The 112,000-nt window shown below is 56.2% G+C and overlaps 5 protein-coding genes, 1 long non-coding RNA gene and 1 other non-coding gene across 10 annotated transcripts; 2 read left to right on the top strand and 5 right to left on the bottom strand.

The window, feature by feature from the left end:
• The first annotated feature begins 32,678 nt into the window (after window positions 1-32,678).
• COL6A2 (collagen type VI alpha 2 chain) lies at window positions 32,679-64,466 on the top strand. 2 transcript variants are annotated; one of them, XM_039257103.1, is made up of 28 exons: window positions 32,679-32,848; window positions 47,915-48,054; window positions 48,159-48,757; window positions 48,999-49,019; window positions 49,632-49,697; window positions 50,386-50,439; window positions 50,529-50,573; window positions 50,890-50,916; window positions 51,131-51,157; window positions 51,241-51,285; window positions 51,760-51,813; window positions 52,392-52,454; window positions 53,093-53,155; window positions 53,347-53,436; window positions 54,075-54,137; window positions 54,680-54,742; window positions 54,928-54,990; window positions 55,430-55,492; window positions 55,639-55,689; window positions 55,984-56,019; window positions 56,316-56,378; window positions 56,950-57,012; window positions 57,184-57,219; window positions 57,347-57,392; window positions 57,611-57,763; window positions 58,008-58,460; window positions 58,618-58,656; window positions 63,785-64,466. In XM_039257103.1, exons 2-28 carry the CDS (start codon window positions 47,943-47,945, stop codon window positions 64,381-64,383), a joined length of 3,057 nt encoding a protein of 1,018 aa, XP_039113034.1. In that variant the 5' UTR covers window positions 32,679-32,848; window positions 47,915-47,942; the 3' UTR covers window positions 64,384-64,466. The 2 variants fall into 2 exon arrangements, with proteins under 2 accessions (XP_039113034.1, XP_039113035.1); XM_039257104.1 differs by lacking the exon at window positions 63,785-64,466 and adding an exon at window positions 61,604-62,771 and having other exon boundaries at window positions 32,769-32,848.
• An 840-nt stretch (window positions 64,467-65,306) lies between these two features.
• On the bottom strand, window positions 65,307-83,680 carry FTCD (formimidoyltransferase cyclodeaminase). 2 transcript variants are annotated; one of them, XM_039257092.1, is made up of 14 exons: window positions 83,600-83,680; window positions 82,702-82,885; window positions 81,761-81,889; window positions 79,582-79,670; window positions 79,285-79,464; window positions 77,494-77,631; window positions 77,200-77,331; window positions 71,826-71,887; window positions 71,283-71,412; window positions 71,029-71,190; window positions 67,362-67,405; window positions 66,987-67,125; window positions 66,464-66,559; window positions 65,307-65,574 (listed from the first exon to the last, which is right to left on the bottom strand). In XM_039257092.1, the coding sequence occupies exons 1-14, from the start codon at window positions 83,651-83,653 to the stop codon at window positions 65,488-65,490; spliced, it is 1,626 nt and encodes a 541-aa protein (XP_039113023.1). In that variant the 5' UTR covers window positions 83,654-83,680; the 3' UTR covers window positions 65,307-65,487. The 2 variants fall into 2 exon arrangements, with proteins under 2 accessions (XP_039113023.1, XP_039113024.1); XM_039257093.1 differs by having other exon boundaries at window positions 71,343-71,412.
• On the bottom strand, window positions 81,172-81,502 carry LOC120248675 (small nuclear ribonucleoprotein G-like). Its single transcript, XM_039257114.1, has one exon. It carries the CDS (start codon window positions 81,358-81,360, stop codon window positions 81,172-81,174), a length of 189 nt encoding a protein of 62 aa, XP_039113045.1. The 5' UTR covers window positions 81,361-81,502.
• Window positions 83,681-86,358: 2,678 nt separating the features above from the next.
• Window positions 86,359-99,469, bottom strand: SPATC1L (spermatogenesis and centriole associated 1 like). 2 transcript variants are annotated; one of them, XM_039257106.1, is made up of 5 exons: window positions 99,145-99,465; window positions 94,873-95,012; window positions 94,662-94,782; window positions 87,520-87,671; window positions 86,359-86,919 (listed from the first exon to the last, which is right to left on the bottom strand). In XM_039257106.1, exons 1-5 carry the CDS (start codon window positions 99,344-99,346, stop codon window positions 86,593-86,595), a joined length of 942 nt encoding a protein of 313 aa, XP_039113037.1. In that variant the 5' UTR covers window positions 99,347-99,465; the 3' UTR covers window positions 86,359-86,592. The 2 variants fall into 2 exon arrangements, with proteins under 2 accessions (XP_039113037.1, XP_039113036.1); XM_039257105.1 differs by having other exon boundaries at window positions 94,662-95,012; window positions 99,145-99,469.
• Window positions 99,470-99,957: 488 nt separating this feature from the next.
• Window positions 99,958-104,515, top strand: LOC120248671. Its single transcript, XR_005532649.1, has 4 exons — window positions 99,958-100,021; window positions 101,370-101,544; window positions 102,326-102,482; window positions 104,270-104,515. It is a non-coding gene; the product is annotated as an uncharacterized LOC120248671 (long non-coding RNA).
• LOC120248685 lies at window positions 102,330-102,490 on the bottom strand. The gene has a single exon (XR_005532657.1). It is a non-coding gene; the product is annotated as a U1 spliceosomal RNA (small nuclear RNA).
• Window positions 104,516-105,125: 610 nt separating the features above from the next.
• LOC120248670 (lanosterol synthase-like) lies at window positions 105,126-111,086 on the bottom strand. Its single transcript, XM_039257107.1, has 5 exons — window positions 110,568-111,086; window positions 109,932-110,012; window positions 109,190-109,360; window positions 108,240-108,318; window positions 105,126-107,679 (listed from the first exon to the last, which is right to left on the bottom strand). The coding sequence occupies exons 2-5, from the start codon at window positions 109,952-109,954 to the stop codon at window positions 107,548-107,550; spliced, it is 405 nt and encodes a 134-aa protein (XP_039113038.1). The 5' UTR covers window positions 109,955-110,012; window positions 110,568-111,086; the 3' UTR covers window positions 105,126-107,547.
• Window positions 111,087-112,000: the final 914 nt, after the last annotated feature.

The following is a 112,000-nucleotide window of genomic DNA, read 5'->3' as shown; positions in this document are numbered from 1 at the left end:
CCCCCCTGCCCCATCCCCCCCTGCCCCTGGGCCCTTAGAACACCCCCCTGCCCTGTCCCCCTGCCTGCTGCGTGGAGGACCCCGCGGGAGCCAGCCACTGGGCCTGGAGAGACTGAGGATGTGCGGCAGGATCCGTCTTCTCGCTGCACAGAGGACCCCTGAGGACAGCCTCACGCAGCCCAGCCGTCTCGGTGAGTCACGCGGAGCCCCACATCTGGAAGCCCTCCGGCCTCCCAGACGAGCTGGCACGCACGCTTCCCGCAGAGCACCTGCCCTGCACGCTGGCCGCCAGCCCCAAGACAGGACGGGCTTTCCCGGCCCTGCCCGGCCCTTCCTCTCTCACCCTCCTCTTCACTGCAGAACTGAGCTCACTGTGGGGTGCCAGGCGGAAGGGCAGGGTCTGGGGACACGGCAGGTGAGGGCTGATTCGCTTCCGAAATGTACAGAGGGCAGAAGGGCCAGGGGCTCAGGGGCCACGGACCCCTGCAGACAGCCCCCCCACACCATGCCCAGCTGGCACCAGGGGGGGCCTCCCAGGTCACTGTGGGGACCCTAGGCAGGGTCAGGTGGGGTGGAGGCCGGCTATCTGTGTCCTACAAGAGGAGCCCCGATCAGAAGTCAGGGGCAGGGAAGCAGCCCGGGGCCCCCGGAGGACAGGGGAGGAGCTCCCGCTAGGGCCTCGTCAGAGCCGGTGCAGGGCCGGGTGAGGCTGCGGCCAAGTGTGCCCTCTGCTCACCCCACACCCATACTTCCCTTCCTCCTTGCTGTTCCTGACAAGAGACAGCATGTGCCAGTCTCTGCAGTGAGGCGTGGCCTCTGAGGTACCCGTGGAAGCATCCAGGGAGGCTGCCGGGAGGAAGCTGGCCCTTCTAGTTAGAGCTCCTTCCGGTCCCTCCCTCAGTGGTCTCGGTGGTCTCGGTGGTCTCGGGCACAGAAGTGAGGCGGCGGCAGTGTGAGGACCCAGTCACATGTGGAGGGTGACAGGTGGGAAGACAGGACCCGCATCCTCCCCACAGCACCGCGCAGCGCCCAAACATGTGCGAGAGAATGAGCAGGTCTCACCGTGGGGCACCTGCTCAGCCCAGCCCTGGGCGCCAAGGGAGGCTGTGGGTGCCCACCTGCTCCTCACCCATCTCTCTCCTCGGCTATGGGGAGACATGTGACTCTCAGCTTCCTGCTCCCCCAGTGATGGGTCCTGAAGCTGACGGATATTGGGGGGCTGGGGTGGACAGAGATGCACATTCTCCAGCCTGGCCTGGACTCCAGCGGGCCCTGTTGGCTCAGAGAATATTCCTGCCCATCTAATGACTACACTGTTCTCAAGGTGTGGTCTGGGCGGGGGGGGGGGGGGGGGGGGGGGGTCCCAGAGGCTCCAGACATCCTTTCAGGGCGTCTGCGAGGCCAACCCACTTTGGTAATAATCCTCCTCACCCTCATCTGCTCACGAGTGCACGCAGCACAAAGTCCCTTGATAAGGTTCAGATCCCAGTGGTACAAATGCTCTCATTTTGTTCTTCTGCTAGAGATTATTTTTTCTATTCCAAGTCTTTGAATTTCCATATAAATTTTGGAGTCAACTTTTCAGTGTGTTCAAACAAGCCTGGTGGGATGGGCTGAGATCACTGTAAATCTGAAGATCAGTTTGGGAGAAACCCTGAGCTGGATGCCACGGACGCTTCTGGTCCATGAACATGGGCCACTTCTCTGCCTTTCTAGTCTTCTCTGGCCTCAGCAGTAGCCCTAGTTTTCAGTGTGCTGGTCTCACACCTATTTTCTTAGATTTATCCCTAAGTAATACACATCCTTTGATGCCATTATGACTGACAGCTTTAATTTCTAGAATAGGTGTTGTATTCACATATACGCGCATCCGCAGGACAGCCTGGTGCAGTCTGGCTGATGCGGAGCCAAGCAGAGGGATTCTGGGAACAGACTCCTCAGGCCCAAGGCCCTCTGACCGGTGTCCTTGGAGGCGGCGATGCACTTTTGTCTCAGCCAGCCCCCTGTTCCCCAGAGCCCCGGAGCCTGGAGGTCAGCCCTGACCAGGGTTCATCTCTGCTGGGGCCTCCACCCTTCCGAGAGCCACCTGGCACCTTCCTCTCCCACGCGGCGCAGCACACAGCTCTTTCCCTCTCTGCCATCTCTGAGTGGAATGCGGCTTGCCCCTTGGCCCTGCGCTGGCCTCTTCACCATCTTGCAGGCCCCAGTAGCCGCTCGCCCCCCTACAAACCGCAGAGAAACCCTCAGGCTGAGAGTCCTTGGAGTCCCACCGAGCAGGCCGCAGGGAGGGCACCAGCAGCGGATGAAGCCTCGGCTCCCCTCTCAGGGCGACAGCCCATGTCTGGCTGCCTTCCGGCGGGATCTCCGTCTCCAGGTCTGAGACTCCTGCTCAGCCGCCGAGTCTGTGCTCGGGGATTTCTCATCCGCCGCGCCTGGGCGGCACAGCAGGAGGTGCAGAGTCAGGACCCCGCGCGGCCTCAGCAGGCCCACCCTCAGGACCCCCAGGTTCCCAGCCTGGCAGCAGCGTGGGGAGCAGACGGGCCTCAGCGGCCCGGGGCAAGCGGAGCGCTGTCACAGACAGCAAGGGTGGCGCGTCCAGCCCTGTGGACACTCGGGGATTTGGGATCCCTCTACCCGACGGCTGTGCCCCACCAGCGCTGGGCGGCCCGTCCCCGGAGCCCCCCGCACCCAGGCAGGTGAGGGAAAGGCCACATGGAGGGTCACACGGAGGTGGGTCGTGGCGCAGGCTGGAAGTCACTTCCACCCAGAATTCACGGTCACGACTCGGCTCTGGGGCTCCATCCAACAAGAAGGCTGGGAAACGGGGTGTCACCGTGTGCCCCAGAGGTGGGGACCACACAGTCCACCTGGGCCAAGTCCCAAGCCTGCAGTCATCAGCTGTGTGGCCCCTCGTCGCCGGGGCAGGGTGGGCACCGAGAGCCCTCTGCCCCTCCTGACCTTCCTGTGTGACCCTCCGAGGGGCCCGGAGTCCTCTGGGCGGCCGCGGGCCCTGGGAGCCGCGTGAGCACAGCCCCTGCAGGACCCTCGCCTGCCTGCGGGGGGCGCACGTGCAGGAAGTTGTTCCTGCGCGTCGGCGCCCGCGTCCGCGCTGTGCTGCACTGCTGTGGGACTCTCAGCAGAAAACTGGCGGTAATGGGAAGCAAAGAAAGAAACTGCCATTTTGAAAGGAAAACAAGAGTCAGCATAGCAACAGATTTCTTAAAAGTGTTTCTTAAAACACTAAATAATTATCTCTCTGGCCTGGTTTTCATTAAATTGACCAAATCTGATGATGGTTAGTGGTTTTGTGGTATGTACACACATGCCATGTGTAAATCCACGTAGAAATAGCTTGGCTTTGATGTTCTCCAACGTCACTGAGTCCTAACTTTGAAAAAGAAAGTCCTTTTTCAGTAACTTTCAACTGATTCTAAGCGCCAACCTTGAGATTTCCCTTTACCCAACTGAGAATCCTCCACGTTCGCCTTTGACCAGAAGGCGCCAAGAACCCGGGCAGCCCCCCACCCCGCTGCCGGCTCGCTGGCTGAGCGCCCCAGCCGGCCCTCTGGGAAGAGCGCCACACGCCTGCACCGAGAGACCGCTCTCCTTCTCTCCGCCTGCTTAGTCACCTCCCAGCTCATCTGGCCGTTGACGGGACCCCTTCGAAATGTTTCCATTTATGGCCAGAATTTGGGCTTCCCAGTTTGGCCCCACAGATGGGAAGGCTTAAGTGAACCGAGAGCATCGCAGAGCCAGCTCAGCCGAAGCGAGAGCCTGGGGGCTGATGCGGCGGGGCCTCCGGTGCAGCTGTGACCCGACAGGCCACGCCCGCACATGCCACGGACTCCCACCACGTGTGGCACACACTCCTGGTGGGAACCCGGTGTGCCACGGGGCTCCCTGGGTACAGTTAGTCCTCTTGCCCGGTGTGTTCTGTGTTTATTTAGTGTCTAATGCCCCCATGAGCCTATAAGTCTGTCGGCATGGGGAGGGGCAGACAGTGAAGGGTGGGGAGCCCCCCAGCCTGGTCACCGCTGCGGCCCAAGGAGCACACTGTTGATGGGGCGCTGAGGTGACCGCCGTAGTCCTGGCCCTCCAGAGGCTGGGGAGGCGCAACACATGCAGGAAACCAGCCCCCAAGCCCCTGCTCTTTCTTTGTGCCCTGAAATCTCGCTCCTGTCTCTTCTCTCCGAGGACCCTGGCCCCTCAGGGACTACTCAGCACTCCTGTGGCTTGATCCTCCATGTGACCTCTGTCGCTGTGCCCTTCCACCCAGGGCAGCGGGTGTGGACGCCGTGCTGCACAGCCTGCACCGCAGGGGGGGCCCACCCAAGGAAGTCTCCCGACCTTCTTCAAGCTGTCAGCTCAAGTGCAGCCAGTTTCCAAAGTAACCTTTGTCCCTTTATGTCAGGTTAAAGGGTAAGCACTCATCGTCTCTCGTCACCTAGATTGCAAGTCTCATGAGGGCTGGGCCCGTGGGCCCCTTCCCCACGCTGGGTGCCGCGAGGGCATCACGTTGTACGTTTTCAAGCTTTATTCCCTTTAAGAGACTTACTTTTGTGCCCAGAACCAGCATTCCTTCTCAGAAAGAGCTGGGCTTTCCTCCCTCCCCCAGAGACAGGAGTCTGACCCGTGGCCACGGCCGGGGTGACGTCCAGATGACAGTCTGTAGGGCACATCTCTGCTCCAGGCTGGCTTGGGAGCTCCCGTGGTGGATGGAACAAGTGAGGCGGCCTGGCCACTGTCATTTATAGCTGTGAAGGACCCACACGGGCTCGCACACTTTCACTGTCCAAGTCTGGTTTTCCAAAAGTTAAAAACATGCCTCTCACACAAGCCTGGGGTGAAGACGTAGCAAAGATTCTTCTCAGCTCATCCATGAGCAGCCAGGGAGGTGACAGGAGCGGCCGGGACAGGCCTCAGAGGAGCAGGGACAGTCGGTCTGTCTGCCAGGAAGGACTTTCTGACGTGAGTGTGCTGAGTTAGAGTCGGAGTGTCGTGTCGTCCAGAGCAGTCACGTCACAGAGCTCTCCTTCCTCCAGGTTACTCGCGTGTCTCCTGGAAACAGCCCGCGGGCCCACAGGAACTGTCACGGAGCCTGAGCCCCTAGCGAGTGGTGACACCAGACACAGACTCACAGGGACGCGGTCCTAGCTAACCTGCCTGAGCTGCTCCAACAACACCCAAGGATGACACTGGAATGGCAGGTCACTCACTTGTTGCCTGACTGCCAAGTTCAAAGTCACCAGAGGCCACAGGCAGGGATGCTGCCCTCCCCACCCTGAGCTCCCCCAGCCCCTAAGGGTGCGTGTGGATAGGCTTGTGTGCTCACTCATCTGTCACTCGCGTCGTTTCTTCACATGTGACCGTCTCAGAAACAGTGGACGTTGTTGTTATTCACAGTATTTGCCTGGCAGAGTCACATGTCCCATACTCTACAGTTCGAAAAACTAACAGAATGTTTTACGTTTGTGATTAAAGGGACTGGTGGTTCTCAATCAGGGAACAATCAAGTTCCCTGACGCCCCCTTCCCCGGCCATCAAGGACACGTGGAATGACACGGAAGGGCACAAAGGGGCAGAGAGAGAGCAGAAGCACCTCGTCCCAAGAGTCTCTGCTGGGAGAAGGGGTCACGTGGCTGAAGGCATTTGTTAAAACTCAGCCACACTCAGGAATTCATCCTTCCGTGATGCCGCAGGACGCGGAGCTCCTGACTTTCCCCGACATGACAGCTGCGCGGCTGATGGGGAAGAGCTCTGTGGTTCCGTCCCGGACTCACGGTCTTGCAGCCTTGGGCAAGTCGTCCCCACCGACCCAGACTCCTTTTCCCATTTGTCACAGGCCCTGCGGCTCCATGAGGGGATGGAGGAAGCGATCTTACAGGGGAGGAGAAAAGCAACCCAGGTGAGGCCACATGTTGAGGGACCTGCCTTTTCCCTTCCAATTCCCTTTTTCCACTCTCAGCAGTGACATCGTAAAGCTCAGGGTTTCCAACCCATGCTTCATTTGGCCTTTCCAGTAAGGAGGTGACCGTTGTAAAAAGAAGCATCATGAAAATCCATTCAGCCAAAGCTCACTGTGGAAAATGGGCCACAGGGTGACCACAGTGAGTCATTCTGGATGGGGTGTAGCACACCCGCCCCCGGCTGCCTGGGTCCTCGGGAATTTCCAGTGGAAAGTCTCTGCTTCCAAGGCTGGGATAGCCTCTCCCAGTGGGAACACTTGAGGAAATGAGTGTAACTCAGTTCAATTTAAAATAAATGTTTATGGAGCTTTTATGAATCTACCTTCGCCAGAGCCCACGTGCTATCTCAAAGGGGAGCCCATACATTTGTACAGTATCAGGTATTAGGTCTTGAAAGTTGGTTGGATTTGGGATAGATGGAGGTTGTAGGAAAGGCATTTCAGGCACTGGGAGGAACATCAGGGAAGCCGTGAGGTGGGATCTCAAGAACATTCCTGGGGAATGGAGAGCATCGATCTCAACGGGAAAAGTCCCCGTTCTGGCTGTTTCCTGCTCTCAGATTCAGGCTGCTGTTGGGAAGAGGGCATCGCCCCGCAGTCTGCCCTTTGTGTCAACGCTTTCCCTCCTTCTTGACCCTCCTAGTTCCGTCCTGGTTCCGCCATAATCCAGGCCTCAGTCCCAGAGCCCTGCTCTCCCCCCCCTCCCTAAACCACCACAGCTACCAGTACAGACCCTGCCTCCGTGGGGCCCCCATCCCACCCCTCTTCCTTCCAGACTCCACTTTAGCCCTTCTACCTGGCTCTTACTTGGGCTGTTGCAAGACATTCTCACATTTTTTTGCAAACCAGGCAAGAATTACCCTAACTCCCAGCTGTAGTGATCTCCTCCTTGAATACAGCACGGACTCTAGTTCTGGCTTTCTAGAAAGGTACACTGTCTGAGAACTGGCTGTGAAGTTTGGAGGGGTAGGGGTGAAGTGTGACAACCCAGCTCCTGGGCAACTGGGAAATACAGCATAGCCGGTCTGGTCACCAGGCATGGTCCCCCGAACCCAACGCTGCGGACGTTCCCCGTGCCCGGCGCCGGAAGTCCCGCCCACACCGGAAGTCACGTGGGCGCTGGGCGGGTAAGGTCCGCCTTCACGGAGACCGCCGAGTTGGGGGATAGAAGCCCCGCCCCTAGAAGTCACGTGGACCTGAGCCACGCAAGTCCTGGGCGTTCCGTGGGTCTGGGACGTTGGTATACTCGCTGCTCTGGCACCTTCTGGGCGTTGGGGGCCCTGCCAGGGAGCTTGTCCAGAATCAGTAATGGGGGAAGTGCCCCGCCTTCCGTCTCCGCTTCCCTCCACAGAGACTGGGGGGGGGGGGGGCAGAGAGAGACACTGCAGTGACTCCCAAAGGGAGCGTGGCCCTGGGGGTCAGAGAGGGGAGCAGGGAAATCGTGTGTCCCACGTGGGGCGGGAGACTAGGCTGGTATAGCCATGCGGTAGAACATTATGTCAGTAAAGGGCTGACGTGGGGACACGTGCTACAACGTGAATAAACCACTTACTTGTTTTGCATAAATGAAACAACACGCTAAGAGAACTCAGATAAAAAGGCACAAGAGGAGGGGCAAGATGGCGGAGAAGTAGGGAGCTCCGTGCATTGCCCTCGCCCCCACATCTCACATGGAAAAGATCTGAAGCCATGGGAAACCGTACCAAACCCAAGAGGCTGGGAGAAAAAGGGTGCAGATTCCACTGAGAAAGACTTCTAACGGCTACCTCAAGAAACCAGCCAGAGCACACAAGGGGGAGAGTCCCAAATATCATTACGAATAGGAAAATAAAATAACCAAGATCTCAATAAGAGAGACCAAGAGATACCGTTCACAAAACACTCTCAGAAAGGATAGGCCCTGGACAGTCAAAGAGTCTTCTTGGGTACAGCAGCGCTCATAGATACAGAGAGCATAACAAGTCTTTAAAACTAACAGATAAAAAGGCACATATTGTACGATTCCGTTTATATGAATTGTCCAGAATAAGCAAATCCATAGAGATGGAAGGCAAACCGGTGGTTCCCAGGGGCTGCAGGGGAGGGAGGAGTGAGGACCAGGGCTACTGCTCCATGGGTACAAGGTTTCCTTTTGGGGTGATGAAAATGTTCTGGAACTAGAGGTGGTGGTCACGCAACATTGTGAATGTACTAAATGCAATGAATTGTGCACTTTAAAATGGTTAAAACTATGAATTTTATCCAAAAGGAAGGAAGAGAGAAATGGGGGGGGGGGAAGGGGATGTAAGGAGGGAGGGAGGAGTGGCTTAGGCAGACCGTCTCCACCCGAGCACCTTGAAGCCAGGCACCCTGTCAAGTGTACTTGAGGAGCATCCCCTCCGTGGGCATCAGTGATGGAAATGCACACGCTGAAGCCCAAAGGTGGCCACAAGCCACTTTACAGGCAGACAAGAGCTCAGTGATGACCCTGGGTGACTGGTGGGCAGCAGGGCTACGACCCACCCATTGGCACCCCTCTGGCACCCCTCTAGCACCCTGCATACGCAGGGCCCTTTACTTGAGGTCCCACCCCATTCTGTGCCTTGGAGACAGCGTTGGCAGAGCCTGTCGTCTGCTCTGCAAAGACCCAAAGTTGCAACAGGGCAACGTCAGGGCCCGTGGGAGGGACAGAGGCCCCCCGGCCTGTTACGCTTGGCGCTCTCTCTGCCTTTTCTTTAAGTTCACAGCCTCCTCCTTTCCCGTCTCCTGGTTCTCAGTGTTCAGTTGCTAATAGCTCTCCCTCCTTTCCTATTTATAACCACTGACTAATGCAGACCCACGTCTCCGTGTGGCCGGCTGGTTTCACTTACTCCGCCCGCTAACCTAATGCTAACAGTCAGTGCAGTGTTCCCCTGACCCTGGCTGAGACTTACTTCACGGGCTGGCACGGACGCAGAGGGGCGGCCGCTGCCCACATGGAAAAACCAATTTGCTCCTCCACTTCCCGTGTGTGAGTGTGCGCGCCTGGGTGTGGGTGCGGTGTGGGCTGCCGCCGCGGGACACAGCACACCGTTACTGGAGCCCAGGCTGGGGGTTTCTCCTTCCTCCAGGCACACAGACGTTTCTGAAGTCAGTTTGAATTTTTGTGGAAACTTCATTTTTTAATTTTTCCCCCTTGTTTCTCTGGTAACACCCAAACACAAACACACACAGCTGCGTCACCTGGCTCCCAGCTACATTTTTCCAGAGGACACCTAGGGCTGGAAAGTCAGCAAGGCTTGGACTCCAGAAATTCAAACTAACTCGTGCTTAACCCTTGCCCCCCCGTCTCGCTCTGGGCTCACCCCCCCCCCAGAGCTAGCTGGGCAAATGCCCTTTTCCGGGGCGCCACTTGCCAGCCTAGAGCAGGCTTCTCCCAGACCCATGTGGCCGAGGCGCCTCGTCTCGTGTCCCCCGCACCCTGCCCGTGATTCAGATGTAAGAACAACAGGCATGCACGGCGTTCGCCTTCTCTTCGAGCAGCCAGGGCATTTGGTGGTGGAACTTCAGGTCTGTGCCCTGAAGCTGAGAATTCCTTGTCTCTAAAAATCATGGAATCTGGTTGCTAGAAAAATATTGTTCCTTTATTCCAACTGCTTCATTGTGAAACGAAGCAGCCTAGGAGTGAGCAGAAAGCCACACAGCAGACTAGTGGCAAACCAGGAAGAGGAGCCCTCACCCCCATGCTCCAGCCCCCCAGGCCCCCCCGGAGGCTGGCTTGCATGCACAGTGCGGAAGGCCCCCGGGTTCCAGGAGCCAGCTGCCTCACCAAGGCTGTTCTTGCTGATCTGTTTGTTCAAAATAAGGAATTCCAAATCTCTGCCCAGTTTTGAAGTTCAAATATGTGCTCTTGACAACAGAAACTTCTCTAGCACGTGCTAGCGTGTCCGTCAAATTCCCCCAGTTTTACTCATTAAATCACTGAGGGTTTGTTCAGCACCTACTACGAGCAGAGAGTGCTGTGTGGCGGGAAGGCTGGTGGAAAAGACCGGTTGTCCGCCCTCCAGCGCTGGGGCGGCGCCTGGTCTCCTGAGGGGCTGCAGACGGGGGTGTGGAGAGGTGGCCTGCGCTGTGCAGGCCGCAAGGGCCAGCAGAGACTTGTATGGAAATTTGGGTCCCTTCTGCAGCATTTCACCAGGTCAGAATATCTATTGTCTTGGCTTCTCAACAGAACAGTTGAATGCTTACATCCTACCCAAGGGAAACAAAGCCGGAAACCGGTTGGAAAACATTAAAATCCCTGCTGCGACCCTCGTCCCCACCCACCCGCGCACTGGGCCACCACTAGCAATAGCTCCAGCGCTCTAGGCCCGTCCGACTGGATGATAGCAAGGACCGTCAGGGTATCTTCTTACTGTTTGCTGAAGGTGACCTTACTGAGCACCTACCGAGCATCCCGTGAGCGTACATGCAAAGATAAGTCCCATGTAGCTTTACAGCTTACAGTGAACTTTGGGGAAAGAATTTCAAGCAAAATAGTAATCTCAAGACCAACATCTAACTCTCCCAACCAGGATGCCTTTAAAATCTGTGGGCTAGAAATTCCCCACCCCCCTCAAAAATGTGTTCAGGCTGGAAGCCAAGGGAGAGGCCGGCTGCTGCCTGGGAGTCTCCCAGCCTGGGGCCTGTTGTACAAAGGATCGGCCTGGCAGGACCGGCGGAGGCTGTCCCCCTGTGAGGGACCCAGGCCCAGGCCCCAGGGCCAAGGGAGGGCGGGCCAGGGACAGCTGGGGGCGGAGATGCCACGGAGGCCCTCCCATCTCTGCTGAGAGGCAGAGGCACGCAGGTCACATCAGCAGCTAGGGTGACCCAGGACTGTTCCCGGACTGGCCTGGCTGGCACACAGTTTCGAGTCCCTTCCAGAACTGTCTGCAGCTCCTGCTGCCGTCGGCCTCCTCACCGGGTCTGGATCTTAAGCTACCCATGGAAACTTGAGGTAAATCCTCCTCCTTTCTTCTGACTGTCAAGGAATTCTGGCGGAAGCACACTTCAGTCTCCACAGGGTCCATCTCAGGTCGATGTGACCCCAAGCATGAACCACCTGAAGACTTTATTCAAAAACACCGAATAAAGAAAATCACGGACTTAATAAAAACACCACCATCAGAAGAAAGAAGACAAGAGTTCATGTCCTTCAAGAGGCATATGTCCTGGAGCTGCAGGAGAGGAGCTGGGGAAACACCCGTGATAGGGGAGCCAGGCAGGTGCCGGGAGGAGAGGCCCAGCCAGTAGGACACGGGACTGGCCCGGCCACCAGGCAGGAAATGCTCAGAAGGCGGCATGCCCCTCACGGTCCCAGCCCCATGTGCCACAGGATGGCCTGCGTTAGCACCCCAGCTGAGTCACTGGGCCCCATCACCCCTGGGACTGGTGGTTGGGTGCCGGGGGAAAGAGGTGGGGGGCCGGGGACGGGGAGGGGACCGTCACCCAAACCTCACGCTACACGCCACACGGACACCGGTGAGTCACCTGGTTTCACGGGTGTCCTTCTCCACCCTCATAACTTGAAATCCGTCGTAACTGCCGGTGCTCAGAGCCGTTACCCCACTAAACCGTCAATTCCCCCCCTCGCCCGCTGCTCCCTGACATAGGAGTCCACAGTCCATTGTTGGCAGCTGGAACCTGTGGTCCAATGGGATTCTTTGGGGTCAGGCCTTCGACCCTGTAGACCCAGAGTGGCAGGGACATGAAGCCCAAAATTTGGTGGGTGAGTGGGAGTGATGGTAGGTGGGACCCTTCTGCTCCTGGACCCATATATCTTTTCTTTTGGGGCCACAGCATCATGTTACTGTCTCCAGTTCAATGAAGCTCTGCACCCCGCCCTTGAGTGGTCTCCTTCCTGCCAGGGCCTTAGCTCTGCCTTTCAAAAAAGGGCCAAGCTTCCCGTGAGGCCAGTCTGCTCTGGGTGGTACAGCACGTGGTATGACTCACGGGCCCCATGGTCATGAGGTCACGCCCGCACTCCTTCGCTGTGAAGTGGGTCCCCTGATTGGACATTATGCGTGGAACATGCCTGTGGATCAGGGATTCTGTAGCCCTGCTGAGGCCGTAGGAGCAGGGTAAACCTGTGCCCGGAATGTCTATCTACCAAGCTCTTCCAGGATAGAAGTAGTCCGATGGACTTGACTTACCACCAAGTATCCAGCTGGTCTCCTTGAGGAAGACTGAGGGGCTCAGTGCTGGTCTCTGTTGCTGAGAGTTTGGACATTCAGAGGTAGCTGATCTGCCTTGAAAATGAGAGTCCATACTCTTGGGCCCAGCTCTACCAGCATGGCCACTCTATTCAGATGTCCATCATGCTGGTTCTGGATAACTATCCATGGAGACCGGCTAATGTCTACTGGCCAAGACATTTTGTCGCTTTCTGATTTAGGGCCTTTTCTGTGGTGAAGGTTTTCTGGGGGTGTTAACAAGTGGTAAATCAAATCTTCACGCTTTTGTGTCCACTCTCGAATGTACATTCACACACCTCTACCCCAGAATTCCTTTTCCCCGTCTTGCGGTTTTTTCCTTCTGGCTCTCTCACCAGACAGCCAGGCCATTGCATACTGTCTGCCTCTGTTTCCACAGAGTGGGTGACCAGATGCTTGAAGCACTGCCCATTGGGCAGCTTTCTCTCTTTACTATCTTCCAAGATACCCTTGACTACAGGTGGAATGTAGCAGCCTTCCATTTTCAGCTTGTTCTCATAACTGGCTGACCCCATGTATAAAGCTATTCCTCCTTCTTTTCCGGTCATACAGAGCCCTCCACATGGCCATAGGTGTGAGCTGGGGAAGAGGCCACTAGTATCATTGCTATGGTGACGTGGGGGTCAACATTACCTGCTTCCAGCTTACTCACACACTCTTGTCTAACTTTTGAAAGCCTGCAGTGGGACCTATGAGGCTTTATGACCTGATGGATCCAAAAGACTGTTCCCCAAAATGGAGAGTTTCAGACACGTGGTCCTGTGTTGTCCCTGGTCAAGTGCTCAGTCCCATCAAGGCCCTGCAGTATTCCAAGAGCATGTGATTCACTGCGGTGGAGGGGCTTGATCCAAAGCCCCTTTTTCTCATCCTGCCTGATCAACATGAGGTCATCAGTGTAATTTATCAGTGTCATGCTCTCCAGAATGTCCAGGCAGTCCAAGTTTCTTTGGACTATACTATGAGTGAAGATAGAAGAGTTAACAGAACCTGAAGCTAAACTCAAAGTCAATGTTTTAGTCCATCCCACACGACTGCAGACTGATTCTCATAGTATTTTTCAATCAAAATAGAAGAGAACACGTTCACCAAATCAATGGCCACATGTCATGTACCTGAGTTCTTGTTAATCTGCTCTGTTGATTATACACACCCAGAACAGCTGCTGCACTTGAGTTTCTACTTGCACTACTAGGTATTTATCCAAGGGATACAGGTGTGCTGTTTTGAAGGGGCACATGCACCCCAATGTTTATAGTAGCGCTATCAACAATAGCCAAAGTATGGAAAGAGCCCAAATGTCCATGGACGGATGAATGGATAAAGAAGATGTGATATATATATATATATATACAATGGAGTATATTACTCAGCAATCAAAAAGAATGAGATCTTGCTATTTGCAACTATGTGAATGGAACTGGAGGGTATTATGCTATGTGAAATTAGTCAGTCCGAGAAAGACAAATATCATATGACTTCACTCATATGAGGACTTTAAGGTACAAAACAGATGAACATAAGGGAAGGGAAGCAAAAATAATATAAAAACAAAGAAGGGGGATAAAACATAAGAAACCCTTTTTTTAAAAATTTTTTTAATGTTTTATTTATTTCTGAGAGAGAGAGAGGCAGCATGAGCAGGGGAGGGTCAGAGAGAGAGGGAGAATCCAAAGCAGGCCCCAGGCTCTGAGCTGTCAGCACAGAGCCCGACGCAGGGCTCAAACCCACGAACCATGAGATCATGACCTGAGCTGAAGTCGGACGCTTAACCAACTGAACCACCTAGGTACCCCAAGAGACTCTTAAATATGGAGAACAANAATATAGAGAACTAACAGAGGGTTGCTGGAGGGGGTGTGGGAGGGGGGATGGGCTAAATGGGTAAGGGGCAGTAAGGAATCTACTCCTGAAATCATGTTGCACTATATGCTAACTAACTTGGGTGTAAATTAAAAAATAAATGCATTTAAAAATTTTTTCACAGAACTTGTTGGGTCCCTGTATGTAGGGAAATGGGTGACAATTTGGGGTATAGTTTTAAAAATCAAAAATACCAGATTAATTGAATTCATGTGCTAAAGACTGATCCAATGGCTCGACTGAATAATACCCAAAACTGTTAGTAAGGATTCCTTCAAAGCTCTGACTATCTCTTGGCCACTCACATGAGCTCTCAGTACATCCAGAAGTCCCTGACATTTTTGCATTTGCAACAGAAGCTTGCTTACTAATTGCCAGCTTCTTTGAAAACAGTCTCCAATAATTTTTCAAAGGAGTCATTTATGGTCATGTATCCTCAAGTTGACTTTGTCCTTCCTCTTTAAGATACAACTGTTGGTGGGAAGTTAACACTCTGAGGACTAGATGAGTTTGCATTTCATTAAAGGGCTGTAGGTTTGGGAGTGAGGAGGTGCCAGGGCTGTGCAGACTGACCAGGCCTCAGAGTGTGCTCTGTGGCTCAGCCAGAGGTCACCTGCCCTGCCCGACATGTGCCTGAGACCCACCATCCTCACTGGGAATCCCTCTTGGGGCCTAATCCACTGATAACATGTGCATCTGGTTTCTGGGTAGGGTGACACTCCTCTCCATTGTCTCACATTAACAAGGGACCTGGAAGGCCTAATTCCTAGGATAGCAGACCTAGGATTGCAGCGGGTGGGCTGAGTGTGGTAGCAAAGGCCAGAGGAATCAAAAAAGCAAGAAGTCAAGTGCTTGGGCTTATGGAAGACAACGGCGAGTGCAGTGGAGTAAGAACCAGCCTGTGGGGCTCTGCGTGAGGCCCTGGAGTCCCGAGCATCTGGTGTCATCGAGGCTCTGGCTACTCAAGGGAATGTGACCTGAGCTGCCCATCGATGACTGGGTGTTACTGACTCATAAAGCCATGGCGTTGGGGAGGCCACCAACAACACTCCAGCATCACATGGGGGCGATGTACGCGTGATCAGACCCAGGCAGGCCCTAAAAGCACAAGTACAGTACATGAGGGAGTGGCCCAGCTGCTCTGGTCCCCACGGCTGCTCCACTGCCTCGTCTCCCCCAGCCCGTACCGACGGCCCCGTGTGGAGTGGCCTGGGAGTAGCTGACAGACGAGGAGAAATGTCAGCCTGGCTCACATGGGGTTCTGTACAATGTACAGACACCACTCAGAGTGGACGGCAGCCACGCTACAGCCTGTCCCTGAAGGACAGTGGGGACGGGAAACCCTCCCAGGGGGCAGAGCTTCGGGCCCAGCCAGCACCTGGTCATTCACTTTGCTTGGAAAGAGAAGTGGCCTAACATGTGACTATATCCTAATTCATGGGCCCTGGCCAATTGTTAGGCTGGGCTGGCAAGGACTTTGATTAAATTAGGACATGATTAGAAAATTGTTGACAAAGAAATTTGAGGAAGAGATCTGTGGGAAGCCTTCTATCTTCAAAAGTGAAGACATTTGTGGGGTGCCTGGGGGGTTCAGTCAGTTGAGCGTCTGACTTCGGCTCGGGTCATGATCTCACCGTTTGTGAGTTCGAGCCCTGTGTCTTGCTCTGTGCTGACAGCTCAGAGCCTGGAGCCTGCTTTGGATTCTGTGTCTCCCTCTCTCTACCTCTTCCCTGCTTAGGCTCTGTCTGTCTCCTTCAAAAATAAATAAACATAAAAAAATTTTTTTTTAAATTGAAGACATGTGTGTCCCATGTGAATACTCACCAAGTGTGTCCTTAGAGGAAGAGTTTAATAATCAAGTGGCCGGGATGAACTGTCCCATGGATACCGCTCAGCCTCTTCCCCCAGCCGCCCCTGTCATCATCCAATGGGCTCAGAAACACAGTGGCCATGGTGGTGGGGATGGAGGTTACCAATGGGTTCAAAAACAGGGACTTCTACTCACCAAGGCTGACCTGGCTGTGGCCACCACTGCATGACTAATCTGCCAGCAGTAGAGACCAACACTGAGCCTCCTCCTCACCATTTCTTGGGTGATCGGCCTGTCACCTGGTGGCACTTGATCAAGAAAGGGGCAGCATTTTGTCCTTACTGGAGAAGATGCTTACTTTGGGTATGGGTTTGCTTTTCCTGCACATGATGCTTCTGCCCAAACTAGCACCCCTGGACTTAGAGAATGCCTACCCACCATCATGGCATTCTACACAGCACAGCTTCCTATCGAGGAACCCATCTCACCGCAGCAGTGGGCCCATCCTCATGGAATTCCTTGGTCTTACCATGTTCCCCACCACCCTGAAGGAACTGTTTTGCTCAAATGGTGACATGGCCTTTTGAAGACTCAATTACAGTGGCAGCAAGGTGGTTCACCAGAAGGATCCCATAGTCAGGACCCATGCGTCTGAGAATTAAGCGTGGAAATGAGGAGGTACTGCTCGCTGTCAGTCACCCCTAGTGACCCAGTAAGAAAGCTTTTGCTTCCTATTCCTGTGACTTTATGCTCTGCTGGCCTGGCAGCCCTAGTTCTTGAGGAAGGAGTGCTCCCGCCAGGAGATACAAGGATTCCACTGAATTGGAAGTTAAGACTGCTGCCCAGCCCCTTATAGACCCCTGCCTGTGAATCAAAGGCAAGGAGGGGGGTTCCTGGTCGGGCTGCAGGATTCATCCCAACCACCAAAGGGAGATCCCACTGCTCCTCCATAGTGGGGGTGAGGAAGTGCGTCTGATCCCTTAGGGCCTCTCAGTGTTAGCATGGCCTGGAATTAAGGTCAGCAGAAGGTCACAACAGCCCAATCCAGGCAGGACCACGAATGACCCACAGAGCCTCCGGGACTGAAGGTTTGGGCCCCTCCACCAGGTGGGGGTCAGAACCATGACTGGCCGAGGTGCTTGCTGAAGGCAAAGGAATACAGAATGAGTAGAAGGTGGTTATAAATGCCAACTATGACCATGTGACCGGTCACATGACTGTGATTCCCATGAGCATTTCCTCCTTATTTTGTAACAGATACATTTGTGCGCATATATATACATATATTAAGTGTCTTTGTTTTCTTTCCTCTCTTACTCCCTTCTTACGTAATACAAAATGCATTGACTTTGTATCAGTATTAAGTATTGTTAATTTTCCCTTATAGTATTTAAGCTATGGGATATCAAGGAGAAGACTATAAGCATCACCCAAGGTCTTTTACCTTCTCTTCTGGGGAAGGAGTTAATGCAATGTCACCTGTATGCAGAATGGTTGTACCATGGTAGGCAAAATTATGTCTGCTATCTTACTGTCTTTATTTGGGGATTAAATATGGTTCAAGGACACGTGTATGAGGGCCAGGTTGACAAGAGGTGAACTGCTGGTGGTTAATTTTATGTGTCAACCTCATAGGGCTAAGGGCACCCAGATAGCTGGCAAAACATTATTTCTGAGCGTGGCCATGTGGTGTCTCCAGGAGACACTAGCATTTGAATTTGTAGACTGAATAAAGATCACCCTCCCCAAGGTGAGCGGGCCTTATCCAACCCATGAGGGCTTGGATAAAATAAAAAGGTGGAGGAAGGGGGAACCTGGGTGGCTCAGTTGGTTGAGCCTCTAACTCTTAATTTCACCTCGGGTCACACGATCCCAGGGTGTGTGGCATGGAGCCTGCTTGGGATTCTCTCTCCCTCCCCCTCTGCTCCTCCTCTCCTCTCAAAAAAAAAAAAAAAAAAATGGAGAAAGGGTGAATTCTCGCTCCCTGCTGAGCTGGGACATCCATCTTCTCCTGCCCTGGTTCTCAGGCCCCTGGGCAGCAGGACGGACGAACCGCCCGCTCTGCCGGGCCCCCCCGCTCGCAGACACGATCGCAGGGCCTCGGGCCTCCCTCACCCAGTGAGCCAGTCCCTGTAGTAAGTGTCCTCATAGAGATAGATATTTTGTTGGTTGTTTCTCTGGAGACCCTTTCACTTATACTCTTGCCCCACAGCCTAGAAGTGCAGACCCAGTAACAGGCTAAGGCCCGCAGTGTTTCTTCCTGATGCTGCCTGTACCCCCCTCCCTGGGGGCTGCCATTGTCAAGAGTCACAGAAGGTTCCTGTGTGTCCCTAGCTCCCCCGTTGGATGCACTTCCTGGCCTTCCTGACTCCAGTTAACACAGAAAGCACAGAAGATGGACCGATTCCTACTTTCATATGTCAAAATCTTAGTCCCTGAGGGACTAGAAAACCTCAGGTAGAGTGGAAAGTTCCAGAAGATCCTGCATCACAGGCTGAGCCTGGGAAAGGCGACCCTTGTGTGGGAAGTGTGGAGGGCACAGGAGCAAGGGCCTCGGGATGGGGCGGGATGGCCAGGCCCACGGCCACGCGACCCCCACGCCCACACGAGGCCAGAGGAGAAGGGCCGTCTGCAGACCCTGAGACCACAAGGTGACGGCCTGGTCCTGCGGGCTGAGGCAGGGGTGCTGCTGGCCCAGGGTGGGCAGAGGCACCCGCTGCCCCCCGACGCCTCGAGCCACAGGAGCCTCCTAGGATTCTCTGGGGCGGGGTCAGGAAATTCTCGATGACAAGGATTGAACAGACATGGTCCCAGGCCTTGGAGGCTGATTAGCTACGGGCGGGGTTTTGGGGGATAAGGGATCTAGTGTTCCGGCGCCTCTGAGCGTGTCCCGCAAGGTGCCACGGAGGCACCTCAGAGACATCCAGGCCCTGCCAGACTGGAGACGTGGCCCAGGGGCCACAGCCCTGGGCTCTCAGGAGGGACCCCAGACCACCAAGCTGCCAGCTCGTCCTCAGAACCCAAGGGTTCAGCTCAAGTGGTTCCAGATGTGGGCCAGAAGTGCTGATGTGGTCCCGCTGCTGACCGTGCCCCCAGCCCTCTCAGCGGCCCGGCGTGGATGGGGACACGGCCCCCCACAGGCTCCAAAGAGTACATGAGGCTGAGTATGGCTGCTTCCACACTCAGCAGTCCCTCTGCCAGTGGGACACATAATTGGAAACAGACCCTGTGTGTGACTCAGAGGAAGCCGGCACCACCCTCCCCCACTAGCTCACACAGACTTTTTAACAAGGGGGTTCGCTTCCTGTGAGCTCCCGGCTCCATCTGGCTAACATGTGTTGGCCACACAGCTGATCTCATCCAGCCAGGATGTTCTAGAAGCTTCTGCTCCCAAGCATGTCTCTCCTGACTCCAGGAGAGTGGTCACCACAATGCCTCCCCCGCCAAGAACACCTGCTACACAGGTATACATGCATGTACGCACATACACACACATACACGCATGTGCATGTACATGCCACACACATACACATGCATGCATGTACATGCATACACGTACAGGCCACTCATATTCATGCATTACGCACGTGTGTACACATCATGTATGTGCGGGTACCCAGACGTGCACACACATATGCACATGTGAGACGCACCCACATACAGATGCAGGCTTGTGTGATATCCATATCCATAAACATGCCTGCACACACGCATATCCACTCCTGACACCCTGCCTCAGGCCCCTCTCCGGGGACTCTACTTCAGGAAAATGCAGCAGAGAACAGCAGTCTTCCCTGGGCATGGGAGGGGACGGGAGGGACGCTGAGTCCCTTCTACAAGCCGCCAGACTCTCCCTTGCCCCCACTGAAAAGCAGCCTCTGAGCTGACAACAAAGCAGTCCCTGCTTCATGGGTGTGCAAGGGTGTGTATGCTGTGAGGTGTGTGCCACGGGGCGTGCACCATGGGGTGTGTGAGCTATGGAGTGATGGCGTGTGTGCACCTTCGGGTGTGTGCACCTTGGAATGTGAGCACCATGGGCTGTGTCTCGGGGGCACACCCTTGCTGGAGGACACACACCGCTTGGTCCCGGCCTTGCCTCATCAGTGCAGGCACCTCATTCTCTATCTCCCCGTTACTGGCTTTCGATCCCTGGAGGGCGATCCAGATGGGACAAGCCACACCCACCAACATCTGGCTCACCAGCACCCATCACCGGCCGACCAGCGAGGCTCCAGGAGCACATTCCTGTGGGCAGATGCCAGGCCGCAAGCTGGCGAGGCCCCGGGGCACCGTCCAGTGGGGTCGCAAACGTGCAAGGTCCGTGCGGAGAGGCTGCCAGCCTTGCGCGGGGTTAGTGGCCTGTCAGGAGGGGCCCCCCGGGACTGTGTTAGTTTCCCACAGACTCTGCCAAGCACCCGCTCTCAGCCCACACTCCAGGCGAGAAGCCCGGGGGCTCGCGGGTCCTCACGAGCTGACATCGGGGCTGGGGTCCGATTGGGAGGCTGTGAGGAAAACCCCCTCCCAAGCCCTTCCGGGCCGCTGGCCAAACCTAGTTCCCTGCGGCTGTGTGACTCAGCTTCCGGGGTGGGGGGCGCTCTCAGCTCCTTCCCTGGGGCCGCTGCACCCCACCTCCCTCACACCCAGTCCCTCGGGGCTCCCCGGCCCTGGCGCTTCCTCTCCCACCACCGGCCGGAGAAAAGTGCTCCGTGGGGGCCGCGTGACCTGGTCAGGCCTCCCAGGTCACCTCATCCCGAGGTCAGCTGGTTGGCAAGCTTCACCGCACCTGCAGGCGCGTCGCGGCCGCCACAGGCGGGGCCGGGGCGGGAGTGCTGTGCTCGCCGCCGCCCACAAGGACCTGGTGGGCCCGAGGTGGCTCGTGTGGGGCCACGGGCGGAAGGGGAGACCCCACCCGGGACAGACACAGAGGGCCTGTTCGGCAGCCAGGGTGGCGTTTGTTTCCGCGGTTACTCACAAACAGCCACATCTCCCTGATAAATTTGCTGTGACGCATTCACCTGGACCCGACCACCTCCGGAACATTTTCCCTGAGTGACTCATCCAGCCCAACTGCCCAGATTCTGGGCCATGTGGCCTCCCTGGAGCCGCAGCGGCCGGTGTGGCTGCCCTGGGGGTGGGATGTGAGGCTTCCCCACGGCCCCGCAGACACCCCCCCCCCAAGTCCCCAGCAGCAGGACCTGAGGGCTGGCCCAGAGCGGGGCTTGGGGGGCCGGAGCCCCGGCTCGGGGTCTCTGTGGGTGGTGCCCAGGCTGCTGGCCTGCCCCATGTCGCCCGGGTCACCAGCAGCTAGCTCAGAGCCCCCAGTCCCCCCAGCCCCAGACAGCGGGGACGCTCGAGCCTGCAAGCGGCTCACACACCCCGACCTCAGGGGCTGGCGGGTTAGCCCGACTAGAACTGAGGGCCTCTGGCGGCAGCGCCTGGAGTGGGGACGCCCTCCCTCCTTTGCGGGTAGTTCACTTGTTCTCTTAGCAGGGATGGGACGACCGCCTGCTCTGTCTCACAGACCGTCTCAGCTGACACTGATGCCCACCTTACAGGTGGGGAAACTGAGACAGCCAGGGAGCGAGTGGCCGGCTTCAGGTAGCACAGCAGCGAGTGGGGGCTCCGAGCTCCTGGCCTCCCCGTCGGTGCGGTACTTGGGCAGAGATCAGAGGGTGGCCTGGGTGCCTAGGGGTGGAGAGACCCTCCCAGAGGTGGACAGAGACCCCCGCTCGCAGGCGCCCAGATCCGAGACACCATCCCTCCGGCGGGCTGCACCGAGGGCCCTGAGAGGCTGGGCATCAGCGTCGGTGCAGGGACCCAGCCCCAGGGCAGCTCCGAGGCCAGGCTGGGAGGGCAGGGCAGGAGGCGACAGACGGACAGCTCTGTGCTTCGTGGGCCCACAAGCCCGGCCCTCCACCCCGCTGCCCCTCGCCCCGCGTCAGCCACGACTTGGACCGTGGTGGCAGGGGCCGCTAGGACACCACTCAGCCCTGGAGCGAGAAGGCCAGACGGGGTCTCGGCTGCTCCCCAAGTAGGGCGTGACCTGGCCCCTCCCTCACTTGCCCCAGACCCACCACCTGCATGTGCGGGCACCGCTGTGTCCTCCACAGCCACCGTCAGCTGCCTGCCCCTCCCCCTCCCCTGACCCCCAGCCCCGCCCAGCCCTGTAGGCCGGGACCAGGGGCCAAGCCGGTGGGCCGGCAGGTCCCCTCACTCTGGGCCCCAGGCCGCCCCGTGCCGAGCCTGCGACTGCCCGCTGCGGGGCACCTCGTGCACCAGCAGGGAGAAGGCTCAGGAGGGAGGGCCTCCGCTTCCAGGGAGGGCCAGGTCGCCAGACGTAGGCCAAGAGAGATGGCCTAGGGCAGGGTAGGGCGGCCAGGGTTCCCTGAGAAGAGGGGGTCCCTGAGCTGCTGAGAGATGTGCTCCCGGAAGAGCCGGCCGGAGTGGGGACTTGCCGTGGCCCAGGATCAGACTCAGGGACGGTCACGGGCCTTGGTGCCAGGCCCGCAGCCCAGACTCCTTTGGGGCCCAGGGAGTGCACAAGCAGGGACTTTAGCACGACCAGGCCCCTTAGACAGACACCCAGGGTGGAGAAGGTGGCCTGAGGGCCACTGGGCTTCCTCACGGCTCAGGGTTCCCGGAGGACGTGGGCTTGCTCTTTGTGGCAGGGCCGCCCCGGTTCGAGCTCATTCGCTCACGAGCCCCTGGACGGCACCAGCTCACTCGCAGAGGGGAGCGGGGCCTGCCGTGTCCACACACACGCCACCATGTCTACACCCGTGGACGGGTAAGTGTGTGGAACAACAACGGGTGGAGCGACATGTTGCCGGCTTCACCTCGACCACGTGCATGGCGGCCCCGTGCCCATGAGAGGCGGGGCCCACACAGCCACGGCCACTCCCCACCGCGGGTCACACAGGACCAGAGGGCGGGCGACAGCTGCGCCCGTGGATCCTGGCCCTGGGAGTCCTGATCCTGAGGAGAAACTGATAGGGCTCTGCGGCTTTTCAGAAAATCCCACACCCGTGATTACCCTGAGCCCTGGAGCCAGGGCTCCCTTGAAGTCCCTTCCAACTCACAAATCCCTCCCAGTCACCGCCCACCGCGCCGGCTGGCCCCCGAATGTAGGTCTGTGGGAATTCACCCATGCGCTCGCTTGCTCTGGGCCTCAAGACCGTTAATCCTCAGGCAAGCTGGTTCTGTTTAGGGCTTAATTTGTCAGACAATTTAAATTTTTTTTTCCTGCCAGAGAGTGGGCCCATCAAAGGGAAGTGATCCTTCTCTGGCTGATGTCCCTGAGTCTCCCTCTCTGAGGCAGCCCGCGGAGAAGGGAGGGGCCGCAGCCAATGTGGGTGCAAACCGGGGGAGGGGTCTGTGCCCCCGTGAGGGCGCCGGCCTCCTGAAACAACACAGCAGGGCACAAGGCTGGCTGTCATGTCCCCCCACCCCGACTGTGGGGAGCTGCACGTGTCCACGTCCTGGTGGGGGCTCAGGGGGCCTGGCTGTGAGACGGGCGCCTCCCCAGGCCGTTCCAAGGGTCCCTTCCAGGGGCTGCCCCTCACTCCCGGGAAGTGTTCCATTTCTGATGCTCGGCTGTGTGCACACTGCCCCTGGTCCCCGGGGCCCCTTCTGCTTCCCGACCCCTCCCCAGTATTGGCATCTGAGCAGCAACAGCCGGACTTGCTGTCCAGTCTCTGGGTCTGAACACACCCCAGGTCACCTTCAGCCCCAGGCCTCAAATTCCAGCTCCAGAAGGTGACCCAGTGGCCCGTTCTAAGCTCTGTGATGTCCCCTGCCCTCTAAGGTGGGGACAAAGCCCAGATGTCCTAGGATCCCGCCACCCACACGCAGTGTGCTACCAGCTCTGCCCCACAGCCCGCCCTGGGACTTCTCGTGGGAGGTGGGTGCCCCTGAGCTCCCAGCACTCTGCACACCTCTTGCCGTCCTGGAGGGCCAGGTCAGAGCCACGCTGAAGGAGTGGGAGACACTGCCACGCAGATGAGGCTCTGACCCTGTGGGTAATGCAGTAGACTCAGGAAGGGTCACAGATTGTGTGAGAAGAGTAGCGATAAGTCCAGGTGGGGACACGTCCCGTGCCAGGTGGGAGATGGGAAAATGGGGAACATATGGAAAGCATCCCAGATTTTGCTAAGTGTGAGTGTACATCTCTGCTAACGTGAGAATGAGGTCCAGCAGAAACGGGTATTAGGTGTCGTCGAAGGCAGTTGGGCCTCTCTTTAGCCAGTGACAGGTTTTCTCTTCTCTCCACATGGGACACCTAGATGTGCCTCTCTGGGTTCACTGGACATAGTGAGCACGTGAGCACGCCGGCCAACACGCGGGTGCACCGAGGGGTGCTGACACCCGCCAGGGAGCTGCTAAAGATGCCGGAGAGGTCAAGACACCAACCGCATTGTCCAGACCCTAGAAGCCTGCAAAATAAGTGCCTTACATGGAGCATCTCACCCAACAAAATGCCACGGAGCCTGGCCGGCATCATAGGGCACAGGTCTGGGCCTCGGGCCACACCCGTCACAGCTTGTCACTTGTGCGCTCGGCTGCATCATCCTGACCGCTGTTATCATGGACCAGCCAGAGGCTCCAATCTCCACAGACAGACTGGCCTGGACTAGACTGCGCCTGGTCATTACCCAGGCAGAGACAGGCCTGGCCATGCAGGGAGATCAGGCAGAGATCTTTGTCTGGTTTGGGTGTCAGCGTAACACTGGCCTCATAAAATGAGTTCTGAAATGTTCCCTTCTCCTATATTTTCAAAAAGCTCATACAGGATGGCTGTTACTTCTTCCCTAAATGTTTGCTAGAATTCTCCAGTGAAACCCTCTCAGATAATGAATTTAATCCCCTTAGTAAATATAGGACTTTCTTCTTGGGTTAGTTAGATAATCTGTATATTTCCAAAACTTTATTCTGTCTAAGTTGTCTAAATGTACTGGCATAAAGTCGATCACCATATTTCTTACTGAGTTAATGAGAGAAGAAAGAAGCCTCAGCAAATCCACCAAACCATCAGCACAATGAGAATTATACTGGAAAGAACCTCGGGTTTGATATTTGTTTTATTTCTGATTCTTGAACAATAAATGTGGAGAATTCTATATGAAAAATGCAAAAAGGCAAATATATAAAGACAGAACATAGACTAGTGGTTTTCTGGAGTGGACAGTTGGGTAAGGGGTGAAAGGTGAGAGACATGAGGGGTCTTATGGGGTGGTGAAAAAGTTCTAAAATTGATTTATGATCATACCATTCAGTAAATTTGCCAAAAATTGTTGAATTGCACACCTAAATAAGATGAATTTTGTTATGCAAAACATACCTCAATAAGCCTGTTTTTTAAAAAAGCATAAAATAGCCTTTCCCATCTCTGTGGTAGGGAGACAACACCTAGAATTCAGGACCCTCAAAGGGACAGGACCCTTGGTTAGACATAAATACCCCAGGCTCTCAGCTGGGTCCCTTAGAAAGTTATGTTCCAGGAGAAAGAAGCGATAACACTCCAGTCTTCACAGAGAGATAAACCTAGATTTGAACCGTATAAAGGGAATCTGTCCCTACACTAACTGCCCACCAAAATAAAATTAAATCTGATTCTAAACAAAGAAGAAAACACTAAGCAGGACCTCTACAATCCTTCACACAAAATGCCCAGCATTTAATAAAAAATCACCAGGCAGGTCAAGAGATAGGACCATGTGACTCTATGGAAAAAAACAAACAAGAGAAACAGACCCACAGGAGGCCCTGATTTTGGAGTACCAAACATGGACTTGAAAGCAAATGTGACTAAGGGGCGCCTGGGTGGCTCAGTCGATTAAGTGTCCCACTTCTGCTCAGGTCATGGTTCGTGAGTTCAAGCCCTGCCTCCTCAGAGCCTGTGTCTCCCTCTCTCTCTGACCCTCCCCTGCTCATGCTCTCTCTCTTTCTCTCTCAAAAATAAATAAACTTAAAAAAATTTTTAAGTAAATGTGATTAATACCTCAAGAAAGTGGAAGATGAGATAGACAACTGAATAAGAGAACTGTAATCTGTAAATTGAAGAGAAAATGGAAATCTAAAAATTAAAAAATGCAATATTTGGTAGTTAAAATTCAATGGATCGGGGTTACCAGCAGATTAAACAAGGCAGAAGTGAGAATAAATTGACTGGAAAAGAGGTCAAGAGAAAATGGGCAAGACTGAAGGACAAATTAAAAACAGATATAAAATACAGAAAAGAGCATAAGATGTGAGGCATGATGAAAATGCCTAACGTGAAATTTAAAGCCCAAGTGGAGAATACAGCCAGAATGGTGCAGTGGCAGTATTTGAAGAGTTTTTCTGAAGGATTTTCTAAAACTGACAAGATATATCTTTCCACTGACTCAGAAAAGAAATCCATGTGCCAGACAGGGTAACTGCAAGGAGCGCCACATGTTAGCGCATCACAGCCGTAGTGCTGGCAGCCGGAGATAACAGGAGACCTCAGAAGCATCCAGACAGGAGGCGCGGTACCCTCGGAGGAATGACGGAGAGACAGATTCTCCACAGATCTGGATGCCAGAAGACAGTGCGATGTCATCTTTAGAGAACCACAAGAGAATAGCTGCTGAGATGGAATTCTCGGGCCCAGAAATATCCTTCAAACCTGGAGGCTCAATACCAAGTTGGAGAGACAGGCAAATCCTGAAAAGTGCTGCCTGCGGACCCACACTAAGCAAAATAATAAAGGGAAGGACGGTACGTTGCCTCTGAAATGGCCCTCATGACCCTGCCTCCTGGAGGTCATGGCGGAGTGCAGTCCCCTCCCCGGGAGTGTGAGCTGGGCCCCAAGACTCGTTTCCAGTAAGCAGGTCATGGTCAGAGTGATGGGGGGTCAGTCCTGAGGTGGGTTTACAAAAAGATGTTGGCTTCTCTCTTGACAGACCTCTGTCTTCTCTCACCTGCGCGCTCTCTGTCTCTCTGTCCCTGTCCCTGTCCCTCTCAGCTCCCCGTCGGGGGGCATTGAGCTGCCATGCCACCATGCGGTGGGGCTGAGACCCGCACGGCCGCGAGAGTGGGCTTGGAGATCATCTCCCCAGGCAGACCTCGCAGGGAAGGCCGAGAGGGAAGTCCGCTTTGCACCCCATGCCCTGTCGTGCCTTACGAACAATGTACGCGTACGTGTACGTGCGTTATCTGCTCCAAAATGAATACATTGTATTACAAAAGTTTAACACCAACCATCAGTAACATTTTAAAATTAGTAAAAAAATTTAAAGGCGAAGAAAAAAAGCCTAACTGACAAAGGGCACAGTCCGGTCGTGCACCAGAGGCCCCACCACCTGCCCCAAAACGGAAGAGCCCCAGCCAGCGGGACCCTCAGGCTTCGCGAGTGTAAGTGAGCCTTCGCAACACCACCGTCCGTCCATCACGAATTCGTCTCTCATCGTCACCTGCGGGGCAAGACCTCTGAGGACAGCGGCCATTTCCTTCCAAGATCCAGGTCCCTGCCGTGGTCATTGCTGCCTGTGGACAGGACGGGGAGGGGTGGGGGAGGCGAGGGTGACGGGCCAGGCCCTGGGAGACGGTAGCGGTGGTGCCGGCGGCGGTATAGACTGATGGTGGCGCTCTTCCCGTCAAGAGCTGGAGTCTTAGTCTCCAGTCCCAGAGTCACGGTTGGCCCTGTGTCTCCCTTTGACCAACAAACTGTGGCCACGCGATGGTCTGACCCCTGAGTCCTGATCACAGGGGTCTGTGCGGCCTCTGCTGCCATCCCACGGCGCACGGCCACCACGTACACGGATGTGAGTTGTCCTTCCAGGGAGGCCACAGCGAGGAGAGCAAGGGACCCGCGAGTCAGGCCATCCCGGGTCACCTCCCACCCCCGCAGGCCTTCCCTGACTGCAGCCTCAACGAGCTGAGGCAAAACCATCGGTGAACCGCTCAGCCGAGCGCAGCCCGAAGCGCCAACCCACCAAAAAGCGAGCAGGTGAGAAGGTTGTTGTCTCGTCCGTTGAGTGCAGAGGTGCTTTATTACGGAGAAACAGGTAACGGTGGGGAGGTGGGAGCCGGGGCCACGGTCATGAGGACACGCGGGGCCTCCCAAATCATCCAGAAAGATGAAACAGCAGGACTGAGTGTATTTTGTTGTGTCCCCGTTCACTGAAAATGTGTAATGCTTCTGGAACCGCCGGTACCTTTGAGAACCCAATGACATCTGGCCCCCTTGCCAGGAGGAGACACATAGGCAAGGCCTGGCTCAGACTCTGGGGTCGCAGTGACCCAGCGTCCCTGCGCTGACCCCTGAGGGGAAGCCCTGGCGTAGGGCTCCTGGCATCGGCCCGCTGGGACCCGCCAGCCCCTGGAGTGCGCGTCGGAGGGGCCTTCCCAGGGCAGCAGGGAGGGCGCGGGACGTTCTGGCGACCCTGTCACTTCAGGGAAGCACAGCTGGGTAAGAGGAGCTTTTAATGAGGCATAAATATTTTGAAGGATTTTGTAAACGGGTTTCATGAGCGTACATATGCCTGGGGGTGGCAGAGGGGAAAGACCACCACCCCAGACCAGAAGTTCTTCCCCTGCCCAGTCCCCCCGTGAGTCCCCGGGTCCTGCCTGTGAGATGCTCGTGAGCAGGATCTGACCCGCTCGGGGGGAGGGGAGCTTTGTGGGGGCCCCGCGGGGATGCTGCCATCTCGGGCTGGCTTCACTTTCCAAGAAATGACCGTACGCCCGAGGCCAGACGCCAGAGGAAGTGGGGGCCCCTCGGGAGCACCGCCATGCCTGCACTAGGTCCACTGGGAGCACACAGCCCCTTCCCACCCGGGGGGCAGCGCCCATCCGCCAGCACGTGACCCAGACCTCCCTGCCACCTGGTGCCCGCGCCGCCGCAGGCCCTCCCCGGGTGCCCGGCTCTGTCCTGGCTCCTGGAGATGCTGACAGTTCTCCACCCACGTGACGTCACAGAGTTAGAGGCCTGCATCCAAGCTGCCCGGGACCCAGAGGGATCGCCAGGGCCAACGGGGTAGCTTTGGCCTGAACAAATAAAAGCCGCCTCTCTGTCACCAACTGGGACACAAGCCCGCGATGCGCTGACTCCCACATGTTGCCCCTGGATGGTGGGTTTTGTAGCGCTTTCAGGTCCCTGGACAAAGTCGAGAGCGGTTGGGGGGGAAGGGGAACGTTACCCTTCAACCCAGTGAGCGCAAAGGAAAACAAACATCTTCCGAAATGCATTTCTAAAGCCACAGAGCAAGGCCCCAGCGCCCAGAGCCGTCCCAGGAGACGGCAGAGCATGAGAAAGCCTCGGAGGGCCTGTCCGCTCCCTGGGCCTGAGAACGTGTGGGCAGACAAGGCAACGGCTTTCCCTGACTGTCCCTAGGGCCCAGTGCACCCACAGCCCGAAGGCACAGGCTCCTTCACTGACAGCTCCTCCGTCGCCATCGTTCTCCTGAGCATGAGGTCTGCACGGCTCACTGCGCGCTGTAGCCGCACAAACAGGGTCAGACTGGCACCGTCACGCAACCTCAGATGGGCTCCCCTCTGGAAACACAGCAGTACAAACCACATGGGGTGCTGGGAGCCCCCGGTGCCGGCCTCCACACAGACAGCCCCCGGGTCCGGGACACCTGGCTGAGGTAGGGACGCCTGGGCGCCCCCGGAACCCCTCTGCCCCTCACACTGCCCGAGCTATTCCGCCTCTGCCCGATGAGGAGGGAGCCGACCGAGCCCACCTGCGGTTCTAGAATGTCAGCAAATCAAGGAAAACAAACCTGGGGCAGACAGCGGAGGGTTCCTCAGGCCCAGGAGACGGGAAGACCGACATTCACACCCTCCAAGCTGTTCCACAAAGTTCCACAAAGCCACGGCGGGGAGGCCCTATTGGTTTTCATGGTGGGATGGAGCACTGGTTGACCCCAGAGGGCAAGTCTCAGGGTCTCAGGCCCCTTGCAAGTCTCCAGAACCACAGGGCCCCGTGGAGGCTGCATTGCAGAGGCTCCAGGATCTACCGATTCAACAGCCCCCTGCCAGGGGCGGCTCTGCGCCGGGCCCTGCCCCGCAGCCATGAAGACACAGGTGAGTCCCCCCCGCCCCCCGCCGCCCCTCCAGTTCCCTGGCCTGCTTCCTCCCAGCTAAGGGCGGTGGGGGACCTCCAGCTGCACACAGTGTCCAGCATGTGACATGCCTCTCGGGAGGCACGAAGCTACGACATGATTACTACTCTCATTACCGCCTGGAGTGACAAACAGAAACTCAACATGGCGGCCACTCGCTGGCGGCCCTGCTGCGGGACCCTCGCACAGAAGGAGGTGGGTAGGAAGTGTTCCAGCAAGGCTCCAAAGGGCCCTCCACTGGGCGTCTTCTCCCGCCGGGACATCTCCAGCCCCACGTGGTCCCAGCCTGGGCCTGCTGCATAGACATTTCCTGCTCCTAGGCCCCCCGTAAAGCTGGCTGCCTCCATGTCACCTGAGATACTGTCAGAGTAATATTCCTAAGGGTGGAAAGTATTGTCTTCCGAACCCACAAGTCCCACAAGTCTTCTCTGAAGTAGGGGACACAGCATGAGAAGATTTATCTTTTAATTTCAGGGGGATATCCCAGCATGCCCTTGACCACTGGACCCCTGAACCCTTCCCTGAAGTGCAGACCTCTGGGTTTTCACAGGAGCTCACCCCCCACTCTCTGAGGCCTCCAGCACGTGATCTCCCTGGTCCTACCCAGTGGGCCCGGTGTCCCGTCCTGGGAGTGTCCAGGGCACCCAGCTTCCCAGACCACGTTAGGACAGAGGGGAGGATTTACATGGCCCCGAGGCCAAACTATAAGTGATATTATCATCCCTCCCATGTGAATGCAAACTGTTCCTTCCCATCCTTCCTAATTAGGGCAGGAAATAATGCAATTGTAAATCATCAGCCCGTTAACCTCCTATCACCAGAATTCCAAGTCCCACGCAGCAGAGGATGTTGGGCGGCTCCAGGGTTAAGCCTCAGTGGCCTGCAGCCTTTCTCGTCGGTCTCGGGGCTCTGGGAGGCTCGCCACCCCTGCGTCTTCCAGGTCTCAGTCTCCAGGGACACGATATTGTTTGTGGTTTGCTCTCTGGGCTGGGGGAGGGGGGTGGGGGGGCAGCACCCAAGTTTTCCCCTGGGTTTCCCCTACCACATAGGCCAGAATCCAGTTACTCCAATGGCCAAGTGTGGGAGTGACAATGACACCCTTGGGAACCAGGGAAACGACCACTGGGTGGTCTGTTGACTAGGGAGCCACCGTGACCAACACTTTAGCCAAGATTCCTTTTATGACCTGGCCCCATAAACCTCCCTCCAACAGGGAGGCCATGATGACCCTCCAGGCGTGAGCCCCGTCGCCCATGTGAATGCCGTAGCTCTCTTTGGGGGAAGCCAGGTGCCCACTGACACACACACACCTGCCTTCCTCGGTGTCTCTCGCTCGGGGTCACCCACCGCACACAGAGAAACAGGGTGCTGGATCAGAGGAGTGACTGGTGCTGCCCGGGGAGGGTGGGCACTGAGTGGGCACGGAGAGTGGTGCAGGCCGAGGGGGGCTCTGGGAGCCAGGAGCAGGTGGGAGGCCAGTGCTGGGGCCAGGGGACAGCTCGAAGGCCCTTTGGACATCAGAGTAGGGGCATCGTGTGGTGCAGCCGCGGGGGAGGCCTATCCCTCCTCACGGGAGTCATCACTCCCCTCTGCTCGAACAATCTGGGTCTGCGAGGGGCTCCCTGAGAACCCTGCCCTCACCTGGCCAGTCTGCGACCCAGGGCAGGGGAATCAGGCTGCAGATGGAAAGAAGTGGCCAGGAAGACCAGAGGGCACGCAGGGGGGAAGACCCTGGGCACATACAGGTGACCAAGAAGCACCGTGCTTCTCTCTTGAAGGGAGGCGGCTAAATCCGAGATTTGCCAAACTGAAGCTGGGGTCACACCTTTGCCCCCTCAGGTCCCCCCCACAAGGCAGTGATGCAGCCCTGCCCCGCCCCCAGACCTCTTCCCAGCCCTGCCTGCACCCCACCTCAGTGAGGAGCCCTGGTCCTGGGGGTCTGCCGCTCCAGGGTGGGGAGCAGGGACTCTGACCACAGCTCTGCCTGGGGCCCCCGACTAAGCTCAGGTACCGACATCACTGTGGCCTCGGGGGGGGGCGGGGGCCAGCGCCAAGCCCACCTGCGAGTTCTCCAGAGCAAGTGCACCTATCTGCCCCGCCCGCACCCCCGGAGGCCCCGCGGTCCTGGCCCCCTGCCCTTTCCCAGCCAGGCCCCTTCACATCTGACGGGGACGCTCTCGGGCCTTAGGGAGCCCACGACGCCGCGGACACACGTTCTGACTCCCAGGGTCCCGGGAGCTGCGTGTCCCCAGACCAGGCTGGGTCAGTCTAGGCCTGAGCAAGGGGGACATGGAGAGGGGGGACCCCGCGGCGCCCCGCGCCACTCCAGGTGCAGGGCGCGGTTCCCCACCCCCAGGTCGTGTCGCCGTCCGGGGCGGGCGGGGAGGCCCCTCGAGGGCGGGGCGCACAGTTCTCGGGGACCAGTTCCGGGAGAGGTGGCAGCGCCCCCGCCCCGCCCCCGCCCTGAGTCCAGCAGTGCCCCCTCTCCGTCCCCCTCCGTCCCCCTCCGTCCCCCTCCGTCCGCTTTCCTCGTCCTCCTGCCCTCCCCCCCCCCCGTCTCCCCGACCGACACACACTGCTCCCCGTCCCTTCTCCCCACCCCCTTCACTCCCGCCCCCGTCCACCCTTCTGACCCTGCGTCCTCCGCACCAACCTCGCCCCCCGCCCCCCGCGCCCCTCGGACCCTCCGTCCGCCGCCCTCGCTCCCCGCCCCCGAGCCGACCCGCCATCCGCGGGGCCGCAGCGCCTCCCGCCGTCCGCGCGGCCGGGGCGCGGCCCTGGAGGGCGGCGGGAGGGGTATAAAGTGGGCGGCCCCGCCGCGGACCCTCCCTCTGCCCCGCTCTCCGCCCGAGCCCCGCCGCCTGGACCCGGAGCTCCTGGAGACGAGTCGCGAGGGCGCCCCGCGCTCCGGGGTCAGGTAAGCGCCGCGCGAGGACGGGGTGGGGGGGGGGCGGCCTGGTGGCCCCGGTGCCAGCCTCATGGCCTCCCTCCCAGCTCCCCGCGCCCGCTCCTTAGGACGCGCGGCGGGACCAGCGGGCGCGAGTTGACTGCCTCGCTGCGCCCCCTCCCCCCCCCCCCCCGTCTTTGGCACCTCGGGGCAGAGCTGAGGGCGTTGGAAGGGATTTCTCCCCGGTTCTGGGCTCGGTGCTAAGACTGCGGCTCCCCGACCCCCCGGCCAGCTGGTCACCACGTAGCCCCCAGGGCTCAGCATCTGCTGTCCCGCCCCTGTCTGCTTCCTGGGAGGTTCGGCTCGCTCTCTGGCCTAGAGGTCACGTCCAGAGGCTGAGGAGCCCGCACCCCACGGAAAGACCAGCCCCTCTGACCTGGAGCTGGGCACGGGGTCTCCAGCCGGCTGGTCCCTCACCCCTGCGCCCAAGAGGGAGAGGCTGCACCGCCTCCTTCTGGAAGGAGCGTCCGGGTCTAGACTGAGCTCTCCAGGGCCCCCAGCCACTCTTCAGGTGACAAAGCGTCCCCGATATCCTAGTGGAGAGGACAGTCACCCCCTTCACCCTCACTCTAGAATTAGCAAGCGCCTAGGGGCCCCCCATGCATCTCTGCTGGAGGTGCCCCCCCTTCCCCAGCACCCCCCAAGCCTGCTGGGTGGGAGTAAGCAGGGGGGCTGCAGAGTAGGAGGCAGGCTGAGGGCCTGGGGCGGCCCCCTGCTGGGCCAGACCCCACCCCCTCCCGGACCCCGGTTAGCAGGGCCCTGGGGGCTCAGCACCCTTACAGCACGGCTTCGGGGTGGAGGGGGCGTCAGCTGCTGAGGTCCCTGCGGACACTAACAACCACACAAGCAGGTGTGGTGCCTCAGGTGTGCCCACCGGGCACATCCCCCATCGCCACCTCCTTCACTCACACCTAAGTCTCCCCGGCTGTCCCCAAGTAAAGGAGTCCATTTTTAGATTAATACTCAAGAAGAAGGAAGCTGGAGATCCACAGATGTGTGGGTTTTTCTTCCAATAAAGGAGTTTTGGCCCAGAGATAATCTTATATTTGTTTAACAACAGAAAGGCCTTGTGGGTTTATTCCCAGCCTCATCTCCCTGGGCCAGGAGGCAGGACAGGCCTCCGGGGCTCTGAGGAGGGGCGCTGTCTGCCTTCCTGACCTCGTTCAGAGGCGGGGGTGGGTGGTGCGGAAGCTGAGCCCCCAGCATATGTGACCGGGAGTCTCCCAGGCCGGGCTGGAGGGGGTGGGCCCGAGGGTCCCAGGGGTGGCCCCCGGCAGGACTCAGGAACTGGTGGCCCACTGGCCCCTCTGGCCACCGTGACGCTGCCACCGTGTGCTAATGAAAGAAACCTGTGAGGCTGACGAAAGTCCGCAGCAGGCCAGGGGCCGCCACGCACGCAGTGAGGGAAGGCGGCACGCGGGGACAGAGCAGGGCTCCTGCCGCTGGGCCACCAGGCTGGGCGGAGCCCGGGCCCCTGCACTGACCAGCGCATATCACACCCGGCGGGACTGTCGCTGGCCAGCAGGGGCGGCTCCGAGCTTCCGGGAGCTGTGGGCTGCAGGGAGGACCTCAGATGAGCAACCTGGGACTGGCCGGGGCGGAGGAGGGGCGGGGGCCTCGGCAGAGGGGTGGGTGTGGCCCAGCCCCCTCTCCAGCCAGCAGCTTCTCATCTGCAGAGCCAGGCCAGGCCTAACCCTACCTGCCCCCTTTACCGGCCAGCGCCGCGAAGGATCTCCTAGCGCAGAGTGTGGGAGGACCATGATTGCACCCGCAGAATGCCTTATGATGCTGGAAAAACTTCGTTCTTATGATTAAGAAAACCACAAATAGTTTGATTCTTTCCACATTTCAGTGGATCAGTCCCTTCTCTGGCCTCTTTCACTCATTTGTGCAAAGTGAAGGGGGGACCCTGGTGTGGGGCGTACCTGCAAAGAAGCGAGGATCATGGGATGCTGCTCACTGAGCAGCACCTGGGGGAGCCCAGGCCCCACCCTCGGGGCGAGGGCTGGCATCGGGCCGTGTCAGAAAGCAACATTCTCCACAGACGGTCCGTACACGCTCCTGGGGGACCTAAAACTTGTCAACACTCCACGCCACACAGTGGGTGAGCCGCGTGGTGGCCCGTCGCAGTCGCTGTAGTAAGCAGGAGGAGGTGGGGATCCAGTTGTGAGGGGCCCCTGCTGCTAGGAGAGCGACTCTGGGTCAGAAGCTCTGAAAAATGTCAAGACTTTCCGGCTTCCGGTCAGATGTGCACCGGAAAAGTGGAGAAGGACGCTGGCCTTCTCCACACCGGGCAGGAATGCTGTTTGGTTTTGTTTCTTACACGCGTTTGTAGGTGAGGAGCAGCACACTGTTGGTCTGTCTGCAGGGCCTTGATTTTTGTGCCTTCAACATCTTTTGATTACTGACCATTTGCCAGGTTGTACTTTCCCCCGTGTTCCTAATGGGTGCTCATTTTTACTAATCTGTAAGAACTTTTCCCCACAAGTTTTAAAAATTGTGGTAAAATATACATGATCTTAGCCATTTTTATGATCTTAACCATGTTTAACTGTAGAGCTCAGTGGTTTTAAGTACATTATCACCTCCATCTGTCACTGAAATCCCTTTCGTCTTGAAAAACTGAAACTCTATCCTCATTAAATACGAACTCCCTTTTTCCCCCCGCCCAGTCTCCGGCAGCCACCATTCTACTTTCTGTCTATGATTTTTTCAATATTCTAAGTCCCTCATATAATTGGAATCATGTAGTATCTGTCTTTTGTCACTGGCTTATTTCACTGAACATAATATATCTTCAAGGTTCACCCCTGCTGTAGCAGGTGGCAGAATTTCTTTTTTCTTGAAAGCTGAATAATACTCCAATGTGTGACTATACTACACTATGATTATCTACTTCTCTGCCACTGGACACTTCTGTTGTTTTCATGTATTAGCTCTTGGGAATAATCACTAATGTGAACAATGAAGATGGGTGTACAAATATCTCTTTGAGACCTGGCTTTTAATTAATTAGTTTATTTATTTATTTTATTTTTTAATTTTTAGTTTTGAGAAAGACAGACAGAGTGGAATGGTGGAGGGGCAAAGAGAGAGGGAGACACAGAATCCAAAGCAGGCTCCGGGCTCTGAGCTGTCAGCACAGAGCCTGACGTGGGGCTCGAACTCATGAACCATAAGATCGTAACCTAAGCTGAATTTGGATGCTTAACTGACTGAGCCACCCAAGCACCCCGAGACCTGGCTTTTAATTTGGGGGGTGGTATATAGCCAGAGTGGAATTGCTGGATCATATTGTAATTTTATCTTTATTTTTTTTGAGGAACCACCATACTGTTGTCCACAGAGGCTCTACTGTTTTACATTCCAGCCAATAATTCCAATTTCTCCACAACCTCCAACATGTGTTATTTTCTGCGGGTTTTTAATATTAGCCATCCTAAGGAGTATAAGGTGATATCCTTACAATTGGGGTATGTGTTTCTCTAATAATTCATGATGTTGAACATCTTTTCATATGCTCATTGACCATTTGTGTATCTTCTTTGGAGAAATGTCTATGCAAGTCCTCCATTTTTGAGTCAAGTTGTTTGGTTTTTTGTTGTTGAGTTTTAGAAGTTCTCTATCTATTCAGGACTTTAATTCCTATGAGATGTACAATTTGCAATGACTTTTCCTCATTCTGTAGGGTTACCTTTTGACTCTGTGGATAGTGTCTTTTCATACACAAAATGTTTTATTTTTCAGGAAATTCAATTTGTCTATTTTTTCTTAAGTGGCTTATGCTTTTGGTGTCATAGCCAAGAAATCACTGCCAACTGCCATGTTGTGAAATTTTGCCCCACGTTTCTTCTATAAGTTTTATAGATTTAGGTCTTACATTTAGATCATGGATCCACTTTGAGTTAATTTTTGTGTATGGTGTTAAGTAAGGGCCCAACTTCATTCTTCTGCCTGTGGATACCCAGTTTTCACTGCATCATTTGTTGAAGAGAGCTGTCTTTAACCCCATTGAATGGTCATGATATTTTTGTTGAAAAGTACTTGGATATATATGCAACGTTTATTTCTGTACTCTATTCTATTCTACTGGTCTATATGTCTGTCTTTATGCCAGTACCACACTGTTTTCATTACTATAGCTTTGTAGCAGTTTTGAATTCAGAAAGTGTGAGTCCTCCAGCTTTGGTCTTCTCTTTTAAGATTGTTTATGTTATTCAGGGTCTCGAGATTTCTTATCGATTTAGAATGGTTTTTTCCTATTTCTGCAAAAATCATCATTTGAATTTTGATAGAGATGGAATTAAATTTGTAAATCACTTTGGGTGGTATTGAGATCTTAATATTGTCTTCCAATCTATGAACATATCCAAGTCAATTTTCACATATGGATTTTATTATATTGAGGTGGGTTCTTTCTATTCCTAGTTTTCGGGTGTTTTTATCATGAAAAGATAGTAAATTTTATCAAAAGATTTTTCTGCGTTGAGATGATCATGTGGGTTATATCACACTGATCAATTTTCAGATGTTGAACTACCTTTGCATTCCAGGAATAAATCCCACTTGTCCATGGTGTTTAATCCTTTTATTATCCTATTGGATTCTGTTTGGTTATATTTTGTGGAGGATTTCTGTGTCAATATTCAATAGGTTTATTGGTCGGTATTTTCTTTTCTTGTGGTGTCTTTGTCTGACTTTGGCATCAGAGAGTAATGCTGACATCATAGAATGAATACGGGAATATTCCCTCCTCTTCAGCTTTTTTTCAAAAAATTTGAGAAGTACTGGTGTTATTTCTTCTTTAAATATTTGATAGAATTCACCAGTGAAGTCATCAGGTTCAGGGCTTTCCTTTGTCAGGAGATTTTCAGTTCCTGAGTCAATGTCCTTACTAGTTAAAGATCTGTTTGGAATTTCTATTTCTTCATGGTTTTTAGGTTTTGTGTTTCTAGGAATTTGTCCATTTCAGCAAGGCCATCCAATTTGTTGGTGTACAGAGGAGATACTTTCTGTGATATTTTCTTCTTCAACCCGTTGAGGCTGCCATTGTTGTTGCCCTTCTTCCCATCATTACATTCCCTTCTTCCCTTTCCTTCTCTGGCTGAATTTACTTACAGGAGATTTAAAATTTTGCCATCTTTTCTCCCCTATTCACTCTTTTCTTTCTTTTTTGAGGGGCCAGACATTGAAGAGTAGTTCCTTGGAAGGCAACTGCATATAGAAGGGGGATTCGGCAGGCTCTGCACATGTTCAGGAAAGGTGCATGCTCAGAAAATACCGGAGAATAGCCCACACTTACACTTCAGGCTGATCCTCGACACAGAGACAGCCTATAACAATAAAAAAAACAAACAAACAGCAAGCCCTTGGGAAGGAGAAGAATCTGATTTCCAGATACACAACATTATTAGATTCAAATGTCCAGTTTTCAACAACAAAAATCACAAATAACACAAAGAAACAGAAAATTATGGCTGATTCAAAGGAAAAAAAATAAAACCATAAACCAATAGAAACTATCCCTGAAAACGACCTGAGTGTGGATCTTCTAGACACACATGAACACAACCATCTTAAAGATGCTCAGAAAACTAAAAGAAAGCATTATAGAAGTCAAGAAAACAATGTCAGAAAAAAACGGAAATATCAATAAAGAGAAACCTATACAGAATTCAAAAAGAAATGAGGGAGCTGAAAAGTAACCAAAATGAAAACTTCACTAGAGGAATTCAAAGGCAGATTCGAGCAGAGAGAAGAAAGAGCCAGTGAAGCTGGAGATAGGACAGTGCAGATTATTGAGTCTGAGGGACACAAAGAGAAAAGATCAAAGAAAAGCAAACAGAGCCTGAAGGGCCAGCGTGCACAGTGTGGGAGTCCCAGGACAGGAGAGAGAGAAGAGGCAGGAAACGTATTTGAAGAAATAATGGCATAAACTTCCAAGTTTGATAAAGACATGAACATAAGCTCCAAGAAGTCCCATGAACTCCAGGTAGGATAAATTCAAAGAGACTCACACTGAGACTCCTTGTCATCAAACCATCAAAAAACCAAGACAAAGAGAAATTTTTGAAATAAACAGGAGACGTGACTCATAGTAGTCACAGTGTCCATTTCTCATCAGAAACTCGGGAGACCAGAGGCAGTGGGCTGATGATATTCAAAATGCTAAAAGAAAAAATAAAACCTGTCACCTAAAAATTCTATATCTGGCAAAACTGTCCTCCAAAAGCGAGGATAGAATTAAAATAATCTTAGATAAACAGAAGCTGAGGGAGTTTATTGAGGACTAGACCTGACCTTCAAGAAATGCCCAAGGGAGTCCTCCAAGGTGAAATGGAAGGACACTCAACAGTAACTTGAAGCTGGATGAAGAAATAAAGATCTCAGCAAAGATAAACACATGAGCAGTTATAAAAGCTAATGTTATTATAACAATAGTAATTCCACATTTTGTTTTCTACACAACTTAAGAAACTAGTGCATTAAAAAAAATATTTTGTTATGTTTTCAACACACAGTGTATAAAATGTAACTTTGTGACATCAATAACTGAAAGGGAGAGGGGAGAACTTGTAAAGGAGCAGAGTTTTTGTATAATACAGAAGTAAAGCTGATATAAATTCAAATTAGAGTGTTGTAACTTTAGGAGGTTAAATGTAATCCCCATGGTAACCACAAATGCCTAAAGAATATACACAAAAAGAAATGAGGAAAGAGTGTAAATGTTTCACTAAAAAGACAATTAAACACAAAAAAGACAGTAATACAGAAAATGAGAAACAAAAAGCCATAAGATATATAGAAAACAAATAGCAAATGGAAGGAAGTAGGTCTCTCCTTATCAGTAGTTACTTTCATTGTAAACAGATTACACTCTCCAATCAAAAGACAGAGACTGGCAGAATGGATTATAAAAAAACATGATCCACTGCACCTGACCCTTGAACTTGAGTTTGAACTGTGAAGGTCTGCTCACATATCACATATTTTTTGCATACTGTACTATAAATGTATTTTCTCTCCCATATGATTTTCTCAACATTTTTTCTCTAGCTTACTTTAGTGTAAGAATCTGTAATATGTATAACATAGTAAGTGTTAATCGACTCTCTGTTATCGGTAAGTCTTCCAGTCAACCGCAGGCTATTAGCAGTTTGGGAGGAGTCAAAAGTTATATGCAGATTATCGACTGTGTGTGTGTGGGGGGGGGATCAGCGTCCCTGACCCTCACACTTTTCAAGGGTCACCTGTCTACAAGAGACTCACATTACATCCAGAGATCCAAATAGGTTAAAAGTCAAAGGGTGGAGGGGCGCCTGAGAGGCTCAGTTAGTTAAGCGTCGACTTTGGCTCAGGCCGTGATCTCGCGGTTCATGAGTTTGAGCCTTGCATTGGGCTCTGTGCTGACAGCGCAGAGTCAGCTTCAGATCCTGTCTCTCTCTCTGCCCCTCCCCCTCTCCCCCTCTAGCACTCACTCTCTCAAAAATAAATAATCATTTAAAAAAAGTGAAAGGATGGAAAAGGTTATTCCATGTAAATTGGAACCAAAAGAGAGCAGGGTGGCTATACTGATTATCAGGTAAAATAGACTTTAAATCAATAACAGTTACAAGAGACAAAAGACCTTATATATTAATAAATATTTCAATAGGGCAAGAAGATACCATAGTTATAAACACTACACACCTAATAGCAGGCCATCAAACTTTTTAAACCCTAAAAATATGAAATCTTGGGGCACCTGGGTGGCTCAACTGGTTAAGCATCCAACTCTTGATTTTGGCTCAGGTCATGATCTCACAATTTGTGGGATCGAGCCCCTCATTGGGCTCCATGCTGACAGCATGAAGCCTGCTTGGGAGTCTCTCTCTCTCTCTCTCTCTGCCCCTCCCCCACTCACATGTGTTCACTCAATATCTCTCTCTCTCTAAATAAACAAACTTCAGAAAAATATGAAATCATGGAAAGACTGTTGTCTGGCTCTCAGTCTGCCCCAAGGCTGCTCATGTTGTGTTTGCTGTAAGGAAGGTCATCTGTGGGCGCTCAGTTATCAAGAGAGCGGACCCCGAGCCGTGCTGCCTGGTTGCGGACCTCAGCTCGTAGCTGAGCTTCCTGGACGAGTCACCTACACTTGGTCTCCATCTCCTCATTTGTGAGGTGGGAATCGCCACCGTGCCCGTGCCCGTGGGAGGTTGTGAGCATCACGTGAGAAGAGGCAGCGTCGCTGTCTGGTGCACAGCGATGATAGAATATATCCCTTGTCATTTCATTCTTTCCATTTTTTCCCAAAGACCTGTTAGTCTGTGTTTTGCGCTCACCTCTGGACTTTATTCGGGTGCAGGTAGATTGCTCCTGTTCCTCATCACATCGGGAACCCCGGGCCCAGGACCCTGTCCCTGCTCTGAAAGGCCGCAGTCTTAGCTCAGTCTGTGTTGCATTTCCCGTTGCCTGCTGGGGGGCCGTTGGCCTGTCCACCACCAAACCACAAGTGCCTGATTTCTGCGGGTTTATTGTCGCCCGTGCCCTTGATAGTGCAACTTCCCTCATTACCCTGTATCTGTTGTTTTTCTCAGCTGCCCTTTATTCTGCCTTCAGTTCATTTTGTCAACATGTCAACAAGCAAAAGAGCAAAAATATTTCTTGGAGATTCTAGTTAAAATTATATTCAGGTATAGATTCGGTTAGAAATAACTGATATTCTTAGCCCATTAGAGACTTTTTTTTTTAATATTTTTATTTATTTCTAGGAGAGAGAGAGAGAGACAGCGTGAGCAGGGGAGGGTCAGAGAGAGAGGGAGACACAGACTCTGAAATAGGCTCCAGGCTCTGAGCTGGCAGTCAGCACAGAGCCCGACGCGGGGCTCGAACCCACGAACCGCGAGATCATGACCTAAGCGAAAGTCGGACACTTAACCGACTAAGCCACCCAGGGGCCCCTAGAGACTCTTAAATACAGAGAACAAACTGAGGGTTGATGGGGATGGGGGGAGGGGAAAATGGGGGATGGGCACTGAGGAGGGCATGTGTCGGGATGCGCACTGGGTGCTGGACATAAGTGATGAATCATGGGAATCTACCCCCAAAACCAAGAGCACACTGTAGACACCATAGGCTAGCCAACTTGACAATACATTATATTTTTAAAAATAGTTTTAAAATTTTTTAAAAGAAATAACTGATATTCTTAAATACTATGTTTCTCCTCCAGAAACAAGGTTTGTCTCTCCTGTGTGTTCCTTAGAAAAAAAAATTTTTTTAATAAGTCCTGCACATTCTTAGATTCTGAAGTTTACTCCTTAGATTTACGTTGCTTTTCTTGCTAATGTAAATAGTACTTTTTCCATTGAATTTCCAAATTGATTGTTGCTGACAGAAAAAACCTGACAGCTTTTTGTATATATTTTTCTTATAACTGCCTCACTGAATCTCCCCCACCCCCGCCGCTTTCCCCTAAACTTTGTACGGTTGGTTTTATTGGGTTTTCTAGACGGACAGTCCTGTCTTTAGGGAGGACTGTTTCCATCGTTTCCCTTTCCGGGATTTATACTTTGTTTCTCTGTGGCCCCATTGCCTGGGCTTCCAACACAGGCCCGAAAGCCAGTGAGGTCATCACTCTTTGTCCTGTCCCTTTGTCTGTGGGGGGAGGCTGTTGTTGTTGTTTTAATGTTTATTTATTTTTGAGAAAGAGAGAAGGAGAGAATGAGCGGGGAGGAGCAGAGAGAGCGGGAAACACAGATTCCGAGGCAGGTTCTGAGCTGCCAGCACAGAGCCCAGCGCTGGACTCGAACTCATGAACCACAAGGTCATGACCTGAGTTGAAGTTAGATACTCAACCACCTGAGCCGCCCAGGCCCCCCTTGAGTGCAGGAGTTCTTAATCCAGGGTCAGGTCCACAGACGTGCTCCCTGAGTTCATGAAAGGTATGATTTCTGTACATGGGTATCTCATTTGTGTCACGTGGAATGGTCTAGATTCTTGGAGAAATCTGTGCCCTACAAAGATAAGAACACTTATTTTAGTTTTTGTATAAAATACGGTATTGGTTGTTGATCTGCAGTTTATATGCTTTGTAATGTTGATTCAACTCCTAAATTTCTTATGAAGTTTGCCTCTTTTTTAAAAAAATCTGATATGGTTGTTTCTGAGCTCCTTAAAGCAGTTACATGATTTTCTGTTGATATTAATGTGCCTCACGATAATGAATTTTGTAGTGTTGCATCATCATATTTCTAAACTAACTTCACCTAGTTGGGTACAGTCGTCCTTAACCTGCTACTGGATTTGATTTTCTAGTCTCTGTTAGGATGTTTGCAGCTGTATTTAAAAGTGAGATTTGTCTGCAGAGTTCCTTTTAGAGATTTCTTTGATCAATTTTTAGCCTCAGGTTTTTCCAAGTTTAAAAATGAATAGAAAAGCTTATCTTTTTATGTTTTGAAACAGGCAGAGAAGTAGTTGCCCTTGAAGACCTAAATCCATCCGGGCCAGAACCCTAGGGCTGTGCTGCCTTCCAGGGCAGAGTCCGATCAGTTCTGCACCTCTTCTCAGACTCTTCCAGAACATGGTCTTTCATATCTGTTAGCTTAGAGCTAGCTGCACTTGGTATGCTCTTCGAAATCTTCTTCATCTATCATCACATTATTTAACTCATCCCTAAATTCTTGTGTTACTATATTTGTGCTTCATCATTTTTATCTTTGATTAACTTTTTCTACTTTGTTGGCTTTTTCAAAGAACCAGCTCTTAGATGTATTTTTAGTTCGACTGTTGTTGTTTTTAATCAAATGGTTTATTTCTTATTATTTTCTTTCTCTTATTTTCCTGAGATTCATTTTGTTAATTTATTTTTGCCCTTAGCTTCTTCGACTAAGTGTCTAATTTGTTACACTAATTTCCCATCTTACAACATAAAGCATCTAAGGCTACATATTGTCCTCTAATTATAGCTTTGGCCTTCTCATATTTGTTTTTATACATAACACTGTCATTGCCACTAATTCCTATGTAGTTTTAGCAAGAGACAATTTTTTAAACTTCCAGATGCTTTGATATTTTTTGTATGTCCTTTTAGTGACTGGCTTTGCATGAGAATTTGATCCTTACAATTTCTAATTGTTTTTTAATTAACTAAAACTGCTTTTGTGGTTGCTCTATAGTTGAATTTTCTAAAAATTTTTAAAAGAAATGTATTCCCTACTTGTATGTTTCAAAGATAGATCTAGGTATGTGTGTTTCTGTTTATGCACATTATCCAAATTCAGATGTTTAGAAAATACACATTCCATACTTGGTACTATCAGAGTTTTGCAAAACATGACATTCAGATCCTCTTTTTTGTTGTCGTTTATGTGATCTGTCAGGAACTTTAAAAGCTGAGTTAAAGCCTTCTATGAATAATTGCAGTTTGTCAGTTTTTTCTTTGATTTTTCAACCTTTTGCTTTATATAATTTTGTGTTATGAAATCCAATAGACTCATAATCAGACAGCAGCCTTTATATTTTCCTTGGCACTGCTGCCCCTCACCCGTCTGCCACAAATTAGCCTGGCCCCTCACTGTGCCCCGCACTGTACCCCCACTGTCTTCCTCTCTGTGCTCGCCCACCCTGATTTTCTCTGCACCATCTGTGACAGTCTGTCTAGTGTCACTCCCGGGACACTAATTGACATATAACACTAAGTTTCAGGTGTACAGCATAGTGATTCGACAATTCTCTGCATTCAGCTATGTCCCCCACCCCATAAGTGCAGTCACCACCTGTCACCACACAACGTTATTATAGTATTATGGACTGTATTCCCCGTGCTGTCACTTCATCCCCATGACTCACTTATTTTATACCTGGGAGTTTGTACCTCTTCATCCCCGTCACCTCTTTCACCCCTCCCCCCATCCACCTCCCTTCTGGCAACCATCAGTTTGTTTGCTATATTAAGAGCCTCATCTTTAGGTTTGTCTCTTTTTATTCCCTTTGTTTGTTTTGTTCCTTAAATTCCACATATGTGTGAAATCACATGATATTTGTCTTTCTCTGACTTATTTCACTTAGCATGATACTCTCTAGCTCCTTCCATGGCATTGCAAATGGCGAAGTCTCATTATTCTTGATGGCTGGGTAATATTGCATTGTGTTTATGTACCACATCTTCTTTATCTGTTCATCAGCCAGTGGACATTTGGGCTTTTTCTATAGTTTGGCTGTTGCTGATCGTGCTCTTGTAAACATCGGGGTGTATGGGAATATTTGTGTTTAATGGAAGAATTTAAAGCATCCACATATATTGTCCCAGCGGATCCATGTGATGTTTCTGGCATTTAATTGTGCTTCCTGGCCCTTTTTTCTTTCATTTTTTATATTTTACTGTATTTCTCAGGTTTCTTTGCTTTCTCAGTTACTCTTACTCATTTTTCTATTGTCTGCAGAATTTTTTTAGAAATGCTATGTGGGTGGGCCCATTCACACCTGAGACTTTTATCTTTTACATGAAAGCTAGGCCGACTAGGTGGACATCTTTGATTCATTTTAGTTCCTTCTCAGAATTCTGCAGTTGCGGTCTCATTGTTTTTCTGTCTACAATCTTGTGGAGAAAAAGTTTGATGCCTTATTTAGTTATCTATTGCTGTGTAATAAATTACCTTCAAACTTAGTGATTTAAAACAATGAGCATTTACTACATCGTAATTTATTTGAGTCAGGAATTCAGGAATGGCTCGGCCAGGTGACTCTAGCCCAGGGTCCCTAGGGAGCCGTGGTCACAGTGAGGGACTGGTCAGCTCTGTGCTCACCTGAAGTCTTGGCAGGGCTGAGGATGTGTTTCTACAGTGTCTGCTCTCCCGGCTGCCGGCTGGAGGCCACGGTTCTCCCTCGTGGGCTTCGGCGGGGGCTGCATGAGCGTCTTCATGTTATGGCGCTTGGCTTCCTTCTGGTGGGTAACGTGGGAGAGGGCCAGGCACCAGCCATGAGGCCCTCTGGGCTTATCTTGGAAGTCACCTGCTGTCGACCACAGGCCGGTCTGTTGCTCACACAGGCCAGTGACAGTTGAGTGTGTGAAGATCTCAGAGGACCGTGCGAACCAGGAGGCAGGATTAATTGGGCCCCCCGTGGAGGCTGCCCGCCGCACACCAAGTAACTCTTCCCTTGAGGTCCTTTTTGTATTTCACTGCATTCATTTCAATCCTTTTCATATTCATTTCATTTTGAGAGTAAGATTTTTCACCAAAACACCTTACTATGGGCACCTCTTTTAATTGATGTGTGTGCGGTAGTGTGTGTGGGTGGGTGTGATATGTGTGATCTGCGTGGTGCAGGTGCACCCATGGAGAGCGAGGCCGAGCTGGGTGCAGAGTCCCTGGTTCTTCAGCCCCCACTCCCCTCCCGTAGCAGGCAGGGCAGGATGGCACTCAAGGCCCCCCGACGGGGGGCAGTAGGGTGAGGGGTCGTGGAGGACAGAGCTGCACCCACATCCCAGTGCCCAGCCCTGACCAGCCCCCACCCCACCCCGCCAAGGTCCCACAGTGACCACAGTGGCCGTCACCAGTGGTTGATGGCTCTGGACCTCTTTGCTCTGACTGAAGCAGCCTGACTTCCTCTTGGCTTCCAGGTTCTTCGGGAAGCCCCTGGCTTGCCCCTCATGCCACCTTCCCAGGCCCTGCCTCGGCCAGGTGCTGCCCCCAGCCCTCCCTGAATGAGCCTTCCCTCAGCCAGGAGCTCCCCTCAGCCTGGGCACCTCCAGCGCCGCATGCAGGAAGCCCTCCTGGATTCCCTGGCACACCCCCTGGACAACCGTCCCCACCTTGCTGGGTCACAGCCTCTGCCTGCAGGATCATGGCCTCTTGACCTGCCCATGGCCTGTGCTGGGAAGGCAGAGCTGTGTCCTGTTCACCCCTAACTTTACCAGGACCAACCCCTCTTACCCGAGCAATCTTAAACCTTAAACCTGCCCCCCAAAGCTACCTCCTCTCAAAGGAGGTGATGCATTGAAGGGCATCACAGGAAAACCTTTCCACAAAAGCTCAGTGAGCACCACTCGCGCCCCCAGGCCCCCCAGGGTCCAGCCCACCGTGCTCCCCACTGGCAGGCCAGGAGCCCCCGCTGGGCAGCACGCTTTGTTGTGTCTGCCCTCTGCTGTGGGGGCCCCGAAAGGCGGAGGGGTGTCTGTGTGAACCGGGTTGAGCGAATCCTGCCCGAACCAGCCACGTCCTCCCCCCGCCGCCCCCGGCCCCCAGAGCCCACACGCCACGCAGCCCGGGCCCGGGTCCTCTCCCCATCCGGGTGCTTGCCAGGCAGCCAGCGAGCAGGGAAGACCTGGCTCCCGTGGAGACGGGACAGGACACAGTGAGCCGCTCTGGGGAGGGACCCCCCCACCCACTGCCGCTGTCCCCTCAACAAGGCAGGACCCTGGCACTCTCCTCCTGCCAGCCCCCCTGGCCTGTCTGCATCTCAGCCCCCACTCCCTACCACGAGACCCCTCCCCCTGGCCTGTCAGCATGCGGTCAGTTGGGTGGCTGGCATTCAGTGCCAAGGCCCAGCCCACCCCAGCCTGAGCCTCTCCTCCCCCCCCCCCCCCCCGTCAGCATGCGGTCAGTTGGGTGGCTGGCATTCAGTGCCAAGGCCCAGCCCACCCCAGCCTGAGCCTCTCCTCCCCTCCCCCGCTACCCCTCCTCCCAGTCACCCCCAGCTGACCCCCCTGCCCTGCCCACCCCCAGGCCCCCTGTACTGGGCTCCGTTGTCACCAACGCCGGCTGCTGGCACTTCAGTTTCTGAGAACGCACGCTTCTGCCCAGGGCACCCGGCCCCACAGGGCACAGACGGACCATCTGAATCCCCCCAGAATCAAGCCCAAAGCTTGCAGCCTCTTAGTCCACTGACTGTGTGCGGCCCCCACCTAGGGCGAGGGAAGCGGGCATCCCCCTGGGCCCACGGCCGCCGCGTTGTGTGTACCTCCCCACCGTCTGGGAGGAGGGCCCCAGGGGCCCCCGGGGCGCAGCGGCACGAGCCGCGGGCGCCGTCTGCAGTGGCCGCCCCTCCCTGTTGCAGGATATCAGGGCGCACGGGTGCTGCCAAGATGCTCCGGGGCCCCTGCTCCGCCCTCCTGTTCTGGGGGCTCCTGGGGGCCCTCCGTGCCCAGCAGCAGGAGGTCATCAGCCCCGGCACCTCTGACAGAAACCACTGCCCAGGTACTGGCTGCGGGGGGGCCGGGGCCCGGGGTGGGCAGCGGGGCCGCTGTGGGGGCAGAGGCTCCCCGCCCCGGGCAGGCCGGTGACACGTCCCCGCCCCCCAGAGAAGACCGACTGCCCCATCAGCGTGTACTTCGTGCTGGACACGTCGGAGAGCGTCGCCATGCAGTCGCCCACCGACAGCCTGCTCTACCACATGCAGCAGTTCGTGCAGCAGTTCATCAGCCAGCTGCAGGACGAGGCCTACCTGGACCAGGTGGCCCTGAGCTGGCGCTACGGCGGCCTGCACTTCTCCGACCTGGTGGAGGTGTTCAGCCCGCCCGACAGCGACCGGGCCTCCTTCACCAGGAGCCTGCAGGGCATCAGCTCCTTCCGCCGGGGCACCTTCACCGACTGCGCGCTGGCCAACATGACCCAGCAGATCCGGCAGCACAGGAGCAAGGGCGCCGTGCACTTCGCGGTGGTCATCACCGACGGCCACGTCACTGGCAGCCCCTGCGGGGGCATCAAGATGCAGGCTGAGAGGGCCCGCGAGGAGGGCATCCGGCTCTTCGCCGTGGCGCCCAGGCAGAGCCTGCTGAACGAGCAGGGCCTTCGGGACATGGCCAGCACGCCCTTGGAGCTCTACCGTAACAACTACACCACCATGCGGCCCGACTCCGAGATCAACCAGGACGCCATCAACCGCATCATCAAGGTCATGGTGAGCCGCTCCCCGGGCCACGCCCACGCGCCGGGCACCGGGAGGGGACAGTGGGGTCCAGAGCCCTGGACCCACTTACCCAGGACGGCAGCGGCCAGTACACTGCTCTGGGCCTCAGTTTACCCCTCTGAGGGAGGCAGCAGAAGAAGGTGTCCCCTGCTCCCGTGCCCTGTGTTCCCACCCAGATGTGCGGCCCTGTCTGCAGCTTCGGCTAAGCAGGGTTTCTCTGTCTTTTCTGCAGAAACACGAAGCCTATGGAGAGGTGAGAGGCGTTTTCCGTTCCTGCCAGCCCTGGCCCAGTGCTGCCCGCTGGGCCTCTGAGGGCCAACCCACGAGAGGCTCCCCCCCCCCCGCCGCCCCCTGGTGCTTCCCAGCGTCTAGGACACAAGCCGAGGCCAGGCAGCGAGGCCTCTCTGCTCCACGTTGGGCCTGAGACTCTGAAGTCTGCATGAAGGGCTCCTGTCCCAAACCAGGCCGCTTCAGCCCCAGGGTCGGCATTAGGGCCACCACAGGCCCACACCAGCAGGGCCCGGGCTGAGGCCCCGGGTCACCCTCCAAGCCGGCAGGCTCTGTCCACCTGAGCCAGGCCAGCAGGACGGGGCAGGGGCCGTGTGCTGCGTAGCTCAGGACCTTCGGCTCTGACGCTCCCCCGTCCCCATGCGTCCTTAGCGCCAGCTCACCGCCGGGAAGGGGTGCTTCGCACTCAGCGAGGCTCTGCAGACACGCCCTTTCCCAGAACAGCTGCTCTGGACCCGAGCATGTGTGGGCTCGGGCCCCCCGGGCACCTCCCGAGTCCGCCCCTGCCTCCAGCCCCGTGCTCACCAGTGGGCCTCCCACCCGGGCCTTACTCGGCGCCGCTTGCTTCTTGTTTCAGTGCTACAAGGTGAGCTGTCTGGAGATCCCCGGGCCCCCCGGCCCCAAGGGCTACCGCGGACAGAAGGTAAGACGCCTGGACGGCCCACGGGCCTGACCTCCTCGGCTCCAAATTTAGGACCAACTGCACTTCAAATGGCCTCAACACTCTAACCCCAGAGGAACCAAAATTCAGTTTTTATCTACGTGTTTTTACAAGGCGTTTGGAGAAGAGCAGGAACACTTTCTCTCGTTCTGAGCGCGGCACAGCAGCCCGCTGCAGCTTCTGCAGTAACGCGGCTGCAGGTGCATACCAAGCACTGCCATCTTCCTTACAACATCACTACCAGCGCGTCAGAAATACCACTGGTTCATGTCAGAGGTTACAGATAAAGGCAGAAGAGGGCGGGCGGGCCTGGGGGGCTGAGCCCCCCTGAAACACAGTCACTGGGCAGTTGTCACCACGTAGCCTCGCGTTTTCCCATCCCTAAGGGAGCTGCGTAGATCAGTAGACGCGTAGACGCACGTCCACCGGGTCTCCAGCCACACGCTCCCCCTGCCCCACATGCGGTGGTGCCCAGGCATGGGTGTGGCCGCCGTGCTCCTCCCGGGTGGGGGCGTTGGAAGTGGCCTCTGGGACCACGATTGGCATCTGAGGGGACCCAGAGGAGCCCCAAAACAGGACAGCAGTACAGAAGCCTCTGTCCATCCGCTTCCTGCGGTCTCTTCGCCTCTTCCTGCCTTAGTTTACCCCTTTTTCCATCATCTGCTTTTAGGGTGCCAAGGGCAACATGGGCGAGCCAGGAGAGCCTGGGCAGAAGGGACGACAGGTGAGTCCTCCCCGCCCCTGCCCCTGCCCCGGCGGCCCCGCGTCTCCAGGACTGGGGTTATAGCCACGGCCTCTGTTCTTCTTCCACAGGGAGATCCAGGCATCGAAGGCCCCATTGGATTCCCAGGACCCAAGGCAAGTTGCTGCCCACCATGGCCAGTGGGATGTGGGGACAAGCCTGGGCCAGGTGGGGCCGGCCACCTGCCCCACCCCCAATGCAAGAAGCAAAGCATCTCAATATTTTGGAAGTTGTCCCTGAATCGAGCACCCGGCCCAAGGCTGGTGCTCAGCCGCTATTCCCCTGAGCTCATGGGTGCAGCTCACACCCCCCTGAGCCCATGGGTGCAGCTCACTCCCCTCTGAGCCCATGGGTGCAGCTCACTCCCCCCTGAGCCCATGGGTGCAGCTCACACCCCGCAATAACACTGCCCTTCTTTCCTTCCAACCTCAGGGTGTTCCTGGTTTCAAAGGAGAGAAGGTGAGATTCTGACTCCGCCACGGCCCCAGCCCCCAGCAGCATCCGTCCGCGAGCATGCGGCCCCAGTCAGGGCATGGGACCCGTCATGGCGCGAGTGGCCCTCTCTGGGGCCCTTCTGGCCTCTCTGGTCCGAGGCAGACCTGGGCCCCTGAGGCAGCAGGGTCTGTGACGCTGGGGGCGTCGAACTAACCCGCCTCACCTTCCTCCTGCACAGGGTGAATTTGGAGCTGACGGGCGGAAGGTAAGCGGGCTGTGGGGGCCGGGCGGGCAGGGTGCCCCGCCTTCCTGCTACTCTGAGAGCTGACGGCTGCCCTCTCCCTGCAGGGGGCCCCTGGCCTGGCTGGCAAGAACGGGACCGACGGACAGAAGGTAGAGCGTGCCTCGGGCTCCCTCCCCGGGCTGGGCGGGAGTGCAGGCCGTGTCGGCGTTGCAGACGGTGGGGGTGAGCAGAGCCTCCCGGAGACTCTCAGGCTCCTATAGGGCCAGGCCTCTGGGCCCCACTGGCCGCTGCCCACGGCCTGTGGCTGGACGGGTCCCGGCAGTGGACGCGGGACAGATAAGAACACGGAAAGAGCCAGTGGCGCTTGTTCCTGAGGACCCAGCCCGTGCTCCAGGTCTGGCCCGCCTGGCAGGCCGCACACGGGCGCACGTGTGGGCACCGGGCAGAGGGCACGTCACGGGCACTCGCCACCACCCCACAGAGATGCCACCGTGCAGTCGAGCCGCTGAAACAGCCGCTTGCCCGCCGGGTGTGGAGTGGCGCGGACCGCACCTGCGCCAGCACCCGTCATTGGCACACGGCCCTGACGCGCCCTCGCCCTCTGCTCCCCTCTTCTCCTGCAGGGTAAGCTGGGCCGCATTGGGCCTCCTGGCTGCAAGGGAGACCCCGGGAGTCGGGTAAGCCCAGCTTGTGTTCCCCCTCGGGTTAAACCCCTGGCCCCGGGTGCCCGGCGGGCGTAGGCAGGGTGGTGGCCGCCCCGCGAGCTGCAGCAAGGAGGCCTGGGCCCTTCCTTCAGCCCTTCTCCTGCCTGTGGCTGACCCCCACCCAGGGTTCAGCTGGGGTTGTGGTCACACGGGAGGGGATAACCTCAGGGACTTCGGGGTGAGCTCAAGGGCGGCTGCTTCTCAGCGTCCTGACGGTGGCTCTGGCAGCGGAGACGCAGGCGGAGCACTCAGCCCCGATGATGGGGTGCTTGCCACCCACCCCCAGCCCACCCCGAGCTCACGGGGAGACCCTGCACAGCTCACAGGGAAACCCCGGCCCCGAGCTCACGGGGAGACCCTGCACAGCTCGCGGGGAGACCCTGGCCCCGAGCTCACGGGGAGATCTCGGCCCAGCTCATGGGGAGACCTTGGCCCCGAGCTCACGGGGAGACCCTGCCCAGCTCACGGGGAGACCTTAGCCCTGAGCTCACGGGGAGACCCCGCACAGCTCTGGGCAGGAGCCAGGACAGCCCTGTCATCCTGTCTTGCAGGGCCCCGACGGATACGCAGGGGACGCTGGCAGCCCTGGGGAGCAAGGGGACCAGGGCACCAAGGTAGGCTGCCTGGCCGTGGCGGCGGGTCCCCCAGAACAGACCCGGTGGCCCCCTCCCCGCCTGCAGCCCCCGGGCCCTGGGGGAGGCGGCCTGGCCAAGAGACCCAGCAGAGGGGGCCTGTCCCTGCAAACCGGCCATCGGGCAGGAGGCCTGGGAGTGTCCTGCCCGAGGCGTCACAGGGTGCCCGCGCCCAGGGAGCGGGGGTGCGCACATTCAGGAGGGGCACGTGGTGCACACATCCTGGGGGTCATGGGGTCCCCGTGCCCAGGACAGCACGGGGTACCCAGGCCCTGCGGGTGCTCTCACACAGGGGCCACAGATGCCCTGCCCGAAGCGGTAGCAGTCGGTGGCCAGCTCAGGACCGTGTGTCCTGGCTCAGCTCTGCCCCGATGGCCACGGCAGCAAGGCCCAGTCCCCTCCCAGCCTCTCCGCGCCCCCCCTGGAAAGCTCTCAGTGCCGTGGGTGTCCTGCGTCCACCCTCCTGGCTGCCCGGCCGCGGGAGCACGGGAAGTACAGCCCTCCCCGGCCCACGTCTGGTGGACGCCCCGCAGCGTGGGGGCCCAGCCCTCGAGAGCACGTCCTGCCCTGTTGCCGGCGTCCGGGGGACGGCAGACAGACTGCTCCAAACTTTTTTCCAGGGAGACGCTGGCCGCCCAGGACGCAGAGGACCCCCAGGAGACAGCGGGGCCAAAGGCAGCAAGGCAAGCGCCCCCAGCGAGTCCCCGCCCTCCGGCCGCAGCCACACACCAGCCGGCCGCTGGCTCAGAGCGGAGCGACGGAGGGGCCTGTGCCGGGCGACCCCGGGCCCCACGCCCACCCGGCGCCGGGCTCTGGCGTGAGGCCGCTCCGCGGGGCCCTTCCCCGCCGTGGCTGACGTGTCTCCTCTCCGCAGGGATATCAAGGCAACAACGGGGCCCCCGGAAGTCCTGGTGTGAAAGGAGCCAAGGGCGGACCTGGACCCCGAGGACCCAAAGGCGAGCCCGTGAGTTCATGCCCCTCCCCCACCAGCCCCGGGGGCCCAGAGGTCAGCGGCGGCGTCCCGGGTGGGCTGGGCCCTGAGGGGACGCCCGCAGGGGCGCCGCGCGCCCTGCACCCTCCTGGTGCGCCCCTTGCCCCCCAGTGCAACAGGCCACCCGCAGGCCGTGTTCGGGGCAGGGAAGCACCCCTGCTGGCCAGGCCCCGCGGCGCCTCCGCCTGGGAACCCGCCTCCCGTCCCCACGGCGCCCTCCCAGCAGGCCGCTCGAGGGCCGAGCCTCCAGGCAGGCCTGCACTGCGTGGGTCCCTCGCAGCGACCCCACCCGGCCCGCCCCTCGTATCTACTGCAGGGTGGATGGGACCTGGTCCCGGGCTGACCCTCAGAGGGGGCACATCCCGAGGACTGGCCTCGCCCAGAAGTGAGCAGGGTGACCGTGCTGATGGCTGCTCCAAGCTGGGGGCCAGTCCCATCAACTGAGCTCCTAATCCACTAGGTCTTTCAAGCGGATCAGGAGCCCCTCGTTTCCTAAATCCTGGGCTGCAGAGGACCAAGGCCCCTCCCCCAAGGCCCATGTCCAAGTGAGGAGAGCACAGCATGGGGTCCCCACGTGGCCCCCCCACCAAAGCCTCCCCTGTTCTCTGCAGGGCCGCAGGGGGGACCCAGGAGCCAAGGGCAGCCCAGGCGGTGACGGCCCCAAGGGTGAGAAGGTGAGTGTCTGAGGGGCAGCGGTTGGCTGAGTCTGCACCAGCCTCTCACCATGGTGTCGACGGGGCCATGGGACACCAGACAAGCAACACCTCCCCACCGCCTTCCACCCAGGAAAACAAAAGTGACCCCCGGGACGTGGCCATTGGTGGAGGCAGAGGCACCCCCTGCAGGTTCTCAGAACGCAGGTTCTCACGTCCTGCCGAGGAGCGTGGGCAGGGTAAAGCGTTTCATGAGTGCCACGCACAGCTGCCCAGGCGCCGCACTGCTCCACCCCAGAGCAGACACACACACCCCTGTAGCTAACTCAGGACGTCTTTGTCTCTGTGGCAAAATCCAAGCGCCGACTGTTCCCCATGAGACCTGGGTCAAGGGCTTGAATGGGGGGCTTCCTCCTCTGGGAAATGGGTAGCAGTAGTCCCTACTCTGGAGCAGGAATCTGCGTGGGCAGGGCCGCCGTCCCGGTGTCACTCGCCATAATCTGCGTCCCCCCCTCCCCTGCCCCTCCACATGCCACAGGCTCACTGGGCCTCTCTTCCAACAGGGAGACCCTGGCCCCGAGGGGCCCCGGGGTCTGGCTGGAGAGGTTGGCAACAAAGGAGCCAAGGTAAGTGGGACCGCCCATCCCTCCGGGGCAGGCACCCAGCTCCCTGGCTGGAGGGGGCACTCGGGACCCCCCTGTCCCTCCCCTGCCCAGGACCTCTCGGAGGGCAGAGGAACCTCCCACCCCTGCCTAACCCGCAGTGATCAACAGCGCGGTCTCGGAGGTGCCTTCATCCGCTTTCTTTTCAGGGAGACCGAGGCTTGCCTGGACCCAGAGGCCCTCAGGGGGCTCTCGGAGAGCCCGGCAAGAAGGTCAGTGGCCGGACACCTGGGAGGGCCCTGCGGTTCTGGGCCCTCGCCCTGTAAGGCCCCTGGGGCCCTCCTGTCCTCAGGACTCTGCCCCCAGGCAGGACTCTGTCCCCAGGCAGGACGCTGTCCCCAGGCAGGACTCTGTCCCCAGGCAGGACGCTGTCCCCAGGCAGGACGCGGTCCATCTCTGTGACCCATCAGCAGCACAGTGAGGGGACAGGGGCCACCGTGCGCCTCACACGAACGCCCTGCCCTGAAGGGTCCGGCTTTATCAGGCGCGAGGCAGCAAGGGGGGGCCAGGGGGTGGGGCCTGGGGGCCAGGACTCGGCAGATGCAGGAGGGGAGCCGGGCGGTCACCCCAGGCCGCCCAGTGCCCCCAGCGGCAGTTTGCAGGAGGTGCTCCACCCCCACTGTGCTGACTCCGCCTCCTGTCTGCCCTCAGGGATCTCGGGGAGACCCTGGTGACGCTGGGCCCCGTGGAGAGTCGGGGCCGCCTGGTCCCAAGGTACCCATGCCCGCCGTCCTCACCTGTCTTCGCCCTCTCCCTTGGGGGGCCACGTCCTTCCCCAGCGCGGCCCCCTCCGCCCTCATCCTACCAGCCTGGCCCCTTCCTTTCCCCCCGGACCCTCCCTGAGGCCCCCCTTCCTGCAGGGAGACCCTGGCCGGCCTGGATTCAGCTACCCGGGACCCCGAGGAACGCCCGTAAGTCCTGGCACGGGTCGAGGGGTCCGCTACGCCCTGCAAGGGCCTCCCTCCCTGGGGGCGGGGGGAAGGGAGTGGGCGGGGTCCCCCGCAGGTGCAGAGCCCCCAGGAGTCGTCCCGACACAGAGCAGCTGTGTGGCGTCACCTGCAGCCCTGCGGCTTTAGACAGGGTGTGACACCTGAGGCCATAAGGCGGGGGGGGGGGTTCCAGACATCTCTGGGCCCCCAGGAGAGCCAGCTGCTCCCCCAGGGACACTCCGTGCTGAGTGACCGTGACCTGTGCTTGCTTCCCAGGGAGAGAAAGGCGAGCCTGGTCCGCGCGGCCCTGAGGTACGTAGAGAGGGCCCCCCGCACCCACCGCCCGAATGCCTCTCCCCTCACACTGCGCCGCCTGCGAGCTTCCTCTGCGCGCTGGTAGCCGCCACGCGCTAGTCTCTGTCAGACCGGAAACCGCGTCTCTCCTGAAATGCTGTGTGTCGTGGCCGAGTAACAAACCCGACTGCCAGGCACCGGCTCTTCCTGACGGAAGCAGGCGTGCCCCCCGCAGACGCCCTGGAGGTCTCGGCTGGGGGTGGGTGGGCAGTGTCCAGCCCCCACCCCTGGCTGACCAGTGTCCCGTGTCTCAGGGGGGCAGAGGCGACTTTGGTGCCAAAGGAGAGCCCGGGAGGAAGGGCGAGAAGGGTGAGCCTGTAAGTACCCAGGGCCAGGGGTGTGGGGAGGTGCAGGGGGCTGCAGGGGGGTGCAGGAGGGTGCAGGGGGCTGCAGGGGGTGCAGGAGCGTGCAGGGGGCTGCAGGGGGGTGCAGGAGGGTGCAGGAGGGTGCAGGAGGGTGCAGAGGGGTGCAGGGGGGTGCAGAGGGGTGCAGGGGGCTGCAGGGGGGTGCAGGAGGGTGCAGAGGGGTACAGGGGTTGCAGGAGCGTGCAGGGGGCTGCAGGGGGGTGCAGGAGGGTGCAGGNCGTGCAGGGGGCTGCAGGGGGGTGCAGGAGGGTGCAGGAGGGTGCAGGAGGGTGCAGAGGGGTGCAGGGGGGTGCAGAGGGGTGCAGGAGGCTGCAGGGGGGTGCAGGAGGGTGCAGAGGGGTACAGGGGTGCAGGGGGAGTGCATGGGGGTGCACGAGGGTTGCAGGTGGTTCATGAGGGTGCAGGGGGGTACAAGGGCATATAGAGGGGGTACAGGGGCTGGGGGTGCAGGGGCTGGGGGTGCAGGGAGCTGTAGGCCTGCCAGGGCTGAGGCTGCCACCCACCTGCGCTTCTCCCTCCTCAGGCAGATCCCGGTCCCCCTGGGGAGCCCGGCCTGCGGGGGCCGAGAGGGGCCCCAGGACCCGAGGTAGGTCGGTTGCTGGTCCCTGCAGCGCTCAGGCCACAGTCCGGCCAGCGTGCACCCCGAACCTCAGGGCTGTGCCGGTGGTGGACCCATGGGGTCAGTGCATGGGGTGTGGGGCTCCCCAGTCTCAGCCCAGACAGGGGCCACCCCTCACTGTCGTCCTTCCACCCCCAGGGAGAGCCCGGCCCCCCTGGAGACCCCGGCCTCACGGTGAGTGTCGGGTGGAGATGGAAATGGTGTCCTGAAATGGGGAAGCAAGGGTGGCGGGGATGAGGTCAGAGGCCGAGGTCAGCAAGAGCTTGCTTTCTTGGGCCGGGCTGACCCCGCTGTGTTGCAGGAGTGTGATGTCATGACCTACGTGAGGGAGACGTGCGGGTGTTGTGGTGAGTCGTGGCCCCCACGGGGCGGAGGAACTAGGACACTTGTGTCCTTGGGGGGCCCTCGTCCAGGGGTCAGGGTCATCGGTCTGGGTCACGCCCTCCCCCTCAGGGTCACTGTTGCCACTGTGCACCTGGCCGTGCACCCGGGGCGGGTCCCCCAGGGCCTGGGGTCAGTGCACACAGCCTCCGCTGCTCCCACTGACCACGCCCCTGGCCCCCAGACTGCGAGAAGCGGTGTGGGGCCCTGGACGTGGTGTTCGTCATCGACAGCTCCGAGAGCATTGGCTACACCAACTTCACCCTGGAGAAGAACTTTGTCATCAACGTGGTCAACAGGCTGGGGGCCATTGCCAAGGACCCCAAGTCGGAGACCGGTCAGCTGCGCCCACGGCGGGGCGGGTGGGGAGTGGGGAGGTCCCACTCACGGGCAGGGAGGCCAGGCAGGCAGGACGCCCTGAGGTCTGCTCACGAGAGTCAGTGGACAGACAGAAATTCAAGGAAGGCGTCTCAGCTCTGCCCAGGGTCCCCAAGGTCCCCACTTGAGGGTGCTGAGCCATGCAGAGCAGGGCCAGCGGGCCAGCGGGCCCGCGCCTTTATGCCCGTGTCTGGCCGCCACAGGAACCCGCGTGGGCGTGGTGCAGTACAGCCACGAAGGCACCTTCGAAGCCATCCAGCTGGACGACGAGCGCATTGACTCGCTGTCCAGCTTCAAGGAGGCCGTCAAGAACCTGGAGTGGATCGCGGGGGGCACCTGGACGCCCTCGGCCCTCAAGTTCGCCTACAACAAGCTCATCAAGGAGAGTCGGCGCCAGAAGACCCGCGTGTTCGCGGTGGTCATCACGGACGGCCGCCATGACCCCCGGGACGATGACCTCAACCTGCGGGCGCTGTGCAACCATGACGTCACGGTGACAGCCATCGGCATCGGTGACATGTTTCACGAGAAGCACGAGAGCGAGAACCTCTACTCCATCGCCTGTGACAAGCCGCAGCAGGTGCGAAACATGACCCTCTTCTCAGACCTGGTGGCCGAGAAGTTCATCGACGACATGGAGGATGTCCTGTGCCCGGGTGAGCGGCAGCCAGACTTCCCGGGCCCACCCGGCAGAGGGGGGGGGGGACCCAGCAGGGTGGAGGGGCTGGGGCAGCCGCGGGCCTAGGGGAGCCCCGCCCCTGCCGGCCCCAGCAGAGACTGACCGGGACCCTCCGTCCCTTTCCTTGCTCCTAGACCCTCAGATCGTGTGCCCGGACCTTCCCTGCCAAACAGGTACCTCGGGGCGCTGCCAGCCCCCCCCCGACTAGCAAGCGGCCCAGGGCTGGGGAGGAGGGGCCGCTGCGGGACCCTCCCTGGCAAGAAACCTTCAGGTTGGCGTCTCAGCCTACAACCAGTTTCGTGGCCCCAGGACCCTGGCACATCCGAGGAGGGGCTAGGGGTGAGGGTTGACGTCTGGAGCCCTTGGGTCATCACCGCCCCTGCCACGCACAAGGGAAGGGTGCTCCAGCCAGGCCTGCACTTGGCTGCCGGGCTGCTGGTCTCCAGCGCAGACTCAGCCTCGTCACCTTGTGGCCCCCACCCTTTGGGGGGCAGACACCCCAGAGCGTCTCAGCTCCCACAGGCGGAAGCCCTGGATCCAGTCCACAAAGTGGCTGATTTCCACTCTTGCTCCTGCCTCACAGCCCGGGCCGCCGCCCCTGGGAGCTTGCGTTCGGGGCCTGTGCCCCCGGCCTGACAGGGTTGCGCCGAGTTTGAGGATGGAGTGCTGGGCGCACAGAGAGGCTGCCCCCGGGTCCTGTGGGGCCAGGGAAGGGGCGGACGGCATCGTCCCCGCTCCGCTGGCATCTGGACGCCACCCCCAAGGCTCTCCTGCAATGACTGAGGACAGGGGGCCCTCAGAGGCACCCTGGGTGTGGCGGAGACCTGCCCGCCCGCCTAGGTCCCCTGTCTGGGCCGCGGGCACTGGGCCCGTATCCTCCCAGGAGCCGGCTCGGGGGGCTGAGGCCCACCACGGGGGGCACGCGGGTCTGTGTTGCCGGGGCCAACGGAGGACCCAGCTAGGACACGCGTGGCCTGCGTCCACGTCCACGTCTGCCGTGCGAAGTCAGCATCTCTGGGCTTGCGTGTACCCCCTCGGGGGCAGGTCTAAAGGCACAGAGGCAGCCCAGGGAGGAACTGTCTTGGGTTGGGGGCAGGAGTCCCCACGCGTCCTCTGGCAGGGAACATCCCGGTTGGCCATGCTGTGGTGTGAGTTCGGGGGTCACTGTGGACACTGCCTTGGCCTGGGGTCCCCAGAGTCAGCTGCCGATGGCTGGAGGTAGTGCCTGCAGCTGCCTGAGCCCTGAGGCCAGTCTCTGCTGGGGGCCACACGGAGCTGCCGACCCTCCCCCAGCTGTGCCCCCGACCCCCTGCATGGCACCCCCGCCGTCCTGGAGTGGGTCCCACCGTCAGGCTGGACCCTCGAAGGCCGGAACCCAGAGCCTCACCTCTGGTCCAGGGCCCGGCCGTGGCCCAGCTGTGGCCCGGCCGTGGCCCGGCCGTGGCAGGGAAGCTTCAAGCTTCTCAGCACTGAGTATGAAGTTGGGTGAGGTTCTTTGTAGTGGCTTCTTGTCAAGCTGAGAGGGTCCCTGTTCCTGGTCACTGAAGACTTCGTCACGAACGAGTGTGAGGCTTGTCACGTGGTTTTTCTGCATCTTTGGGTAGGATCGTGTGACTTACCTTCCTTAGCGTGTTGTGATGGATGACAGGGATTTTCAGATGGTGATCCAAACCTGCAGACCTGGGGTAAATCCCGTCTGGTTGTGGTGTACACACTGTTTTCAATACTATGGGATTTGGTTTGCTACTATTTCCTTGGGGACTTTTGCATCCGTGTTCATGAGAGGTATCAGGGTGAGTTTCCCTTCTTGTGAGATCTCTGGTTTTGCTGTTAAAAGTAACATGGTCCCCTGGGTGCTGACCTGGCCTCCCCTGAGCCTCCAAGACCCTGCATTACAGGGCAAGGACCCCCAGGAGACCCTTCTCCACCTTCTCCTAACTACCTTTTCTCGCTCATCCTTTAAAGTGACCAAAATTTCCAAGTATATTAGACCGCGTGACCAGAGAGGAAGAAAGCAGATGTAGCTGTGGCACAAACCACCCCCCCCCCGGCACCCTGGGGGCCGGGTGTGCTTTTTAGCATTGCCAGGCTGCAGACAGGATGTTAGGTGGATGCTACTGGCTGCGGCGTGACCTTGACCTTCTGGCCAAATGGCTCCATCCACCCAGAGGCCTTGGCCACCCTTAGGCTTGGACCAGGCCAGGGAGCAGCTTGCTTGATTGGGTCAGAACCATGAGGGCTTCAAAGAGAAACAGAGCTGGACCCCAGGTGAGGTGCAGACCGGGCTTGCTCTGGGTGGCAGCTGCAGGCGGGGGGTCCCGGGGTGACCGGAGCCCAGCTTCCCTGGAACAGAGGCGGGAGACCCTCTAGGGCTGGGCGTGCAGAGGGACAGACACTGGACAGTGTGTGCGGGGGTGGGGTCCACGGGACCAAGGCCGCCTGGGTTTGCTAGCCGGCACCTACCCGGAAGAGACAGAAACTCCTGAAACATTAGGACAGGAGGCGGTGGTGCACCTGGAGCGGGGCGCCCACAAGGTTAGGCCCTGGCGCCCCGAGTGCCTGAGTCAGAGCCGCCCCCGCGCCCGTGAGGGGACAGTTCTGGGCAGTGGAAGGTGGGCTCTCAACACAGGGAGGAGGACTAATCACGGCAGGCTTTCTGGTAACTCTTCTGAGAGGGGTCTGGGGGCCCAGCTGCCCATCCCCAGGTTGGGGCTGGAACAGACCAGTCCCCTGGCCGCACTGGCCTTTCTCAGTCGGCTGTCGTATGTGGGTCTGGGGTCCCCCAGGGGCATGGCCTCGAGCCGCCTGAAGCCAATCCCGAGACTGCCCAAGCTCACCTTGTGCACCAGGAGTCTTGCCGGTCTCCAGGTCCCCCACCCGGTCTCCCCGGCAACCACTTCGCTGTGGGCTCCCCAAATCCCCCATGACCTGTGGCACCGCGTGCTGACTGTGGGGGTGTGCAGCCCCCCCCCACCCCCTTGCCGAGCCCAACACCCGCTCCTCGCTTGGGCCCTCAGTCATCCCAGAGGAGAGAAGCACCCCGGCTCAGCCCGGGAGGGCGGCTGGAGGCGCGCTCGCGCCAACTGAGTCCCTTAAAGCCTTCTCTGGGTGCCCCTGCAGATGCACCGCGGCCTGGCGGCGAGCCCGCGGTCACCTTCCTCCGCACGGAAGAGGGCCCGGATACCTCCTTCCCCAGGACCATCCCCCTGATCCAACAGTTGCTAAACGCCACGGAGTTCACCCAGGACCCGGCCGCCTACTCCAGGCTGGTGGCCGTGATGGTCTACACCGCCGAGCGAGCCAAGTTCGCCACAGGAAACGAGCGGCAGGACTGGATGGAACTGTTCATTGACACGTTTAAGCTGGTGCACAGGGACATTGTGGGGGACCCCGAGACCGCACTGGCCCTCTGCTGAAGCTGTGGGGGCTGCCCCGCCCCGCTGCGTTAACTCCCTGAGGCTGCTACCATGCACTGAGGGCCTTAAAACAACAGAAATCTATTCTCGCTCAGCCTGGAAGCTGAAAATCCAAGACCCCTGCCGTGGCAGAACCGTGATCCCTCCGGGGGAGGGGGGGCCCAGGGAGGGTCCTTCCTGCTTCCTCCAGCTCCTGCCTGCCTCCATTGCCACAGAGCCTGTCCCCTTTTGTAGCCTGACTGCCCCGCCTCCCTCTTCTAAGGAGTTTATAGTGGCACTTAGGACCCACTAGAAAATCCAGGATAGTTTCAAAGTCATAATCTAATTCCATCTGTGGGGTTTTTTGTTTGGGGGGGGGGGTGTAAAAGATCATATTCGCAGGCTCCAGGATTAGGATGTGGTCATCTTTGGAGAAGCCATCATTTAGCTAAAAATTGAGACAGAAGAGCAGAGCCTCGTAAATCCACCCAGAACTCCCAGCTTCCCCTCCAGCTTCTGCCTGTGGTCACCCCTTGTGCATTTTGGTCAACCTCCCTGGTTGATGCATTGAGGAAAATGCCCCCAAAGCAGCCTCCCCCACGTGTCTCTGCTGGGAGTGACTGGGGAGTGCAGGGACCCAGATTACTTGCTAGACATCTTCAGCAAGTCCGGCTGCGTGGATTTAAAGCAGAAGCTGCTTTTCATCTGTGCTGCCCTCAAATAAGCTACGTCAGTAATAGAAGCTTCTTAGGGGAAAAAAAAAAAAATCCTGCAACCGTTGCGCCATCTGCTGGTAGCCTGGTGTCCACACCGCTTGGCGACACCCAGGAAGCGTCCTTCAGATGTTGTGACCACATCTCAAACATTCTATAAAAGCTGAAAAAGAACGTGAACGCATTGCTGTGGTCAAGTGCTGTGCCCGGGCGCCGGGCCGCCGGCTGGGGGCTGGGCTGTGGCCCTGGTCATTGGTGCCAGGAGTCAGAACCTCCTTGATGCGATCCCCATGCTCCTGGCCCCCGGGGTCAGCAAGCCCGGACCCACGTCCCAGACCTCACGTAGGGCTGAATGCGAGCAGGCCGGCCGCCCAGCCCCGACTGTGGCCCGGGTTGAAGTCTCCAGGAAGGCAGAGGGGCCTGGCCGCATGTCTGTGGAGGGTGCACCACGTCCCGTGTATGTGAGGGGTGGGTTTGCAGGCTGTGCTGTGGCGTCCACAACCCGCAGAGGTGTGGGCCCCCCCCCACACTGTCTGGCGAGCCCAGGGCTGGTGACCACCCAGACGCCAGCAGGGCCCTGCTGAGGTAACAGGAAGTCACCTGGGCTGCTGCGGGGGTCCGGCCGCCCCTGTGCCTACTGGACAGATGTCCAGTCAGAGGGGACACCGGCTCCTCTCACCCATGCTCCCAAAGCTGGGAGAGGTGTGGCCCAGCATCGCAGCCCTGGGGCCCCAGGGACTCAGGGGGTTATGCCCAGAGGTGCGTCCTTGCAACCTGGAGGTCTTTATGAGATCTTTTTAGTGATTACAAATTCAAAAGCAGCCTCCCTGACCCTCTCTGCCACCCTTACTGTGGACTGTGGCCATTTCGGGGGTCCCCTTCCTGCCCGGGAGGGCCCGGAGGAGGCCAGAGGTGGTGCTTGGAGGGTGGAAATAAGCCTCTCAGCCCTCAGGTTTCCTGGTGAGTGACAGGTTCCGAGGAGATGGGGCCGGACCCCCCCCACCCGTCGCCTGGGGGACACTCTGGGGGGGGGGGACTCGCGATGATGGGTGACTTTGGATGCCACCCCACAACCCCGCGGGTCCTACTGGCTCCGGTGGGGGGCAGTGTACATGAAGAGACGGTGCAGGGCTCGGCCAGGGCCTGCGGCGGCCTCCCGGGGTCGCCCACCCACCACCCCGTTTTGCCCCCAGAGCTGTACGTGGCCCAGTGCACGCAGCGGCCTGTGGACATCGTCTTCCTGCTGGACGGCTCCGAGCGGCTGGGCGAGCAGAACTTCCACAAGGCGCGGCGCTTCGTGGAGGAGGTGTCCCGGCGGCTGACGCTGGCGCGCGGGGACGACGACCCGCTCAACGCGCGCGTGGCCCTGGTGCAGTTCGGGGGCCCCGGCGAGCAGCAGGTGGCCTTCCCGCTCACCTCCAACCTGACGGCCATCCACGAGGCGCTGGAGGCCACGCGCTACCTCAACTCCTTCTCGCACGTGGGCGCGGGCGTCGTGCACGCCATCAACCACGTGGTGCGCGGCGCGCGCCCGGGAGCGCGCCGCCACGCCGAGCTGGCCTTCGTGTTCCTCACCGACGGCGTCACCGGCAACGACAGCCTGGAGGAGGCGGTGCACTCCATGCGCAAGCAGAACGTGGTGCCCACCGTGGTGGCCGTGGGCGGCGACGTGGACGCGGACGTGCTGTCCAAGATCAGCCTGGGCGACGGCGCCGCCGTCTTCCGCGAGAAGGACTACGACAGCCTGGCGCAGCCCGGCTTCTTCGACAGGTTCATCCGCTGGATCTGCTAGCGCCCCCGCGCCGCCCCGCTGTCCCCCCCGCCGTCCCGGGCCGCGGCCCCGCCCCAGCCTCCAGCCCGCAGCCCCCCACTCCCAGCCCCGCCCCGCCCCGCCCTGCGCCCCCGGCCCGAGCCCCGCTGTCCCGGGCCGCCCCGCGCCCCCCTGCCTGCCTGCGCCCCCGGCCCGAGCCCCGCCCCGCCCCGCCCCGCGCCCCCGGCCCGAGCCCCGCCCCCCGCCCCGCAGCCAGCAGGCGCCGTCCTCCCATCCGTGGTGCTGCTCAGACCCCACCCAGAGGCCCCGCGTGCCGTGGCTCGGTCTCTCCAGGTGTGGGTGTGAGGTCAGGAGAAGAGGACCCCTGCCCCCCGCAGCTCCTCCAGGGATCCCCACGGCCCTCCACCCCGCCTGCCCATCTGCCCACACCTGCCGGGACCCCCGAGGCTTCCTGGGCGCCTCCTGGCGGCCAGCGCTCCAGATCCCCATGGACGGGCCCCTCGCCCCGCCCAGCCTCAGCCCTGGGCCCCCAGCCCCTCCCGCGCGCTCCAAAAGCTCTCTGTGAGGCCCCCCAACTCCACTGGCCTTGCTCCGACGTGTCCGCCTGGCCTTTGGAGGTCCCTTGTCCCAGACTGAGCTGTGACAGCAGCCCTGCGCATCCCAGTACCCACTCACCCCTGCACAATAAAGGCTTCGAACCGCCTCCTGCCCTCTGCCTCCTTATGTCTGCGCCCACCAAGGACCCCCGCGGAGGCCGTGGAGACATTCAGATGGTTCGGGCGCCACCAGCACTGATCGCGGTGCCCCAGCTGGCCTCTCCTAGGACTGCCTGCCCCCCACCTCCTCTGACCACTGTCCCCATGTGCACTCGTCGTGGGCCCCGTCCCTGCCCACTTAGCTCGGCCCTTCCCTTCTCCCAGCCCCAAACACACCACGCAGGCACCGGTGTGTCGTGACTTTACTAGAAGCCACAAGAGATAGGGGGTGACCCCGCTGCCCCAGACAGACCCCGGCCCCACCCAGCCAGCTCTGGGCCCCACAGGGGCTGCGTCTGGAGGCTGGACCCTTCCAGGAAAGGGGGCAGGGCACTGAGGGGTGCAGAGTCCGCGAGGTCCCCCGGCGCCCTCACTCCTGCCGGGCCTCCAGGCGGTCCAGCACCAGCGCTGCCTGGGTCTTGGCTTCCTGCAGGAGGCTGGAGATGTGCTGGCGGGTCTGCCGGACAAAGGCCCAGGCGTCACCCTGCCCCTGCAGCCCGTCCCCCCGACCCACGATCTCTGCCGCCTCCCTGCGCCTTCTGGCCATGCTCCCTGGCCCATCCTCTCTGGGGTGATCCCGAGCCCCTCATCCAGGGAACCCCAATTCCTCGCGTGTCTCTCCTGAGATGTGAGGACTGCCAGGCCCAGGCCCCGCCTCCTGCTATTCCCACTGTAGCCACAACTGCAGGGGCCCATCCTTCAGTCCACAGCCACGTGCTCACGTGGTGGACATCGACTTCCCTCGGAGGTCAAGCTCAGCCCCTGAAAAGGCCTTCACCCCCAGCTGTGAGGTCACTTTTTAAAGATTATTGCAAAAGACAATATTGCAAGAGACAGACGGGTGGTGTCAGGGGCTGCGGGCCGAGGAGCAGTGGTCTTACAATGGGGAAGGGGGTTGCTCATTTTGGAGGGATGGGAATGTTCTGGAACTTGATAGAGGTGGTGGTCACACATGTGCAGAATGCCCTGAGTTGCACACTTTAAAATGGTGAACTGTGTATTCCTCAAACTGACCTCAGTAGCAACCGCAACGGAATGATCACAGATACTGGGGCTATGGTGCCGATCAGGGGGACCCCAGCCCTGGGTGGCCCCCACCAGGCAGGTGAGTGCGGAAGGTGGCCCAAAATGGCCCCAGAGAGGGCATGGGGGCTCCCACCCAGTAGCCCCTCCCCCCTAGCTGATGAGGCCTGGCCACCTGCCACCACAGAAACCCCAGAGAGCACAACGGCCACCACGGGAGGCCGGAGGCACATCTCCTTCCCCAGGCCCCCATTTTGGAACCGCATCCTGAGGGCCACCTCCAGGTCCCGCCAGGGGCCCTGCCCCCACACCCTCCTGCTCACCTGTTCCTTGAACACACTGTCAGTGACGTCCCTCAGGTTGATGAGCACGTTGAAATACGCCCCGAACACACCCGTCTCCAGGGCTTTGGCCGCCACCTGCACAGGACCAGGAGCGGGGCCAGCGTGATCCGGGGGACAGCGTGACCCAAGGGACAGCCGTGACCCGGGGGACAGCCGTGACCCGGGGGCCAGCATGACCCGGGGGCCAGCGTGACCCGGGGGACAGCGTGACCCGGGGGACAGCCGTGACCCGGGGGACAGCCGTGACCCGGGGCACAGCGTGACCCGGGGGACAGCGTGACCCAGGGGACAGCCGTGACCCGGGGGACAGCGTGACCCGGGGAACAGCGTGACTCGGGGTACAGCAAGCTTAGATAAAATCCTTACTGCTCATTCTTAAAGCAGGATGAACAAATAGGCTCTGCTGACCGAGACCGGCCAGGACCCCCTGGGCAGTGCTCCTGTGAATGCCCAACGACCCTCCACGCTGCTCCCCTACAGTGGGAGGCTGAGCCCCACGTACCTGCAGGTCGGACCGGCAGGCCACGTTTCCACACTGTGCCAGCTCCTGCAGTGCGGGCCACAGCGCGGCCACCTTCTCGGCTAGTGCCAGGGGCACGGCCACCGCCTGCCTCAGCCCCTCCTGCAGGGCAGCCTCGCGGCTGAAACCAAGGGGGTGGATGGTGAGAGCCCAGGGCACCCAGGGGCCACCGCCCAGACCCCCCCACAGCTCCACTCCAGCAGACAGAACCAGGGTGGGAACAACAGGGACGTTGTCCCGTCACAGCGCAGCCCCAGAGGGGGATTAAATGGCTCCGAGGTCAAAGTGCCTGGGAGCCCACGGTCCAGGGCGGCACGGCCCCATGGCACGGCCCCACATGGCCACTGCGGCACTCACCGGTCCCTTTCCTCAGGTGTGTTCCTGGGCAGCTTCGTCGCTTCCTGCCAGAACAGAGCACACGAATGCGGGGGGGGGGGGGGGGGGGGGGGGGGATGAGCAGCGGCCGTGCCCTGGGGCCACACAGCGTCCACACCACCACTGCCCCAGGGCTGGCGTTTCTGGAGGGCACGGACGCGCTGGGAGCACTTCCACCAGGTTCTGGGCACTCAGGATTGGGGGGCGAACTCGGGGGCCGGGGTCCCCTCACACAGCACAGGCTCCAGTCACTGCTTGTGCGTTAACACAGGCAACTGTACCACCCTGAGCCTAGACCTAACGGGAGCATCCCCACCCCCGGCCGTACGGGCTCGGGCCCTCCTCCGGACGTGGTCACGCTCACCCCACACTGGCCCCTACGTCACACAGGCCCCCATCCGCGCCCCCGTCTCCCCGGCCTCTCCCTCACACACCCACGTCCCGCCAGGGCCTCGCCGGGTGGGGAATGCGCCTGTTCGAGACTTGGCTAAATCTCCATCCAAAAGTGGACGCTCTGTCAGCAGGCCTGATAGCAAGTGAGCCCCAGCCCTGCCCGGACCTGGCGGGTCACCGCGCCAGCATCTCCTGCTGATGGACAACACACAGCCCGGGTGTCCCGAGGCCGCCTCTGCCGCCCCACCCCCATCTCCACAGCAGTCCTCACACATGTGGATGCTGACCCCGGCTGTCGCATGAGGCAGCCAGGCCGAGTGCTCCGAGTCTCCACTGGGCCGACCGGGGCTGATGTCGGTCAAACCTGCCCTTCACGCGGTCACATCTGCATCGGGTGAGGACGCCACCCACTTGGAGTTAGGCTTGTTGTGAACTTTGTTTAACCTCATCTGGAAATGGCTTCTGCACTTGGCACAAGACAAGGCGTCTCCTTTTTTTTTCAGAACTCCATCTGCTCCAGGGAGCGTGAGGCACCGCACTCCCTCTCGCATGTGTGACTTTCAACAGTGCGGCTCCGGGTCCTCTCTCTAAACCACACAGCCTTGCTGATTATCTTTCTTTTCTTCCCTGTCTTCTGACTCGATTTTCATTTTTCTACTTCCCTCCAGCTGTTTTCTGTTCATTCACCGGATTTCTAATTGCTGGTGGTCAGCCCTAAATGTTCGTATTTATATTTAAACTGATGCATCTCGGGGCGCCTGGGTGGCCCAGTCAGTTAAGCGTCCAACTTCAGCTCAGGTCATGATCTCACTGTTTGTGGGTTTGAGCCCCGCGTCAGGCTCTGTGCTGACAGCCAGCTCAGCCTGTTTCGGATTCTGGGTCTCCCTCTTTCTCTGACCCTCCCCTGCTCATGCTGCCTCTCTCTCTCAGAAATAAATAAAACATGAAAAAAAATAATAAACTGATGTATCTCCCTAGCCACCTCTCAGTGTCTACATTCATCAGAACACAGGGGTCTGGAGAGAACCTTGGAGAAGTCCAGCAAGCACGGCCAGGGAGGCCCTGTAAACTGTGACACGAAACCCAGGAAAGAGCAACCGGCAGACTCTGAGCTCAGGGACGAAAAACCGTGCACCCTACAAAGCTCCTCTCAGGAACCAGCACGAGCAAACAGCTGGTGGAAAACCAGAGTGAGTCCCAAGTGGGTAAGAAGGTCCTAGATGGCAGGAAGGGTGCCTTCTTCTCCAGAAGGGACACAAAACTGCCGTGAGAAGTACAAGAAACGCTTCTTGCCACGCACACTGAGCAGAGCACGCCAGGGCAGCTCCAGGAGACAAACCACATGGTGACTGCAGGTCCGATGGCGGGGGTCCCGGGAGGAGCCCTCAGACCCTAGGGCGGAGCACCATCCGTTCAGCCCCCCAAGGGCCACTTGGCAGCGCCTCCCAAGTGAGAAGCGCACCCACCTTGGGCAGCAAGTCCCGCGATCATTCCCACGGGTGGCCCACGGCGCCCAGTGACGGACGCCAGTGGTGTTCACACAGCAGTGTCCCAGGTGCCCACGAAAAGGCCCAAGTCCCCCGGGGGGCTGGCCAGTGGCACTGTGACCCAGACGTCTGCAGGACACAGACGGTCCTCAACTCACAAGGGTTCGGCTTAGGATTTTCCACTCTAAGTGGTGCCCCGGGATGTGCGTTCGGTGAATACGGTGCCTGGAGTTCCCACGCGGGGTCATCCTGAGGCCGAGCAGCCACGTGGTCCCCGCACACCGACCACCGTTCTGTCCCCACACGGTCTGTTTGTCACTTCAGTACGGTATTCGGTCAACTGCCCGGGACGTTCACCATCTCCGGTGACGCAGGCTTCATGGGCAGCGGTTCGGCCTGTCCGCGGGCTAACGTGTGCTCTGAGCACGTGTGAGGCAGGCCGGCTAACGGTGATATGCGGTATGTTACATGTAGTAAATGCATTTTTGACTTACACTGTTTCCAGTGTATGGTGGGTTTATTGGACGTAACCCCTGGTAAGTCGGGGAAGATCGTGCTGGCGGCTGGAGGGGTGTGGTCTGTATTCCATATAGAAAGACCCGCTAGAACACCAAAGTGAGAAACCAGGAGGCAAACTAAGACCACAGATGGGTGATGCCGTTTGTGTGCGAAAGGAGAGAAAAGAAAAACGCATCTACTAGACTATAGATAGATATCCCAGGACATGTGCCCTAGAACTTGCACCTGTTCAGGGCATGCAGAGGGCAGGGGGAGGCAGGGCGCCGGGTCTTCGCATTCACTACCCTTCCGCCCTTGTGAATTCTGAACCCCCTGAAGCTTTTACCTATTTTCAAAAGCAAACAAATGAAATTTAAAGGTAAAAACACAAATGGGAAAAGGAGATCGTCTCTAACCTCCCTCCCAGAGGACGTGAACTTGAGCTCCAGATGGTGACTTCTTTAGATGAGACTCTGCTCCTCCCTGTGTGCATATGGCCTTCACTCTGGGGGTGCACGGCCCCCCAGCTGCCTGCCTGCCCTTCACCCCAGCCCTGCCCACCAGGTGGCCCTGGGCTCCGGGCGGCTGGGGGCTCAGGCCCCTCCCGATCCTTCCGGCAGGAACGCGCTCAGACACAGACGCACAGCCGGGCTTTGGTCCTGGACCCACGCCCCTGAGCTTCCCGCCAGGGCTCCCCCACCCCTGCCCTGGGTTCTGAGCCCCTTCTCTGTCACCCACCGCCTGGCACCCCAGCTCCCTCTTGGGGGAGCGAGTGGGTTCCGATCCGACCCGCCAGCTCTCCCTGCGGTCTTGTGGCTGGAAGGTCTCCAGTCCCTCTCGGACCGTCAGTCCCGGGCTCTGCTAGGACTTTTACCGCCCGCCACCCTGGGATGTGAGCTCATGTTTGATGCCTTCCTCTAGCGTCTGCAGGCCTGGGTGCCTACCCGACTGCAGGACCCGGGGCAGCTGAGGTGGGTGCCAAGCCCGGACGGACCCCCCCCCCACCCGCCGCTGCCGTGGATGTGAGCACGGGGCCAGCCCGCCCCCACCCTCAGACCTCCTGAACCAGCCTTTCACCGTCAAGGAGGGGCTCCAGCCTCCCTCGGCCTCCAGACACGGGCGCCCGCAACAGCCCCTCCCTCCTGCAGCTCTGTGACCCTGCGGGAGCTTTCTCTCCCCAGCGCGCCCCCCACTGTCCCCCCCACCGTCGGTGGAGCCCCGCTCGCCCCGGGGCTGCCCACGGGCCGGTGGCGGTCCCTCTGAGCACTCACCAGGTAGGCCTGGAAGGCCCGGGCGTCCGCGTCCACCAGCGCGGTCAGCTCGGCAGCGGCCGCGTGGAAGGGCGGGATGAGGCGCCGCATGGTGGCGTCCAGGTGTTCAAACTGGCGCCGCCCGTAGGTCATCAGGCCGGCCATGGAGGCCAGTGCAGCGCCCTAGGCGAGAGCCGAGCCGAGCCGGAGACTCGGGCCCCCAGGCCAGGCGCTCCGGGCCCTGTCCTCGCCCCCAGCCCTCGCCCCGCGCTCACCATGGCTGCGCTGGCCGCTGCCACGGAGCCGCCCCCCGGGGCTGCGGAGCGGGCGCCCACCTCGCGGACGAAGGCACACAGGGGCTTGTCCGCCAGGCTCTTCTCAGGCCCACTGTCGGGGACCAGGTACCTGTGGGGGGTCAGCTCAGTGACGCTCAGAGAGCGGAGGGGAGGGGAGGGCAGGGACAGGGGATGTGTCCTCCGTCATGCAGGGCCAGGGGTGGGCATGGGGCTTTCGGGGACAGGGGGATGGAAGACAGGGTTCAGGGTCACTACTGCCAGGCTGTGGGGGCAGGGCTGGCTCAGACCCTGATCCCTGACCCCAGGCCCCTCGTACACACCCCGTCCCCAACACAGGGGCGGGGACACAGTCCCAGTTTGCAGAGTGGCCATGACCACCCAGAAGCCCTCGTGAGGACACGGGGGGACCTTGTTGGGACCTCACTGTGTCCCCTCAACCAGCCCCAGCCTCGTTTGCTGACGAATAAATGACCAAGTGGAAGGCTCTGGAAGGACTGAGGCAGGGGTGGGGGAGGTGCTCACTCGATGATCCGCTCCTTAGGGTTGAAAGGGGACAGAGAGTCCAGGCCCAGCCGGTTCACCACCTGGAAGAGGGGGCCAGTGATGGTGAGCCACCTCGGCCCCCGTGCGTGAGGCAAGGCGCTGAACAGTGGGGTCCCACCTGGGCTCGCGATGTCGTGCCCGCTCCGATCCACCTGTGTGCGTGGCCGGGCCAAGCTGGCCACGTGCCCACCCCCCAGGAGTTCCCAGGAAAGCCCCCAGCCCAGAGCAGGGCCCCCACAGACCTCCTGACACATCCGCCCACACATCTTACCCCACGGGGAAACTGAGGCCCAGAGAGAGGAAGCGCCCCCATTCCAAGCCACATGCATCCCACAGAAAACCCCACACGTGTGAGCCTGTCGCTGAAAGGTGCCAACAAAACTGCCCCTTTGGACAAGATTTCAATTCTTTGAGTGTCAGTTCTCACAACTGCACAGTCAGGAGCGGCCTGACTCACCTACACATAGGACTTGTTCTGTGAGGAAAAGGAGATTTTACTAAAGTCAAAATAAAATTGGAACAATCTCCATTTAAGACTAGAATTCTGTCCACAAAGAAACATTCAAAACACTACGGTATGAGTGCCAACAGCACAGTCCCCGCGCTCAGAGCCAACGAGTGCTCGAGGGAGACAAGGCAGGAGGCCCGGGGGGCTGGGAGGTCCCACCGAGGACATGGAAACGGGTAAGGGGGTCTCTTGAGGGGCGCCTGGGGGGCTCCGTCAGTTGAGTGTCTGACTTCGGCTCAGGTCATGAGCTCTCAGCTTGTGAGTTCGAGCCCCGCGCCCGGCTCTGTGCTGCCCGCAAGGAGCCTGCTTCGGATCCTCCATCTCCCTCTCTCTGCCCCTCCCCCATTAGCAATTTTTCTCTCTCTCTCCCTCTCTCTCTCTCTCTCAAAATAAATAAACATTAAAAAAAAAGAGTGCCTCCTGAGTGCCTGACAGACAGTCCTCAGCGAGCACTAAGGCAGAGCCGTCTTGGCACAGACCTCAGAAAGGCAAACAGAACTTTGAAAACGAATTGACGTGCCCGGCTAAGCGTTCAGAAAGTAAAGGAGCTCATGCGAGGCCAGAGATGACCAGAAAGGGAACCAGGCAGGCCCGCTCGCCCTGAAGCCGGGCGCCCCAGGGACATCGGGGAACTTCTGGAAGCGGCTCTTGAGCAGGGCAGGTGTCAAGTCCTGAGGAGTGGGGGTCAGACTGGAGGTCCCTGAAAGGGGACATCTCCAGGGATGGACGGGAAGTGGGGGCAGGGGGAAAGCCCACTGAGGGCGTCATTGGGATAGTTCTCAGTCTCTGCCTTCCCTTTGGTGTGCAGGAAGGGGCCTTCCTGGGAATTCTAACCACAGGCCTCCCTGCTGGAGATGTGAGCCACGGTTAACATAGAACTCTCTACACATGGGGTCCCAAAGCTCCAAGCAAAAGACTGAATCTGGGGGGCCCTGTGTGATCATGTCCCCAAGACCTCACGGAGGCAAATCCGAACTTTAACCCAGGTGTTCAAGAACTACCGCATATAAAGTTGCGAAGAACATGCACTTGTGATCAAAACTCACAAAACACATGAAGAAGCAAGTGACTGTGAGAAAGTCCGCAGAAGCGGCAATATGCAAATCAGACCTTCAAAGACTGCAGATATCAGAACTTTCAGATAAAGAATTTTAAAATGTGTTAAAATATACAGAAGAGCATCAAACACATTGATGAGGAATAAATACACGTGGGAGAGGCGAAAGCATTTTCTTACGGAAAAAGCGTAAAATTAGAAAACCATTACTGGCTGCTAACATTTATGGCTGGAATTTCAAGAGGACCAGGGCACTTACATACCCTTAAACTACGTCCCACAGGGCACTCACCTCAAAAGGAAAAACGGAAACGTTGCAGTGGATAATGGCACCTTGACCCAAGGACCCCAGGCCACAGGGAGAAAATAGGCACCCGACCCTGCGCTCCGAGGACAGCACAGCACGTCTGTGCGGCTCCTACCGCCAGCCTGCAGCCACGGCAGCCGTGCGACGCTGTACCTTCAAAGTATGTCAAGGTCAACAAAGGCCAAGAGTACAGGGAACGGTTCCGGATGAAAGGCAATAAATGGCAGTAAATGGCTGTCATCCAGATTGTTCCCTGGGTGGGAGCATAAGGCGCAATAATAGAAATGACAGGGAGGTCGATGCGGTGCAAGGATGGCCTGCAGACTCGATACTGCAACTGTATTAATGTTGAATTTCCTGACTTTCCTCATTGTACTGAGGTTGTGTCAGAGAATGTCCTTGTTCTTAAGAAATAAAACCAAGTACATTCTAGATAAAATGTACAAGTCTTTACCCTGCTCTCAGGTGCTCCCAAAAAAAAACATAACATGACTCTACGTGGCTACAGAGCCAGAAAAATACCGCAAATAGGGCAGATGCGAAATGCTGGTAAAGCTGGAACACGTAAGGGAGGTCCTTGTGTCGTTCCTACATCTTTTCTGTGAGTAGGGAATTATGTCAACAGAAAAATACACAACATTTGTAAAAGATCTGTCCATAAACTGTATCAGTAGCTTAGAGGCTACCTTCGAGAAAACCACTGTGATCACAAGGGGAAAGAAGTGGAAATAAAGTCAAGAAAAGGCAGAAGTATATCACTGCGACGTGACTGGCTTTCTGAAAGTAAAAGAACAAAATAACAGGATCAGAAGTGTAACAGAGGAAAATAGTCCTGCCTCTAAGCAAGAACGGAATCTGTAAATCACAAGGAACATTGCTCCAGAGAAGAAAAAGATGTAGAATAATTGACCGAGGCGTGGATGGCTTGTTGAGCTCTGAGGACAGAGAAAGTTCTGCCGGCATCACGGACAAAAACAAGTCCCTGGAGTTCGGGGAGATAACCAGGCAGTCTGAGACCTCCCCACAAGACAGTTAATTCCAGAAGACGGTAAAGAGAGGTATGCAGTATTCTCAGGGAAAAACAAGAGACTTGGGACTTTTGGCTGTCCAACCGTCTTCCAAGAACGAATTCACAGAAAGACATTGCCAACCATGCCAGAGCCCACAAGGGAAAGCACCATGAGCCTTCATTTACACAATCTGCTTGTGGGGGTGGGGGAGGAGGGAAAATCTGCTTAATCGTGAGATCCAGGCAACAAATAACAAACAGACAAGTGGGGGCCGCCTGGGTAGCTTAGTCGGTTGAGCGTCCGACTTTCGCTTAGGTCATGATCTCGCGGTTCGTGGGTTCGAGCCCCGCGTCGGGCTCTGTGCTGACTGCCAGCTCAGAGCCTGGAGCCTATTTCAGAGTCTGTGTCTCCCTCTCTCTCTGACCCTCCCCTGCTCACACTGTCTCTCTCTCTCAGAAATAAATAAAAAAGAAAAAAGAATTAAAAAAAAAAACAGACAAGTGGGAAGAGAGATGATCTCATCTACGAATAAAGCGAAGATTAAATATACATGCAGACCAGTTACAGAGGGCACTTGTTATAAGTTTGACAATGTAAAAATAACAAGATAACAATTCAGAGCAGAGATGACCACTTGCACAAGTGCACTAAAGTTCTTGTCTTTCTTCACCAAGCCCCAACAGACACTAACATTGATAAAGACTGAAAGAATTAAGCATATTATTTAAACTTAATAATTTGACAACCTAGAACTAATAAATGAATTCAACAAGGAAGCAGGATACAAAGTGAACCCAGAAAAGTCAGTTGCATTTCTATACACTAACAGTGAGCAATCTTAAAAAGAAATTGCAAAAATAATTCCACTTACAATAGCATCAGAAAGACTAAAATAGTTAGGAATTAATTAACCAAGGAGGTAAAAGACTTGTACACTAAAAACTACAAAACATTGTTAAAAGATATTTTAAAAAGCCTAAATAAATGGAAAGCCCATGTTCATGGATTGGAACACTTCTTATTGTTAAGATGGCCGTACTCCCCAAAGCAACGCACAAAATCAATGCAGTCCTTATCAGAACCCTAATGGCGTTTTTTGCAGACACAGAAAAACCCATCCTGGGTTATGATGGCTGCATAATATTATGATGTATATACTTAAAGATGGTTAAGATGCCAATTGTATGTTACAAGTATTTTACTATAAAAGAAAAAATTGAGGGGCGCCTGGGTGGCTCCTTCAGTTAAGTGTCTGATTCTTGAATTCTGCTCAAGTCATGATCTCAAGGTTCAGTGGGGCCTTGAGCTGACAGCGTGGAGCCTGCTTGAGATTCTCTTTCTCTCAAAATAAATAAATAAACTTTAAAAAAAGAAAATAAAAAATTGAAAAAAAAAATTAACTACCAGAAGAATTCCCACCTCCCACTAAAAACTACTATAACTCAAAAAATTCAGGAAACAGAGAAGAAAGATGTGACTAGATGCTAAGTACATTTATGTTCTTACCTCCATAGCAGGCTGTCAGTGTAGTGATAGAAATTGGTAAATCAAATTATTATGTTTGAAAATTTGGATAAAAATTTTAAACCAATAAGTCAAAAACAGAGGTAAGTATGTTAAGTTATAAAGATAATCACCAGAATACCTAAAAAGTAGAGTCTTCCAGGGGCACCTGGGTGGCTTAGTCAGTTAAGCGTCCGACTTTCACTTAGGTCATGATCTCGCGGTTCGTGGGTTTGAGCCCCGCGTCAGGCTCTGTGCTGACTGCCAGCTCGGAGCCTGGAGCTTGTTTCAGAGTCTGTGACTCCCTCTCTCTCTGACTCTCCCCTGCTCACGCTGTCTCTTATCTCTCTCTCTCTTAGAAATAAATAAAACATTAAAAAAAAAAAAGTAGAGTCTTCCATAAAGCTGGAAGGAACTGTGTCCAAAACCCGCACATGCCTGAAAACGGACATAAGAGTCCAGACGTATTTGCTGAATCAGGAAACGCAAAGGGATAAACTCAACTACGAAAAGACAGACCTTCAGAGGGTTTCAGAGCTCACGTGCTCATTGCAGAGGAATTCCAAGTAAAGGTGTCATTGGGAACAATGGCACCAGCCTCTAAATAGCCCGGCAATGTTCATGGGTGCATCCCGGAGTGCCGCGGGCCTAGGGCTGACGGGGAAGTGAGTGCTCCCACCTCCGCCAGAGCAAGGCGCTCCAGGACAAACACCAGAAGCGACGGGGGAAAGTGGTGTGGATCCTCTCCGAGGAATTTTTACAAGATTGAACATCTTCTTGGTCACAAAGAAAACTACGGTTTCCCCGAAATGATAACAGCGCGATCTCATCTAAGCCCAGAGGATAAGGCAGCAGAAGAGGAGGAGCAGCGCCCGCGCTGCGCGCGCCTCGGCACCCAGGCCTGCTCCGAGGGCACCAAGCTTGCTCCCACCGCCCCCACCGGCCCCTCACGCGGGAGCGCAGCCCACCAGCCTGATGCGGTGCTCCTCCTCCAGGATGAAGAGGTTCTCCTTCTTGCAGTAGAAGGCGGCGGCATCCAGAAGGGCCTTCAGAGGCACCAAGCCCACCAGCTGTGAGCCCACCACCGGAAGGCTCAGCTCCTGCAGAGGTCCAGCAGGGTCAATGCCCCCGGGAGCTAGACTTGAGACGTCCTGGGACCCGCCCCACTCACCCGGAGGGACGTCACCCCAGCCAGCAGGGGACACCTGCCCCGCGCACCGGGAGGGGCCCCCACGGCCAGCAGGGGACGCCCGTTCGCTCACCTGGGCTTCTCTGCAGGTCTCTTCATAGACCGTGTGCAGGGCCGTGACCTCGAAGTCCAGGAGGTTTGTGGACACTTGGGCCAGGTTCTTCTCATCCAAGTACCAGCCGATGCCCTGAACCTTTTTCAGGCGTCCAGGCTGCAAAGGAAAAGACTTGCCCGGCTCAGGCCCTGCCCGTCCTCTCCTGGCGCCCGCACTTCCTCTTGCCGCTTGCACCTAAACTCCCGGCTGGCTGAAGGGCTCCCTCCCTCTGTGTGGTGCAGATTACGTGGGGGGGACCCTGTGGGGAGGACCCTGTGGGGAGGACTGTGTGGGGAGCACCGTGTGGGGAGGACTGTGTGGTGGGGACCGTGTGGGGAGGACCGTGTGGGGAGGACCGTGTGGGGACCCTGTGTGGGGAGGACCGTGTGGGGAGGACCGTGTGGGGACCCTGTGTGGGGAGGACCGTGTGGGGAGGACCATGTGATGAAGACTGTGTGGGGAGGACCGTGTGGTTGGAACTGTGTGGGGAGGACCGTGTGGGGAGGATCGACCATGTGGGGAGGATCGTGTGGTGGGGACTGTGTGGGGAGGACTGTGTGGGGAGGACCGTGTGGTTGGAACTGTGTGGGGAGGACCGTGTGGGGAGGATGGACCGTGTGGGGAGGATCGACCATGTGGGGAGGACTGTGTGGGGAGGACTGTGTGGGGAGCACCATGTGGGGAGCATCGTATGGGGAGGACTGTGTGGGGAGGACTGTGTGGGGAGGACTGTCTGGGGAGGACCGTGTGGGGAGGATCGTGTGGGGAGGACCGCGTGGGGAGGAACGTGTGGAGAGAACTGTGTGGGGAGGACCGTGTGGGGAGGACCGTGTGGTGGAGACTGTGTGGGTAGCTGGTCGGCAGCCCTCCTCCTCACTCTCCAGAGCTCTCATCTGAGCCATCCAGGGAGAGACCCTCTCACCACAGGGAAACTGAGGCCCCCAAAGGTCAGGTGCCAGGATGCGTGCTCCACACGGGGCACCAGCTCAGACCTGCCCTGCCTCCCAGGCAACATTTCGCCCACACCACATGCTGGAGGCTTGCCTGGGGCCACCCCCACCCAACCCCAAACTCCTGTGTCCAGTCCCTTCCTGCCATCCCACCCTCACCCCAGAGCCTGGCCCTCTGCTCCTCACTCTGTGGGGTGGCTCAGTCCGCCTAAGAAGGACCTCTGACCTCTGAACTCAGCAGGAGCAAAAAAAAAAAAAAAAGGATTTGGGGTTTGCTGTGTGTGTTGTGCTTACGCACTGCATGTGCGGGTGGGAAGCTGGGCGTTGGGGGCCTCAGCTGTCTGGCAGAACCCAGGTCTCTAGGGGTGGGCGGCTGGCAAGCAGGCAGGATGTCACCCTCCGCCTCCTTCACCAAGGCTCTCTGTGTCTGTGTGTTCGACTCACACTTTCTGCAAGATCAAAGCTCAAGCTAGGAGACAGCTGCTGTGGCAGACGTGGTGGGTCAGGACACCTGGGGCACCTGGAGGCATGTGGGGCCCCTGGGGCTCAGAGGCGCCTCTTTTCCTACTAGAAATGCTGCGGCATTTTAACAATAGCTACGTCCCTGCCTGATTCCAAGCCAATGTCTTTTAAGGCAAGTGTTCCCCAACTTCCATCGCCGGAGCCCCTCCGCCGCCCGGTCCCACTTGCTGGGGACACCAAGGCTGGGCTGTCAGCCGGTCCACACCACGGCGCCTGCCTACCTCTGGCTCTGTCCCACGAGCCCCCCGGGATTCCCTGGGGACGGTGCCAGGCCCTGTGGGGACTGCCGGCTGCTCACCTTGTCCTTGCCGCGCCCTTGCTCCCGGAGGTTGAGGGCGATGCGGTGCGCCTGCTCCTTGGTGCTGAGCAGGTTGATGTTGAACGCAATGAGGAACTTGCGTGCCCCCGTGACAGTGGCCCCCCAGCTGGGGACGAAGGAGCTGGGACCGAAGTCAGGCACCCACTCGGCCTGCTTGAGCTGCTGGAAGACTCCGCTTAGGCTGCTGTGTCCCTCACGGGAGGGGTGCCCCGCCAGGGTGGGGAAGGGAAGGAGGAGGGCACCCACCCCTGCCCACCCTGGCGAGGAGACACGCACCTTCTCAGGGAGGGCCTCGTACTCCCCAGCCCGGATGGCCGGCAGGCTCCGGCGACCGGCTGTCTGCGCCGCCTCCCCATAGAGGTACACTGCGAGGGAGGCGGCCAGTGAGGCTCCCAGTGGGGGGCAGCCTAGAACCCCCACTCCCGGAGGAGAAGTGAGGAGGGCCGCCTGGGGGAGCAACCTCCCTTGTTCCCATCTCTCTGGGTCTCACAGGGCGGGTGTGGGTGCTCACTGACGGACACTCAGTTTGGGCCAGCCCCCACCCCTACGGCTCCCCCCTACACAGATGTCCCCGGAAAAAGCCATCACAGAGATTCTAAGAGAAGTATATGTGCGGGATGGATGTTCACGTTTCTTTCTAAAATGTATTTTCAACGTACAATAAATATGACAGCAAAGTAAGAAGCACAAGGAGAAGAAAACAAAACTCACCACAAACTCCCAACATCACAGGACAACCATGACAGCATGGAGCCCTCCGGCCTACACCCACCGCGGGGTCGGATTCTGGGCCCTGCGCTCTGTGCCCAACTGTACGCTGGATGTGGTCTGCAGACCCGCGCGGGGCCTGCACTGTTTCCGACTTGTCTATGCTGGTCCCGGGTTAACTTCTTGTTTTGCTTTGTTTTTCTCTAGAGTTCTATTTCTATTCTTGTATTCAAAATAAACAACTGTATCCATTACCTCCTGTGTTTTACTTCAGTGTGCTATACTTGGATGTAGATATACTTGGAAGAAGATATACTTGGAAGAGTCAGAGTACATCAAAGCGACTACAGGAGTTTTGAAAATTACAATTAATGTTTCAGAAGGAATCCACCCAGGCTTGAATGTGCTTTATCTTTCCATTAAAAGCCAGGGTTTCTGGGTGGCTCAGTCAGTTGAGCATCTGACTTCGGCTCAGGTCATGATCTCACTGTTTGTGAGTCTGAGCCCTGCATCAGGCTGTGGGCTGACAGCGTGGAGTCTGCTTGGGATGCTCTCTCCCTCTCTCTCTGCCCCTCCCCTGCTTGCTCTCTCTCTCTCTCTCAAAATAAATACATAAATAAACTTTTTTTAAAAAGATGGAAAGAAAGCCATCCTAACCATGCTTCACATTTTTTTAATGTTTATTTATTTTTGAGAAAGAGAAACAGAGAGACAGCATAAAGAGGGGAGGGGCAAAGAGAGAGAGAGGGAGACACAGAATCTGAAGCAGCTCCAGGCTCCAAGCTGTCACCACAGAGCCCGACACGGAGCTCGAACTCATGAGCCGTGAGATCATGACCTGAGCTGACGCTGGACGCTCAACCAGTTGAGCCACCCAGACACCCCAGCCATGCTTCACATTTAATCAGATTCTTCTGCATTAATCCATAAAAGCTTTGGAACAAGTGGGTCTTGATGAGAGATAGTTCATGTTAGAAAAAGTTAGAAGAAGAGCTAACTTTCGAGTTTCTATGTTCAGAATGTCTGAGGAAGCATTTTCAACTATTACAAAAGTTTATTTAACAAAAAAGTTCAAGGTGAAAATGCAACAGCTGATTTTTACATTGTAATAAAACAGGTGCTGTGGAGAGAGGGCCTTCCCATGAGCACACCCATTGCTTATGCTCGTTCTAAGGCTTCTAACATGATACTATTTCCTGGAATTACCGCCATTCCACTCGCGTTCTGTTGCCCACGAGTTGCCATCTCCGCACATTCATCTATCACAAGACTCATAAAGGGATCAAACCCCTGTAATATTCCTTGCACTGGTCTGCCACCGTTTAATTTCAATAATTTCTTGTCCATAAATGTTTTCAGCTCGGGAGGGGGAGCTTTGCTCACGGTGTCTACTTGGTGAGCTCAGAGATGCCACTCAAAGACTTGGCTGAATTCCCCGAAGTGAGATCATTCTATTAGCAAGCATGGACTGGACTTCACAGTCAGCTGAGCAGCGTCCGCTGCCGGGCAGCACGTGAGGGCCACTGCCTCCCTGCCCTGGGCGCACTTGGTCATGGCTTCTATTCGTGTTTATCTCATTATGGAAGAAGCAGGACATTTCCCTGCAGGTCAGTTTGCAGTAGATTTTTTTGTATTAATCTGCATTTTTAAGGAGCCGAGAGCAGAGGACCATGAGGGTACTGAAGTGCAGTGAGGGACAGGCTGTGGGTCAGCCCCAGACACGGGGGTGCCCCTCCTCGGCACTCACCCGGCACACCCAGCTCCTCAGCCAGCCGCTGGCCAAAGGCCTGGGCGCAGAGCACACACTCATCCATGGTGACGCCCCTCACCGGGATGAAGGGGCACACGTCCAGGGCGCCCATCCGAGGGTGCTCCCCTGCAGAGAGACAGGGGCTGAGGAAGGGGAGGCCGGGGGAGAGCGGCTCATGGACCCCCCTTCTGCCCCCAACCTGCCCTCCATCCACACACCCAGCTGGTCACACTCACCCACAGGGAAGGAGCATCTTTGTGCGAACCCCTCCCTGTCCTAAAAGCCACAAAGATCACTGCCCAGGTCGCCATGCTGAGCACTGGGACCCCTGGCCACCCAGCCCTCCCTCCCCGGGCAGCTCACAGTCCTTCTCAAAACCGGAACCCCACTGTGGGTCAGACAAGCTGCGGTCGGCAGCCCCCCAAGATGATGAGCCCTCCTCACCCGCCACGTTCCCCTGCCCCCCAGGGAGCTTCTGGCTTTGAGATAAGCTTCCTAACTTTACCAGGTGGGCTCGCCCGTGGATTCCCTTCTAGTGGGCCTCACCTCCCCCCGCTGTGAGGGGCCGGAGACCCCGCCCTTTTGACCTGCTCCCTGTGTCCACCAACCTTTGACCCTGCCTGCCACAGTAAACGTGTTTGGTTCTGCGGGTTGTTGACAGGCTGGTTTCCGAGCCTTTGCCTCCTTGCCCCTGGGCCACCCCCCGCCCCCGCCCGCGGCCCCTAGGCCTGCAGAGAATGCCACAGCCTCACCGCCAGTCACACGCAGGGAACCCCTGAAACACGGACCTTTGCCCGGCACGGCGCATTCTGTGGGCTGCACCTGAGACCCCTCGGGGGCTCCGGGGTCCCCCAAGGGCAAGCTCACAGGCCGGTGAGCTCCTTCGCCCCGAGCCAAGCCTGCGGGTGAGGAGACAGCCTGGCGCCCCGGCCCCTCACCTTTGTGCTGGCTCATGTCGATGAGCCGGAAGGCAGCCCGCGCAGCGTTCAGGGCCCCCTCCACCACGTCCTCGGGCCGCCCTACGAAGGTGTAGACGGTGCGGTTGGTGGAGGGGCCCGCGTCCACGTCCAGCAGTACACAGCCCGGGGTCTGCGCCACGGCTCGGGAGATGGCGTCAATCACCTGGGGATGTGGGCCCGACGCTGTGCCTCAGTTCCCCACGTGGAAGCACGACTCTCCTGCCGCCCCAGCCACCACCCAAACATGGGCCTAAGCAGCTGGTGCTGAGCACTGGGGAATTCCTCAGGGAGTACAAGCCCAGAGAGGCCACCACTGAGCTATGGTCGCCAAGAAGGGGGCAACGGGCAGCCCCCTACAGGAGAAACCGAGGCAGGAATCAGAGCCCGGATGGACGGCCTGCTGGGGCTCCCAGAAGGTAACCTATAGGCCAAGGTCACAGAGGTCAGGACCTACCCCCACAAGCAGCTCCTAGGGGGAGCATCTGCACTAGGAGAGAGCCATGAATGGCCCAGAGCTTTCTGAGGCAGCAGGACAGCCCAGTGGTTGGGGCTCAGGGCCTAAATTGGCTTTGTGGCCCTCAGTGGCCTGCACCAACTCTCTGTGCCTCAGTTTCCTCAGAGATGACATGGGGATAATGGCAGAGCCCACCTGATAAGGTTTGGGAACCTTCCAACAGCCCTGTGACCCAGATCCAGGGCCAGGACCCCTGCCTGCCCGCCCATCCCACAGTCTCTTCCTCGCCCGTCGGCCACTTCTCAGTCCCAGCGCTCCTGGGGCACATCCCTGCGGGCTGACGGGAAGTGGTTGCATTTCAGGAACCAAGCACCCCCCTTTCTCCCTGCCCTGGGCCACATGCTTAGCCCCCCAGCACCTCACCTCCTGGTTGTTCCCCTCGGAGAAGTTGGGAACACATTCCACCAGCTGAGACATGGTCTGGGCCTCGATCCCGATGCTCCGCTCAGGGCAGACCGAGGGAGGGACGGACGGTGCTCTCCAGCGCCTGGCGGGGCCTTTATCTGCCCAGCGGGGCCCTCCCATGGCGGCCGGGCTGCTTATTAACCACGGGCTGTGGTCCCTGTGCAAACGCAGAGTGGCCCAGGGTGGGGGAGGGGGGAGCAGGACCCCTGGGAGCAGACAGTGGAGGAGGAGGGATCCCCAAACCCAGCCAAGAGCAGCAGATGTGACCAGGATCTCCCGGGGGGATAGGTCCTGTCCAGGCAGTGGACTCGGTCAGCTCAGGCTCTGGTCCCACGTTGTCCCAGGGCTCCTGAGGCTGTCCGTGTGGCCCTCGGTGTGACTCTCCGTGTGGCCCTCGGTGTGACTCTCCGTGTGACCCTCAGTGTGACCTTCCGTGTGACCCTCCACGTGACCCTCCCTGTGACCCTCCACGTGACCCTCCAGGTGACCCTCCACGTGACCCTCCAGGTGACCCTTCATGCGACCCTCCAGGTGACCCTCCAGGTGACCTACTGAGCCTCCATTTCTTCATGGCAACTCCTGAGCCTCAGGCGGCAAGCAGATGAGAGACCGTGTGTGAGACCCCACTAGGGCCGAGGCTCTTGCGCGGCCGGCTCAGCCTGGTCAGGCAGGCGGGGGGTGGGGAGAGGGCGATCGTGTGCACGTGTGCAGATGCCCTCGGGGGGCAAGCGGTCACATGAAGCCCCAGCTCTCCCAGCTGCTGGCTGCGGCTCCCCGAGGCCAGAGGCCCCACACAAAGAGGTGAGGTGCCCAGGCCAGCAGCCCAGGGCCCGGCGCCCAGGGGCCCAGCTGGCGTCGATGCCGTCTTAAGTGGGGTGAGCATTTCCTGTCTGCAAAAGCCACCGCTGCTGTGGCCACCCCGCCAGCGCACAGACACCTCAAGCCTGAGGTCCGACTCTGTCCCACCTCTCGAGTCACTCAGGACCCGCCGAAGGCAGACCATACCCCATCTGCCTTCCTCCCGGGCACAGGCACCCACACCCCCACGGCCACGGCAGGGCAGGGCGGCCACAGGGCCCAGGGGAGGAGACACCCGATCCCCTCCAGCATCAGCCCTGGAGCAGCCAGACGATCCCAGAGACCCCCGGAGGCGGGGCCGGGCCAGGTCGCCTCCAGCCCTGCTCCCCCGGTGGACGCGGGTGTCGGCTGCTTGGCTCCCGGGTCCTGCACGGGCACGGCCACAGGGGAGCCCCAGCAGCAACACCCCTACAAACCCAGCTCCTAAGGCCGAGGCCCACCCACAGGGCGCCTGCGCCCCACGATGCCCAGAAGTGCCCACCCGTCCCTCCTCCAACAGGGGAGGGGACCCTGCAGAGACCCGGACGTCAGAGAGCCCCTCAGCGGGGTCGGCTCTCGAGGCTGGAAGGAGAGGATGGCGTCAGTTGTGACTGAATCCTGCCCACCCCCAAAATCATCTGTAGAAGCCCGACCCCCCAGCACCTCAGAATGCAGCTATACTTGGAGACAGGATCTTGGAAAAGGTAATTAAAGTTAAAATTATGTCTGTCATAGGGTGACCCGAACCCACTCTGACTTGTGTTCTCCTGGGAAGAGGAAATCAGGACACAGACAGGCAAAGGGACAGCACGTGAGGACACAGGGAGAATGCTGCCCCCACGTGCCCAAGAGGGGCCCCAGGAGGGCCCAGCCCCGCCACCACCTGGAGCTCGGCGTCCAGCCTCCAGCATGAGGGGGTCATAGATGCGTGCTGTCCAAACCCCCTGGTCCGTGGCGCTGGTTACAGCTGCCTGCGCTGACTGCAGAGCGCCCTAAGGTGCTGGGACACCGGAGGCTGTGAGAACCGAGGGACGGGTTGCCCCGGCTGGATTTGACCCAGAAACCCCAATATTTCATCCTCACACCCACAGCAGAGAAGTGACCAGAGACCCTCTACTCACAGCTAAGGCCCAGGAAGGTGCCAGTGCCAGGCCCTGGTCCTGACTGTGGGCCCAGAAGGTCACCTGTCCTCAGGACCTCAGGAGAGACAGGGAGCCCAGGGCTCCAGCAGGGGGTGGGGTACATCCAATCACCCCAAATAAACAGACGCCTGGGAATCCACACAGCTGCACGGGCCCTTATTCTCCATCCAACACGCTGCCGTCACCTTGAAATTCCTACTTTTTAAAAAATCTTTTTAATGTTTTATTTATTTATTTCTGAGAGAAAGAGAGAGACAGTGTGAGTGGGGGAGGGTCAGAGAGAGAGGGAGACACAGAATCTGAAGCAGCTCCAGGCTCTGAGCTGTCAGCACAGAGCCTGATACGGGGCTCAAACCCTCACACCGTGAGATCATGACCTGAGCCGAAGTCGGACGCTTAACCGACTGAGCCTCCCAGGCGCCCCTGAAATTCCTTTTGAACAAGGGACTTGTGCTTTCATTTTGCACAGAGTTCTGCAGATTCAATAGCTGTACCCCCAGCATCCAGATCCTTGCCTCAGGCTCTGCGTTTGGGGAAACTAGCCACTGGCCCTTTGGGGGGGGGGGCACGGAGACACCTCAAAGGATGATAACGGGGTAATGGGGAAGGCCCTGAGGGCCGGAGGGTCTGGGAGCCCAGCCACAGCCACAGCCCCCTGCCCTCCAGGCTCTGTCCAGGCTTCCTTCCACAAATACTCCTGCGGTGCTCTCCACGCCTTCAAAGAGCCAAAGGTAAAGGTACACAGGTAAACAGATGATTTTAATAAAGTGCCACAGTGCCGCGGGTGTGGGTGACGGGCGGGCAGGGCGCCGGGGCTCGCGGCCTGGTGGGAGGGAGGCGCCTGCGGCCCCGGGCGTTCCGTCGGTGGACACGGCCCCTGCCCCGGGCCGGAGGGGACGCGCAGGAGGCACGCGGCCCCCGGGGTCGGAACACACACGTTTGTTGCAGCAAAGGCGCGGCGGCGCGCTTGGCTCACCAGGCGAAGAGCGGCTTGCGGTCCTCCTTGGAGAGCTCGCACAGGCAGGTGAGCAGCAGCAGCGAGTCGCCCAGGAACTTGGGCGGCACCACGTCGATGACCAGCTTGCGCAGCGCGGCGGGGCTGCTGTGCAGCGGGTTGGCGCGCAGGTCGGGCCGCTGCTTCAGGATGCCGTAGGTGTTGATGAGGAACTCGCTGAACACCGGGTGCACGTCGCGGTTGTAGCCCAGCCTCTCCAGGCGCGCGGTCAGCGTCAGGTAGCGGTGCGTCAGGTCGCGAAGCTTCTTCTCATCCACCGAGCCGTCCAGGGACTTGATGGACGTCTGGGNGGTGCACGTCGCGGTTGTAGCCCAGCCTCTCCAGGCGCGCGGTCAGCGTCAGGTAGCGGTGCGTCAGGTCGCGAAGCTTCTTCTCATCCACCGAGCCGTCCAGGGACTTGATGGACGGCACGGCGGGGGGGTGGGTGGGGGCGGGGGGCCCAAGACCCAAGGCCAAGGTGGGAACAGCGGTCACATTTCCGTGAAGGAAGCTGCCCAGAGGGGCACCCAGGTCCAGAGCCAAAGGACCCGGCGGCGTCTCCCAAGTTCCCAGCAGCGGAGGGGAGCAGGGAGGGGTCTCCACCCCTAGCACAGAGGAGGGGATGGGCAGTGCTCTGTGGCCCGGTGAGCCACTCCTGAGACTGTGCCAGGCCACAGGGCCGCTGGGTGAGAGCAACTCAGGAAGCCGGGCACCCGTGGGCCTCAGACACTCCTCAGCCCTGCCCAGGCCTACAGCTGTGTGGGTGCCACGTGATGGGGCAGCAAGGGGGGCCTGGGGAGGGTGGGGGGGACCTCCAGGCAGTGGGAGGACCCAGGGCTGGGAGGGCGCCCTGCAGTGGAAAGGGAACTGGGGCAGGGAGGGGACCCTGGGGCGGAGAGGCACACCTGCTTGATCTTCTCAGGGATGTTGGACACGGTGAAGCCGTACAGCCTGGTCACCCCCGGGAAGACAAAGGCCAGGATGCGCCGGTCCAGCTGAAAGGCGATCTCCCCGACGATGCGCCCGTCCTTCTCGGCGCTGGAGAAGCTCTGGATCTCTGTGAGGAGTGGGGGCCGTGAGCCAGGCTGGGGGGCCCGGGACACGGACTGTCGGGCGCCGCCTGCCTTCCTCCTGCCCGGGCCCCAGGACCTACTTTGGGTAAAGGACCGACCTAAATGCAGCCGCTGCATGTTTGGGCTCCCAAAGGGCCCCAAGCACGATGGAGGTGCGGGGCCTCCCCAGTGCTGCCTCCCCTCCCCGCACTGTGAGGGCAAATACAAATGCAAAAGAAAAGTTAGACTTTTCTGTCACGAAACAGGAAAGAGACTCTCCCTGTAGAGCAATCTGAGAAAACTGTGATCCTAAGTCATCTCTGTCCCTTTGAGGTGGACAGAAATGTCTGTAAAAGCTTGTTTTACAGCCCAGGCCTGTGTCTTGTCCCCACCCCACGCCCACCGGGGGATTCTGCCCAGGCTCCTGGGTCAGGGTGAGCCTTGCCCACCAGAGGGCCCGCCCCTCTGACCAGGCGCGTCAGGATAGGCCAGGCGTGTCCCCTCACCTCCCATGGGCGGGCTGTGGGGTGACTCACAACACATGTGAAACCCACGTGACTCGACAACACGAATATGACCCGTGTGACTCGACAACACGAATATGACCCGTGTGACTCGACAACACGCGTGTGACCCCTGTGAGGGTCCCATCCGCCTGGCTGTCTTGGCCGCCGCTGCATTGCGGGCTGGCTCACTGTTCACTTGGCAATAAAACTTCCCGAGGACTGTGGAGAGGTGCAGGGTGGGCAGGAGGTCCTGTTTTTAACTGCCTTCCCGATGGTGCCGGGCACAGACCACCCTGCCGTCCACCCGCTTCCACTCTGTCCCCTCCAGCAGCTCTGTCCCCTGAACAGCACGCGTGCGTCTCCCCATTCAGAGCCCCCTGCCAGCCACTACCGTCCGACGCGTCTGACACTGAGAGACCCAGTGAGGCGGCCTGCGTCAGAGTCAGGCTGGGCCTCCGCGCCGGGGACCCTCCGCCTGCCGGGGGGCCCAGACCCCCGCCCCTTCCACACTCTTGCTCTTCCACCCCTGCGACACGCGATAGCAGAGCCATCTGCAGAGCCCCGTGGCTTTTCCGAACCCGACCGCGACGCGCACCCCCAGGGGGTGGACCGGGAGCGGCCGCGGGGTCCGGCCAGCAGGGGGCAGTGCGCGCGGGCTCGGCCTGTTTCCCGCCACACCTGCGCGCTCCAGAGGACGGGGCCCGACGCTCAGGACACCGCGCCCCAGGGACCCGCCCGGCTCCGGCTCGCTCCCGCCACGGGGGGGGGGGGGCCGGCGGGGGCCGGCCGGGCTGGGCCTCCGCCCCTCAGCAGGTGAGCGGGAGGCGGGTCCTGGCGAGACGCGCGCTCCCGGGAGCACCGCGTGCGGGGGGGGGCTCGGAGCCCTCGGGGCGTCTCTCCTCAGGAGCACTTTCGGGTCCCGGTGGGACCTCGTTCATCGTCACCGTGACCCCGAGGGGGCCAGACCCCACTTACAGACAAAGGAACTGAGCTTGTGGGGCGCAGTGCTTCCCCAGCCACTTAAACATGTTTTTTATTGAGATACAATTCACATCCTATAAAATGGACTCTCTTCAAAGTACACAGTTCAGACGCTTTTCTACATTCACAGAGTCGTCCAGCCGTCACCACAGTCAACCGCCAAAGCGAAACCCTGCACCCACCTCAGTCCCACAGCGCTCCGCCCACAGCCGCACAACCACCCCTCGGTTTCCTGCCCGCGCGGATTTGTCTGTCCCGGACATTCCGGGGACCCCGTCGGGTTTCCCGCGGCCCAGCAGGGGGCAGCACTGCGCGCCTGTCTGCGGCCGCATAATCGCCCACCGTGCGGACCATCACATTCGGATTATCTCTTCGTCCACTGAGAGGCGGGCGGGCTATGGTGAACAATGCTGCGATGAACATTCATGTAAAAATGTTTCCGTGGGGGGCCTGGGGGGCTCCGTCAGCTAAGCGTCTGGCTTCAGCTCAGGTCATCGCTCGTGAGTTCGAGCCCCGCGTGGGACCCTGCCGTCATCGCGGAGCCCCTTCGGTTCCTGTCTCCCTCTCTGCCCCTCCCCAGTTGTGCTTTCTCTCTGCCTCAAAAATAAATAAAAACATCAAAACAACTTTTTAAGTTTTGTGTAAACAAATGTTTTCAGTTCTTTTAGATATATACCTAGGAGTGGAATCACTGGTAATTCTATGTTTAATTTTTGATGAAACGCCAAACTGCTTTCCGCAGCCACAACGTCCGTGGGTCCCGGTATCCCCACGTCCTCTCCAACATTTGTGCTGGTCCCTCGTTTTGATTATAGTCGTCCTAGTGGGTGTGAAGCGGTTTCTCATTGCGGCTTCATAGGTATTTGGCTGATGACTGATGATTTGGAGCGTCTTTTCATGTGCTTACTTGTCATTTGTATGTCTTTGGGGAAATGTTCATTCGAGTGCTTTGCCCCTTTTTAATCGGATTGCTTGTTTATTTACTGTGGAGTTGTGGAGAGTTCTTATATATCTTGGATACTAGTCCCTTACCTGCTGATTGACAAATATTTTCTCCCACTCTGTGGGCTCAGTTCACTTTCTTGAAATGTGTTCCTCTGAAGTACAAAAGTTTTGGGGTGCCTGGGTGGCTCAGTTGGTTGAGCATTCAAACTCGGCGCAGGTCATGATCTCACGGTTAGTGAGTTCCAGCCCCGCATCAGGCTCTGTGCTCACAGTGCAGAGCCCACTTCGGATCTTCTGCGCCCCCTCCCTCTGCTCCTCTCCTGCTGGCTCTCTCCCCTGTTCATGGACTGTCACTCTTCCTAAAATAAAAAAATAAGTAAATACAAAAAAATTTACTTTTGATACAACCCAGTGTATATACTTTTCCTTTTGTTGCTCATGCTTTTGATGTCACATCTAAAAATCTATTGCCAAATCCAAGGTCATAAGATTTATCTCGGTGTTTTCTTCTAAGAGTTATATGGCTTTAGCTCTTTTAGATTTTTTTTAAGTCTTTGAAACATTTAGGGTTAATTTTCACATGTGGTGTGATGTCCAACTCACTCTCGTGCATGTGTTTGTCCACTTGTCCCAACATCATCTGTTGCAAAGACTGTTCTCTCTCCACTGAACTGTCTTGGTGTCCTGGCTGCACATGAAGCCTGCAAGTGCCTGGGTTTATTTCTGGAATCTCAGTTCTGCTTAGTTGATGTCTGTATGTTTGTCTTCTATGACCGCCACAGCCTGGATTCCTGTAGGTTTACAGTAAATTTTGGAACTGCTAAGTGTGAGTCTTCCAACTTTGCTCTCCTTCCTCAAGATTGTTTTGCCTGTTCTGGCTCCCTTACATTTCCACCTGAATTTCAGGAGCAATTTCTACAGGGAAGCCAGCTGGGATTATGATGGGAATTGAGTGGAATCTACAGGTCAACTTGGGGAGTGCTGCCACCTTAACGATGTGAAGCCTTCCGGTCCATGAACATGAGATGTTTTCCACTTATTCTGGTCTTCTTTACTTTATTGCAGCAGCACGCTGTAGTCTTCAGTGTGCTCCTTCCCCAAGCCCTTTGCGAGGCTGCAGAAGTACCCAGGAGTTCAAGCTGAAAATCAGATTGACCGCACAGCAGCTTGCCAGTGCAGATGAGGGCCATGGGAGCTCAGGGTGCGAACTTCCTCTTCTATATTAATACACTTCTCTCAGCAGGAATCAGTCCCTCTTCCCACCCGTCTCTGTCTTTAAAGCATAAATTAGATGGAAGAAGTGATATACACCTGAGATGTTCTAGAAATTATTTCTAGTCCAACCTTGGCCTTCCAAGATTCAGCCAAAATCTATTCTTCAAAGAAAAAAAGTCAATAATATTGATAAACATGTAACCAGACTTTTTAAGGGAAATGAGAAGATGGACATTACCACTATCAGAAATTAGAGATGGTCTCACCGCAGATACTACAGATGTTAAAAGGATAATAATGGAATATTAGAAACAATTTTATACTAATAAATTTGACAGCATAGGTGAAATGGACCAATTTGTTAAAAAACACAAAAGCTCACTATTGTGAGTGACCTGCCAAAGCTCTCTTAAGAAGAAATAGATCATTTTAGTAGCTGTATATCAGCTAAGGAAACTGAACTTGTAGCAGGGGAAATATTCCTACAAAGAAAATTAAAGCCTTGGGTGGTTTCAGTGGTGAATTTCACCAAACATCTAAGGAATAAATGATACCAATTCTACATAAACTCCTCTAGATTATTAAAGAGAATGGAGCATTTTCTACCTCATTCATTGAAATCAACATTAACCTGGTACCAGAGCCAGAAAATGACATGAAGAGAAAACTATAGACCAATATCCTTCATAGACAGCAAAAATTCTCTACAAAAATTTAGGAAATTAAATCCAACAATACAAAAAAGTATAATCCATCATGACCAAGGGAGGTTTATCTCAGGAATGCAAGATTGGTTTACAATTCATAAATCAATCAATGTAATTAACCATATTAGCAGAAACAGACTACAAATAAAAACCAAATGCTCATCTCAATAGATGCAGAAAAAGCACTTCACAAGATCCAACATCCATTCGTTATAACTATAAGGAAACTAGGAATTAAGGGGAAATTCCTAAACCTGATAAAAGTCATCTACAAAGACCTGAACTAACATCATACTTAACAATAACAAACAGAATGTTTTCCTCCTAAATTAGGAAAAGATTAAAAAAATAAAAAGGTCCACTGCCACCATTTCTTGCCAATGCAATACGACAAGAAATATAAAAGGAATAGAAACTAGAAATGAAAAAATAAACTTGTCTTTATTTGCAAATGACACAATCATATATCCTAAGGAATCTACAAAAATCTACTAGAACAGGGGCACCTGGGTGGCTCAGTCAGTCAGCATCCAACTTTGGCTCAGGGCATGATCTGCTGGCTCTTGAGTTCAGGTTTTGCATTAAGCTCCACACTGGCAGTGTGGAGTCTGCTTGAGATTCTCTCTCTCTCCTTCTCTCTCTCTGCCCCTCCCCAATTTGCAAGCATGCTCTCTCTCTCTCTCTCTCTCTCTCTCTCAATAAATAAATAAACTTAAATAAATCTACTAGAACAAATAAGTGAGTTCAGAGGGTGTCTGGATGGCTCATTCAATTAAGCCTCTGACTTTGGCTCCGGTCATGATCTCATGTTTCATGAGGTCATGCACTGAACCAGGCTCTGCACTGACAGTGCAGATTCTTTGTTTCCCTCTCTCTACCCCCCACCCCCCAACGCTCTACCTCAAAAATAATAAAAATATTTTTAGAAATAAGTGAGTTCAGTAAATTTGTAAGATACAACATTTTTATTTGTCAGGGTTCTCCTGAGAAATAGAAACAGAACCAATAGTGTGCGTGCGTGTGTGTGTGTGTGTGTGTGTGTGTGTGTGTGTGTGTGTAGGAAATTGGCCCTCATGATTATGGAGACTAACAAGTCTCAAGATCTACAAGGTGAGTCAGCAAGCTGGATACACAGGGAGACTGAAAATGTTGTTCTAGCCTGACTTTGAGGGTCTGAGAGCCAATGGTGTGGTTTCAGTCCAGAGTACTGCAGGCTTGAAACTCAAGAAGAACTGATGCTTCAGTTCGAGTCCAAAGGCAATCAGGTAGGAGGAATTCTCTCTTCCTTTTTGTCCTATTCAAGCCTTGGATTGACTGGATGAGGCCCACCCACACTGAGAGGGCAATGTGCTTACTCAGTATATTGACTTAGATGTTCCCCTCATCCAAAAACACTCTCACAAAAGCAACCAGAATGTTGGACCAAATATCTGGGTACTTCATTTCATGGCCCAGCCAAGTTAACAAAAAAATTAGGGATCACAGGAGTAAACACACAAAAGTCAACTGTGTTACTATATACTAGAAGTGAGCAATCAGAAATTGATAATGATAAAGGCAATACTATTTCCGATAGTATCAAAAATGTGAAAATACTTAGGGTTAATTTATCAGAAATGTGCAAGATCTATACATATAAGACTATAAGACTATAAACATTGTTGAGAGAAATGTTTAAAGAGCTACATAATATTGGTAAGGTTCAATATTATTATTATTAATAAATTGTTAATTTCCCTGAAAATTGACCTAATCAATCTGTAGATCCAGAGCAATCCCAATCAAATTCCTAGCAAGCTTTTTTGTAAAATTGAACAAGTTGATTCTAAAACTCATGTGGAAATGCAAAGGACCTACAATGGCCAGAACGACTTTGAAAATGGAGAACAGACACTATCTGAATGACAGTCTTACTTTAAAGCTACAATAATCAAGACCATGTGTACTAGAATCAACACAGACAGATAAGTAAAACAGCATGGCAGTGGTGGGGGTGGGGGGCAGGTCCAGAGATAAACTTATACATATATGAATAGTTGGTTTTTGACAAAAGGGTCAAGGCAATTCAATGGAGACAAAATTTTCTTTCTCAACACTGGTGTTGGAACAAGCAGTCTTCTAATGCAAGCCTCATACCGTTCACAAAAATTGACGTGAAACTGATCAGAAACCTAAATGTAAAACCTAAAGCCATAAAACTTCTAGAAGAACACATAGGAAAGAATCTTTGTGACCTTGAGTTTGACAAAGATTTATTAAATAGGACACAAAAAGCATGAACTATATAAAACAACAACAAAAAAATCATTAAACTGGACTTGATCACATTCAACAGTTTTGCTTTTTAAGAACACTTATGCAAATGGAAAAGCCATGGAGTGGGAGACATTTCCAAACCACACACCCAGAAAAGGGCTTGTGTCCAGAATATAGGTAAGATTCTGACAACTTGATCACAAGAAGATAAGCAAGTCCATCTTTTTAAGAGGCAAAATACCCACAGGAGCAGCCCAGGGCCCTGGCCTCCCAGCCACACTCTCCTTCCTCTGCAGGGAAATGGAGACGCTGTGCCCAGCTGGCTACCGCGACCACCCTCCACGACTGCCCGCCGCCGCGCCCGGTGCCCCTGGCTGGGCCGTACCGCTCAGGTAGTAGCTCCTCCTGGCCCTGTCCCCAGACGGCAGGCTGCTCTCTGAGATGCACACCTTCTTGGGCCGGACCAGCTCCCTGGGCTCCAGCAGGGTCTTGTCCGCCAGCGGGTCCTGCAAGGGGTTCAGGAGTGGGCACAGCTTCCTGTCAGTGCCTCGGGGCGCACGGAGCTCGGGGGGGCTGAGGAAAGCCTTGAAGGGCACCTGGGAAGAGGTGGCACAGCCAGGGGAGGCGTCGTCCTCACTGCAGATGGGGGCGTGCGAGCACAGCAGGTCCTCCAGGGAGGACGTCTGCAGCTGGGAGGGTGCGTCAGGGACGCTGGTGAACCTTCCAAAGTCTGCACCTGGGATGGAGAGGGAGGGCGAGTCAGGCTGTGTCCCCAGGACGTCCCTAAGCAGGGGGAGCACACGGAAGAACACCGTATGCCCAGCCTCAAGCTGTGACGCCCACCGTGCTTCAGAGTCCTCCTCCTCCCTCTAGAGAACATGACACTGTGGGTGCCCACCCCACACAAGGAAGCCACCAGCCTCAAGTTTAAGGGCATGGCAAGCACACATGCCTCTGTGTGCTTCCCATCCACCTGTGCGTCTACACACAATACAAGAGGGACTTGCTTACGCTTGTAAATGTACACAAACAGTATCATCCTATACAGGTTTTATTCTGCAAAATACCTTTCTGCGGCAGCATTACCTTTTTTGGGAATTCGTCTATATTGAATCATTGGGTAGCTTATCTGATACATTTAGCCGTTTCTTGGAACACGTGTGCATGCAGGCGTGTGCATTCATGTGCGTGCATGTGCACGCGTGCATACACACACAGACACACACACACACACACACACACACACACAGCAATTTTCATATCCACTGCCCTGTTGATAAGCATGGGGATGATTCCTGCTTTCCTTGAAAAAGCAAAGCTGTAAGCAGCATACCTTAATGTGTCTCCTTGTTCATGGTGAGCACCCTCTGCTGTCTACACTGGGCTCAGGTGTGTGCTGTTTAACCTTCTCTGTGCGCTACATCAGTGGGCCCCGGCAGATGACAACACATGGCTTTCCCCTAATCCCTGGTGACACTGAACATCTTTTCATGTGCTCATCGGCCCCTCAGGTTTCCTTTCTGTGAATTATTTTTGCCTTTTCTCTGCTCGTTTTTTTAGGGGGAGGCGTAGTCTTTAAAATTATTTGTAGCAGCTCTTTTTCTCTCTTGCATACTAGTTCCTTACTGATGAAAAGTGTTGTAAATGTCTTATTCCACTGGGTGCCTTGCTTATGTTTGAATCTCTTTTATGCTGACTTCTCTTGCGGAAGTTTTTAAAGTGTAATGTAGTCAACTTTAACTTATTGATTCTTTTTGATTTATAAAGTCCTTTCCTACTCTCATGTTATAAACTTGTTCTCCTGGCAATAAGGTAAATATATACTTGAGAAATAGTGTGTTTTAAGATCTATCATGAAAAATTATATCCTAAAATGTGCCTCCTCAGGAACCAACTAATCAACCTCCAGCAATGCTTTCACAAAAAAACATGTTCAAAAAAAGAAAAGCCATTAGGATGAGTCTTGCCCCCCATCTGCCCACATTGCCTGTAGACAATTCTACTTCCTCAAAAGTAAAAGCATTCTCCCAAGTAATGATCACATCAAGGAAGAAATAAAAATAAGGAACAATGATTATAGAGAAATAATGAAAATCAGAACATTACATATTAAGGCATCAGTACGTTTAAAACTGTATCTGGATTGAAATCAGTAATTTAAATACTTTAATTACTTTTAAAAAATCATCTCAAAATTAAACATTCAAATCAAGATATGACGAGGAGCTCTTAAAAAAACAATGAACACGACCGCAAAATACACTGCAGACAGCTCTGTGAAAGTCCACACGACAGCAAAACTGTGGAAAACTACCTTAGGGAAACAGAAAACATGAAGAAATAAAATTGGAAATGAGAAAAGCAACATAAGAAAGAGCAGGAAGAGGTTGGAGTTATGAGCGACCATTATACACAACTGTGTAGTCACTAAGATTTCAATAACAGGAGAGCTCTTGTGGGAAATTATTTTTAAATGACTCAATAAGAAGCAGAAAATCTAAATGGACCAATAAGCAAAGAAGAAAAATCTAGAAGTTATAAAACAATTATGCTCTGAGGGCCGCAGGCCCTGGGAGCTAGTGGTAAGTTCTTTCAAGCTCCAAATGATTCTTAATCCCTGTATTACAGAAATCAGGTTGGAACACTAAAAAAAATTAAAAGATGCTTCTTGATCAAGGTTATAAACCGGTCACAAGTCTGGTATCAAATCCCCAAACAGAAAACCCACAGAAAGAAGACCAAAGCCCATATCCATGTAGGACAGAGTCCCCAGATCCTGAGCAAAGCCCTGTCCCAGGGGACAGACAGCAGGTGCCCGGGGCCTTCCGATGGAGCAGGCCGAGGGCAGCAGCTGAGGGCACCCTACCAAGGCCAAAGAAGATCATGGAAACTGAACAAAACAGGCTGTTTCTCAATTTTTCTTGTTCTTTAAACAGAAGGACTAGAAGGGTCCTCCCAGCGCCTAGCCTTCGTGCCCCTCCACCCCCTGGTCCAACTGCCGCCAGAGCCAGAGTTCTGGGAGTTCCAAGGGCAAAGACCAAGGCAAATTTAACAGTATACACACTGTCAATCTGCTTTAAATCATTTGCACATGGTGCGGTTTTAAACTCAGAAAACAGACCACATTGACGAACGTAGCACACGGGGCACACAGGCGGCCGAAGAAGGCTGGGGTGTGGGAGCCTGGCCGCTGCGTGTGGTGCTGGGGTCAGGAGGGCGCTGGCCTGGTGCAGAGGCCACAGCAGCGTCTATTTCAACAGCACAGGGCCTTTGACCCACGGATTTCCCGGCCGTTGCCCCTGCGGCAGGTGGTGGGGGGCTGGAGAGCACCACCTAGCCTGGGGCCCGGCTGCTGGTGTGGGGAGCCACCCCCACCCCGAGGGCCGCTCCAGCGCTGGAGTGCAGGCTCTGGGCCTAGAGAAGGGGACCTCTGGGTGACAAGAGTAAGGTGGATGGAGGGGGCGATCAAAGTATAGAACAGCTCAACCCTGTTTAGGAAAACCCAGGAGATCCCCTCATATGCACATGAATATTCACCACAAACTTCAGACAGAAACCCAAGAAAAGGTTGAGAGCAGGGCCAGGAGCTCGGGCTTGGCCTTGTATGTTACATCTTCTTGGGGTATTTGTAAGTTTGCCATGAGCGCCGGTTGTTGAATGAAATAAACAGGGTTTTAAAGCACATCCTGTGTTGAAGGCAGATGCTAAGGGACCATGGGAAACACGAGCCGTTGCTGGTGGCAGCTCCCTGCTGTTCCTAAACGGTGGCTGCTGAGAGTCGTTCTAAACTCCAGTCCCCAAAGAAGGCTGAGGGTTGTAGCCAGGCCTGCAGGCAGCATCCCAGAGCCCCGGGCCCGGGGCGGGTCCCCCTGAGGATGGTCGGCCATGCTGACCTTGGCCCACACCCTGCAGCAAAGCCTTGTGTGGAAGGCTTGGTGGCTCTGGGCAGGCCCGGGGACTGGAGTGCCTGCTGAGATGGTGTCTGGCAAGCTCTGGGATTGCTAGGGGTGACCCACAGGCAGGGGAGCTGGCCGTGCTCCCAGAGACTCCGCCCTGACCTAGGCCCTGACCAGGGTCCCTCTCGGGGCACCCAGCTCCGGTGAGAGTCTGCACCTCTACCGACCACACATGGGAGGGAAGGCGAGTCGGGGGGTGGAGGTGGGGGCCCAAGTGCTCCTGCCAGTGCTGACAAAGGGGTGACTCTGAGCCCTCAGAGGCGGCCCTGGACTGACCCAGTTCTCAGGACAAAGGACAACAAAGTCACTCTGGGTTCGTGACTCTTGGCAGTAATCAGAGCACCAACGAAGCTTGGTGACAAGTGCCTTTTGCAGCCACTGCACAATGACATCCCTGGTGGCCCAAGAAGGCAGCACTGACCCTCTGTGGGATGTCACACAGGTGACAAGTCCTGGGAGGCCAGTGCCTCTTCAGCAAGTTTCTGGGGACAAGCATGTGCCTTGGCTGCTGGTGGGGGTCGGGGTTTCTGCAGCTGCCTCTTTGGGCTTCATTGTCCTCTCTCCACCACCCCCACCCCTGCCCTCTGCTGGTCCCCTCTCCCTCTTCAGGGTGCTCCTTGAGGCCGAAGGACCCCAGGGACATGCTTGCTCCTGGGGCTTTGCATCCCTGAGCTCTGTGCAGGGGGCTGGTGGGTAGCAGCCACCGATGTGGGGGGCTAACCCCCCACCCCATTTTCTAGATGTGGGCTTCATGGCCCAGAGGGCCTTACACAGCAGAATGGGGAACGGGGTCCAGCCCTGAGGGAAGGGAAGGGGCCAGAGGCCACCGGCATCGCTGAGGCAGGCCGGCGGCGGCACGTGGGGGCCTCACCACTGCTCCTGGACCCCTGCTGCCCTGGCCCGTAGCCTCACCTGCGCTCCCGGGGGAGTGGGCCTCAGGGTAGGCAGGTGCCTTGGGGTAGAGCAGGTCCCGGCCCCCGAGGCCACAGCGCTCCTGGCAGCTCTCGCTGAGCAGACGCTTCAGCATCTGGTTCTCCTTCATGAGGCGCACCTGCTTCTTCAGGTCTGCGTTCTCGCTCATGAGCCTGTTCATCAGCTCACTCCCCTCGGCCATGGCCACGTCTTTAGTGCTCACGTGTGGGCCTGCGGCCCCATGGAGGTGGAAGTCCAGAGCCTGCAGACGCTCCAGAAACAGCCCAAGGCCCTGGAGTTCCACCACTGCCTGGCCTTCCGCAGCCTTGTGATGTCGCCCTTAAAGAGCCAGTGCCCGCCCGGCCGGCACCCGTCCCACCCGCGGTACCCGCAGACCTCGCCTGGGCCTGGCCCCACAGAGCAACACCTCCCGCCAAGGGTTCAGTTCCAAGGAGAACAAGGGGAATGGACTGGAGGAGTTAGGATGGGGGAAGGCAGCCAGCCCCAGACAGGAATGTTCCGGCACCTTCTAGCAACAGCCAGAGCACTGGGCTGAGGGGAGCGTCGGGCCATCCACACCTTGTGGCATGTGCAGACCTCAGGGGGCCTCTGCCTTTACTCCGCGAGACTCGTGTTATCTCTCCACACGGTGCTGGTGCAGCTGCCCAGTCTGTGGGGTCAGCGGGCCCCCAGATCCGAGGCTGGTGTCTGGCGTGCAGACACGTATCAGGGTGAGCAGCTGGGACGCACCCTTGCAGAAGGCGCGGTGGGCAGGAGCGGGGAGCTCGGGTGCTCGCAGCAGCCCACAGGCCCGTGGACTCCGGGCGGGCTCTGAGGGGCCGGCAGCTGGAGGCGGCCTGCTGACCACTCTTCCCTGGTAAGAAGGCTTGGACTGTGAGCCCTGAGTGTCCGGAACACTGACTGTTACTGGACCTAACTGAAGACTCCCCCGACTGGACCCAGGCCTGTGCGGACCAATCACACACAGACCTTTGCTCGCGGGGTCCTGCCAGAGTGCAGATTTCCGTCCTCGGTTAGTGAGACCAACACGAAGCCGCCCCAACACCCGCTCTTCCAACTAACTACTCAGAGCGGTAAACGCACTCAGCACCGTTTCCTGGCTCTGAAGTTCTTGGTCGTGCCTCTTGGCAGCGGTTGAGGCAACAGAGGGGTCATCTCCTGACCCTCTTGGGAAGGGATAGAGTCCAAACAAGAAACCAGCATGTCCTCCAACCTTCGGCCCCAACATCCAGGGGTCCCCAGTGCTGCATCAAGGGCACTCGGGGTCCACGCAGAGCAAAGCCATTATTTCCCCCAGACTGCCAAGTTAGCATAAGGTTGCTTCAAGGAGAGAAAGGCTTGAGTCGGGTTTTGTGGAAAAGAGGATTAAAAAAAAAATTTTTTTTAAATGCTTATTTAGTTTTGAGAGAGAGACAGAGCGTGAGTGGGTAAAGGCAGAGACAGAGGGAGACACAGAATCCAAAGCAGGCTCCAGGCTCTGAACTGTCAGCGCAGAGCCTGATGAGCGGCTCGAACTCACAAACTATGAGATCATGACCTGAGCCAAAGTTGGACGCATAATGCAGGCGCCCCGGAAAAGAGGATTCCTAAGTCCCAAATGTACGTACCTTATGCGACCTGAGACACGCCCAGTGTCTGGACCCCAGAGCCTCTCACATCAGACAAGGACAGTGGGGACATGGGTAGCTCCCACTGAGCAAGGGTGAGCAGGGGCTCCCAGGACTGAGGGCAGATGTCTCCCCCAAAACCTGAGAGCAAGACCCTGGGACATGAAAGCCTCCCTCCACACCACGGCACTTAAAATGCCATTAGAAAACCCTCAGAACATGTATCCCCTCCAGCCACAGGACCATCCCCTCTGCCAATTTTCTGATCATGATGCATCATTCTCTTATCACTGGATTCAACTTACTACTAGTCTGTTAAGTATTTGTGTGGGAAATTGATCTGTATCTCCTTTCCAGTAATGTCTCGGTCTGGTAGAGCTATCAAGGTCACACTCTCTAAAAGGAGTCTGCAAAATGTTCCCGCCTTCTCTAATGTCTGGGTATGGGGTATTTGTGTTAGGTTGTTCTTTCTTTCTTAAATGATTGATAAAATTCACCAGGAAGCCATCTGAGACTAGAGCTTTCTTTTGGGAAAGTTTTAAATTTCAAATTAAGTTCTAAAATAGATGCAGAGTGATGTAAATTTCCCCTTCTCAGGAACACCTATGTGACAACTGTGTCTTTCCGGATTTTTCTGTCTGCGTTGTGGAACGCTGGCACTGAGCAGCCGTGACGTTCCCTTATTGTACTCTGCGGTCTCGCGCCTCTGAGGACAGACCGACGCGGCCAAGGCAGAAAACTGAACGTGAACACGGAGCAGCAGCGTTAGCAGGTGTGCAGAAGGACCCAAGGATCAGCAAGCCGGGCAGTGCGAGCAGTGGGACGCAGAGAGGCGGCCGCACAGTGAGCTCGCGTTGACCACGCCAGGTCAGCAGGCCTGGGGGTGACCAGCCTGGACGCTGCCTTGTGTCTGCAGGACTGGTGGCAATGCACCTTTTTAATGCCGGCCGTAGGTGTCCTTTCTTTCTGGATCCGACCAGAGGCTTGCTGTTTCTCAAAGCGTCAACTTCACTGATGCATTGTTGTTTCCTACAACATTTGACTCGTGCTCTTTTATCTGGTATTTCCTTCCTTCTACTTACTCTGGTTTTAAGATTCTTTTTTTTAAATATGGAAACCAATGTGACAATAAACTATATTAAAAAATTTTTTTAATGTTTATTTTTGAGAGAGACAGAGTATGAGTGGGGAGGGACAGAGAGGGAGACACAGAATCCGAAGCAGCTCCAGGCTCTTGTGTTAGCACAGAGCACAACACAGGGCTCAGACCCATGAACTGTGAGATCATGACCTGAGCCGAAGTCAGATGCTTACCCGACTGAGCCACCCAGGTGCCCTGGTTTTAAGATTCTTAAGGTGGACACTTAGATCACAGACTTGAAACCTTATATACAGTGTTAATAGGTAAGCCTGTAACATTTCTGTGACCACTGCTTTAGATACATCCCACAAATTTTGAAGTCATTTTTTTCACTTAGCTTGAAATATTTCATTTCCCTTGTACTTTCATTTTTTGATCATTGGTTATTTAGAAGTATACTGTTTATTTTCAGATATCTGGGATTTTCTTTCTTTTCCCCCACCATCACAAACTATGCAGTCGAGTTTCCTACCTTTGGTGAAATCGCAGGGGTCAGCACATCCAGAATGCAATGGAAAAGCCTCGCCCTGGGAAAACCACCTTCGTGATCATGGTATCTCCCCTGCCAGGTAAGTATTCTTTTTGTCACTGATTTTTAATTTAATTCCACTTTGGTTAGAGAATACACTGTGTGGCCTCAATCCTTTCAAATTTCCTCACCCCACATGTGGTCTTAGAGAATGATGGCCCATAAGCTCTTGAAAAGAATGTTAGATTAAGCGTTCCATAAATGCCCATTCAAGTTGGCTCAAGGTTTTGTCTACAGTTGTGGAGACAACGTTGAAGTCTCCCACTTATCAAATTCCCTCTCCAGCTGCCCATTTTTGTTTTTCATATTCTGAAGCTATGCTATTAGGTGCATACATGTTACTGTTATTAAATGACTCTTTGTTTCTAGGACTGTTCCTTTTCCTGAAGCCTACCTTGATATTAATACAGTACTTTTGCTTATGATTAATGTTTTTTCATATAGTTTTCTAAACCAGTACTTTTATCCTGTATTTTTGCACTTAAAATTTCTCATGGACAATACACGAGTCATGCTTTTTCATTCAGTGTTTCTGCTTTTAACTAGAGTGCTTGGCCCTTCAGTTAGTAAAGTTACGTAAATGGTTGGTGTGGCAGTTTTCTAGGGCTATATAACAAAACAGCAGACTGGGTGGCTTTGACAACAGGAATTTATTTTCTTACAGTCTGAAAGCACGAAGCCTGAGAACCAGGGGTGGGCAGAGCTGTGTCCTCACGTGGTTGTCCCTCTGTGTGTTTGGGTGTGAACTCATCTCTTCTTAGCAGGACACCAGTCCTATCAGATCAGAGCCACCCTGTGATTTCATTTAACCTTAATTACCTTCTGAAAAGTCCCATATCCAAATGTAGGTCCTTTTCTTCCAGATAAATTTTGGAAAACACAATCTAGCCCATAAGAGTTAGGCTTATCACATTTTCTATTGTTCTATCTGTTCTTCCGGTCTCCTTTGGGATTATTTTGCCCCCTTTATTAGTTTTCTAGCCATACCTCCTTTCCTTCCTTAGCAGTTCGCTGACTACAATATGTTCCTCTTACTTCTGACGACCTGTGTTCTGGTAAATACTGTCGCTTGCGGATGCAGCACTTGAGACACGAAGGGAGCCTCTTGGCAGCATCCGCCATTGTCCTCCAGCACACTTTTGTCTGTGTTCACTTTCTTGTTTTTGCCTTTAAAAGTTAATCCTATTTCAAAGAGTTTTTTGTTTGTATGCTTGTTTTTAACAAAGGGGGAAAAGCCTTCTTCATGTAACGTTTCTGGGTCTCATTCTTTGGTGAAGATCACTTTCCACCTGGTATCACTTTCCTTGGGCCCAAACATTTCTTTTGGGCAAGGCTGCTGGAGAATTCCTTCGGCTTTCATTTGTCTAGAAAAGGAAGGTCTATTTTGCCTTCACTTTCGTTTTGTGAATAGAGAATTTTAAGCTGACCAGTTTTTCCCTTTTAATACTTTATAACGATGTCATACAGCACAGCCTTCTGATTTGCATCATTCCTGATGAGAAGACAGCTGTCCTTCCCTTTGCTCACTTGTATATAACGTGTCTGTTTTTGACGGCTTTTAAGCCTTTATTCACCATTGGTTTTCATCAACTCATGATGTGCTCTGGAGTAGGTTTTGGTTTGGGCATGTTTGGTCTGTGTGATTATTCTATGTCTGTCGAGCATGACACATCTACGGGCTTATATATTCCATATCATGATTACTCAGATGTTTTTCTGCCTCCCTCCTACCCCATTCTGTGAGACTCCAATTATACATACGCACGTGGGAGCACGCAAGGTCATCCAACAGGTCACTGGCTTTTTTTTTTTTTTTTTTTTTTTAAGTATTTTGGCCACCACGGGCTGTTTCAGAGCTCAGCTGTTCCTGGATGGCCCAAGAACAGCCCCCACTCCTCTACTCTCCCAAGAACCAGAAAGGGCATCAAAGACATGGGGTCTCCAGTCCACTGCGTCTCACTCCCACAAAAGGCCTGGTTGTGGGGACGGTATCTGAGGCTGCCACAAGCCATGCAAACTAGCTGTTCTCCACTTGTGTCCAGCATGGGTTTCAGACACTCCCTGGGCCATCACTGTCCCTGGGGGAAGGCTGGAAATCACCTACCAGCAGTCATTGTGGAGAAACTAATGGGCGAATTATTTGCACTGAGGAAAACAGGTAACCTTACGTTATCCGTACCATCCTTATCCTCCTGAGTGGTGACAGGGGGTCTCTGAGGCAGAAGCCAAAGCCCCAGATGAAAACGCCAGGCACAAAGTTCACACACCATGGAGGGGCCTGGTGCTCTCCCGAGCAGTACCCTCAGCCTCCTCCCACCGCCACTGGTGTGGGTGCCTACAGTGGCACCCCGCTGCGAGCAGACGCCCTATGGTGAGGCTCACAACCAGTGAGACCAGCTACTGGGGCTGCTGTGTGTACGCTCCAGCCGCCGCCTAGAGAACTGAGGGCAGAAGAGCGACCGCCCCCGCCCCGCCATCCCGCCCCCCCATCCCGCCCCCGCTGGCGCCTTAAGTCCTGTCAACTCCCCTCTGCCTCCTGTTTCTACCCTTAATTCCATTTTCAAACAAAGTGAATTGTGAATAAAAAGTTCTACTGCGGATGGAGACAAAGATAAATCAAGCTAACTAATTAATCTATAATTAGCATATCTGCAGGGATAAGAAAAGAAGAAGCAACAGTGGATAGTATTAATTTTTGTAACATTTTATTGCCCAAATAAAATTTAAATGTATGTAGCAACACTGATTAGGTTCAGTAAAGAAAACTATTAGAGTTGAATTTCCACTGTGAGTTAAGGGTTTATAGTTAGGGAATTCCTCCTCACAGGGAAAGTTTAAAGTTTACACCCGGTGAATACAGAAAACTTAATATGGCTCCAGCAAAAATTTCCAGTAAATACTCAAAGTCTGCTCCCAATAACCAAAAATAATTTGAATTCAAGCATCTTTGTTGATTTGCCCAGGAAAGAGAACCTGATTTAGTCTAAAGTACAGCTGACACGAGTTTGTATTAGTTTCAGGTACAGCAGTGATTCAACCGTACACATGCTCAGCGTCCCCCACAGCAGGTGCGGTCACCACCCAACGTGACTGAGCTGTCACTGGCTATGTGCCTCAGGCCACGCTTTCTATCACCTGACTTACACATTTTGTGACTGGAAGTGTGGACTCTTCTGTTTCACTCACCTCCTATGCTCTCCCTGCTGGCAACCACCAGTTTGTTCTATATTTATGCGTTTGTTTCTGTTCTGTTTTGCCGAGAACTTGATTTTTAATTAGGCTGAAGCACATAATTTCCACTCAAATAATGACATATACCTGCTCATCTTCTAGCAGTTACTCTTATCCCCTGAAAACCCCAGATCTGTGACTGTTCCCAAGTTGAGACAAAACACAAGTGTGACCTGCTTCTAAGGGAATCACATATCTGTTTGTTAAGATAGCTGCCCACAGAAATGAATTTGCAGTATAAAAGTAGATTTTCATTGCTTAGGTTTGACCCAGTGATCTGGCCCCCTGGGAGCCTACCAGGGGCAGCGGTCACTTCAAGGGGCAGAAGCTTGCGCTGCTGCTGTCCCAGCTGGGGGAGAATAGGGGCCAAGAAAAGAAGGGCAAGAGCAAACCCAATAGATTTCAAAGGGATCCCAACAGTCCCTTCAGCCAAAATAAATCCAAGTTAAAAAATGTCTGGGGGAAAGTGCTGACACTCAATAGGTAGTCACTGAACACCCACTACGTGCCACACAGTGTGGCAGCCGGTGGAACCAGTGGGGCCACCTGTGTGTACACACAACCCAGACCCTGGGGAAGAGGAGTCAGCGGAGGAGGTCAGGCAGGCCCCAGGCAGAGTCAGGGACGGCACTCAAGGCCAGCAGAGCTGCAGGGTCAAGGCCACGTGCTGCAGTCTCGGCAAGGGCCCTGCAGGGATCTGGTCAGAGAAGGGCAGGAACGGAGGAGCACTCGGACATCAGGCTGCCTGAGGGAGCACAGTCGGGGCGGCTGCCAGCCCAGGAGGCGGCACAGAAGACCAACAGGCAGAGGGGCACGGGGGCAACACCAGACCCGGCTTTTATTCTCATCAAAGCTCTTGGTGGCTCCACACATCCTCACTCCTAGGGAAGCCCTGAGCACATGAGCCACATGTCTCAAAGGTCAACGGCAAGTCCAGAGCCCGGGTTTTTCCATCCTGGGCCCCAAACCCATGCACACCAAACCAGATTTAGAGATAGAAGGGAATTCAGAGGTTTAGCGCCCAAGAGGCACTGCCCCAGAAATCTGGCCCTCACTTCCGCTCAGAGGACAAGCCAGGACATGAGGGTTAGTGGCAGCCTAGAGGGCACCCTACGGCGCCAGGCTTGTCCAGCCAGCAACGCTGACTGCCCCACAGTGGTGACCACCGAACCACTCGTGAGCGCTCCCTGCTTGCCACACTGAGCCTGCTGCCTGAGCCTGTCATCACGAGACGCTACGGGTTAGAAGCGGGAGAGAGGGATACTGGTGCCCACAACTGGTGACCACGATGCAGCAGGGGCGAACCTGGGGTGGAGGGCACAGCCAGCAGCCACTCCCTCTGCACAGCCCCAGGCACTCAGCAAGTCTGCTCCCAGTTCCTTGCCGAGCCCAGGGCCGCCATGGTGACCAGACCACATCCCTCAGCCCCACAGACAGAAGAAATAGGAAGAGCCGGCTGCGGGGCAGCACCAGCAGGAGGCAGATGAGGCCCCGCGCCCCTCGCCTGAGAACCGAGGTTTTGGTCGAGAAAGCCCTCCCAGCCCCAAAGCGAGGAGGCACGCCCTGGCCAGGGGCTGCGGAACACGCTGGGCGCTGGCGGGGGTCAGGGCTCATCTTGTCCTCTCCTCCCCAGAGCTCCAGAGCTCTTCAAAGAATTAAACCCATCCTGAAAATCAAGTGCCTAAAGCCACCGGCCCCACCCCTGCCCCAGGCCTGGTCGCACCATGTGGAAGGGGGCGGTGAGGGGCACTGGACCCCTGGGCAGGGGGCCCCTGCAGCTCACCCAAGCTGCCCCACCAGGACTCACATGACAGCCACTGCTCAGCAGCCCCCCGGACAACGGTGCCCACCACCCACCTGCCTGCCAGGCACCCTCAAGGGAGGCCAGCAAGGGCACTCTCGGGGTACAGGTGGGAGAAGCGGCCGAGGGCCCAGATGGGGAAGACGTTCTTGTAGCTGTTATAGTTGATGGCACAGGACTTGTTGAAGACACCAGAGATGTTGTCCTGAAAGAACACAGAGACATAAACACAAAGGCTCTAGCAGGTGGCTAAGGGGCTCCCTGAACGGAGACTCCAGCCACAGAGCCGGCAGGCTCCCGGGGTGGGGGTGGGGGGTCCGCGGGAACCTCTGCAGGCCATTCCCCTGCTACCACCTTAGCTCTGGACCTCTCACCCTGCAGGGGACCCTCCGGCCTCAGTCACTAGCCCTTCAGAGCTGTCAACCCTGGACTCATCCAAGGGAGCGGGTCAGCCTCATGTGACCTCGTGACCGCATGCCCACAGGAAAAGGTGAAGGTGTCCTGCATTCCCTGCTGAGGCAGAGCCTGAGGGTATCCAGTGTCCTCCACCCCAGCACCAGCCCTGCCCCAGAGCCCGGGCTTCATTACAGACCTGCCTCCACCACAGGCTCTCACTGGTGGTGTTTGCAAACCTCAAGTCCCCAAAGCTAAGACCCTGCCCATGAGGAGACCATTAGGGATGCAGGGACGGGGTAGGGCTGGAAGACATTCATGCAAATCAAGGTCAGCGCTGGGCCTTGTGCTCCTCAGGCCTCCTTGGCATACCTGGGGCCAGTCGCCGCTGGGGAGCTGTTTTCTAAGCAGCCACCGGACTCCCTTCTCCAGGGCCTCTATGCAGGGATGCCTGGGGGGGAAGAGGAGGCACTGAGCGTGTCTGCCACCACTCTTTGGGGGAAAGCGCCTCTGGCTACAGCCCAACCTGCACCCTCACCCTCGGGCTGCCAGCCCGTGGAGGATGTAAAATGCTGAGTGATGACCGAACTGTCGCCGACGCACACAAGGAACTGCCGCCCACCACGAGAGTTAGCATGCTGCAGGCTGCCGCTGCACATTTTCTACCCAGAATCCCAGAGAAATGCAAAAGGCAGCCAGTGTGGAGATGAGCAGGCCAGGTAGGCAGCCCCACACACATGGCTGGTGAAGGGCCCTGCCTGCTCCAGACCTGCCCCAGGGCCCTGAACAAGATGCACTCTTTGGCTCACTCTAGGACAGAAGGAGGTGAAACTCGTGCCTGTCCAGCCCACTGGTCCTCAGGCCCCTCTGAGGGCTGTGCAAGCCACGTGTGCTAATCCTCACTAATCAAGGGAAGGGATGACACCACAGGACTGAGCTCGGCTGCTGCTCCTGCTCACACTGACCTAGTCTAACATTGAGGGAGTTTTAGGAAGATTCCCCAAATGGCCTCAAAGGCCACAGGACCGCACAGACTGGGACACTGTGCGTGTCTGCGTGTGCGTGCGTGCATGTGCGCTCTCATGTGCGTGTGTCTGGGCCTGCGCGCGCACACGGAGGCAGGAGCAGCTGCAGGGCCCTGCCTCGCCCTACAGTCTTGTCCCCCTTGTCACTCTGGGTGGTCTTCTAGAAGGCAAGCCTCTCTGCAGGAACCCCCTTGCCCTGCAGGCCTCACCTCCCACGTCTGCTCACAGCTCACCCACCCACACCCCACCCACGCTGCCTGCTCGATGCTCAGTGTCCTTCCTCCTCCTGACCCCCACCTGACGGCCATGAGCCCCATCAAGGCCCAGGACGTGTTGTGGATCTGGGACGTGGCACTCTGTATGTAACGCCGTTCCTTGCAGGACTCGAAGTCTTCCCCCCAGCCCCCGTCCGCCATCTGCTGGGATAGCAGGAAGTCACAGGCCCGGGAGACTGCCGCACACACGGCCCTGTAGACACCAGCAACACAGGAGATGCTGTCACTCCGGGGAGGTCCCAGGTCCCCACTGGCCAGGCCTCCCCAGGGGTAAGGGGAGGAGTATGGCGGGGGTGGGGAGGGGGAGGCAGTCTGACTCCGGTCCCACCCACCACATAAGGTCCACCCACCACAGAGACACCTGGCTCCTAAGTTTGCTGGGAAGATCAACTGAAAAGCTCTGTGGCTGCAGATGCCACGCAGATATGACCACCCCTGAAACCCCACAAAGCAGAGCTGGGTGAGGTGGCTGGAGACAGCTCAGACCTGAGGCCACCCTCCCATCTCTCAGCCCAGCCCAGTGGGTGTCCCACTGGGCGTGGAGGCCAGGTAAGCCCAAGGTGCCCCTCCACACACAAGCCAGAAACTCCCCAGAGGAGCCCGGCAAGACCCCAGTCCAGTGTCTTTACTAGAAGAGGTGTTGTTGGCTCATGAGCAGGAAAATAAAAACACCCCCCCCAAACTGACTTCAAAGGAAAAGACACCCCCAGCAGTGTTCTGCTGAGAAGAGCCTCACTCCAGTGGGGGCAAATGCCCACACTCACCCGCTGCGGTAAGTCTGCCCCATGCAGGCGAAAGCTTCCAGCCCGAACCAGGTGCCATAGGTGAAGCAAACTCCCCAGGAGCTGGACGAAGACAAAGGAGGGGCTCAGCCTTGTGGTCTCATTCAGATGGGTGTGCAAAACAACAGGAGTTCTGCCAGACTTTGGGAACACCCTCCATCATGGGGTCAGGGAAGCTGGCGTGATTTTCAAGAAAACCATCCAAGTGGCCAAGCGAGCAGCCAGCTCCAGTGCCTCAGGCTTTACGGCCCAGGACAAGGAAAACACACCTAACGCCTACCCCCCACCCCTCCCGCCGCTCCCGGCCCTCACGGGTTGGCTCCAGCTGCTGACGCCACAAAGCAACATGAACTGATCCACACCCAGAGGAAGCAGTGATCACAGACACGACAAACCAGGCACCAGGCCACCAAGCCCTTCCAACACACTCGGCCAAACCGCTTTAGCAGCGAGCTGAGCAAGCACCGCCAGGGTGAGGCCAGGCGTTCAAAACCAAACAAGGTCCAAAATCTGTCGCTAGAAGCTCACTCCTGGAACACATGACTGAACATCACAGGAGCACTGAAGAGCAGAGCCCTCCCGGCCCACGCACACACGCATACCCGGGAGCTCACTTACCCTTCCCAGGAGCCGTCAGCCCGCTGCTTCTGCCGACAGAACTCCAGGCCCTGCTCGAGCGTCTCCCTGGAACACAGGAGGATGGCTAACCCAACACAGCAATCCGCCCACCCCGAGCATACCCGGCCCACGGCCTCAGAAGAACCAGCAAGGTCTCCCTTACAAAAACGGGTAAAAAACAACAGTTGAGAGAAGAAATGCAAAGGTCAGAGAATAAGGGAGGAGAGGGCACAGGAGGAAGAAGCAAACTGACAGTGAAACGAAATGCAGGAGGGAAGTAAAATGTCAGTGAGGAGCAGCTACAGACACAGACTGTTGTTTCACTGCAATAACGTCACCGACACGAGCTTGAGTAAACATACAGAATGAAACTTTAAAAAGAAATGAAAAATTAGAGAGAAAATAATAGATTTTGAGGGCAGAGATTCATCCTAAGTCTAACTGGTACTTTGGGAGAATTAACTGGTTCTCTGAAAAGGCTGAAGTGAAGGTATAAATACACCCTCCAAGGTGACCCCCATGACCCTCGGGTGTGGGCAGCACCTGAGACTTGTTTCCAAACAACAGGTTGCAGCCAAGTTGATGGGACATCACTTCCGTGACTCAGGCACAGGGAAGTCTAGCTTCTGTCTTGCAAGCAGACTCCCTGGCCCTTCCCGGCTTCATGAGATGCCACAGAGGTGCCCAGATGGCAAGAAACTGAGGGTGGCCTCCAGCCAATGGTCAGAGAGGAAATGGGACCCTGAGGCTGACATTTTGCAATGAATGGAAACCTGCCAGCAATTACATGAAACTCCATAAGACCCTCCCTTTGCCGCTGCTTGGACGAGACCCCAGTCCTGGCCAGTATCCTGGCTGCAGCCCCGTGGGACGTGCAGCCGAGCGCCTGGCTAGGCTGTGCCTGGGTTCCCGACGCACAGAAACTGTGAGGCAACAGACATGTGCTGTTTGAAGCCACCAAGTTTTAGTAATGTTGTGACACAGCAAGAAATAACAAAGGATGAAGGGACAAAAATAATACTAGCGACCAGAGTGATGTGACAAGTATAGTGGAAACTAAAAGAGAAAATAAGAAAACTTGACGCAGCATATGGGAAAACTTAGAATGCACAAACTACTGGGAAAGTAGCTTCTCAAAACTGTCTCAAGCAGAGAGGGAGCCTGGATGGTTCTACAACTACTAAAGACAGGAGTTGTAGATTTAAACTTTGCCCAGAAAAAGAAGTTGAGGCCTAAAAGTTTAAAAGATGAGTTCTACGGGGGCGCCTGGGTGGCTCAGTCAGTTAAGCACCCGACTTTGGCTCAGGTCATGGTCTCGCAGTTTGTGGGTTCGAGCCCCACATCGGGTTCTGTGCTGACAGCTCAGAGCCTGGAGCCTGTTTGGGATTCTGTGTCTCCTTCTCTCTCTGCCCCACCCCGGCTCATGCTCTCTC

Source organism: Hyaena hyaena, unplaced genomic scaffold (assembly GCF_003009895.1).
Source record: "Hyaena hyaena isolate Hyena2069 unplaced genomic scaffold, ASM300989v1 scaffold_600, whole genome shotgun sequence".
In the NCBI taxonomy this organism is placed as follows: Eukaryota; Metazoa; Chordata; class Mammalia; order Carnivora; family Hyaenidae; genus Hyaena; species Hyaena hyaena.
The sequence above is the reverse complement of the archived record's forward strand: the minus strand, read 5'-3'. Positions and strand labels throughout refer to the sequence as shown.

What these genes read in the sequence shown, in the direction of transcription:
- COL6A2 (XM_039257103.1), top strand. Translation starts at nt 47,943, where the DNA reads ATGCTCCGGGGCCCCTGCTCCGCCCTCCTGTTCTGGGGGCTCCTGGGG. An exon ending in AACACGAAGCCTATGGAGAG is followed by an intron (nt 49,020 to 49,631) that starts GTGAGAGGCGTT and finishes TTCTTGTTTCAG; the next exon opens with TGCTACAAGGTGAGCTGTCT. An exon ending in CTGGTTTCAAAGGAGAGAAG is followed by an intron (nt 50,917 to 51,130) that starts GTGAGATTCTGA and finishes CCTCCTGCACAG; the next exon opens with GGTGAATTTGGAGCTGACGG.
- LOC120248675 (XM_039257114.1), bottom strand. Translation starts at nt 81,360, where the DNA reads ATGGACAAGAAATTATTGAAATTAAACGGTGGCAGACCAGTGCAAGGA.
- FTCD (XM_039257092.1), bottom strand. Translation starts at nt 83,653, where the DNA reads ATGTCTCAGCTGGTGGAATGTGTTCCCAACTTCTCCGAGGGGAACAAC. An exon ending in GGGCCTTCCAGGCCTACCTG is followed by an intron (nt 67,406 to 71,028) that starts GTGAGTGCTCAG and finishes CTGTTCTGGCAG; the next exon opens with GAAGCGACGAAGCTGCCCAG. An exon ending in ACAGTGTGTTCAAGGAACAG is followed by an intron (nt 65,575 to 66,463) that starts GTGAGCAGGAGG and finishes TTTGTCCGGCAG; the next exon opens with ACCCGCCAGCACATCTCCAG.
- SPATC1L (XM_039257105.1), bottom strand. Translation starts at nt 99,346, where the DNA reads ATGGCCGAGGGGAGTGAGCTGATGAACAGGCTCATGAGCGAGAACGCA. An exon ending in CCACTCCCCCGGGAGCGCAG is followed by an intron (nt 95,013 to 99,144) that starts GTGAGGCTACGG and finishes TCTCCATCCCAG; the next exon opens with GTGCAGACTTTGGAAGGTTC. An exon ending in GAGGAGCTACTACCTGAGCG is followed by an intron (nt 87,672 to 94,661) that starts GTACGGCCCAGC and finishes CACTCCTCACAG; the next exon opens with AGATCCAGAGCTTCTCCAGC.
- LOC120248670 (XM_039257107.1), bottom strand. Translation starts at nt 109,954, where the DNA reads ATGGGGCAGACTTACCGCAGCGG. An exon ending in GGGCAGACTTACCGCAGCGG is followed by an intron (nt 109,361 to 109,931) that starts GTGAGTGTGGGC and finishes TGGTGTCTACAG; the next exon opens with GGCCGTGTGTGCGGCAGTCT. An exon ending in CCAGCGGCGACTGGCCCCAG is followed by an intron (nt 107,680 to 108,239) that starts GTATGCCAAGGA and finishes GTGTTCTTTCAG; the next exon opens with GACAACATCTCTGGTGTCTT.